The sequence below is a fragment of the Pituophis catenifer genome, unplaced genomic scaffold, assembly GCF_029215685.1.
Source record: "Pituophis catenifer annectens isolate HBS135680 unplaced genomic scaffold, rPitCat1.0.hap2 SCAF_1, whole genome shotgun sequence".
In the NCBI taxonomy this organism is placed as follows: Eukaryota; Metazoa; Chordata; class Lepidosauria; order Squamata; family Colubridae; genus Pituophis; species Pituophis catenifer.
In genome coordinates, this window is record NW_027256881.1 from 316,252,753 (window position 1) to 316,396,931 (window position 144,179).

Here is a 144,179-nt window from a genome sequence, read left to right on the forward strand (position 1 = left end):
ATTGAATTGCTCCTCAGCCTCTAATTAAAAAGTTGAAAGATGTGAGAAACAAAGTTTATCCAGGTAGCCATTGACTGAATTACAGTGTTACATGGATCAGTAAACAGAATGCACCATTAGGATTTTATGCTTTATTTTCTGGGGAGGGATCTATTTTATTGCCTCTGGTATGTTGATGGTTTTTGGTAATTGTCTCCAGTAATGTTTGCATCAAAAGTTTATTGTAACTGTGCAGAGGAAGCTTGCTTCTTGTATTTTGCTTAACCCTTTTGAGCCTCAGATCCTGTCCATTGTGCAACTGAGCCCAGTCTTCCTATCGGATTTTATGAGATACTGATGTTTAAGATGCAGTTAGTAATTTTACTAGTGCTCAGAGATTTATTTTATTCACTTGTAATTGCTTCAGGCACTTTTCCCTATTTTTAATAAAAAAAAAATCTTTTAAATTATACTTTGTGTTTTTGCTCCTGGCAGAAGGAAGGGCTATTCCTTAAGTAAATTCAAAACCACCCACCATACAAAGTTTTGAAAGCTGCCACTGATCCTACAGCCACAACCCAGTCTTTTAAAGCAATGTCAACTAGCATTACAAACAACATACAGTAACAGAAATCTGTTTTAAAGGGACCTGGAAAAGATTGACAGATTAGTTCCCCCTAGTCTGTTTTATCTTGCTGGTGAGGAGTAGGAGAAAAGGGAGGAGAAACAAAAGATATAATGCTCTGACCTTGTTTAGTCAACAGAAAACCTCATTCATTCTCAAAAGGAGGCCTTTCATATCTCAGAGAGGTTTGCCTGCCAACTTTTCATGGAAAGTAAAATGCTGCTACCAAAGGTGATAATCAAATGACAGAACTGACTGTTACTCTCTGGCAGAATCAAACACAGAGCCTCGAGAAATATTGTTTGATCCCTAAAGTGTATATGCCTGATGCTTATTTAGAGACATGGTTGAGTTCAACAATATAAAAAAATGCTATTTCAAGGAGTAAAATGTGAACAGTTTATTCATAACAACATGACAAACAGAAATATCAATCTAAATCAGGGGTGAAATACTCCCGGTTCGGACTGGATCGCCCAATCCGGTAGTGATGGAGGTGGGTGGTTTGGAGAACTGGTAGCAAAAATCCCTCTCCCCCCCCCCCCATACCCAGCTGAGCCGCACAATCATCAGAGGCTTTTTTTTTTACTTTTAAAAGCATTTTTTCTACAATCTCTTTGGCCGAAAAAATGCTTTTTAAAGTAAAAAAAAACAAGCCTCTGATGAATGCATGGCTCAGCTGGGATCCTCAAAGGCTTTTAAAAGCATTTTTTCTACAACCTCTGAAGAGGTTGTAGAAAAAATGCTTTAAAAGCCTCTGAGGATCCCAGCTGATTTGCCTGATTGGCAGAGGCTTTTTTTCTTTTAAATGCCTCTGACGATCCAAGCTGAGTTGCCTGATCGGCAGAGGCATTTAAAAGAAAAAAAGCCTCTGCCAATCAGGCAACTCAGCTGGGATCGTCAGAGCCTTTTGAAAGCATTTTTTTACAACCTCTTTGCTGAAGAGGTTGTAGAAAAAATGGTTTTAAAAGTAAAAAAAAAAAAATGGCTACACTCACCCAGTCACATTAAAAAAAAATGGCTACCCCCACCAAGCCACGCCCACCGAACCGGTAGTAACAAATTTTAGATGTTATCACTGATCTAAATCTAATGAAATGGCTCCTAAGATTAAAAGGAAAGAACGGTGAGAGTTACTATTACATTTTTTAACTTTCTTTTTAAATTAATGCATATAGAACAATATAATTTTCGTTCAGGGATGCAGCATTTATGACATTTTAGAGAACTGGGACAAAAGTGAGTTATTAAATCCTCGATTTAAGGACCACAACCGAGCTCAACATTTCTGTTGCTAAGTGAAACATTTGTTAAGTGAATTTTGACCCATTTTACAACATTTCTTACCACATTCATTAAGTGACTTACGGCAGTTGTTCGGTTAGTAACATGGTTGTTAAATGAATCTGACTTCCCCAATGACTTTACTTGCCAGAAAGTCAAAAAAGGTAATCACGCACCACCCGGGGCGCTGCAAAATCCTAAATATGATTCAGTTGTCAAGAGCCTATATTTTGATCATGGGGATGCAGCAATAGTTGTAAATGTTGTAAATGTTGGTTTACAAAATTTAAAATGGTTGTAAATTTTCTGCAAACTCAATTGCAGAAAATATGACTTCAGCTACAAAGTGGTCAATGCCTGGAATGCACTACTTGCCTCTGTGGTTTCTTCCCCAAGCCCCCAATATACATTTATATTTCTTAGGAATTAAAAACATCCTTGTTTAATAACACTACAAACACTTTCTGTATTTTACTTCAATTTGATTTACCTCAATAGTGCATTATTTAGCTTTCCACTGTAACAAATAGTTAATATTTTTTTTAATGTTATATAACTTAAATAAATAAATATTTCATCTAAAAGGTTATGCATTGTATATCAATCTAAATATTGCATTAGTTACACTTCAGATTTATTATTACAAAATAACCTTATCAACCTATTGGGTAACTTGTCCAGTAATAGTTCATTCTCGGGGTGAGGGGTTCATGAGTTCCATGACCCATTCTCCTCATTTGTCTAACTACTTGGTCTTTCTAATTTGTTACCTACACTGGAAAAGAATAAAATCTCTTCTTGATTTGATTTGATTTGATTATATTTTTATACCGCCCTTCTCCCGAAGGACTCAGGGCGGTGAACAGCCATAATAAAGCAATATACAAGACAAATTTAAAAACCATATTAAAATAATTCGATTTTTGGCCAAATATAAAATTCTCATTCTACAACCCTTATAAAACCATGTTAAAAACCCATATTTAAAACCCAATTAAAATTATTGTCCCATCAGACCGGCTTGCTGGAATAACAGGGTTCAGCGCACGACGGAAGGCACGGAGGTCGGGGATCCTTCGTATATCCGGGGGCAATTTGTTCCATGGGGCAAGAGTCCCCACAGAGAAGGCTCTCCCCCTGGGAGTCACCAGTCGACATTGTTTGGCCGACGGCACCTTGAGGAGGCCCTCTCTGTGGGAGCATATCGGTCGATGGGAGGGAGTCACTGGCAGCAGGCGGTCCTGTAAATATCCAGGCCCTAAGCCATGGAGCACTTTAAAGGTAGTAACCAACATCTTGAAATGCACCTGGAATACCACCGGGAGCCAGTGCAGCTCGCGCAAGAGAGGTGGGAGTGACGGGTTGCCCCCATTATCACTCGCGCGGCCACATTCTGGACCAGTTGGAGCCTCTGGGTGCTTCTCAAGGGGAGCCCCATGTAGAGAGCATTGCAATAGTCCAGACAGGAAGGGCCTTGGTAGCACAGTGGACTAATGCACTGTTATTAATATCTGCTGCTTGCAATTACTGCAAGTTCAAATCCCACCAGGCTCAAGGTTGACTCAGCCTTCCATCCTTTCAAAGGTAGGTAAAATGAGGACCCAGATTGTGGCGGCAATAAGCTGACTTTGTATAAATATACAAAAGTATGAAGGCTATTGCTTAACGCATTGTAAGCTGCCCTGAGTCTTCGGAGAAGGGCGGCATATAAATTAAAGCAAAAAAAGGGGGGCATGGGTGACTGTGCGCAAGGTGTCCCGATCCAGAAAGGGACGCAACTGGGAGATCAGACGAACCTGATAAAAAGCCCCCCTGGCTATGGCTGTCATATGATCATCCAATGACAGCCGTGAGTCCAGGAGGATGCCCAAGTTGCGAGCCCTCTCTGAGGGGGGTAAGATCTCATCCCCAATAGCCAGTGATGGTTCTAGCTGGCTATATCGGGACGTCAGAAACGACAGCCACTCAGTCTTGGAGGGGTTGAGTCTGAACCTGTTCCTCCCCATCCAGATCCGCACGGCCTCCAGGCAATGGGACATCACGTCAAGGGCATCATTGGGGTGGCCTGGGGTTGAAATGTACAACTGCGTGTCATTGGCATACAGTTGACACTTCACCCCAAAGCCACGGATGATCTCACCCAGTGGCTTCACATAAATGTTGAACAGGAGGGGCGAGAGGACTGACCCTTGCGGCACCCCATAAGTGAGGGGCCTCGAGGTCAACCTCTGTCCCCCCGTCAACACAGACTGCATACAGACAGAGAGGAAGGAGGAGAACCACCGCAACACGGTGCCCCCCACTCCCATCCCCTCCAGCCGACGCAGCATGATACCATGATCAATGGTATCAAAAACCGCTGAGAGGTCCAGGAGGACCAGGACAGAGGAACAACCCCTATCCCGGGCCCTCCAGAGATCATCAACCAATGCGATCAATGCCATTTCCGTGCTGTAGCCCGTCCTGAAGCCCAACTGGCACGGATCTAGATAGACAGCTTCATCCAGGAATCGAGGAAGTTGTCGCGCCAACACACTCTCAACAACCTTCGCCGTGAAGGTTGGAGGTTGGAGACAGGACGGTAAATAGCTAATACAGCCAGGACCAGGGAAGGCTTCTTGAGGAGGGGCCTCACCACTGCCTCTTTCAAGGCGGATGGGGAGACACCCTCACTCAACGAAGCGTTAATAATCTCCTGAAACCAGCCTCGTGTAACCTCCTGGGAGGCCAGCACCAGCCAGGAGGGACACGGGTCCAATAAACATGTGGTAGCATTGAGCCTCCCCAAAATCCTGTCCACGTCCTCAGGAGCCACAGGGTCAAACTCTTCCCAGATAACACTTCCACACCAACTACCTTCAACTTCAGGCCTATTTCAGTACTACAAGTCTATTTGAAAAAAATCAGATCTATATTCCTAAAAGTCCTCTACCACCTACTATAACTTGTTTTCCTTTTTGTTTATATGGTAAGAAAATATGTAAATGAAAATTCTTATTTAAAAAATATTTCCCAGTGAATTTAAAAAAAAAAAATCCTGTGTTGTTGGACATTGTCTCTTTTTTATTTTTTGCTCTTTCTTTCTGCAGTATTTCTGGCTTTCAAAAGACCCAAACCCACACATTTTTAGTGCATATATCAATTTATATTAAGATGATTTCCTCAGCTGCTATCATTGTTCAATAGAAAAAAGGTTGATGCAGTCAGGAACACTGAGATAATTCCTCTGTCCACTAAAACTAACATGTTAAGGCTTCTAAGAATGGCAGAAAATAACACTTATAAACCAATTGTTAATCTAATATCATCACATCCTGGACATAAATTGTTTCAACTTCTACCCTCAAAACAACGCTATAGGGCACTGCACACCAGAAAAACTAGACACAAGGACAGTTTTCTCCTGAATGCCATCACTCTGCTAAACAAATAATTCCCTTAACACTGTCAAACTATTCACTAAGACTATATTACTATTATTCTTCTCATCCTTCTTGTTACCTATATCCTTCCACTTATGACTATAACCTTGTTGCTTGTATCTCTATCATTTATATTGTGTTATTTGTTTCCTAGTATGATTTGATTGCTTATTTAGTAACCTATGACTATCACTAAGTGTTGTATCTTATGATTCTTGATTAATGTATTTTTTCTTTTATGTACACTGAGAGCATATGCACCAAAGACAAATTCTTTGTGTGTCCAATCACACTTGGCCAATAAAGAATTCCATTCTATTCTATTGTGTACCCCTTTGCCTGCAATTCAGTGCCAAGCATGACCTTTAAAAACTACTTTTCTCTTTTATATGAAAGGTATCTTAGAAAGATAGGATCTAAAGGAGATGATTTCAGAAAAAAGATTCAATGCATAACCTGATATTTTCTTTCTGCTTGAAGATATGAAGGAAATGGGGGTCAGGGGACATGGGAAAGTCTAATGTGTAAGCCTCCCCTGAAATTAATAGGAGCTATAGAAAAGAAGGCCTTCATTCAAATCCCTACTAAGCCAAAGCTTACCAGGTGACCTTGGAACAACAGAAATAGTCAGAAGAAAATTAAGAAATTGTCCTATATCCAATCAGATTATGCCAAGGTTCTCTTTCAAAGCAATCTTGCCATAATGACACCAGCAGTAATCATTCACATTATGTACTGGAAAGGAAGCAAATGTAGTTTCTTCCGAATGAAAAACATCTATTCTGCCCCTGAGCAATATCCCAGGAAGAAATTAGGTACAGAATTAGATATTTTAAAAATTATCATCCACATAGTATCAATATATCTCAGAATGGAATGCAATCAAATATCAAATGAATGCAACAAACCAATCTAAGAAAAATACATATTGAGCCATTGCCACTGAGACCTATAGGTTTGAATGAATACTGGTTTTTCTTGGCTCTGAAATGAAACCAACACAAGGAAGAACTGACTTTGAGGAAGATAACATTTTCTAAAATTAGAATGCCATAACTGAAAAGAACCTCTCGCTTTTCTAAATATAACTTACTGCATCCATATCGTATGGGGAAGATCACTCTTAATAAACAAGCAGGTTTATATAGGATAGAGATAAATTGTAATGTTAAATTTGCATTGTGTTCAGTCACACATTATTGAAGCAACAGTGGAACAATTTAATAAGCAAATGTCCTCTTAGAAACCTGATTGTAGGAGGAGGCGTAAAAAAAAATGCTACTTACTGTATATCTGTGAGAGTTGCTTGCATTCCATTTTGAGAAGTGCTCAGAGTTTCAGCACCCATTTGCTGACTGACCTTAAATGAGTTCTAATAAATATGTGAACTGCCCATGATTCATTGGCACTGTAGTCATAGCTGGGCTATTTTAGCTACAACTGTAGATACAGCCTCAGAAGACCATAATTCATGTTTTCTCTTCCTAGAGACCTTCCTTTGGCACGCTAAATGTGTAGTTAATTGAAATGGTACTTACTGTATTAAGTGAAATGGTACTTACTGCAGCCCAACACTGAGCAATCAAAAAGAATTGTAAACTTTTACATGGACATGCATGCACACGCGCACACGCGCACACGCGCGCACACACACACACACACACACACACACACACACACGAGAAAGAGAGAAAGATTCCAGCTTGCTGGTGCAGGAGTTGTATCTTAAACTAGCTGACTATGGAGATTCTCAGTCATCTAGGTCATGGTTGTCCCAAAGGTGATTTTTCAAGAGGAACCTGGACTTTCTGTTTTTTCTTTTGCTTCTCATCCAAGAAGCTTCTTCAGAAGCAATTGGACTTTCTGGTATTTCAGCTGAAGAAGCTTCTTGGATGAGAAACGAAATGTCTTCAAAGAAAAACCAGAAAGTCCAGTTGCCTCTTGAAAAAGGCATCTGTCCCAAAGATGTCCTTTGGGACATCTTAAGCATTTTAAGAAATGCTTAAGATGCATTTCCTACTGAAAATGCATCTTCAGCATTTCCTACTGAAATTAAATGTGTCAGTTAAATCATGCAGTACTAAAAATCAAATCAGCATTTAATCCATTTTTAAAGCACAGTCAAAAGAACATGCATCCTGGATTCAGAGCGGAAGTTTATATTCACTGTAAATAATACTGATATTCAAAACTTGAGCATTTCTCTTTCTATAAAAACAGCCCTGTTTGAATGGTCGCTGAATGAGCAGTTGTTAAACAAGGACCCTCTGCAATGATTTTAAATACAAAATGGCAGCTCCCTGTTGAAAGCTAGAAAAAACTTGCTAATAGTAAAAGCAGTTTGACAGCAATACCAATTACTGGGGGAAGTGATGAATATCCCTTTAATGGATGTGTTCAATCAAAAGCTAGAGAACCATCTGTTGTGGTTGTTTTAATTTTTTACATCAAAGTATTAGGTAGGCCCTTTCTAATCTTGATCTAATCATGGTTTCAATCGATGAAAAGGTCCTCCTCATAAGGATGAAAAAATTATTTGGTTTAATATTTTGTGGATTTTCACATGAATTCTAGCTGTGTATCAAAATACTGTATGCTTTTCTTGGCCCCTCCCATAAGGCTTAAAAGACCAGCAACGGCTCTTGGCCTCTTTGCTGGAAAACAACTGTTGAGAGAATTGCTTCTTGTTTGGCTGTAGTTATTTCTTCTTTTCCTGAACTGTTGCCAAGAAAAGCCTTTGGCAGCTTGCCTAATTATCCCAAGGTCAGAGATAAACTAAAGACTGGTGTTTTAAGGACTTTGCTTTCGTTTCATTTAGAATATGCTGAGAATGAGTTAATTCTCAGCTGTTTTAATAAAATCTGTTTGTTTTTTGGAGCTGTTTGCATTTAATATCAACTATGTGGGCATGGGTCACAACAGTATGTATATGTATATGTATATGTATATGTATATGTATATGTATATGTATATGTATATGTATATGTATATGTATATATCCATATATCCATATATCCATATATCCATATATCCATATATCCATATATCCATATATCCATATATCCATATATCCATATATGCAGAGGTGGGTTTCAGCAGGTTCTGACCAGTTCTGGAGAACCGGTAGCGGAAATTTTGAGTAGTTCAGAGAACCAGTAGTAAAAATTCTGACTGGCCCTGTCCCCATCTATTTTCTGTCTCCTAATTCCCAGCTGATCGGGAGGAAATGGGAATTTTATAGTAGTCTTCCCCTGGAGTGGGGTGGGAATGGAGATTTTACAGTATCTTTCCCCTGCCACACCCACCAAGCCACACCCACAGAACCGGTAGTAAAAAAATTTGAAACCCACCACTGCATATATGTATGCATAATTTAATAATAAAAATAAATAAATACACACGCACATCTATTCTTGGCTGTGACGAAGGCACCAGCCAATTCCTATAGGTTCAAATTGCAGAAAACATATTTGCTATTGCCCTTGATGCATTTAGAAACTGGTCATTTAAAAGGAAAGCAGTGAATCATAATAATTGGGATTATAGGTTTTAATCACCATTCTGTATAATATGGACATTTTAACAAAACATGAAATAGATTCAATCTCATATTCGAATTTATATACATAAGATGTTCATATAGTAGAAAAATATATCTGCATATATTTGCATATGTTCAAATAGGATAATTGTATCTATATCCCATATTTCATTAAAATGTCCATAGTATACACAAGGATACTACTGTTAATTTTACAGTGAGTACTCTGCCCCACTGTGTGGGCTAGAATGCAATTATTTTCTGGATCTTGCACATTGCCAAATTTTATAATACGCTCCTTAGTAGATTACAAGTGTTCGTACAAAGCTGGCACTTTGGACTCGTAAACTGAATAACATTTCAATTATAATAACATATTTCAAATCATTGAGAACCTGGATGGATTTGACTGACTGCAATTTTTATTTTTAAAAAATAGTAAATGTGGCATTTTCACCAGAGGGTGGTTCATTAAATATTTCTGTGGTTTCATCTACAACAAGCATAACAAGATGATTCTATTTACCATCCCTCACAAAGAAAAGTAATTAGAATGCAGGATAATTTCCATTTAATGCATTATGACTTTAATATCTGTAAACTCCACTTAAATATTAAACAGAAAGAAAAATATTAGTGAAATTATCATAGATAATATGATAAATTATTCTGAAGCAGGAAAAAGTGATAAATGCATTTTAATAAAAACTGCAAAATTATATGTATCATGCGCTTGCTTCCTGACAATTTTATTTAGAGTGAAATGCCATAGTGATAATTAGTTGGGGTTTACTGTGTTCATTAAAAGCTTTTCTAATCATCAGATGGAGGAATAAGTAAAATTAATTTCTTTCTTGAAACGCATTGGAATCCATCAAGTACATAAACAAAGGTATGGCTAGAAACACACATAATACAACATATAACATTTCCTTTATCCTTGATAAAAAAGCACAATGAACACAAATACATTTGTACAAAAACAATTGGTATTTTGCCAGCATCCAAAAGAGGCTGCATTAGACCTTGAGCTTTTGAATTCATGAATGAAAGCACAAAATACAGCCCCACTTAAGTACTTTTAGAAATTCAAGATATACACATTCTCCGTGAGGATTTGGCAAATCAGGAGGAAAAGGATGCAAGGTGAAAGAAGAAATAACAATAACTACATATTGCCAACAAGACTAATAAAGGTTCAATTTGAATTTAGAATATGAAAACTTTAACAATTATAATCATAGATACTGCATATAGTATAGTGCGTCTTTGGCGGGGGGGGGGTGTTATTTCCTGAAATGGGCAGTGCCAAGATAAAGAATTAGATGGGCCTTAACAAAAATTAAATGTAATGTAGTTTGAATTAATTTAATACAGTTGATGCAGGATTACTCCCATGTAGTTAATCATTTTCTCCATTGTATCACATTAGACAGGATAGTTAATTCAAATCAAAGAGGAGGAAGGAGTAGCAGCTAGAGGAATAAATAGAGGTCAGGCATGTAAGTTATTTGTCAAATAGGTTAAGGCTCATCTTCCTAAAACTAAGAAATTGTTGGATAAATTTCCAAGTCAATTCAAATTCACTAACACCTCCTCCCCAATAATTTACTCCCACCATCCAATTTACTTAACTACATCCCTCATATTGACCCTAGAAAACTCCCCTCCTATCCAGCTTTATATGAAGAATTTGAGAAAAAATACACTAATTTTAGAAGCATTACCTGTGTCTCTGTGCATTTTCATAAATCTGTAACATTGGCAGATTTCAGGGAAAGGCATCCACTAGTTTGATTCATATATCTTTCATATTATTCCTAGTTAACAAAATTATATTTACAATTTAGCTGTTGTTAAAGAATTTAGCTAGTTACTGCTCAAGTAGAGAGCAACAAAATAAGCAAGAGACACATTTCCCAAGGCTTCCAAGCACGAATGTCTAGCAAAGACTGATTAAACAAAAACAATACAATATTCTTTATTGGCCAAGCGTGATTGGATGCACAAGGAACAGGCAGTTCTAGAGTTTTCACTCTACACTCTTCAGTCTCTTTCACTCTAAAATGTAAGCTGGCTGGCCATGCCAGCACAAGAGTCAAGAGCATATCATGCATTTGCTTTGTTCAAAGCTGAGTATCCAGTTGGTCAAGCAGACTGGAGAGAATGTAGAAGTCAGAAGAAAGTAGATGGAGTAGATGGAAGAGAGAAGAAATTTCAATAAATCAAAGCTAAATTAGATATCATTGAGGCAAATAAATAATTCTGACATAGAAACAAATATAAGCAGAATATGGTTTGCCCAGAACTGAATTTTGCCTCCTTTCTTTCTATTCTGTATTCTTCAGTCCTTCCCAGTACAAATATAGATCAGACACCCCCTGTTTCAAGAACCATTGGCCCTAAAATGATCTAGAGACTAGAATAATTTTGCCTGTCCACTTTTCCCAAACTGTATTGATACGACAAAAATAATGAGGGTTGTCAGAGGTGATTTATGCTCAAAGACAATCAAGTCCTTTTATTCCTTCTAAATAAAATAATCATAAGGAAAATTATTTCACATCAAGACACTAGAAAAAGCCAATTTAATTTCAGTAATATAAGACAACAATGAATATTAAATCTCAAAAGAATAAATTCAGTGACTTTAAAATGAGACTGTAAATGACAAATATATCATGTCATAAATTGACATATGAACTTCAAATCTTTGTGCCAGCTGAAAATCTGATTTAAAAAAACTGTTCTTATTAAAGTCAGTCCAAGTGCATTCTGTTAAAAAAAAACCGAACACTCAACTGTACATGAGATAAATAATTTTTTCTCACACTAAGCAGAAAGCATTAACTTAACAAGTAATGATCTAAATTATGTATTAAACTCAATTACTTTTTATTACTGCTTTCCAATTATGTTGGCATGATTGATTTCATTTTTATTAGAGTCCCACTTTCGATTTTACCTGTATCTCAACTTTGACAACTACTAAGAAGAAATTACTCATAAGGATATTGTAATTGGGTTGAGTCTCTGAGGTTCTCAAGAGCAATAATATAAAGATTTGTAATAGGAAGCAAGCAGTATTATGATTACAAGATAAATGTATTATAGTAATATCCATGCTGTTTGGGAATACTATCAAATAGAAAACATTTAGTAGGTTAATGTTCCATGATCTTTATTCATTCCCTTTCAATATCCCTTTTCACCATATGCTTTAAAACCACAATAACTTCACTCCTTCTTCTAATCATTTTGCCTGTTTAGGAAACAAATCTGCCATGAAATAAAATCCTGAATATTCATCTACTTTACAGAGTATATTTGCTTTGTTGATGGACATTTGCGTAACACGTTTGTCATCCACTGTTTATATGAATTTCTGAATATATAAGTAGAAGATGGTGGATCACATAGAATCTCAATCCAAGTAAGAATTAATTTCCCAGATTATTTTCATTGACAGATACCAAGAGATGGAAGCATGATGATGACAATAGTAAACAACTTAGACTGAAATATGGAATTTAGAAAAATATCTTCAGTGTTAGTTCTGTAATAGTAGTATTTTTACATTTATACAATAGTAGTATTTTTTATTCACCAGTCAAAAGACAATATTAAATTCCAAATGCAATCTCACATTGGAGACAATAAAACAGAATAAATATAATTAGTTAGCCACCTTAGAATACAGTAGGTCTGTTGTGATCAACAACTAGTGGCTTATAAAATATAGTCATTTTTTATAAAATATCTTCTAAGATGGTGCTATTTTGCTTCACATGGTTTCAGTTATAATTCCTCAAAAACCATTTTGAATGCTCAAAGCAGGATTTTTCCCTGCTGTCCCTTGTAGCTATTTTTCTATCATACAACTATGTATCTGCTATTATATATATATATATATATATATATATATATATATATATATATATATATATATATTACTTTATTGTCATTGTACGTATATACACAGTATACCCATACAACGAAATTCACATAACACCCAAAAACCAGGCCCAACATATATAACAATCCCCAAACACACCCCCCACCCAGCACAAATTCCCCACCCCTGAACCACCCAAACAGCCACACAACAGACCAAGTAATGCTGTCCAACAGCTCACTGATGGTGGCCCTTTAGTTCATTGTTGAGTGCAATTATAGCTGTGGAATAAAAACTATTCAGAAAACGTGTGGTCCGAGTTTTAATTGTTCTGTATCTTCTGCCAGAAGGCAAAAGTCCAAAAAGATTGTAAGCAGGATGGGAAGAATCTCTGAGAATGTTATGCAAATTTCTCAAATAGCGAGATACGAAGATGTTGTCCAGGACTGATAGCTGGAGCCTGATGATATTCTGGGCAATTTTAATGATTCTCTGTAGAGCTTTTTTGTCCGCTGCAGAGCTGCTCCCATGCCATGCAAGAATGCCGTGTCAGGACACTCTCAATGGTGCTGCAATAGTAGGACAGAAGAAAATGCTGAGATAGATTTATCTTCCACATTAAAAATGAAATGCTGACTATTTTTCATATTTAAGACAATTGCAGTATTCCTATGGCCATGTGATCAAAATTTGGAAGCTTCGCAACTGGTTCATATTTATAATGATTGCAGTGTCCTGGGGTCATTTGATCACCTTTTTTATTAGTTTATAGTATAAGATATAAAAATACAAAACAAATAGTAAGAAAAATAGGGGGGGGAAGGGAAAGAAAAAATGCAGAAGTTTTTACTTTTACATAGTAGTATAAACTATCCATTTCTATATCAACAAATCTATCTAATTGGTAAAACCCAAAATCAAAGATTCATTTTTTTTTCCACCTCAAGCACAAAGTCCAAAAGTGGTTTCTAAGTAGAAACAAAAGTACTTATATTTTTTTTCTTTTATCAGAACAGTCAATTTAGCCATCTCTGCTAACTCCAACAACTTTTGCAGCCATTTGTCCATTGTGGGAATCAAATTTTTTGTCTTTTCATTTTTGTGCCTAAAGTAATTTTGCTTCCATCAACATATATAATATCAAAGTTCCATTTTTTCCCCAAGTCTTTTTCCATTAAATCCAAAAGAAAAGTTTCTAGTTTTATCTTATATTCACTTTAAGAATCTTCTCTATTGGAGTATGAATCCTACTCCAATATTTCTTTGTTTTATCACATGTCCACCATAAATAATAAAAAGTCCCTTCTTTACATTTGCATTTCCAACATTCTTTTAAAGTACCATTATACATTCTTGATAATTTATCTAGTGTTAAATACCAATGATACATTATATTATAAAATTTTTCTTTTAAATTGTAATTTAATGTAAATTAAATTTCGTCCACATATTCTCCAATTGTTCAAGCTTTATATTATATCCAAAGTTCCTTGCCCTCTGAATCATACAATGTTTTGCATATACACTTTCCAAATTCAACTTCAGTAGTGTTTTGTAAACCTTAGCAATAATATGTTCACCACTACCACACAGTAGGATTTCAAATTCATTTTTTAACAAAGTCAAACCCGTAACTCTTTTTGTCAAATTTAAATCTTTTGTCTAATTTAAAACTTTCTTTCGATTGTAAATAGGTAAACCAATGGCAGACATGTCCTCCTGATTCTAGCTCTTCCTTAGACTTGAGGATAGGAATGTGATCATCTTTTAGGATTTTCTGGTAAGCAAAATCAATGGGAAAGGCAGAGTCACTTAACAACTGCAGTGGTTCACTAACAAATGTGGCAAGAAAAGTTGTAAAATGGGGCAGAATTCACTTAACAAATGTCTTGCTTAACAACAGAAATTTTGGGCTCAACCAAGCTTGTAAATCAAGGATTACATGTCCCAAAGCTGCTTTTTCAAGAGGCAACTGGACTTTGTGGTTTTTCTTTGAAGACGTTTCACTTCTCATCCAAGAAACTTCTTCAGCTCTGACTGGATGGTGGGGAATGGAAGGATTTATACTCCTTGCAGAGAGCTGGTCATTTGCATTCTTTTAGAAAGTCATTAAGGTCACCTGGAGGTTTATCTGTGTCATCAGGGTCTCCTCCAGGTGACCTTAGCAACTCGCTAACAATAGCTTCTTGGATGAGAAGCAAAACATCTTCAAAGAAAAACCACAAAGTCCAGTTGCCTCTTGAAAAAGCAGCTTTGGGACAACCCTGACCTGGATGACTGAGAATCTCCATAGACATCAAGGAAGTCATGTATTTGATTACGTGTAATCAAATAAATCAAATACCCCAAGCAGCTACTCAACTGCCTCTCCCAACTTGTTTGCCACAGCCTCATTCTTTGAGCTCACTCTTTCTTTTGCTAGCTGTCCCACCCCAACCCCCTACTAAGATATCATATTATTTCTAATCCTGTTCACTTTTCAGAGAATTATCCTGCTGAGGGTCAGATAGAACTCCAATCCCTTTTACATCATTTATTTCCAACATTCTGCTGGGAAAAAGAAAATGAAAACTGTAACAGCCTAATAAAATAATCAAATTTAAAATCAAGCTGTGCATTATCAGAAACAGACAAATAGATAAGGTGGATATATTATAATCCTTACAAGGTTAGTGCAGATTCGATACACATACTTCAGTTCAGTGCGGTGAATAAGCATTATGCTTCAGTCTAAAACAACCTTCACTTCGGTTTGTTTCTAATGAAATCTTTCCATTGACTAAGATGGGGAAAATCAGTAATGTAAATTTGAGTTGCGCCTATGTCCTCTGGATAAATGGAGATATAAAGTTCCTTATGATACACTGTTTGATATAATTGAAATAGCTGGCAGGATCTAGGACCGAGCACTGGAACAAATTAAGTAGATGAAAATGTTTAAATTTAAAAGAGCAATGGGGAGGCCATGCAATCTCTGTGAAATAATTCATTTACAATTCATAGTTTGACAGAGAAGAGAGATCGATGAGCTACAGAAAGACCATTGTGTGGAACAGGAACATATAGCATCAACCCATAATATTTATAAATATTTATTTATTTAATTTGACCTTGTATATTGTGTAAATGATTGTTATTTGTAAGCCATGGTTTATGCCTTAGCATGTTTCATGAACTCAGCCAATTCAATAAAATACGATGAAACAAATATATATATATATATATATATATATATATATATATATATATATATATATATATATATTAGCTCAGCAATAATGTTCCCTTAGCAAAGCTTTGTAATTTGTCATTTAAATTAGGTTCAGTACAAAAGGACAAGAATGTATCCAATGTGAGATCTTCTTAAAAAATTTTTTAAAAGAAACTCATAGGAGATCCAAGAAATATAGACAGACAGTTTAATATTGATTCAGGAAAATGTTTTGATTACTAGAAATAGTTATCAATGACAATTATAGTACACTCATAAAAGAACATGTCTGCGAAAATTATTATGATTTCCATGAAGGTAATTTCAGCTTCAGCAGCTTTTTAGAGTTTTTTGAGAATATCAGTTGGATGTGAATGGAGGTGATTCTGTTGACACAGTATACTTAGATTTTCAAACATTTTTTAACAAAATGTCTTTATCAAAGGTGCTTCAGTAATGTTAGTGACCATGGAATAAGGAGACCTTTCAAGGATTGTAAATTGTTGAAAAAGAGAAAACATAATATGGACTTTCCACCTTAAGTCTCTCACATTAAAACCAGCTGGAAATGAAATAGTCTTAAATGGCTGTCCAAAGTTCAATTATTCTTCAGCTTTATTAACAATGATGATCATTTGCTTTATCCAGATGATGCTTAGCCATTTATTAGAGGATTGGTGACAACTAAATACCTACACACAAGCCTAGCCTTTCACTATTTCACTATTAACCTTGTTTAAATCAACAAAAAAAGAGGTCAAGGCAGTGGTGAAATGTAAAATTTGTTACTACCGGTTCTGTGGGTGTGGCTTGGTGGGGAGGGTAATATGACTGACCCACTCAGTCATATTACCCTCCCCACCAAGCCACGCCCACAAAACCGGTAGTAACAAATTTTACATTTCACCACTGCCTTGACCTCTTTTTTTGTCAGCTGAAGAGGTTGTAAAAAATGCTTTAAAAAGCCTCTGACAATCCCAGCTGACTTGTCTGATCAGCAGAGGCTTTTTTTTTTAAAGCTTCTGACAATCCCAGCTAACTTGCCTGATCGGCAGAGGCTTTGTTTTTACTTTTAAAAGCATTTTTTCAGACGAAGAGGTTATAGAAAAAATGCTTTAAAAAATAAAATAAAAAGCCTCTGATGATCGTGCGGCTCAGCTGGGCATAGGGGTGGGGAGGGATTTTTGCTACCGGTTCTCCGAACCACCCACCGCCATCACTACCGGTTTGGGCGCATTTCACCCCTGGGTCAAGGGCTACACCAATAGTTCAGGATATTCCTGACCAATGGCTGGACATACCTACTACAACACAATAAATGAAGCAGACGATCTAAAGTAGCATCACTTGTGTCAGATGTTGTAAAACATCTGATGCACGTCAAGAAATGATTGGTGGAGATTGCCTTTGCAGTGGACTGGAGGCTATTTGAGGATGATAGCGTGTGTTCTTGTTGTCTGAGGCAAGATTTGTGGGTTGTCCTTGCACTGGGACGAACAAATGCAAATGAGCCCTAAGATTAAATGGAGAATTTTATTAATGAATGGAAATAAATTGAATCCTCCAAGAAGCTATGTTGGGACCAGTGCTTTTTAACTTGTCCATAAATTTAGAGAGTAAAGGAGACAACCTTGACAAAAATATACAAATATATATATATATAAGCAAAGAGGCTGAAACTTTATTTAGGACCTGCGTAGCAAGATAGCATTTGAAATGGCTTAGGCAGGTTGGTCTCTGATTCACTGCAGTATAAGCAGGAGGAGGAGGGGAAGTACAGCACAATCAGTCTTGTAAGGTTCTGTTGCTATATTATTATCTCAATAAATAAACTTATTATGGAGTTGAGTTTCTGGTCTGCTCTATCTAGTAGGGTAATCTGGAATGAGCAGTAAATTGGCCAATTTTCTAGATAATATTAAACTGCTCAGTGGATAGCACAATGAAGTGGTCAACTCAATTTGCTGCAATTGTGAAAAAAGTAAATTCTGTGCTAGGGATCATTAGAAAAGTAATTGAAAATAAAACAACCAAAATTAATGTCCTATCACAATTCTATAGCATGTCTACATTTGAATCACTGCGTATAGTTCTGGTCACTACACTTAAGAAAAGAATTCAATAAAATTGGAAAATGTGCAAAAGAAAACCAAAATTAGCAGGGGTCTTCTTGCCTATGATAAAATATAATATTTGAAACACCTTGTTTGGAAAAGTGGTGACCAACAATATGAATAAAGTATATACAGTAAAATCATACATAGCATGAAGAAAATAGATAAGCAGAAGTTTTTCTTCTTCTCTAAAAATATTAAAACCAGGGGCCATTCAGTGAAGTTGTTGGAAAGAAATTTAAGACAAATGAGTTCTTCACACAATGCATAAATGACCTATGGAGTTTGTAACTCAAGGCTCTGACTTGGATGGCTTTAAAACAGAACTGAACATATTTATGGAGGGCAGGTCAAACAAGGGTATCCCCTGAAGAGGGATATGTTTCCATCAAACACCCCAGAGACATATAGTTAGCCATTATGAGAAAGAAAAAGTTGAACTAAGATAGGTCTTGACCTTATCCAGATAGATTGTTTTTATATTCTTACACTGTATGTGTTTATCAACTCAACGGTGTAATTCCTGACCAATCATGTACCTGGAAAATAATCACTTCTATTGTGAACCATCCTGAAAGATCATTTGGTTCCTGATAGTTTCTAGAGGAGAAACTACAATATAGCTGAACTGTTTCTGCCATATAGCATTCAAGTGTAGGAAACTAAGGGAGAAAAAGGAATTGATTTACTTCTAAAAGTAAAGCCAAAATATATCCACCAAGGACTAATTTCTCATTTTCTTTAAGTTGCAGCTCTGAAGTTAAAACCCTAATAGAGAGATGTGGAAATTGCAACTATTTTCTTTTAGAAAAAGTTAAACTGGAGGTGTGAAAAATAATTCCAAGCCTTCCTGTTATAGACACAGTTCACTGAGGCATCCATGAAGGTGTTATATTGTCCTTATCTTTGCCACGGCAAGTGATGACGCCACCATGAATTTTCATTACAGTTGTTTTATGTGTGTGTCAAGCAGCAGCAAATTGCCTGCATTCATTTCTGGATTCCTCATTCTGGTTTGGAAGAGTGAGAGAAAAGAAAAAATCCATATGGCTCCATGCCCCTGTATTTGACATAAAGGAAATTATTATTTTTACTCATTATCTGTGCCATTTGGAAATGGAATAGGAAATGGAATAAGAATTCATAGCTGCAGACCAGGGGCGTCAAACTCGTGTCGTCACAGCGTCGTCACATGATGTATCGGGACTTTTTTCCCCTTCACTAAACTGGACGGGGGTGGGGCCAGCACGTGACACATCCGGCTTGTGGGCCTCGAGTTTGACAGCCCTGCTTTAGATTATACAGAAAGTATTAATGGATCAGTACAATTATTTGTTTGCTAAAACCTGGGTGGATTGTCTGTTTGCACTTCAGAAAGAGGGTATTGAGCTGCAATGGCACATGATTAGAATGCAGTACTGCAGGCTACTTCTGCTGCTTGCCGGCTGCCTGCAATTTGGCAGTTCAAATCTCACCAGGCTCAAGGTTGACTCAGCCTTCCATCCTTCCGAGGTGGGTAAAATGAGGACCTAGATTGTTGGGGGCAATATGCCGACTCTGTAAACTGCTTATAGAGGGCTGTAAAAGCACTGTGAAGTAGTATATAAGTCTAAGTGCTATTGCTGTTGTTAATTATCTTGCAGGCTAAAATGTACAACTAGTCCTAGATTTTGGAAGGGAGATGGCCCTGATGTATGATTGTGGTTGCTTACTTCAGATACCTGATTTGAAAGCACTATCAAAGACCAGCCAAATGCCTCTGAATAGTTGCTCAAAGGTTACGGTAGATACCACCATCTGTATTAAACATGCAAAGAAAAGTTCCACAAATTTCGATCGACTTCTGTGTGAGCTCCAGTTTCATTTTGCTTCATGCACCTGTATTACTGCTTTGTTGCTATACAAGACATAATAGAATGCATTCAACTTTCTGTATAACAAACATCTTTCCCTGGATCAATACGAACAATGGCATCCAATTGAAATTCCTGGCAGTTGAACAAATAAACAGGCATCTGCTGCTGAAATGGGTCATATGCTTTACTAACCTCATGATCTTTTCTGCTGATGCTCAACATATAATGAACAGAGATATGCATGTGCTAATACTGTCATTCTTATAACAGGCACACAAATCAGATCTGCAGAATAGGAAAAAGGGTTTCTGAATGTAAGGATAGGAGTTTTCTTTCTTATTCAGAAATGTCTCTTGGTGATAAAGCTTCCTTGTCCAAACTTGAATTGTATATAACTAAAGGTGAATACATCAGGGGTGAAATCCAGCAGGTTCTGACAGGTTCTGGAGAACCGGTAGCAGAAATTTTGAGTAGTTCGGATAACCGGCAAATATCACTTCTGGCTGGCCCCAGAGTGGGGTGGGAATGGAGATTTTGCAATATCCTTTTCCCAGGAGTGGGGAGGGAAGGGGGATTTTGCAGTATCCTTTCCCTGGAGTGGGGTGGGAATGGAGATTTTGCAATATCCTTTCCCCAGGAGTGGGGAGGGAAGGGGAATTTTGCAATATCCTTTCCCCAGGAGTGGGGAGGGAAGGGGGATTTTGCAGTATCCTTCCCTGGAGTGGGGTGGGAATGGAGATTTTGCAGTAGCCTTCCCCTGTCACACCCACCAAACCACACCCACCAAGCCACGCCCACAGAACCAGTAGTAAAAATAATTGGATTTCACTACTGGAGTACATTCTTTCTGAGATGCTTTCTCCAGGGAGAGCTATATAAATGTATAGGTAATGATAAAATAAAGCTTCCCCTTGCACATATGTGCTAGTCATTCCCAACTCTAAGCGTTGAGGCTCATCTCCATTTCAAAGCCAAAGAGCCAGTGCTGTCTGAAGATGTCTCCGTGGTCATATGGCTGGCATGATTAAACGCCAAAGGCTCATGGAACGCTGTTATCTTCCCACCAAAGGTAGTCTCTATTTTTCTACTTGCATTTTTTTTACGTGCTTTCGAACTGCTAGGCTGGCAGAAGCTGGGACAATTAATGGTAGCTCATTCCATTATGTGGCATTATGACAAGTTCAGCATCTTAGCCTAACCGTGTCCCTTACATATAAATGTATAGTTAAGAGCTGAGGTGGCACAGTGGTTAGAGTGCAGTACTGCAGCTACTTCAGCTGACTGCTAGTTCAGCAGATCAGCGGATCAAATCTCACCAGCTCAAGGTTGATTCAGCCTTCCATCCTTCCAAGGTGGGTAAAATGAGGACCCAGATTGTTGGGGGCAATATGCTATTTAGTATACTGTCTTTGGTGTAAGCCATCCAGAGTCCTCGGAGATTGGGCGGCATAGAAATATGACTAATAAAAATAATAAATAAATAGTTAAGAGCAAATAAGAATTACTTGCTGATTGTATTCAGAATGCAATAGTCATATAGACATAAGAAAGTACAACACAGGTACTATTTTGGAATAATTTTAAACAATAGTAGCAACAGAAATACCTTTGTAGGTGTGCTGAAACAGAGAGGATTTATGGCACAGGACCAGAATACCAGAGATGTGCCCCAATTGCATTAACCTATCCCACCTAGCCAAGCAAGGAGGGCATGCTGTATATCCCATTGTTCATGGAATTTGGACTGGGAAGATCTACGAGGAGGGCCTTCTCAGTTACAACCCCTGCCCTTTGGAACATCTTACTCTCAGAGGTGTGCCAAGCCCCCATTCTTCTGGTTTTTCAGAAGAGTGTTAAGATCTAACTTTGTCAATTAGCATGGGCATCTAAGAGTATGATGTAGTCCTGGGAATGGCTGGTGGCTTATTAATTTTTCAACTTTCTGAATTTTAACTCTGATTTTTATTTTTACTTGTATGTTTTAATTTGTTCTTAACTTTGTGCTTTTATTCATGTGTTTATATGACTTTCTGACAGTGTTGTAAACTGCCCAGAATCACATCTCTGGAGATTCTCAGTTATCCAAGTCAGGGGTCTCCAAGCTTGGCAACTTTAAGACTGGTGGACTTCAACTCTCAGAATTCCTCCACCAGCAAAGCTAGCAGAGGAATTCTGGAAGTTGAAGTCTGCCAGTCTTAAAGTTGCCAAGGTTGGAGACCCCTGATCCAGGTCATGGTTGTCCCAAAGATGCTTTTTTAGGAGGCAACTGGACTTTCTTGTTTTTCTTTGAAGATGTTTCACTTCTCATCCAAGAAGCTTCTTCTGCTCTGTCTGGATGTTCCTTTCATTTCCCACCATCCAAACAGAGCTAAAGAAGCTTCTTGGATGAGAAGTAAAATGTCTTCAAAAAAAAACAAGAAAGTCCAGTTGCCTCCCAAAAAAAGCACCTTTGGGACGCCCAGAATCACTTAGTTGAGATGAGCAGTATAGAAATTTAATAAATAAAACAAATATCTAGAAAAGGCTCCTTAAAGAGGTAATGCATTTTAAAAGGCAAGTATACATTAAAACAATCCAACTTAACACCTTCCTTAAGTAAAAATTCTGTCATCCCTTAATGTCTATATTCAGTGAAGTATCTTGCTTTCAAAGCTCCATAGTTTTTACATTCTCTACCAGGGACACAGTGGCTCAGTGGCTAAGACACTGAGCTTATCGATCGAAAGGTCGACAGTTCAGCATTTTGAATCCCTAGTGCTGCGTAACAGGGTGAGCTCCCATTACTTGTCCCAGCTTCTGCCAACCTAGCAGTTCAAAAGCAGTAAAAAATGCAAGTAGAAAAATAGGGACCACCTTTGGTGGGAAGGTAACAGCATTCCGTGTGCCTTTGGCATTTAGTCATGCCGGCCATATGACCTCGGAGACATTTTTGGACAGCGCTGGCTCTTCGACTTTGAAATGGAGATGAGCACCGCCCCCTAGAGTAGGGAACGACTAGCACATATGTGCGAGGGGAACCTTTACCTTTACCTTACCAGGCTTATAATTTTCAATTCTCCCCTCTCTAATTTTTCAGGATAATCCCCCCTTCGCTTTTGGAGACCCCCAATTCTGATTTCTTTCTAGGCTCTGTGCTGCCTACCACAAACCTCTTGCCTTTTCCATTATCTACTTCCCTTCATTTCTCTTCCAGTCTGAAGATCCTATTTCCCCTGCTTCTTATTCTTTATATTTACAGATCAGATTCTTAGCAGCCAGGTTAATTTTCATGCATTTCATGACAACCCCCTACCCCTTTGTATCAACTTTATCTATTTTCCAACTCTCCTGCAGTTTTACTGGGTTACATAAAAGTATGTGATAAAAACTTAGACTGTTTTATATGAGAATTTATTAGTTGAAAAATTCAAGTGATTTTCAGGTGAATATACTTGGATTGAATTTAACAGTAAATGGCTCATCTTTTTATGGCTATAATCACAAATAAAAAATGTTGCACCTTTTAATACTGGATATTTTTAGTAAGCCTAAGAGATCATGGATAGGGAACAGAAGCAGTTTAAAAAGAGACTAGATGTTTTTGCAAATGTAACCCTTAACACTCAAATATTCAAGGAGTCAACATAAATTTTACAAATCCACTTTAACAGCATTGCTAAAAGGAAAGAAAGAAGGGTAAATTACTTCAAACTCAGAAGTATACTGTGAACTTCTCTTCACTGCTGTTTTATTTTAATTGTTGAGAACTGCATTTGGTAAAATATTACCTTTGGATTTAAAAAAGATGTCCTACCAAAAGTGGAACTCAGGACACAGAGATAGATAGATAGATAGATAGATAGATAGATAGATAGATAGATAGACAGACAGACAGACAGACAGACAGACAGACAGACAGACACACACACACACACTCCAATCTCTTTGGAGTATTTTAACAAAAGAAGTGCTGCCTTTGTAACAGTAACAAAATGACTTATTTACAAATTGTACATTGAAATTTAAGTTACTAGCCATTGCAACAGGTTCCTAGTGACAGGTCACTTTAGATTGGAGTTTAATTTATGAAGATTGCTTTACCTGGAGTTATGGTAATCTGTGCCTTTAGAGTAATTCACACACTCGCTCATTTCGAATGCAGCCAAAAAGCATCGTATTTCACTATGACAATGTAATCACAGATCCACATTAAAAAGTCATTATTGTTTAGAATCCAGCTTGGTTTGAAAAACACTTACTGTAAAATTCAACAGCCTTAGTAAATTACCAAAAGGTTTACTCAAGAATACAAGGTACAGTGATTTAAATCTGGAACTTACAACTTTATTGATTGTATGGCATTTTTAGGTCAGTGCATTTACGGAAAATGATTAGTAGGTAATCAGAATAATAAACCCTCTGATGCTAGTTCATAAATAATTATGAATTGAATTTTCTTTTTCAGGATCTGTAAATGAAATTAACCATCTCATTTAAAAAAAAAATCCTCCTTCGGTAATTTTACTCTGTGGTCTCAAAAATCAATAACAATAATATAAAAACAGAACCCACACACATAATTTTCTGCTTTTTCTTCTTTTCCAAAGGATTATACATTCTATTCAATCTAAATTTACTACTTGTATTTTACATGCTTGCTTATCAATTTTCTGCTGTGACATTTTGCTGATCTTTTCTTCATCCTGTTCCACAACCTGCAAATATTTTTTTACAAGATCACATATCTATATTTTAATGAGCTCTATTATAGAATTGCAGGCTATCCATATCTACATTTTAGCTCCCTATTGTTCTAATCCAAATAACCAAACAAAATAAAACCTTATTAAATGTTATTGAAAGAACAGATAACTCCATTTATTTCCAGTCCACAAATGCTCATAATTTTGCTCCATTTCATTTTCACCTTGACAAAAAAAAAAAAAGCCATAAAAATTGTGTTTTTACAACATAAGCATATTCTTATCTCTTTTTTTATCCCAACGTATGCATTTCTCCATGCATTTTAGGGTAGTTTCTTTTTATGCAGAGGATTGTAATACAGAATTCAATCAACCACAAAAATGGAAAGATTAATGCATTCCAAAATGTGTTTTCATCCAAGAAAGGTGAATCCAGATGGTTCACTTAAAAATATGGATTGAGTGAAATCTTATTTTATGCTCATTTAAACTTTTGAGAGTTGTAAAATGAACTGTAATTGTTGAAGTATTGAAATTATATTATATTGTATGTATTTTTTGAAAAAAAATGAGATATAAATTAATTGTCTATGATGGTAACAAAGTGGTAACAGAGTTCCAATGCATGCTACATTTCATCTTTCATTTTGGCACCAGGAAAAATTTATACTTGCAGTTGTAGGCAGGACAGCAGAGAGTTTTGAAGCCATGTAACATAATCATGGAACTCTCTATACTAGTCTACCTGCTTAATGAAGATTTGAAACATGCATATGAATGAAAGCAACCTGTTCTTTAAATAATTGTATCTAACGTTGTAAGTCACTTGTATTATGTTTATTTCAAATACTTTTTAAATAACCTACCTATAAAATGAGTTACGTATATGAGGATTTTTTTTAAATTCCTCTATCAAGAAAAGTGTTAACACATCCTAAAAATACATGAATCAATTACCCAGTTACAACAGTGGTAAACATTTTCTTTTCATTAGGCATTTATGACCAATGATGTGATTGGATAATCTCCAAAACAGATGGAGCGATCTATTACCAATTCTTTGTGAAGGTATCTAAGTTTCAGTAAAAATAGCAAAACAAATTGAATTATATTTTTTCTTCTTTTAAAGTATGTTTTCTGTAACAATTGAAACCATCTTGACTTTAATAAGATAAATAAATGCACAGAAACAAAAGGAAGAATGTCTACAATGCTGTAACTGTACTTGAATCCACTGTTATATAACAATTGTCTTTAACTTGGAAAACTGCTTTCAAATTAGTTTGTAAATTTCCTGGAGGCACCTTTTGTCACTGACAGAAGCAAGACACCAAATTAGATAGACAGACTTCAGCATCATCCAGTAAGTTACTTCTTTAGCAGGAAATCTTACCTGTAAATGATTATATTTGATTAAAATCTCTCTTCCAATTTCTTGAAAGTTTTTTTCCACTGCAAAAGAGAGATTTTTGAGATTTTCTGTCATTCTCAGGACACTTCAAATGTTGAAGGAGTTTCTTTATGGTTGTTTTGAATGCATTGCGTTATTGTCAGATGACAATTGTTGCTGTTACTATATTCTATTTCATATCTTTCCATTGCTCTGAAATCTCTCTAATTGTTCAAATGTTTTTATGTAAAATAAATCTCTTGAGATGAGCCATTTCACCATGTCATACTTTTAAGATTGAACTGACATTTGAGAAGCCAGAGAGGCTGCTGATCACCAACAACTAAATTTGAAAAGAGATGAAATATTCAAATGTCCCCCTCCCTCCCCCTCTCCCTCTCCCTCATATATATAGAGCAACCATCTCAGCTAGGATAACAAGGACAGCAAACTCCACTCATAAGACTGGCTTTCCTTCTAAGGAAAAAAATCAGTAGTTATATACATTACCACAAAATAAAATGGTCAATTGAGGACATTTTTACCTTAGACTGGATAACTTTTCTTAAGAAGCAAGGAAAAAACACTCACATTGCTCCATTGCTTAAAAACATTTTCTGTAAATATTCCTTAATCACACACATACAACCAGCTCTGACGTACTGGTGCCAATAATAGGTCAGAATGCAAAAGAACTGCGACTTATATCTTAATTCCTGATTCTTCTTCAATTTGTGTAATGAAGTACATAAATAACTGGCTTTTATATCAAAATATGGTAAGGGTGCCATGTACAGGCATGTTCTTCACTCAGTAGTACATGTAGATGATGGTTAATTCTCTGATTTGCATAATTAGCTATAGCACTTTCTTCATGGACCTCAATTTCTAATTGAGGTACAGCTGTGAAACCAATATATATCTCCACTAAAGCATGGCTTTTGATTACAAGGGACAAGAGCTTTTATTCCCAGAGTAATTGTGTCTAGGGTAAACATGTAATTGGTGGGAATAATTAACCCCAAAGTGAAGACTTCTGAATAAATCTAATCATTACTGTCAGGGTAGTGCTTTTGCCGTAATGCAGAATCCACAAAGAACATATACATTAACAAATCTAAAATGAGAAGATCTTAAAACTCAACAGTGCTCTGATCAACTTCAAGCATATTACTGGTGGATTGACGATGAAATGTAGTTTGCACTTTAAACAGTACATTTTAACCTGTAAAAATGAAGTGTTTTAATACTGTGTGTGACCAACCATACGCTAAATAAATAAGAACATTTTAATGAAATGAAAATTAGGAGAAAAGAACACCAACAAAGACTTATTTAAATTATTTTCATTGTGAAGGTTCCTCCAAATTCGCTTTGAATATTGCCTTAAAATCTGCAGCCCTCCAAAAGTTGCCCAGCTACAACTCGTGCAGCCACTAGTGAGGGGAATAGTGGGTGGGTCATCAGCATGTGTTGATAATATGACGATGTGCACATTTTGTATGAAAAAAAGTTCCTTATTAAAACAATGTGGAGATTCCTCTTAAAATTAGACTAGCAGAATAACAGAGTTGAAAGGGACTGTTGAGGTTTTCCAGTCCAACCCACTGCTCAGGCAGAAACCCTATACCATTTCAGACAAATGATTGTCTAATCTTTTAAAACCTTCCCGTGTTGGAGCATTCTGGAGGCAAGTTGTTCCACTGATTAATTGTTCTGTCAGGAAATTTCTTCTTAATTCTAGGTTGCTTCTCTCCTTGATTAGTTTTCATCCATTGCTTCTTGTCCTGCCCTCAGGTGCTTTGGAGAATAGCTTGACTCCCTCTTCTTTGTGGCAACCCTGAGATATTGGAACACTGCTATCATGTCACCCGTAATCCTTCTTTTCATTAAACTAGACATTCCCAATTCCAGCAACTGTTCTTTATATGTTTTAGCCCCCAGTCCCCTAATCATCTTTGTTGCATTCTTTCTAGAGTCTCAACATCTTTTTTTACAATGTGGCGACCAAAACTGGATGCAGCATTCCAAGTGTGGCCTTACCAATACAAAGTAGTATTAACACTTCATATGATCTTGATTCTATCCATCTGTTAATGCAGCCTAGAACTGTGTTGGCTTTTTTGGCAGCTGTAGCAAATTGCTGGCTCATATTTAAGTGATCATTCAAATGCCTTACTTAAAGGAAGCCTCCAAATTTATATATTCTGCTTTATGTGCCATATAGACAGGGGTGGGATTCTACCAGTTTGGGTGAACTGGTAGCTCCGACGATCAGCTGGGAGTGAACCGGTTTGTCCCAATGATCACATGGGCCCACCTGCCTCCTGCGCTATTTTCCTACCTTTATCTTCTCAGCTGATTCGCGCAGCAGAGCAGATTGCCATGCCTCAGCTGTGTTTCTCTTCTGAAGAAATGCAGAAATGAAGATTTCTTCAAACTGTGCATTCATGCACAGTGTGCATCAGGTGTAATGCGCATGAAGCACACGCGATCGCGAAAAGGACACGTGATTGTGTGAAGCACGCACGATTGTGCAAAGCATGCAATCACTGAACCGGTTGTTAAACTGGGAGGATCCCACCACTGCATATAGAGTAAGGTCTATAAACTACCCAAAGTCCAATCTGAGTGGCTTAGAACAAACCACTGAGGGTGTTATCTGCACACCTAGATCATCACACTTTATCCCTTGCTGTGCAAGCTGCATTCGTTACCGGTTTGCTCCCTGATTCAATTCAAGGTGCTGATAATGACTATAAAGACCTACATGGTATGGAGCTGAGTTATTTGAGGGACTGCCTCCCTTCAGTCACTTCTATTCATCCATTAGATCAGGTAGAAAAGGCATTGTTCTGACTCAGCCTTAGCAAGTAATGATAAGCTGCTTACTCACGAGTAAAAACAAACCCCTTTACAAACAGGGTAGGAACAGTCTTTTATTCACATGAATAAACAAAACAATTAAACATAATTAGGCCCAACAGACCTGGTTCTGGCCTAGAAATCCAAATTGCTTGCTGTATCCTACAAACGAATGGTTGTCTGTGACAACCAGCCACTCCTAAACCCCTACTATTTATTTCCCAGCCAGGGAGGGGCTGGCTAGCATCCACATCTGCTTTTCCTTGAGAGCCAGCTTATTGTTTTCCTTTGCTCTCCTCTCCTTTCCTCTCTGCGCATACGCCCTATCTGTTCCTCACCCTCACTCAGCTCAGGCCCCAAAGATAGCTGCCTCTCCACCTGGGGGAGGACGGAAGGCCCCGGGCTCTGTCTCTGATGCTGTTTCCTTATCAGAGACTTTCAAAGGCTGCAAAGCTGGCCCAGCCTCTCTCAACCTCCTCGTCTAACTCTGCTGCTAGGTCTGCTGGCAGCTGACAGGCCACAACAGGCATGCTGCAGGCCCATCCAGGAGGATAACTAGAACTAAATGCTTTGGGACCCAGAAAGAGAAGCTTTTCTGCTATACTGCCAAATGATATTCCATCTTATGTGTGTAAATACATTGGAGAAGAATGAATTGTTAGTGGAACAAGAAGAGGCAAGCAAAGAACACTCTAGCTTGATAACATCAAAACTGATCCAAAGATGAACATCCAACAACTGAAAGAATCTGTGCTTGACAGGGTAGCATGGAGAGCACTTGCCTATGAAGTTGCCAAGAGCTGGACACAATTGAAAGGTTAAACAATAACAACAACCTAGTGATATTACCAGTGATATGGAGACTACAAAGTGGTTATTTTGTTAATGAATTGGTTCATTGATTATAATTTATTGTTTTAATGTTTTTAATGTTTTTATGGTTGGATTTTGTTTTTATTTTATTTTTTTGGTTACTTCGTATATTTTGTATTTTTGTATGGTTTTTGTGTGTATAACTTTGTAAGCTGCTCAGAGTCGCATATGTGAGATAGGCAACTATATAAATAAAATTTTAAAAACCTTTCATTTTTATAAAACTGATACCGACTGTGAATACTTCATTGTTTTTTTGCTATATTATTGCTTTCTTCCCAAAAACAATGAAGTATGTTTGAAGATAATATATGTGAAATAATCTGAAGATATGACATGAATTCATTATCAAAAATAATAATGTGTTATTCCAGAACAACAGGAATACCACTTGAATACTATCAACATTGACAAAATCACCAACAGTCAATTGTAAATATAGCTTTATATTGGACAGTTTACATTCTCTGATAATATATTTAATGCCATCAAACAACAATATCTGCCTATCCTAGATCCTTAGGAACAACCTAATAGGTGATAAAAATGCCAAATCCAGTCTAAACATCTGGCTAACTGTGTGACTGATCATAAATAGCTTTATTACTATGGTTCATTGCATGGTCAGCCAGATGTTCAGACTGGATTTAACACCTTTGTCCACCTATTGATCCTTCCCAAGGATCAGGAAAAGGCAGCTGTGGATGTGTTAAAGATATTGTCACAGAATGTAAGCTGTTCCAAGTAAAGCTGACTTTTGTAATTGACTGATGGTGATTTTGTCAATGCTGATGGTGTTCAAGTGCAATTGTTTTGGGATTGTATACAAGGTGTCTCTTGCTATTGGAACTACCTTTGCTTAGTTGTTCTACTTCTATTTGCAGATCTTTGTATTTGTTATCTTCTCTGTTTTTTTCTCTTCTATTCTGCTGTCACCAGTATGTCTACATCCACTATGCAGATTTTTTTTTTTTTTTTGTCTTTCTTATTGGCAATTGTTAAGTCTGGGGTGTTAGCAAGTGCCTGTCTGAATTCTAAAATCTCAAAGCACTTTAGCGTCTTCATTTTCTATTACTTTCCCTATTTTATGGTCCCAGCAGTTTTGTTACTATTATTATTTTCATTTTCATCATCATTGCAAGCAAAGTCTTACCAGCTCTGCAATTACCTGCCAACATGCTGATTTCTTGGATGGACCATTGAATCAGTGTATGGTGAGCACGCAGCTTAATCAAGAGAAAGGAAGGAACTGTGTTTAAGAGCAATAGTGGCAATCAGCTGCACAGCCCAAGCAACAATGGGTTCCCTAGACAACTGTATTCACAAAGAAAATGGAAATTTCCTTCTCAAGGACAAGTCACATTGCACACTAAAATAACTTGCCGAACAAACAAGGAGTTGCCTCTAGCTGTTTGTGATTTATAAAGCAAATGGATCAATTGATATGCATTCAAGAACAACAATTGGTGACCTGAGAACAAATTCAATCTCCTCAGGGATATCACCTGGCTACCCCATTGCCAGCTGAGTAGCAAGTGGTAAGTATAAGTAGCTGTGATTCTGGTTGCTTTAATTCAAGAAGGCTATTTTGGACAAATTACAAACAATACCCTTCATGTACTAGGACATTCTAAGAGTCTGAAATCATGCACAAAACATTCTTATCACTCAGATATTATGTTCACATAGCGTATTGAATCACAAATTAGTCAATTACATTTCAGCCAAGCCCAGAAAACTGAGTGAAGAATTTATGGTTAATTAATCATCAGTAACTACGTTTTCCAAAACTAGCAAATGGTCTGTTAGTGAAGTTACAGTGGATTTTCAGTGAAATCCATTCATACATTTAAAGGCCATTGAGGGCTCATTCATAGGTGCAAGCTCATTGCTTGTTCTTAATTATAATTATTTTGTGTCCCATGATGAACACCCAAAGAATGTTGAAAATGAAGAAAAACATAATTGTCTACATGTTTATCTCTAGAATATACAGAAGTTTTCACTTGAAGCTGCAGCTGGAATTATGAGATTATGAATGTGCATATGAAAAGCAGGTGTTGAAAACTGAAGCTGAAACTTCAGAATACAGAATAATAGAGTTGGAACAGGGAACTCCATACCATTCAGGACAAATGGCTATCCAATCTCTTCTTGAAAACCTCCAGTGATGGAGCACCCTACAACTTCTGGAGGCAAATCATTCCACTGTTAATTGTTCTCACTGACAGGAAATTTCTCTTTAATTCTAGGTTGGATATTCTTTGATCCATCCAAGTTATTTCTTGTTCTGCCTTCAGGTGTTTTGGAGACTCAGTTGGGCCCCTCGTCTCTGTGACAGCCTCTCAAATATTGGAAGAATACTACCATGTCACTAGTCCTTCTCTTTGTTAGACTAGACATACCTAGTCTACCATACCACAATGACTATGACTACCATTGTAGTCATACCACAATGATTCATCATATTTTTTAGCCTCCAGTCCCCTAATCATCTTTGTTGCTCTTTTCTGCACTTTTTCTAGAGTCTCAACATCTCTTTTGTATCATGGTGACCCGAACTGGATACAGTATTCCAAATGTGGTCTTACCTGTGCAATATAAAGCGGTACTAACACTTCCTGTGACCTTGATACTATCCCTCTGTTGATGTTGTTTTGGCTTTTTCAGCAGCTGCATCACAAAGCAAACTATGTTCAAGGTAATATTTGAACATGGTGCCACGTTCAAGTAAATAAACACATATATACAGTAAATAATAAAGATAGTATTCTCTAATATGTACACTGCATTATGTGAATAGCCTTGCATCTTCTGCATACTCTCTGTCTGTACTTCTAAAGGCTGAAACAAGCAAGCAAAACAGCATGGCAGATTGTCCTGCTCTTATAGACAAAAGAGTTGCACTGTTTGTAAAGCAGATTTGAAAAGTCATTAGAGCAAAGCATCCCTTGAAAGAGTTGCAGTAGGACTAGGTGAATGAATAAAAAAAATAACAGTTTCAGTTTGCTCTGAGGTGGAGATTTGAGATTAGCATATCATGATTCAAGTTTGTGGTTTAAGATCCAAAATGCTTCCTGATTTGATTTGAGAAAATTCAAGATTCAAATCAGGAAAAGATTCAGCAATAAACTTTAATGAGGAAATTTCAAAATATCAATGCTTCATGTTTTTGGTAGAATGAGATAAAAATTGTAGGGGTAGCAAGCTCTTTTGAAAACTTTGACCCTCCAAATTTCAGTTGGATTAGGATCTCTTGCAATAATATTCATGGGAATGTTACTGAGAGTCTCTGTTTACTTACAAATGCATTCTTAATAACAATTGCTTAAGCATTACACAATCACATACGCACAGAAAGCAGGCTAGTAGAGTGAGGTGCAATGCCACAGAGAACAAACCATCATAAAGAGGCCGTCACAGAACAAGCAGCATTCCTTCTGAAATGCAGGAAATATTTGCGTCTTTATCTGTCAATGAAAGCTTGTGCCCTTGTTTGCTCCTATTTGTGTAGAGAGATTTTAACTTTGGTAATGTAACATATAAAAATAAAATTTAACCAAATAAAGAATCCTACCAAATTGATCGACATAGAGATCTATGCAGAACCCTCACAGTTCCATTAGTACAACAGAAAACAAACTTTAAGGTTTATGGCTGAATATATTGAAATTGATACCTTTGACAGGTAGCAAGTTTAGCAGTTTAAAAAATTCAGGGTCTAACTATTCATGTCAATGATCCTATTTAGAGAACCGCATCATCCAACTTACCCCAGTGTTTTCTTTATATGGAGCAGATTACAATGTTTATTGTCTGCTAGAACTCAGAAAGCAGGGGGAAAAAATCCCATCAACTCTTTCTCATTCAGAGCCACTTGATTTGATTCTTTGCTTTTTTTTTTTTTTAATTTGATTTATATGCCGCCCTTCTCCGAAGACTCAGGGCGGCTTACAATGTGCTCAGCAATAGCCTTAATCCTTTTGTATATTTATACAAAGTCAGCTTATTGCCCCCACAAACTGGGTCCTCATTTCACCTACCTTAGAAAGGATGGAAGGCTGAGTCAACCTTGAAGGTCCCTGCTTTGAGTTGCAAATCTGCCTTGAAAGAATGATTTGACTGGAGCTTCAAAATTCCCACAGCAAGCCCACTCTTCTACACATTTATGATATAAACAAAAGGAATAAAGAGGAAAAAAGGTAGAGAGAGAAAGAATGTTTTTTTTAATTGGCCAAGTGTGATTGGACACACAAGGAATTTGTCTTGGTGCATATGCTCTCAGTTTACATAAAAGAAAAGATACATTCATCAAGAATCATAAGGTACAACACTTAATGATAGTCATAGGGTACAACTGATACAAACAAAATTACAATCATACATGATGAGAAGATTAATAGTAGTGCAGACTTAGTAAATAGTTTGACAGTGTTGAGGGAATTATTTGTTTAGCAGAGTGATGGCATTTGGGAAAAAACTGTTCTTGGGTCTAATTGTTCTGGTGTGCAGTGCTCTAAAATGTCGTTTTGATGGTAGGAGTTGAAACAGTTTATATCCAGGATGCGAGGGGTCTGTAAATATTTTCACAGCCCTCTTTTTGACTTGTGCAGTATACAGGTCCTCAATGGAAGACAGGTTGGTAGCAATTGTTTTTTCTGCAGTTCTAATTATAATAAAAAGGGAAGTAAATAAAATAAATAATTCCAATAGATTGCTATAATAAAATTCTTATCACAGTTACAAAGATATTTCTGAGCATATTAATCCTAATAGTATACCTCCAGGACTTAATCTACCCCGACACATATGGGTGACATACAATAGAATTAGAATGACTCATGGAGTGTGTGCCGATTCCTTGTATAAATGGGGAAAGACACCTTCAGCACAATGTGATTGCGCCCCCCACCCCCCGACAGACTACCAACATATAGTGAGGGAGTGCTCTAACAGAAGGTATCCAGGAGGTTTTAGGGACTTCCTCTGAATAACAACGACAGCTACTGACTGGATCTCCAAACTCGACATTAAACTCTGAAATGTTATTTCTGTTTTCCTCTTAGGTTTTCTTACTGCTTTTTTTAAAATTGTTTTAATTGTTTTAACCTGTAAAAATGAAGTGTTTTAATATTGTGTGAGACCAGTCATACGCTAAATAAATAAATAAACAGTTACAAAAGACGTGAATCAAGTTCTTTCATCATAGAAAGTTTTAAAGGTTGAATTTCCCAAATAGTTCAGCTTGTTAGATTTTTTTTTTCAATTCATATTTGGGTATGAGAAAATGTTCTGCATGATGGGAAAAAAGCATTTTCTTAAGAAGAAGAAAAATACTCCTATTAGTAGTGGCAACCAAATATTTTTATCTCTTCTCCTAAATTTTCCTTCTTTCCGTATAGTTGACAGCCAAAGCCACTATGTCAACCATACGAATATCATTTGTATCTTTCACAGTGGCAAGTCCTTAAGACCATTTTATAAATGGTTTCTCTAATATGGGACCCATGAGCCTCAATGTGTTTGAGGCACTTTTTTTTCAAGGCTTTCTGCCCACCACACTTTTATGTTTGGGGACTGATCTTACTTTTTGCTCTCAAAATTCCAAACATGTTCTCTAGCCAAAAATCTGAGGGAACCCTATTAGAGAAAAGATGAGGAAATGATACCCATACAACGAGTGTAGGTAGCGGCGATACAGAAAAGCATTGTTATTTTGAGGAGTTTAGTGATATATTTTGATTTCTCCTTAACATTAAGTAAAGTCTAGAAGTATGAATTAACTTGATTGTTTTTCACTTTTTCTTGCTGAACAAATGGAGCGGGAGAATGTTCACGTATCTCTAAATCTGCAAAAGTTTCAGACTTTCAATTCCCACCTTTCAATTCCCACCTCCCACCACGTGCCACCCAACAAAAGCAGGTTTTGCAGTCTCGTGACCATAATGGGGCCATGAAAACATGGTGCCAGGTTTTGATTTAAAAATAAAAACCCTTGGGATTGTTGTTGTTTGTTGGGAGCTTCTGCACAAAGCCTAGCATTGGATAATGTGGAAATTGTCTGCCCTTGGGGTATCTCTGCTGTTGTTATTAAAGAGCTCCTGACAGCTTGTAAGAGATTTGGGTATCGTTTTGTTTGTTATGTATGGTTTTTTTTTATGTTATGTTTTTAAATCTGTTTGCTTGAGCTAATAAAAAAGCTTAAAATCTCTTTATTCACTAGAGTATTCATTGACTCTGGATCCAAAAGAACCAATTGCCTGGGCCCCTGATCGCTGCCCTGACACTTGGCAAAACTGCATATAATTGTGGAAGAAAAATCTTCAGTGAGATCTTTTCTCAGAAGTATTATTTGGAGCCTCTCCTCTCCCCTCCTCTCCTCTCCCCTCCCCCCCCTCCTCTCCTCTCCTTTTTCATTCATGGTACATTCCAAAATATCATAGGTACACACATAATCAGCATTAACCAAATGTCATTTTGAACTGTGCATTATTGCACTCTCTGTCTTCTCTGATATACACATTCTCCGCCTAAGACAAGACTGTTGAAGTTTTCATTTTCACAATGAAATCAACTTCATAATGTGCTAGTAGCAGCAACCTGGACAATTTCTTTGGTCAGGAAGTGATGGCCTTAATTCATGCTCACGGTAATATAATAAAGAGCTTAGCAGACTCCCAACTGGGCAAATGAAAAAGCTGGCTGCAAAACAAACATTGGGATTTATCAAAAGGCTGGCAACAATGCGGATATTTAGAGCAGTCAGTAAACATAGCGGATTGAAGCTTACAAGAAAAGGTGAAGTTGGAAAATGTGTGAACTCTTAGGAAAAAGAAGATAAATTCTAAGCATCTCTCACTGTCATTGCACTGCATTTAGTTCCTACCTGGTGAGATGCAGGTGGTGTGAGAGGAGATCTCACACAGAGACAAACAGACTAATACCAAATCTGGCAGTTGCCAAACAAGAATAGTGATTCTCTCTCCTGCGCAAAACAAGCCTCACTTCTAGTTTTTTGCACTGTGCAAGTGAGAGAAAAAGGCAGCTAAGCATTAATTTTTGAGCACTGAAACCAATATACATTTACTTTACAGTTATTGCTGTGATTGTTTTGCCCTGGCTTCTTAGCTTTTTGAATATTAAATCTACTTATCACAATTTCTGAGATTATTGTGTGCCTGTTTATATGTTTTCTACCCATTTTGTTAGAAAATATCTAACCGGCAAAATGTAAGTTAATTGTTTACATAAAATAATGAGCAGATGCATAGAGTAAAACTGGCTTTTAGCTGTGCGTGTGGGGCACACTGGCAAAAATTCTCCAGAGCTCTCATTGCTGCATGTTAGCTAAAGCTAAATCTGGCAAACTAGTCTTGTTTCTCTTACTAAAGTATTATTTGAAAGCCTTGATTAGCCATAAGAATAAAAGAAGTCAATATCTATGAGCTCATTTGATAACAACTATGCAATACAAAACATTATTACTGGAAAATAAGAGGAATAAATGATAAAGAGCATGCACTGATAACATGGATAGGATAGGATAGGATAGGATAGGATAGGATAGGATAGGATAGGATAGGATAGGATAGGATAGGATAGGACAGGACAGGACAGGACAGGACAGGACAGGACAGGACAGAATAATAGTGTTGGAAGGGACCTTGAAGGTCTTTTTGTCCAACCCCCTGCTCAGGCAGGAAATCTTATACCATTTCAGACAAATGGTTGTCCAATCTCTTCTTAAAATCCTCCAGCATTGGAGCATACTGGAGGCAAGTTGTTCCACTGATTAACTGTTCTAACTGTCAAGAAATTTCTCTTTAGTTTTGCTTCTCTCCTTGATTAGTTTCTACCCATTGCTTCTTGTCCTGCCCTCAGGTGCTTTGGAGAATAGCTTGGCTTTCTCTTCTTTGTGGCAATCCCTGAGATATTGGAACACTGCTATCATGTCACCCCTAGTCCTTCTTTTCATTAAACTAGACATACCCAATACCAGCAACTGTTCTTTATATGTTGTAGCCTCCAGTCCCCTAATCATCTTTGTTGATCTTCTCTGCATATATATTCAGAGAAATGAAGGTATAGGTTTAATTATGAACAAAAAGGCCAAAAATGTAGATCAGAGAGTATGAGTTGACAGCACAATTTGGGAAATGTAATATGGTTTTATTATCAGACAACAGGTGTTCAGAATAAATATTTGCTTTTGAGTGATCCATTAAAACATTTCTAAAAAAGAAAAAAAAGAAAATTGAAATTTGTTAATTTAGAGAAAGTACAAGATAAAGAGAATAGGCCTAAATTGTAGAATGTTTTCCATGAAGATGCAATAGGGCTATATATACAGTATATATGAGATTTGTTTTGTCAGAAGTAAATTATTCAGGCAGCATCCTCCTCCTTCTCCTTTCCTCATTTCATTTGATCTATTAGGTTAAAATTTATTTTGAATCCAATTTTCTTTCATATTTCAGCTTTTTTCTATTAGCATACAAATCATCCTAATTACAGACTTTACCATTCTGTCTCACTTTCTTCTTTAAGGAAATGTATCTTTTACTTAGATAATTATATATGATGTGTCATATTAGTGACTTGTTCCTTATTACTGTGATCACATTGCTTAGAGGGACTCTTGGGCTAATAATGTAAAGTAAAGATAAAGATGCCCTTGGCTCCAGTTCAATTCTTGATATTTGCATAAATGCAACCATTTAGTTTTGTTACCAGCATGGAAGCAATTTGCCTTTGACTTCTTCCAGAAAGTTTGTCAACTTCCCACTCTAGCATTTAGTCCTGGTATTCCTGGTGATGTCCCATCCACATATTAATACCTCTAAAACAGGGGTGAAATCTAGCAGGTTCTAACAGGTTCTGAAGAACCGGTAGCAGAAATTTTGAGTAGTTCGGGGAACCGGCAAATACCACCTCTGGCTGGCCCCAGAGTTGGGTGGGAATGGAGATTTTATTTATTTATTTATTTGTTTGTTTAAATTTCTATACCGCCCTTCTCCAGTATAGGACTCAGGGCGGTGAACAGCCAAAGTAAAAACAAGACATACATACAAAACATACAAAATCTAAAAACTGATTAAAATAATTAAATATCTTGGCCGTAATTAAAACTGTTCCAATTTAAAATCAATTTAAAATTTGACTCAAGCCAGCCCAGCTAGTTGAAATAAATGGGTTTTCAGGGCCCGACGAAAAATCCGGAGGTCTGTTATTGTACGTAACTCTGGGGGGAGGTTGTTCCAGAGGGTGGGCGCCACCACAGAGAAGGCTCTCCCCCTGGGGGTCGCCAGCCGACATTGTCTGGCGGACGGCGCCCTGAGGAGGCCCACTCTGTGTGAGCGTACTGGCCGGTGGGAGGCTATTGGTGGCAGAAGGCGGTCTCGTAAGTATTTTGCAATATTCTTCCCCTGGAGTGGGGTGGGAATGGAGATTTTGCAGTATCCTTTCCTTGCCACGCCCACCAAGCCACGCCCACAGAACCAGTAGGGAAAAATTTTGGATTTCACCCCTGCTCTAAAACTACACATTATTATATAGTTTGCAACTAGGCCTGTGGCGGGAATCCCAGGAAATATAAGAAGAAATATTGCTGAAATATCACAACTCACCTCTCTGGGGAAAATAATGTAATTCTTCTAATAAGTTAGTTTTTCATTTGAATTAATTTATATCATATTTTACTCCCAGGATAAATTCTTCCAGCAATTTCTATAAATTTCATTTCACGATCTGCCTACTTACCCAGATGGAGTGAGTGATGGAGTCAAATGCATTAACTTCACTGTTTGTTTGTTTGCTTGCTTTTGTGGTCATTATGAAACTTTCAGGGCATCTATCAAGAAAGAAGACTCAAAATGCACAAGTACATTAAAATCTGTACTTTCGCAAAATCTGATGACAGAGTTCATAAAATGTATAATTTGAGGAAAAGACATGCACAATAAGAATATATAAAGGAAAATACGTACAAAACCCAATTAACCGTGGAAATTGCTTTCAAGAATTGCCCACACTAGGAAAGGTTTTACAGAAATGCATATATTAGAAGTGTGAATGATAATGCATGAAAATATTTGCAGTGATCTTTTTTTCAAGGAAATGCAGAAGACGATCAGGAAACAATGCCAATAAAATGACATCCATAAAATGGAAAACTCATAAAATGAAAAAAAAACAAACAAACCCAAAACAAAATATAATCATTGCTAAAAAAGCATTAAGAGTTGTTAACCTAATCTTGTGTAGCTTCTTCTCTGGTAATATTGAACTGCAATATTAATATATTGAACTAGGGTATGCAAAACTTTTGCCAGACCAATTTTTGAATACAGCTCATCTGTCTGGAACCCACACCCATATTGGACATTAATACAATCGAACCAGAGATTCCAGGGATATTTCACAAGAAGAGTCCTCCACTCCCCTGCTCACAACAAAATACTTTATGCCACCAGACTCGAATTTTTGGCCTTAGACAACTTAAAACTTTGCTGTCTTCAGTCTGACCTAAGCATAGTACATAAAATCATCTGCTACAATGTCCTACCAACCAATGAATATTTCAGCTTCAACCAAAACAATACAAGAGCACACAATAGATACAAACTCATGGTAAACCGATCCAAACTAGACTGCAGAAAATACAACTTCAGTAACAGAGTTGTCAACGCCTGGAATGCACTACCTGACTCTGTGGTTTCTTCCCCAAATCCCCAAAACTTTAACCTTAGACTGTCTACTGTAGACCTCACCCCATTCCTATGAGGTCTGTAAGGGGCGTGCATAAGCTCACCAGCATGCCTACCATCCCTGTCCTAATGTTTTTTTTTTTTATTCATAACCTTTTCATGTATTTATAATTATGTTTACACTTGCATCTGTCATAAAATACATGCTTGACGAAATATATACTAAAAAATAAAAAATAAGGCAAGGGTTGAATTTGGTCCTTTCATTGTTCAACTAATTCATGTTCTTAAATTGCTTTTGAATCTTCTCAGTCTGCTTCCTTTTTTATTTCAATCTGTTGTGGCTCCGTCCTCTGAGCCTATCTTATCGGAGGAAGAAGGCTCCGAACATGAAGGAGAGGAGACGGCCAGGCCTCCCTCTCCAGGACCCTCCTCTCTGGCAATGCCTCAGGTGTCTCCCGAAGGAGAAGAGATTGGCCAGGAGCCAGTGTTTCCGAGCCGTCGGATAGTGACAAAAAAACATTGTGGTTGGACCCACGCCAGCGTCGGAGAGACAAGCGTGAGCAGCAGAAAAGGAGGCATGCCAGAGATTAAGCTGAGTCACTGGACCACACCCCACAGGCTATAAAAGGGAGTGTGGTGGCCATTCGGACTCTGTGACGGACAAAGCTAATCTCTGGCGAGGCACTTGCACCTTCGGACACAACACCTATTTGCCGTGGATTTAATTATAAACTGGACTATTCAAACTGTGTGTATTTTTGTCTGTGTTACCAGAGTAAAAGCTCTTGGCAGGCAGCCACAGAGTTGCTGCCAAGTTCCTTATCACTGACGTTGTGTGTTTGAAGAGTTTATTTAACCCTCGGCTGGCTGGTTGGGTGTGTGCGTGGTACGGGGACAGAACACAATCCAGTCATCATCTTTGCAGTATGTAGGCTTCATTTTATTCATTATCCATAGACTAGCAGGTCGGCATTGCAAAAAGTGAACCCCTTACAATTTGCTTCCTATGTCAAAATAATTTCTAGACACTCAATAACAACAATAACCACCAAAAACCCTTGTATCTCACTATAATTTGTCAGATTCTTGCCCAAAGCCATCTTTATATGGTTTACTGTTTGCCTCCACCTCAATAATCTTTTCTTACATCCAAAAATTCCAACATTTTCTTTAAAACTCAAACACTGAGCAACCCTGAAGCAATTTGAAAATATGCAGTAAGAGCTACTGTGCTTGCTAATGTCTTCTAATTATGCAGAAAACAACATCTTACAGACAGTCTGCTTTTAGCATAATAAATAAGTCTAGCACCACAAACAAATCTCTGCAACTTTTTTATCTGATCATTGTCAACCTTAATTTCCTCTGAAGTGTTTTATGCATCTGCACATTTCATTCAATTTTATTACTATCCTGTATTTTTTTATAGTGGAGGCATAACATTTGAATCCTTCCATTTGTGTATGAATGGTGGGAAGGAGAAAATAAGAATAACTCAGAACCAACCATTTTGAGATTGTTATTGCTTGTTAGCAAACTTTATTAACAGAGATGCCCCCCCCCTTTTTTTTTTTAATAACTCAGGATACATGTATCACGTTTAAGGGAGGGCAAACACCATTGGGACAATAATAAAAGTAAATGGAACCAAATCAGACACCAAAGGTGCTTTTTTTCAAGAGGTAACTGGACTTTCTGTTTTTTCCTTGAAGATGTTTCGCTTCTCATCCAAAAAGCTTCTTCAGTTATGACTGGATGGTGGGGACTAGAAGGATTCTTACCATCCAGTCAGAGCTGAAGAAGCTTCTTCGATGAGAAGTGAAACATCTTCAAAGAAAAAACAGAAAGTCCAGTTGCCGCTTGAAAAAAATACTTTCGGGACAACCATGATCTGGATGACTGAGAATCTCCATAGATAAAACCAGACCCCAATTTTTCTGTATTTTTAAGAAGGGAAAATATTTGCGTCCCAATATGACAAATATGAATTGTATGTTATTTCAAAATAATTGTCTTAAGAAATGTTAAAATATAAGAAAATACAACTGTCATTGCTGGGAAGGATTTCTGTGATAAAAATGAACGTCTTGCCTAGAATATTATTTTCATTTCAGATATCTCTTTTGACATCTGATGCACCATTTAAACAATGACAGAGGATATATCTAAATTTGTGTAGTAGGGAAAAAAAACATGAGTTAAATAAAAGGTATTACAAGATGTGAGGAAAAGAGAAGGAATGCATCTGATTTGACATTGTATTTTACAACTTGCTATTTGTTTGGATGAAAGAGGGGCGGTGCTGATAACTAGAAGGCTCTTGGAATTAGGAAAAACACAACCTGAAATTTGGGTGGCATGAATATTTGTGGTAAAACAAGTCAAGTAAATATTTAAGAATATTTATATTAGACATGCCATATTGAGACTACGGAATAAGATACAAATCCAGGTTGTTCCCCAAAACACCTCTGTGGCTCTCAGCACAAGAAGCATATTATTGATGAGAAACAATAGGCAAACACAAGTGACTAACTTATTGTGCAATACTAGAATTTAGTCAAGAAGGATATAAAATAAAATCAAGAGAAGAACTGGTGGCACATGGATACAGTTTGCAATGGTTCTCTTAGAGTTATTAGAAAAATTTAAAGTAGACAGAAGGTTTATGATTCTGAACATGTAAGACTGAGTTTCAAATAGAATACAGTAGTGTACAGATGTATTAACTTTTTTTGAAATTGAAAACAGAAAAACAAGTGAAAGAATGTATGATAAAGTGGTCTAAAATTTTCGGTCATAATATATAATAGGAAAATATGCCTAAAAGAGCAAAAATTGTTCCTGGAATTTTCATACATTCATTGAAGCAACTTGCCCTACAATGCTCCTTTAAATCAGAAAGTTTTTTTAAAAAAATGGATAGAAGTGACAGGAACTAGGCTCTGCAGCTGACTCCTTTCTGTGGCAGTAAACTGAGGTACAGTAATCTATCCCTGTCCGCTAATGTTTATAAACATATTGTAAACAAGCATAAGTGAATAGCTCATCTCTCTGGGGGAAACAGATGCGTCCTTAATACTGATTAAGTGTTTTGTTCTGCCTGAGTATCTGGCAGAGGTTTTATGCTCCTTCGTGGAGGGAACGAGAGGCAATGTAATGACAGCCTCATAGTCTCCTGGCTCTTTAACTGCTTTGAGGGATTCTCAGAGCAATATCACATGTATAATTCTTACCAACAATCACTTTCCGTGTTGTTAACCATGCTACTCAGTGGAAGATGCTTTTTGGAGAATTGAGATCACAAAGCAGTTAGGACAGAGAAGGTGATGGAAGACTAAACACATTTAAAATACTTTGCAACATTTCTCCCCCTTGTTCAATCTGCAGCTGGGCCCAAGTGACTTCCCTAACTGGTGAAACAGCTTTTGCAAACCCAGTGATGCAAGGAATGAGATGGGGAAAGTTTCATTTTGCTGAATTTCTTTCTTATTTCTAGGGCTATTCCTGGATTATCAGATGCATACTAACCATATGTTTATATACCTTTCCTCATCAATGCTTAAAGACTGCTCTCCCTTCATGGTTTTCCAGCATGTGCTTTCTAGTTTCTCTCTCCTTGCAATATCTGATGGTTTCATCGGCTTTCAGACATTTGTTGCTCTTGATTATGGTTTTTCTTTTTACACTTTATGCAGTCCTTCTAAAGGGGAAACTTTGGGGCTTCAGGAAGAACAATCAGACAAACACTTGATCGAGTCCTTCAATTTTGCTGTGGAAGGAAAACTAAAGAGCTAGAGTGTTAGAGAGGTATAAGCTCCAAAATACGCAAATGCACACACAGCAAGCATAAAACTGGGGCCTGCAAGAATCCATTTTTCCCTGGAGGAACCCAAAATGTCTGCATGAATTGCGCACATGAATTGCGCATGAGCACGCGTGAAGCACATGCGCGAAGCAAACCAGTGGTAACACTGGTTGAAACCCACCACTGCTATGCAATAACAATAACATCTTCCCTTCGCCAGATATTTAAAGAAACTGATATGATTTTCTTCATTTAGTATATTCATGTAATAACAATTCTGTGAGGTACGAGAGAGAAAGGGAGGGAGGGAGGGAGGAGGGGGGCACACGTGCTAAATTTGCGCTCCACGCAAGCACATTGCATTTCAGAACAGCTGAGGCGCGGCAATCCACTCTGCCATGCCTATCAGCTGGGCTAAAAAAGAAAGAATATAGGTAGGTATAGCGCAGGGGTGGGCAGAAGGGCCCAGCTTATGGTCGGAGCGAACCGGTTTGCTCTTACCTCACCATCACCACTACCGGCTCACCCAAACCGGGGCGAACCAGTAGCAACTCATCACTGTTGCAGAGCAACACTAAAAACAACAACTGGAATTTTCTTTTGGCTTCACCTTAAGAGAAAAGAAAAGTCAAGCTAGAGTCAATGAAGGCAAGGGATAATATAAAGATATAAAACTTGGTTAATGGCTCTGGATTACCCATTCCAGAAACAATTTTTGCTCATTGATCATTTAGCTGCTGCTAGCCCTGGTTCAAAAATATATGCCCCGAGGTCTCATAGAACTTAATGACCTGTGAAAGAGGGTAGGCATTCATATCAAAGAACTCATAGCATCCTTATTATACAACAATTCTCAGGATTCTTCAAAAGAATTTATGATGGTATAAAAGTAACCGTTTATTGCAAAAATAACTCTTCACAGTGGTAGAGCTTTATTTGGTTGCTTTCAAGTGATAGTAAATGTAGATGAAGTTTTGCAGGTCTGTTAGAAGTGCAGCTGCCATATTTAGTTTCCTAGAATAATAGTGGTTGTGATATGGTGGCCATCAGTGAGAAAATGCCATGTTTTGGGTGATGAATATCATTTTACAAACAAATATGTGCACACACACATCTGCAGGGCACATTAATCTATTTTTGTAGTATATGCAATGTTTGCATATACTATGCAAATGTTTTTCAACCTTTGAAAAAACAACCCCTGCCCTCTAGAATGAAATTTCTTCTGAGATTCAGATGTGCCCCCACCTTAGTATGGTTTCAAAGTGGGTTGAAAACCTGGCTTTGCTTCCAGTCCTTCGGTGAGGGTGAGTGAAGGATTTCTTTCTTTTTATTTTGAATCCTGTGCAGTTTTTATCATATTTGCCATCTTTTATTCTTTGTTTTTGTTTCTCTTTTTTAATGTTTATACTTATGAGCAGCTAGAGTTGTTGAGAGTCAGGTGGCATGCAAATTCAATAACTATACAAAAGTAAATTAAAAAAAACAACAACTGGAAATGACAATGCAATGCCAGCAGAGCTGAACATCTGCTGTATATAGAATAGAATAGAATAGAATAGAATAGAATAGAATAGAATAGAGAAAAGGAAAAGGAAAAGGAAAAGGAATTTATCTTCAGTGCACAAGCTCTCAGAGTACATAAAAGCTATAAGTGATAAATCATGATCATAGTCAACATAAAAATACATTCATCATAAATCATAAGATACAACACTTAGTGGTAGTCATAGGATAGTAAATAAGCAATCAGCATAAATCATACTAGGAAACTAAATAAAGCAATATAAATCAAAAAGATACAAACAGCAAAGTTATAGTCATAAATAGAAAATATACCTATTTTTCAATTACTATGGATTTCTGATTCAAACAAGGCCTATAAAATCCCATATGGCTTGGCTCCAAGGTATCTCAAAGACTGTGCCCCTTAGGTGGACTCTTCCTGAGCCATGCTTGCCTGTATCCGTAAGAAATTCCCTGCAGCAAATCAGGGAGACAGAAGCCTGAAGACAGTCTTCCTCCATTTGGAATATTCTGCCTATAGAGCTATACTTTTCATTCACTCTGGCAGTAAGGGCCATAATATTTAATTGCAGTTGATTTTTATGGTTTTTTGTTGACTTATTGATAGGCTATCATGTTACTGTTATTTAAATTTATTGCTGAGTTTTGGCTTGAAGTTATTGATTTCTGTATTTTTAATCTTATGGTTATCAATCACCAATGATTTGCAAACTGGATAGCATACAAAACAGCAAAAGAAATAAGTCTTGGAAGCATAGATCAGATTAGACAGATTTGTGCTGCAATTTCCAAAGGTTGTGTCTCTGAAGCATTCTTAACATCGGAAGAAACCAAACTAAGGCACAGCAAATGCTGTTTGCTTTTGGGAGAGTTTATCAGGTGGATAAACCAAGCATATGAGAAATTGACAAGGATTCCACATACACTGACTTGTGAATTACCCTTCACTATTAATTCCCATGTATTGCTTGGCTTGAGGACAAAAAGAAAACTTTGTACAATGTGAGGCCATTTCTGGCAGTTATGATCTCATGGTAACTTTAATGACCTCATCTAATTATTGCTAGCTCAAAAGTCCTTTCTTGCCTTAATGCAAGTGGAGAAAAGCATCTACCAGCAAACTAATGAACTCATAATTACTATATGAGTCTTTATCCAGAAACAGATATTCAACCGGAGAAAAAGGAAGGCAATGACTGTTTGTATTATTTTCTCCATTTAAGAGAGGAAATAATAACACTGCTAGAGACAAAAAAAAAAAAAAAAAGACAGATGAAAGTTGTTTCATTTGAGTGCTGCAAACTGTTCTCTTTGATGCAAAGGGTAGGAAACCTATGGACATTCTACTTAGAATTGAATGTAAAATAGTTTGTTTTCTTCTATTCAAATGTATGTTGATATCTCCCGCAATGCTATAAGAAAAAGTATGGCCTATAAAATGAGTTGTTGAAAGTCCTTGGGCTGGATGAAGATTTAAGCAAAGCACTTTCTTGAAGCTGCTTCAAAAAGCAACATGCTCCCTTAACTTCTAAAAGTGAAGCAAAGTAACTATGGTACCCTTTAGTTTCTTCTGAAAACTTCCACAACTTCTTCTTGGGAGTGTTCAGAACAATACTTGAGGCATCCAAATGGAACTGTGGGTTGCTTCTTTCAAGGAAAGATTGTACAAACATTTATCTGGGGTGCTTTAAGAACTCCTGCCTTGGGCAAGGGGTTGTATTAGAAGACCTCCAAGATTCCTTCCAACCCTATGATTCTTAGCTTTCAAGGGTATATGCCTGTACATTTTCCAGCTTTTGTAAATTCAGAATAAGCTAAGAGGAAGTCATAAGGTAACACAAAGCATCTTTTGAAGGAAATTCTGGCTCAAAAAATGATTTCTGTCACTATGCAGTGCAAAGAATTTTCTCACGGCAAATCAAAGCTGCTTATTCAGGCCTACTAAACAGCAGGGTAGAAATGACTAGAGGGAAGTTTAAATGTTTCTTACTGGAAAGGATATGCAATAGCCTTAGTAAAAATAAGTAAAAATTGATACATCAGTAAAAATTAATAAAATGAAGGGACTAAATATCTCCCTGTCTCTATAATGTTAAAAGCATTAGGGAAGATAATTGAGAAAGTGATTGTATTACAGTTCTAGAGAAGCCTGAATGAAGCAGATTACCTGGACAGGATTCAGGCCTCAAAGATAGCATTGAATGCATTTGTGGATAATCTCTGTTGGAAGCTGGAAAAGGATGGTACATCCATCTTTGACCTTCTTGAATTCAAAGTGGCTTTCAATACACTGATCATGGTTTCCTTCTGAATTGGTTCAGGGTTTAGAAGCTGAAGCATAGTGCTATCATGGTTCTCTTCCTTCCTTCAGAGCCCTGTCCATGCTGATGTTGGGAAAACAAATCTAACCCACGGCCCCTTCTTTGTGGTGTACCTCAGAACTCAATGCCGATGATATTTAGTTGCACATCTCCATTGTGAACTGACCAGCTGATGCTGCTGAAGTTCTTTCTTGCCATTTGTATGGGAAAGAACAGATTACAGTTCAAACCTGGGAGGACTGAATAGCTCTGTGTTTTAGTTCTCCCTGAATCCAGTGATCTGCCATTTTTAGTTCTAGATGGGGTAGCATTACCCCAAATAGAACCAGTGTGCAGTTTGGAGATTTCATAGACTCATAGCTCTTGTTCTAGAAAAATTTACAACTTGTGTGCAAATTCTGCTTTTTCCTAGATCAGGAGTTATTGTTCTTGATCATTAATGACTTGGTCACCTCTAAAGTAGATTACTGCAATATGTCTAAAAGGAGGATTACAACTCAGAAATCACTCAGTCTTCCATCATGCTCTAAAACCATATATTTGGCAAAGCTTTGTATAGTCCTTATTTTTAGCCACATACAACTATTTTATGTAGCATAGCAGCTTTAAGTCTTTATGTCCGCAGAAATACTCTGTATGAGTGTGCAGAATTTCTCACACTATAATGATCAAGGTTGATTCAAGCCTTGATCTGGTTTTAAAATAAGAAAACTTTATTCAAAGTCCTTTCAAAACCTATTACTTATCTGAAGCTTTTGGAACAATTCCTTAGCCTCTTCTCTTAGGACAGAATGAAACCTAAAACTGTACAAACTGATAGTCTAATTGAATTTAGTGAACTGATTACATGAGACATGTTCTAAGTTTTGGTTGATTTATCTGAACATACTGTATGTTCTCTCCTGTTAGTCTTTCCAGCATTCTTCCTATCCCACCAAAATGAATTTTATTTGGTAAGTTTTTGAGATCACATCAGAGATAGTAAATCTGATCAATGAACACTGTGTATATTAATCATAGAAATCACGTGTTTTCCTATAATTATTTTGCAATCATATTATAAAGTCATTTTGTTGCATTCTCCAGTCTTTTGCATGTACAATTAATTATATTTTCAGAGACAAACACTACATTGTAAGAGCAATTATTTCTATTTACTTTTCAAAAATGAAGATGGGGCTATAAAACATAAATTGTAATAGAAGACGAATATACTCAAGAAAATTTTATGCTTGGCTTTTGAAGAGCATATTGTCCTTGATTATTGTACCTTGCTTTCTAATTCTAAAATTAGACTTTCAATTTCCATCATCAATGATTCAGATGATAAGTAGTAGTTTACTCAGCTGAGATCTTCATGCCATCATAATGATCCTGTGATTGAGATGCCAGATCGATAACAGGCAACCAAAATTAAGGCAATGAATAAACATTCATTAAACAGAAGGGTAGGTTAGAATGCATGGCGATAACATACAATTAGACTGCTTTGACTACACAAGACTTCTTCAACATAAAACCATAAATGAGTCAGTCAAATAATCAACATGATTTTATGACAATTTTTTCAGCAGCCTTTAAGTGAATGCCATGATGAATAGAATAGAATGGAACAGAACAGAACAGAACAGAACAGAACAGAACAGAACAGAACAGAACAGAATAGAATAGAATAGAATAGAATAGAATAACAGAATTGGAAGGGACCTTGGAGGTCTTCTAGTCCAACCCCCTGCTTAGTCAGGAAACCCTACACCACTTCAGACAAATGGTTATCCAATCTCTTCTTTAAAACTTCCAGTGTTGGAGATTTTGCCAAAATTGAGAAGTAAATGCATGTTTTTAGTAAAACCATCATAAAACACAGGCATGTGATCATGAAATGCTGCAAACAGCCATAAATGCATCCATATTACTGAGCACTTGAAGTTCGATCGTGTGAATGCAGAGGGGGCTGGACCATCAGAACTTCAAATCCACTTTGTAAGTCTCCTTTCTCAGGTGGTCATAATCTCAGATGGTCACTAAACAACCAGTCCTAAATCAAGGACTATCTGTATTTCCATATAATCTCTTTCAGCTTTGCCATATGCCAGAGAACATTGAATATTTTCAATGCCAGAGAATATTTTAAATCAACGCAATGCAATATTTATTGCAACTAGGGCATCTGATCAATAGCTATCAAATTTTTCCATATTTAAAACTAATAATCAGAGCTATCTGTCATCAATTGTTTAACCCCTTTATTAAAACAAGTCAGACTAGAAAAATGAACAACTCAACTGCTTATGAATGATAACAAATGTTAATGTAACATTTGTAATATGTAAACTCTATGAATGCTAAAGAGACTGGAAAGCCACATGGCTGTGAATACAATACGCAGCCCAGATTTTAGCAGTGCATTCAAAATCATTTCAATAATTTAAAACCATTTTGCCCAATGCAGCTGCTGCAAGATTTGTTGAATGTGGCTGATTTGAGACACATTCAGCAAAAGAGAAGATTGCTGGTGCATAAAGGAAGAAGGATGTTGGTGAGTTGGCGAGAAAAATGTAGAGGAGCAGCTGCTGCTGCTCCCAGCAACCTGCTAGATACCATGGCAGCAGGAAGAAAATGGTGCCCTGCGTAGTATCAGTAGCATCATCTGTCATTAGCAATGACATCACAGATGAAATGCTGTAAAAAGTGCTTTTATTGCTGTACAAGAATTTCAAGTCCCAATCCTCCCCTCCACCACTGACATGCAAAGCCTTTTCTATTTGGAACCTTCTCAATCTATCATATGCTAACACTCATTGGGTTATATTTAGTGGTGGGATTCAAGTAATTTAACAACCGGTTCTCTGCCCTAATGATTTCTTCCAACAACCAGTTTGCCAAACTGCTCAGAAAGTTAACAACCGGTTCTCCCGAAGTGGTGCAAACTGGCTGAATCCCACCACTGGTTATATTCATTTGTGACTTTTCCTTAAAACAGGGGTGTAAAACTCAATTTCACTGAGGGCCGCATCAGGGTTGTGTTTGACCTCAGTGGGGGCAGGGGGGCATGGCCAGAGTGGCCATGGCCAGCTCGACATCAATCATGTTGGGCCACATCTAAACATCCCATGGGACAGATCTTAAAACACCCTCTGTTCACACAGGAGTTTGGGAGTACTGAGTACTCCTCAGTACTGCATCTCTACTCCATTTTTTATTTCGGGCCTTGGCAACATGGACTGCAAGGGTACCAATTTGCTTGCAGTCACTTCCTTTTATGCTTGTAAAACTCTGTTCCACATTCCTCTAGCATCTTTATTGATGAGAATATATAGCTGGGCCCCTTATATGCCTTATAAGCAGTAATACAAGATATAGTGTTGCATTGTTTTGTTTTGTTTTTCTTTGCAGCATCTCTCAGAACTTGCAGTATCTGGAGCTATCAGCTAGGGCACCGAGAAAATAACAAGTGCCTTGCTGAAGCTAAATGCATGATGTCTTCTGCTGAATATAGCAGCACAAAATACATTGTAAAGGCAAATCAAAATACTTCCTATTGGTCTAGTGCACATCTCACACATGTCTAATACCCAGAAAATGGTGCTATCACCAGGATGCTTTGAATGGTATGGAAAGGAACAAACTCAACAGTTTGGTTTCTAATAATTGAGTACATTTGAACTGACCATGCCAGGGGTGAAATGCTACCGGTTCGGACTGGTTCCGCCAAATCGGTAACGATGGCGGCGGGTGGTTCAGAGAACCGGTAGTAATGGCAGCACAAGGCTCCACCCACCCACCCAGTCATCATTACTTCCTGGTTTTAACCAGGAAGTAACCTGTTTTTTACCCTCTGTGCATGCGCAAAAGGGTTTGCGCATGCGCAGAGGGTTCATGCGTGCATGTGACATGGTGCATGCACTTCCGAACCAGTAGGGAAGGTAGGTAGATTTCACCCCTGCACCATGCCCATCATGAAGCCATCTTATGTGAAGACTCATAACAACATACTCATGAGTTTTAGAGGTGCCCATTGTACCCTAAATGACATGTCCCTGTGCATCCTGGCGGGTCACAACATGTTAGAAGCTGGTTGGAAGATTAAGTGAAAATCAAATCCATAACTTAAGTAGTTATGTTGCATGATCTGATGTAACTCTTTAGAATAAAAATAATCTACAATCTTCAATGTTTCCTTATCCAAAAAAGGCTCTGGTTTATCTTCAGATCGTATAAATCTTTCACTTTTTACAAGAGTCTAATTATGAAATAGACACCTTGTACAGTTCTACCTTGAGTGTAAAACAATATCCCTGAAGAATTTTCTCAATGACTCTTTGAAGCTCATCTTTTAAAGCTCACCTTATAAATCTGACATTGGTTTGAGAAGTTGCCTTTGACCATGTCTCAGGTCAGTGAGCCTCCCACCAAGTATTACAGATGAATGGAAGAATTCCATAGAAAAGGAGACATCACCTTCAGCTAAATCATACTCGATGGCATATTCATTAAATTACTTCCTTAAGAATAATAAAACACCGTATCAGCAATAAAATGTAATAAAAGAATGTTCTTAGAAAGGTTTTAAAAGAAATCATAGTTTTTAATAGTGTAATAACTATATAATTAAAATTAAAGAATCACAAGTGGTAATTAAAGCTAAGAATCCCCCCCCCCCAATAAGCAAAGGCCTTATTCAGGTACTTAGACTATAACCTTAAACATTCATATTTGGAACAAATCTCATGGAACTCAGAGAGGCTTACTTTCAGGTATACTGTATATATACTGGATGCGGTGGCTCAGTGGCTAAGACGCTGAGCTTGTCGATTGAAAGGTCGGCAGTTCAGCGGTTTGAATCCTTAGTGCCACATAACGGGGTGAACTCACATTACTTGTCCCAGCTTCTGCCAACCTAGCAGTTCGAAAGCACATAAAAAATGCAAGTAGAAAAATAGGGACTACCTTTGGCATAACAGTGTGCGATGTTTAGTCATGCTGGCCACATGACTACGGAGACGTCTTCGGACAGCACTGGCTCTTCGGCTTTGAAACAGAAATGAGCACCGTCCCCTAGAGTTGGGAGCAACTAGCGCATATGTGCAAGGGGAACCTTTACTTCTACCTGTACTGTACATACAGTACATAAGACCAACAGTGTAAGGGACGAGGAGGGTCACTAGATGGTACTAACATTAATTACATCCAGTTAGAATCAGGGGTTGTTGGGGTTTTTTGTTGTTTGTTTGTTTTTGGTTGGTCTGTGTGCCTATGTGACTGTCTGTGTGACAGTGAGAGAGAATTTTCTTATATAACATCCTAAATGGTGGATCCAGATCTCCTGCGTGAGCAGGGGGTTGGACTAGATGACCTCCACAGTGCCTTCCAACTCTGTTACTGTTAAAGCTTCCATGATAGCTTATTCATGGTGAATTATAAGGATGTATATCTATTGTTTATTCACCTGGGGAAAAACACACACACATTATAAGATTGTCCCCTTGGCTTAGCACACGTTTTCTGAATAGTTTTTATCCCAGAGCTATAATTACACTCAACAATGAACTAAAGAGCCACCATCAGTGAGCTGTTGGACAGTATTACTTGGTCTGTTGTGTGGATGTTTGGGTGGTTTAGGGGTGGAGATTTGTGGTAGGTGGGAGTGTGTTTGGGGATTCTTATGTGTGTTGGACTTGGTCTTTGAGTGTTAAGTGAATTTCGTTGTATGGGTATACTGTGTATACATGTACAATGACAATAAAGTTATTTATTATTTATTTATTTATTTATTATTTAATGTTAAAATTAATGTTTTGAGAATCCCGTCCCATCCTCAAAAGCTTAAAACTTCTTTTTAAAGGTTAATAACTTTTGTATACAGAAGTAGGTTGTAAAACAGAACTTGCTTTAGTAACTTCTATATTTAAGAAGAGAGATAAGCTGATTGGTAGAGACTCTTGATTTGCATTCAGAAGACTTCAGGTTCATTCCCCAATTTCTCCAGTTTAGGTGGAAAAAAAACTTCCTGTCTGAAAACCTGGAGAGTTATAGATATTCAGAATCGAAAACACTAGGATACAAAAGATGGACTGTATGTGCATTTGATTTTGCAGTATGCATATCCCTATTTTGCTATTTTGTCTTCCAGGTGTTTCTTTAACTGACAGTCCTACGTATGCAGCTCAGAGGGAGTCCTATTATCTCAGTGGGATTTCTTTTCATCTAAGCATGTACTGGGTAAGATTGTACAGTAAGTGACATTTGTGTTTAGGCTTTAGCAGTTTAGTATTGCTAAAAGTTATCATTTCCCTGTATGATATTGCTCATGCGTGTATGTTGCTGCTTAATGATATAAATAAATTTATTCTTGTTTATTCATGCTCAGAGATTTAATCTTTTTTTTTTCCTATTTCTACTGAGGAAGGAGAGAAATGGGCCATTAGAGTTCTTTTGCTAGTGGAAGATTTAACAGCAGTCTTGTTCAAAATCAATCCAATAGAAGCTGAGAAGGATCCTGCTTAGGAATTCTTTGGTGAAGTCATCTTTTCAAATACAAGACCACTTTCTGTGTTAAAGCAAGGACTATATTTGAAAGATAACTGATTAAACCATCCAAGGTCAATTAGAGTTCCATTTTTAGAAGATATACCTATCCCATAGAAACTTCCTATTGGATTAATCTGTTTCAATTTTAAAAGTCAAGTATGTACATAGTACAGTGACAGAAATCAGGTATAGACCTAGGAAACATTAAAAATAGTTGGTAGACGGGCAGTGGTGAATTTTTTTTACTACCGGTTCTGTGGCTTGGTGGGCGTGGCAGGGGAAGGATACTGAAAAATCTCCATTCCCATCCCACTCTAGGGGAAGGATACTGCAAAATCCCCATTCCCTACCCACTTCTGGGGGGAAGGATATTGCAAAATCTTCATTCCCACCCCACTCTGGTGCCAGTCAGAGGTGGTATTTGCCAGTTCTCTGAACTACTTAAAATTTTCAGAACCTGCTGAATTTCACCCCTGCCAATGGGTATGTTAGATTCTGGATATTTGCTTGATTCAATTCTTTCATGTGAGGGCAAACACACACAAAAGAATTCCCTCCTGCCTGTTCTAATGAAGGGAAGGAGGAAGTTGGCTGAAGCTAAAGACCATCACTGCTGTTGGTTAAGCAAGCTGGTCTCTCAGCCAAGTGAATAGAAAGAAGGATGGGTACAATAGTTTCTCAGGATTCAAGTTAGTAGCAATTGTTGAGAGGTGCCAGCTCTGAAGTAGCTTTGCTATTTCTCTTCTACTTAAAATGTACAAGTATTATGTCCAGAGGGTATCTTTTAAACTAGCAGCTAGCAAAGACAATACTTTTTCTTTTCTTAATAATGCTTTGCCTTTTTATGTTGCAATAAACCATAGGACGTTATGGATATTTAATTACATTTTTTGCATAGATGATGGAATTTTAACAGTAGAAGTGATCGTATTTCTCTTTGGCCTGAGGAATACTTCTAGCCAAGCTCTCTTGGCATTTAAGTAAATAAATTTTGCTTCTTTCAAACATTATATTTAGAAGCTAGGTTGTATTATCCTTCAACAAAATATTGAAGAGACACAACCCTTGTCTCATAAATCCAGAAGAAGGAGACCCTGTAGAGATCGACTAGGCTTTTGAATTTAAATGACCAATTTGGTCAATGAATCAATTTCACCAGGATGAGAAGAGTGTGTGCAGATGAAAGCTGTTTAAAACATCATTTAAAAGCTGTAAGAATCTATTTGTTCACACTTGCTTCATTTGACCTTCTTTCTAATATTTCATCTATATTCATTTTTATAGCTTTTCAAATTGTAGATGTCACCTGCCACAGGAAAGGGAAAAAAAGGAAGAGGTAGAAAATGCTTTCAAGGAATGTTGAGAACAGAAATTAAATTTCCAAAAGCCAAAGAACTAGAGATAGGTGGGGGCACCTACATAGCAAAAAAAAAAAGATGACTGCATTTGAATAGAGGCCACTGAAACACTATTGGAAGTATTTAATATACTCTCCATAGAGAAGTATATGTTTTATATAGAAAGAGCTTTGGCTCTTTCCAAATTCCAAATACCTTCAGTTTCACATAAAAAGATACCGGTATCTATGCATGTGATTTAGGTTAATATGCATTTAATATCAAGAATGCTACTGGTGAGAGTTTCCAACAATATGTTTGATAAGAGTGTTTTACATGGAATCGGATGGTATCCAAATATGGAATTCGCTGCCAACAGTTGCAACAAAGGCAGCAAATCTGAAAGGTTTTAGAGGTAACTAGACAGATTCATAGAGGATCAGATTATGAATAGTTTCTAATATTGACAGCTATTTACTGCCTCCTAAATCATAGGCAGCATATCTTAAATACTATTTGCTAGGAAGTAATAATAGAAGAGGGCTGTCATTCTCTACTCCAGTTGTATCCAGCTACCAACTGTATGACAACAGTATTCATGGGTAATCAGAATAGATATAATTTATCTGATTTTCTCAGAATTCATTTCCATGGAGTAAAGGGTATATTTAGTGACAAGCAAGCATTGGATCTAGTTTTTTTATTTTTCATCATTACTAATGGTGATTCAACGATCCTTTCTCCAGTTATTGTGGGCACAGGTTTTTCCAAGGCAAAGCTCCAGCTCAAAAGGAATGATTAAATTATTAATCTTCCCATGAGCTACTTAATTTATCTACAGCCAAATTATAATTTGAAGTGGCTTCAGCTTTCTAAGGTCCCAGGAAAAAGTATTTCACTTGATGTTTTTAAGCTAATGCTGTTACAATGCAAAAGTATTTTGCCACTTACTGTCATAACACCCCCTCTATTTAATATTCTTGAGGATTGAAATTTGATGGGTTATATTATGATAATTTTACTTGCAACTAAATGGGATGACTGTGTTCAGGAAGTCAAATGGTCAAACATGTCTTCTTCCAGTATACTCTCTCCATTTTGTTTTCCTGTCTTTATTCTCCTCTTGAAAGATAGCAACCTTCAAACACAGAGCCATTTGTTTGAATGACAAACTTTAGCCCTTCCTTCCTTCCTTCCTTCCTTCCTTCCTTCCTTCCTTCCTGTTTTGCTCTTAACTTTGTCCTTTGCTTTCTTTGGGGTATTTGTACAATCTTACAATTGCTCCAATCATACAGCTATTTCTTCTACATATATAATGCATAAAAGCTTTATGTGATGCAGAAAATTTATGTTTTTGACAATGTTATTAGAACAGGATCTTAGGTTGCGATTGCAGAACTTCAATGCTTCTTTTCCAATGACTTCCTAATAGAATAATGATGCCACATAATTAAATACAATGCAAACATTTACTACGTTACCAAGCTCCAAATTTACATTGTTTTCCCTCACTCGCATCTAACCAAGGTACAAACTATGCCCTCATAAGAATAGCTTCATGACAACCTTAGTCCATGAAAGAAATCATCCTAAGCATTTTAAGATGTTTAATGTTTTTCTCTTTATTTTGCAACCATCCAAGAGCTATATCAAGGTCTTTAAAATCTATTTGGTTTTGTTGTGTTGAAGAGAAGTCAAGGTTGACTGGGAACAAAAGCAACAGAAGCAGAATAAGTTCAGCAACAAGGTCAGTTAATTTCATGCTGATACACTTTTCTGCCAATTCAAAGATGGGTGGATAGCATTTCAGCTTAGTGGTGAAAAGCCTCTGTCCAACTTTTTTATATAACTCCTTGGTTACCCATTTAAATCCCTCTGGTATTTTGAGTTTTTTTCTTACTTCCCTGCTCCTACATTTCTGCTTTAAAAATATGTATAAGTCATACTTCTATTATGTAAGGGATAATTATCACTCGTGATCTTCCTTCTCTCGTTATATAGCATATGGAAAATCCTAGTTAAGCCAGTTCAGTATTCTTAAAAGAAGTGACTGCCCACGAATCAAGCCTGAACATAGAAAAAATTGAACTGCCAAGCCCTGGAAGATGGTTTGCAATCCCTTGGGGAGTCATAACTCTTGATTGTAAGACCAGTACTTAATGCATTATGGTGTGTCTCTGCCTGAATTCCAACTCCAACCACATACCACAAGAGGCTCATAAAAAGATTATTGCTTCAGATCAAGGACTTAAATTATGCAAGCATGATCTATACCACTGCTCAGTGAACAAGTTTGTAAAGTTCCTCATTATCTGGATCATGCTCAGATAGAATTACATAACAGTTATGGATACCATACAAGACAAGACATATGGAATATGAAAAATTGGTTATATGCATCCGTCTTTGCTAACATCAGACCTGTGAATGCTTCTGTCCAAGTGATGGTAAATCTCACCCTTGAGTTTTAAAGACTTAATTTGTGACATAAGTATGCTTACCTTGGTAAACACATCCTAAATCACCCATAATATCCATCAAGATTATAGAACTACATGAAGAACAAGGCATGAACTCCCCACATGTACTCTTCCTATTTTTGTGCTAGATACAGTATCTATGGCAAATAAACCAAAGTATTGATCTCCACCATCCATCATGGTTTGAGTCAGTCAAAGCATTCACATAATATATTTTTAATCAGAGTAGGAAACCATGGTCTAGGTTACAGCCTTAATTGTACTCATGCCCCATGCAGTATTTCCTACTAGCAGTGAAGAGACTATCAGTTGGTTTCAGCACATTTTGGCCCTGATGCCGGACATACAACCAAATGTCATTTTATGCATGCTATTATTCCAATCCACAGAATACTTTGCAAGCCAAGATATCACTATCTGTATTGCTCCCAGGAACAAGATATATATAAGTGTACTGACATTCTTGATTTGGCAAGAAAAACTGAATGCATAGATATAGAATAGGCAGAATCTAGCTCAATAGTAGTAACTGTGAGAGGGATCTAGGTGTCCTAGTGGACCAACAATTAAGCATGAACCAGCAATGTTCTGCAGCTACCAAAAAAGCCTCTGCAATCCTAGGTTGCATCAACAGAGGGATAGTATGAAGATCATATGAAGTGATAGTGCCACTTTATACTGAACTGGTGAGGCCATACTCTGATCACCATGATACAAAAAAAAGATGCTGATATCCTAGAAAGTGTGCAGAGAAAAGCAAAAAAAGATGATCAGGGGTCTGGAGAATGGTCTATGAAGAACATTCTTCAGCTCCAACTGCAATAATACACGGGCAAACAATAGAGACAAACTCAAGGTAAACTGCTCCAAACTCAATTGCAGAAAATACAACTTCAGCAACAGAGTGATCAATGCCTGGAATGCATTACTTGACTCCGTTGTTACATCCTCAAAACCCCAAAACTTTAACCTTAAACTGTCTATCATGGACCTCACCCCATTCCTAAGAGGTCTGTAAGGGGGCATGCATAAGCGCACCAGCGTGCCAACCGTCCCTGTCCTTCTGTCCCCATTTATTCGTATCTGTTTCCTGTATTCATAATCATGTTTCTACTTATATCTGTTATCTTATACATGTTTGACTAAATGAATGAATGAATGAATGAATGAATGAATGAATGAATGAATGAACAATTGAGAGGACTAGGTATGTCTAGCCTATCAAAGAGAAGAATTGGGGTGACATGATACTTGAAGAGCTGTTACAGAGAAGAGAGGATCAACTTGGTTGATCCTTGGTGGCGCAGCAGACTAAAGTGTTGTTAACTAGTACCAGCTGCCTGCAATTACTGCAAGTTCGAATCTCACCAGGCTCAAAGTTGACTCAGCCTTCCATTTTACCTACCTCCTCGAGGTAGATAAAATGAGGACCCGGATTGTGGGGGCAATAAGCTTTTTTTTTTTTTAATTTGATTTATATGCCGCCCTTCTCCGGAGACTCAGGGCGGCTTACAATGCGTTAAGCAATAAGCAATAGCCTTCATACTTTTGTATATTTATACAAAGTCAGCTTATTGCCCCCACAAACTGGGTCCTCATTTAGCCTACCTTAGAAAGGATGGAAGGCTGAGTCAACCTTGAGCCTGGTAAGATTCGAACCTGCAGAAATTGCAGGCAGCTGTGTTAATAACAGGGTGCATTAAACCACTGTACTACCAAGGCTTTTGTATAAAAAAGAACACCACTTAGGGGGGGCCAAAAGCCCTACTAAGCAGGTATATACAAAAGTATGAAGGCTATTGCTTAATGCATTGTAAGCTATTCTGAGTCTCTGGAGAAGGGCGGCATATAAATCAAACCAATCAATCAATCAAACTTATTCTCAAAAGCACCTGAGAGTAGAACAAGAAGCTTGTTAAAAAGAGAGCCAACTAGAAGTAAGGACAAATTTCCCAACAGTGAGAACAATTAATAATGGAATAGCTTGCTTCCTGGAGTTGTGAGCGCTCCATCACTGGAGATTTTCAAGAATAGTCTGGACAACTGTTTGACCAGGATAGTATCATTTTTCCTGTTTTAAGTAGGGGATTGGAGTAGAAGATCTCTGAGGTCGCTTCGAGCCCTACGATTCTATGTTCTACTGTTTTTCCCTTCTTTTAGTCACCCTTCTCTCTTTCTTTTTTAGAAAACCTCTTAAGCAGTATCTCTCATTTTGTCTCTCTATGTCAAGTTATTATCTTTGGTCTCTATTTTCAACCTACATAGTGCTATTGCTGTCTATCATACTTTTATGGTTCTCATATCTCTTTATATAATCTTGTTTGCCTATTCAAAAACATTTTGTGTGTTGCTCCATCTTCTAGTCTCTGTGTTTTTTCTTTCTGTACCCCATTCTGTACCCTAAGGGCTGTGGTGGCCCAGTGCTTAGAATACAGTACTGCAGGCTACTCTGCTGACTTCCAGCTGCCTTCAGTTTGGCAATTCAAATCTCACAGGCTCAAGGTTGACTCAGCCTTCCATCCTTCCAAGGTTGGTAAAATGAGGACCCAGATTGTTGGGAGCAATATGTTGACTCTGTAAACTGCTTAGAGAGGGCTGTAAAGCACTGTGAAGTGGTATATAAGTCTAAATGCTATTGCTATTATTAATTATAAAATTTTAGGGCCCACTGAATGCAGCTTATGTAATTTTTATGTTTTAGTAACAGACCACAATGGCCCATAAGATATCTTTGGATAAAGATCCTAATGTGAGTGTTTGTGTGAATTCATATATAGTTAGGCACATTATGAAATTCCACAATGAAAGTTTGTATTTATATAGCAAACAGAGACATGAAATGAAAGTGATGCCCACATATGTATAAGGGTATGCAACATATGACATGTGAGCCCATGCAAACATATAACTAGGATATAAATGGCTGTTTCTTTTAAGCTATTCAACTTTTTTCTACTTCATTGAGAATGTGCCTCCTACTGCACCTGGCTAAAACATAAATTGGATTATGCCCTCTTACTCTGACAACTGTGACTTTATTTAAGAGGGAGAATATTGATTTGAATTTGTAATATTTAATGCACAGTGGGAGTTTCAAAGAGAATCATCAGGCCTTCAAGGAGATAAATTGGCCTGAGCAAGGAAAAAAATGTTTTTGATGACTGTTTTAAATCTCTGGGGAAATGATGAATTGAAAGGCATTCCAGGCAGAGGGCTGCTATAGATTACCCGCAAAGAGCTGACTTCAGAAGGTCACCGATTACATTGAGGCAACAGCGGCTGCTATTTAAGCCTCAGTCACAACTTCACAGCTTTAGCCATTTCAGCATCATTTCGCTCATATAATATAGTTCTCCATCAAATCATCATTTCCAATGATGTAGCAATTCATAGACACCCTGATCCTGCATGAATAAGGCTAGAAAATGCCCACAAACTATGAGAAGCCAACCATACATAGATAACTCTGTCCCAAGAGGGCATGCTTGAAAAAATCAGAATCATATATTCATCATGATACTCGGGGAGCAATTTTAAAATTTGATGACATAACAATCCATGAAATGAGATTTTAAATATGGTTTGAAACACACAGAGGAGGGGGGAAAGAGAGAAGGAGAGGGAGAGGGAGAGGGAGAGGGAGAGGGAGAGGGAGAGGGAGAGGGAGAGGGAGGGAGGGAGGAAGAGAGAGAGAGAGAGAGAGAGAGAGAGGGAGGGAGAGAGAGAGAGAGAGAGAGAGAGAGAGAGAGAGAGAGAGAGAGAGAGAGAGATTGTTTCATCTGAACCTTCAACTTAAATAGAATGTATGTATAATCTCCTTCTGTACCCTTAATTGTCTCACTGGGTTCTCTTTATGGAAAAATTAGAATAGAATAGAATAGAATAGAATAGAATAGAATAGAATAGAATGGAATGGAATGGAAGGGAAGGGAAGGGAAGGGAAGGGAAGGGAAGGGAAGGGAAGAGAAGAGAAGAGAAGAGAAGAGAAGAGAAGAGAAGAGAAGAGAAGAGAAGAGAAGAGAAGAGAAGAGAAGAGAAGAGAAGAGAAGAGAAGAGAAGAGAAGAGAAGAGAATAACAGAGTTGGAAGGGGCCTTGGAGGTCTTCTAGTCCAACCCCCTGCCCAGGCAGGAAACCCTACACCACTTCAGACAAATGGTTATCCAATATCTTCTTAAAAATTTCTGGTAGTGGAGCATTCACAACTCTGCAGGCAAGTTATTCCACTTATTAATTGTTCTAACTGTCAGGAAATTTCTCCTTAGTTCTAAATTGCTTCTCTCCTTGATTAGTTTCCACCCATTGCTTCTTGTCCTACCCTCAGGTGCTTTGAAAAATAGTTTGACTCCCTCTTCTTTGTGGCAACCCCTGAGATATTGGAACACTGCTATCATGTCTCCCCTGGTCCTTCTCTTCATTAAAGTAGACATACCCAGTTCCTGCAACCGTTCTTCATATGTTTTAGCCTCCAGGCCCCTAATCATCTTTGTTGCTCTTCTCTACACTCTTTCTAGAGTTTCAATATCTTTTTTACATCATGGCGACCAAAATTGGATGCAGTATTCCAAGTGTGGCCTTACCAAGGCATTATAAAATGATATTAATACTTCACGTGATTTTGATTCTATCCCTCTGTTTATGCAACCCAGAACTGTGTTGGCTTTTTTGGCAGCTGCTGCACACTGCTGGCTCATATCTAAATGGTTGTCCACTAGGACTCCAAAATCCCTCTCACAGTTACTACTATTGAGCAAGGTACCACATATACGGAACCTGTGCATTTTGTTTTTCTTCCCTAAATGTAGATTCATTTAGAAAATGTAGATTCTAAATTCACAAGTTTCATCAACAATTCAAAAGCACTGAAGAATATCTACAGTTATATTCCAGCAAAAGTTAGAAATAAAAGCAATTAGTTTGATTTATATGTCAGTAAAATATCTCATTCACACTTCCTTAACTAATAAGCAAGCCAACTCAATCTTAACTTTTCATGTTTGCACTTCTTCAAATTTTGCAATGTTATTCTTTGACTTTTATTTAAAAAACACATACAATAAGTGTGAAAGTTGTCTACACAAATGCATTCATTAAAAAGAAAGCTGTGTATAGAATGTCTACATTTTTTTAAATAAATCACAAAATGATGTGTATGGGGGGGGAAGCTAACTTAGATTTGATTTTGTTTTGCAAAGAAATGAAATGGATTCATCTATTCCTATTCAAAATGAAAAGTTCTGAAGTCCTACTGATTCATATATTTGAAGTTTCATCAAATCTAAAATTCTACCATGCAATAACCTGATTTCTACATGAACTCATTGTCTGTTGACTAGCATATTAGGCCTGGTACATCATGGAAAAATAGTTGAAATTAAAGATAATAGGAGCAATGGTACTTAAAGATCTATTTCATAGGGCTGTACAAATCCTCAAGGAGGCATATTGTTTTGGTGATGGCTTGAGCAAAGCACCCCTTGAAGCTCCTTCAGTTTTTAATGTGAAGCGAAATAAACATAAAGCTTCTCTTAATCTGTCTCAGCCAGGACTTGCAAGGACTTGATGAGAAATCGAGGCATATTCAGTGCATATGAAAAAGCTTCAGGTTTCCTAAGTGCAACGTGAGACAATGTAAAATGTTTTGTTGAAACAAATTACAATTGTCCCTCTGACTCTATAAAGTAAATTGCATCAGAATACTTTTCAGGCCACTCTGCACAGGTCAAATATTTGATAGGATTTCATCTTTCCATGCTTTCTTTCATGAAGATATTTCCAATCTGACAATCTGACCAAATGTTAGCAGCTCTAAGATAAAGTGATTTTCAGTGGGAGAACTAATTACCTCCTATAAAATTTTGATATTCCTATATAATTGCTTCCCCCTTCTAAAATTGATGCTCATAATAATCTTGTAAAATAGGCCATCTTAAGAGATAATCATAAAATCATATAAATTATATTGAGTTGCATATGACTTGGAAGGGAACCCATCTAGTCCATCCCCCTTGCTCAGTGCAGGAGTCTACTAAACTGCCTATCCAGTTCTCATGAAGTTGTAAGCATATTGCATGTTCAACCCTTTACAAGGATTCAAACTCATAGGCCTTACACCTTGATGACTAAAAGACAGGGTATTCAGCTTTTAATGTTATACTCGTCAAGATGCAAGACCAGCAATCTCCAAAAAGCTTATGGCCAGCACTATTCCTGAACTCATTTTCCTCTGATTCCTGTATCAGAATGGTCAAACAATTGGCAACTCCATATCTCAACCAACAAATGCTCTGTCTTACACATTGGCAAAAAAACCCAGAACACAAAATACATGCTGAGTGGACACGATCTTGTAGATGACCCTCACTCTGTCAAGGATCTTGGAGTACTCATATCTAATGATCTAAATGCCAAAGCCCACATTAACAACATTGCCAAAAAGGCATTAAGAGTTGTAAACCTAATCTTGCGTAGCTTCTTCTCCGGTAATATCACACTACTAACCAGAGCATACAAAACATTTGCTAGACCAATTCTCGAATACAGCTCATCTGTCTGGAACCCGCACTGCCTATCGGACATTAATACAATTGAACGTGTCCAGAAATATTTCACAAGAAGAGTCCTCCACTCCTCTGCTCGCAACAAAATACCTTATGCCACCAAACTTGAAATTCTGGGCTTAGAAAACTTAGAACTACGCCACCTTCGGTATGACCTAAGTGTAGCTCATAAAATTATCTGCTACAATGTCCTACCTGTCAATGACTACTTCAGTTTTAACCACAACAATACACGAGCACACAATAGATACAAACTTAAGGTAAACTGCACCAAACTCGATTGTAGAAAATATGACTTCAGCAACAGTGGTCAATGCCTGGAATACACTATTTGACTCTGTGGTTTCATCCCCAAACCCGCAAAATTTTAACCTAAGACTGTATACTGTTAACCTTACCCCATTCCTAAGAGGTCTGTAAGGGGCATGCATAAGAGCACCAGCGTGCCTGTCCTAATGTTTCTTCTATTTATACCTATTTTATGTATCCAATCCATGCTTATATTTATTACCAAATACATTCTTGACAAATAAAATAAATAATAAATAAATAAAATAAAATAATAATAAAGCTCCTGGCAGTATCACTATCTCGTCTGCTATCTCTCCCTGCTTCCCTCTATCCAAAGCTGGCCAGCATGTCTTGGTGAAGGTAACCCTGCTACTTGCCTATCTCTATCCAGCACTGGCTGATGAATTGATGCCAGTGGGGATATGGAGAATAGTGTTGCTGGACAATAAATTATGTTGAGGCAAGCAGGTGGTTTTACTTATCTGCTGGATACCTGCCACTTTCTGATCTCTGGTAATTATCATAGTTTTTGGGAGAGTGTTTTGTGAAATAGTAATTCAACTAGTCATGGCAAGTGACTAGTTGAATTACTATTTCATTAATGTGAAAATTCAAGCTGAGACTATATTCAAAGCGAATATTCAATAAGTACTTTATTACCTTTTCAATTGCATGCCATCATTTGTAAAAGTAAGGTGACAACAAGGATTGGAGTTCTACATAATTTAAAATATGTTTGATCTTTCTTGAGGCCAAGGAAAATCTTTTCCTGGCTTTGGCAAATATTATAGACCAACTTCCACGTGTAATTTTTCCAGATCTGAAAAGTGACTTGTTCAAATGGCGTTGACACCATCAGATATCTGCAACTGGCTTTATCTCAGCCCATCATTTTCTAAATAAGTCAGACTGTCAGGAAGATCTATTTGATCTCTGGCATGAATCCAACTGTGGCACATGCTTTTCTATGCATATCAGATCTCATTGTGTTTTTAGAACTGTCGTCTTAACATTGTGCCTTGCATAAAAATCAGCAAACTTATAGCAGTGCATACCACTGAATGCCTGTCAGCTTCTTCTGCCAATACATCTAAGCCCATTTTCTATGATTACCAGTGAACCGAGAGCCCTATCGATCAGTCTAATGATTGTACTATTTATATAAAAACCAATATATGTGACCTTTCTGATGCATACATATGACTCCATTCATTTTAAATAAAAGGGGGCACAGCAAGGAGTTGAGTTTTCATCTCCTTCCATAAACGGCATGAGGATATTGCTGCACGCAACTCCAGGTCAACCGAGGCTTGTTTGGTCTCATCCTATTTCCATAATAATCTCTGCATTTCAGAAAGAATAAGAAGGTAAGGGAACTTTTATTGCAGCAATAAAAACAGCAAAGTGATCTTCTGATGGTACTTAATTAGATTCATTTTATCTTCTCTGACTGATCATGACATACTGTAGCTCTTATTTATGAAGTAAAAAATGAATATCTTATGGTTACTAACACAATTGGAAAAGAAATTACCATGGTATTCAGCTTAATCTGTGTTTGTATCTGACATAAATGATCTTAAGATAAATTACAGGAAATTATTTTCTACTTCTGGTAACCATAACAACAGATGAAAATTGGGATCTTGTTCAATATACTGGCTTTTGCCTGGCTTTTCCTTAAGGGTTAAATAGAACGGAGCAGACAGAGCGCTGGCAAGAATTTTACACAAGCAAAATCAATTTGAATCTTAAGACAATTCTGTTTTTGGATGATTCTGTGATGAAACACAGAGTCCAAAACAAGTTTCTCAGAAATAAGCCAATATATTGTAGAAGAGCTTATCTAGAAGGATTGTGTGCAATTCAGAATTATTTTGTTTCGATATAGAGTTTTAGCAAAGAAAATCGATCCAGAAATATTTTGGTTTTTAGTATCTAAAGAGTGATAAGAAAATTCTTTAGCCATTACAAACCAAATCTCTCTTCCCCAATAATTTAATTGTGACTTTTGTGGGTTAGTATCAATATTCTTATTTTTGTTACCTTTGTTTCCCCTTCCTATGTTTTCTTGCAAATAAAGGGTCACCTTTTTGTTTTAATCAATGAAGGGTTGATCCATTTACTGCAACAGGAATTGACTGACTAGTTTGTCACCTGAGCCTGGTATCATGGGCTGGCAGAGGGTGACTGTCCTAAAGCCACCCAGCCAGTTTTGCTGTTTAACAGGACTAGAATTCACAGTCTCCTGGTTTCTGGACTTGTGCATTAACTACTAGACCAAATTAGCTCTTTTTCTTCTATTATTTCTCTTATTTTCGTAAGTGTTAAAACTTTTAATAAACTCTTAATATTCAACTTATTTTCTTAAATGTAAGAAGGAACAATAGCAAGTCAAGCAAGTGACAATTGCACATTCTAAGCAGTTCCTGAAATCGTAATTGTTGCAATATTTTCAGGATCAGACTCAATAATGATAATAAGAGTTAGAGGTTTAAATATATTTCTCTTTAATTATAACAGGCATTCTATATTCACTGAATATTCACAGATAGAAGCAAGGAAAATGGTGAAGGTGGCTCCTTATATATACAAGGGGTGGAGCCAAGAATGGGAGTGGTGAATTATGAATACATTAGGAACCAAAGAATAAGTTAACCCCCGATGTCCCATATATACATTATTTACACATTAGGGAATAAGGCATTTACATCTCACAAATCCCCCTCTAAATGCCGGTTCGCTATACAACACCAATTACATTCGGATTCAGGACAATATAAGACATATAATTTTGATGTTAAATATTTGTGCTGTTTAGAAGGTAAAGGCTTCGTCAATATGTCAGCTAATTGTTCAGAGGTATCACAATGCACTGCTTTGATAAATCCATCTTGAGACAATTGTCTCACATGCTTAAATTTTATATCTATATGCCTGGATCTTTGTCCAATGGCATCAGATCTGGATATTTCAATGGCTGCTTTATTATCTTCATGCATAACAAAAGGCAAAGCAGGTTTTTTCCAAACATCTGAAATCAAATCATTAAACCATACAAGGTTATTTGCAGCTTTGGACAAACAAACATATTCCGCTTCTGTGGTCGAAGTGGCTACCAGTTCTTGTTTACCAGTGTACCAGTAAACTGGACAGTCATTTAATAGAAAAATATAACCAGAAGTGCTCTTTCTGCATGATATATCTCCAGCCCAATCCGCATCTGCGTAACATGTAAGTTTTGGTTCTTTATCATTACTAGGTTCTAATACTAAGCAAAAGTCTAATGTACTTTTCAGATATCTTAGAATTCTTTTGACTGCTTCCTAATGATACATTGTTGGTTTGCTAACATATCTTGACAATAAGTTGAGTGGTAATGCAATATCTGGCCTGGTCCAATTAGATATATAAAGAAGTGAACCTATGACTGATCTATAAAATGTATTATCCTTGAATTCAGGGGAAGATTCATCAGTGTTTCTAAGGAAATCAGTTTGCATAGGAGTGTCACAGGGTTTGGCATTGTTTAAATTGCATTTGTTCAGAAGTTCAATGATTTTATCTTTCTGAGTAAGTTTGAATCCCCTTCTAGTTTTGTTAATTTGTACACCAAGGTATTTGTTTACTTTACCTAGAGATTTCAACGAGAAATGTTCGTTTAGCTTATTTACAAAGGTTTCTCTTCTCTCCTTGTGTTTTCCTATATATAAAATATCATCTACATAAATTAATACAAATTCAATATGATCATCACTCTTTTTTACAAAGAAACAGTTATCAGCAGTGGTAGCGTTGAAATCCATGGTCTTAAGTACTTTTACCAAGCAATCGTACCATCTTTTGCCAGATTGCTTTAATCCGTATAGACTCTTGTTCAATAGCCAAATTTCATTCTTATTAGTGTATTGACTGTGTGGTGCTCTTACATATATTTCCTTATCTAGTTTTGCGTGTAAATACGCAGTCTGTATGTCATATTGAAATACATCAAGATTGAGTGCAGATGCCACTACTAGAGCTGTTTTAACACTCTCTGTTCTCACTGTGGGGGAGTATGTGTCAGTGTAGTCCTCCGGATATTTTTGTGCATAACCTTGTGCAACCAATCTAGCTTTGTATAGAGTATTGCCTCCTTCTAGATTCTTAATTTTATAAATCCACCTGGTACCTATAATCGTTTTATCTTTAGGTGCAATCGCAGGTGTAAACACATTTAATCCTTGCAAACTTTCCATCTCTTTTTTCATAGCTAGTTCCCATTTTTCCTTTTCTTCACGAGGGAGTTTTAATACTTCCTCATATGTATTAGGTGTCATTTGTTCACCATCCATATGCATTATGTAATCTCTGTATTTATTTGGTACTTGATTTCTATTGTTTCTAATAGCTCTTTCGGGTTTGCTATGGTTATCATGCAAATATCTTGCTTCCTTTTTTGTTAATGTGTCTGTCTTTATTTTGTGCTGACTATTTGTCCAAGTTTTGGTTTTGTTTTTATTTTTGTTGATATTTTGATTTTCTATTGTCCCTTCCTCACAAGATTTTGTATCTTTGCATTTATTTGGAAATATTTCATTAAGATGTAATTTAGACCAATTGGCCTGTTCATGGAACACAGCTGTTCTGGAGACTATAAATTTGTTATTATTATCAATGAATCTGTACCCTTTGGTGCCAGTTTCATATCCCATAAATCTTAATCTTCTGGATACGTTTTCTCCCTTTCTTCTCAACTGCTTAGGTATGTGTACGTCTGCAGTGACTCCAAATATGTGCATGTGTGCTAATTTGGGTTTCCTATTATACATCACCTCATATGGTGTTTTATTCACAATACTGGACCAGGTTCTATTTTGAGTGTAATTTGAATAATGTAAGGCCTCTGACCAAAATTGTTTGCCTAAACCAGCATCCTCTAATGTGCACCTAATCATGGTTTGTAGTGTGGAATTCTTTCTCTCTGCAATCCCGTTTTGGAACGCAGAAAATGGACTAGACGTGAAATGTAGCATTCCTCTATCCTTTAACCATTGGGAGAATTCTTTAGACATGAATTCACATCCCCTATCTGTCATAATTTGTTTTATTCTGATATTATGTTGTGTTTCTATGCGTTTGTAGAATTCCTTAAATTTCTGAAAGGTTTCATCCTTGTGTTTTAATGTGTAAACAAAACCATAGCGACTGTAATCGTCTACTATTGTTAGGAAGTAACGTTTTCTATAAGTGATTGATGGAGTTAATGGACCAACTAGGTCCATATGTACTAAGTCAAAAATTTTGTTAGTTGATCTGTTGGATTTTTTTGGTCTGGGACTAGTTTTTAGTTTAGTGGATTTACATACTGAGCATTCCAAATAATTTTCACAATTTTTTATTTTGACACCTTCTGCGTGTTCAGTCATTTTTTGTACTACAGGAAAACTTGCATGTCCTAACTTCCTATGCAAGATGTGAGCACACTCATCATGAATTGGTTTACCTATTCTTGGTTTCTTCTCATTGTGTGTATTTGCGTGATCATGAGATATTTTACATTCATCATTGTCACTGTTACTAACATTTTCATCATCTGCCTCAATACAATCTTCCATATTTGAATCAATGTTATGTAACCATCTTTCTTTTGTTATTAGATAGGGTAGGCCTCCTTTAATCATCACAGTGCCTACATTTGTTTTGTCCTTCTTTAAAGTTGCTTTCCCCTTTGAGAAAACTATATTGATGTCAGAATCTCTGCTTAGTTTTATGGCACTTAGTATGTTATGAGGTATTTCTGGAATTAACAATACCCCCTCTATTTTTCCTAGGCCAGGCAAGGTCACATTTCCTCTGCCTAATACTTGAACCTTTTCTTGATTAGCTACCTTTATTACAAATTTATCTTCTGTAAATGAAGACAATATATTTTTGTTATTAGTGGTGTGGTTGGTTGCCCCAGAATCAATAAGCCAATTATTGTTCTCATTTAGTTGTGTTTTAGTGCTGTCTTGTTTATTTAGTCCATTCAGTGAACCAGATTTTCTCTCTTTTGAATTTTCTCTACCCCCTCTACTATCTCTGTAATTTGGTGGGCTTCTATATTTATGTCTATCTGTGGAAGACTGTCTATAATTGTATTTGCTCCTATACTCTGACCTATGTCTCTCCTTTGAGATTTTGGGATAGTCTCTTCTATTGTGTTCCCTGGACCCACAATTATGGCATTTAAAAGCTTCATTGTATTTTTCCTGGAAAGCTACCTTTCTAAAAGATTTGTGTTCTGTGTGATTGCTGGAACGATTTTTTCTTGAATTGTCTTCTGCTATCAATTTGTTAGATAGACTTTCTATGGATAAATATCCTAGATTGATGGTGTCTAAGTGTGACATAAAACTATCCCATGATGAATCAAGTGAATTGATAATAACACTTTTCATTGTTTGATCTGAAATCACTTCCCCCCTCAAATGCAGCTCAGCTCTTATTTTGTTTAGAGATATCAAATGCTCACTTATGGAAACCCCTGGTTTTACTCTGGAAGAAAAGAAATCCTTAGACATTCTTGTAGTGGTAGCTACACTATCGCTGTGAAACAGATTAAACATGCATTGAATTATTTCTGAAACAGTTAGGTTTGGTTTGATGCTATGATACATTGCAGGAGACACGCTAGATATTATTAAGAAAAATGCTCTATGATGTAAACAATCTATTTTTAAAGTCCAAGGTCTTCTTGGAGGACTAGTGATAAAGAATAGTAAATTTTCTTTCATAAAGACAACCTGGAGCTGTTGATACCATTCTTGCAAATTAATGCCATCAACTCTAAGTTTTGGGAAGTCACTGGGTAAGTTTCCCACATTATTTTGTCCATTACTTACAACCTGAGGTAGTCCGTGGTCTCGCAAGTGCAGGAAATTGCAAAACGGCATGGGGATGCTCGCAACGAGTCTGCGCGGTTCTCTGGCCAGTTCAAGTCTTTCCGGACCGTCTACGTAGTTTCGCACATGCGCGTTGCTCATTTCTTCTTTGGCGTCGTCGTGGAAGGTTCTCTCCATTGCAGCTCGCTCGCTCCGCTCCTCTTCAGACGAGTCGGTTTCTGGCTCGGTTTTAGGAGTTTTGATGGCGGCGACTGCTCTTTTCTTTCTTTTGTGTGCGTTGGTACTTGATCCGGTCTGCGGTGTAGGGCGGAATCGACATGGCTCTCTGGGCTCGGGCGTCGTCGCTCTCGAAGTCAGGATGGGAGCGTGCAGGTCTTGAGGTATCGGCTTGTTCTCTAGCTTCTTCGTTGTCGCTTTGGAAATTTTTAATTTTGGCCCAAATGCAGCAAAAAGCGTCTTCATTGCTGACTTTACTTGGGATTTCGTTAAGTCGTCTTCACTTTCTGATTCTGGTTCTTCTGAAGAGTTTGAATCTTCCTTTTCGCTTTCGTTGTCTGATAACGTTTTTCGCGCCAGAAATTTTGAACTGAGCATTTTGATTGGCTCTGCTTCGCTCACTTTGGACGCTTGTTGGAACCAAGATGGCTGCCATTCAAAATTTCGCGCGGGATCACATCTTTTCTTTTTCATAACGACTTTCTCTGTAGTCATATCACTCACAGTTTTTTGGTCTTTGGGTTTCTCTTTAGCAATGTTTTTCTCTCTCGCTGCTCCGCTGTTTTTCAGCATTTCTTGGAGATTCGCGATGAGGCTTTCATCATTCTTCTGGCTTTTTAATAGTTTTAATATCTCTGACCTGAGTTCGTTATTTTCTATTTCGATTTCCTCCTGGTCATTATTTTCATTTATTAGTTCTTCTTCTTCAGTGGTGTATTCTTCGGATTCTCTCGAAATCGCGTTTGTGGATTCGTTGATTATTTCTTGTTCAGTTTCTATTTCTTTGCTGTAGGCCCTGGTGTTGGGCCTATCTTTCTTAGACATCTTTAAGTATTTATTGAGTCAATTAACCATCCTCTGCTACCAGCTTGTTGCAATATTTTCAGGATCAGACTCAATAATGATAATAAGAGTTAGAGGTTTAAATATATTTCTCTTTAATTATAACAGGCATTCTATATTCACTGAATATTCACAGATAGAAGCAAGGAAAATGGTGAAGGTGGCTCCTTATATATACAAGGGGTGGAGCCAAGAATGGGAGTGGTGAATTATGAATACATTAGGAACCAAAGAATAAGTTAACCCCCGATGTCCCATATATACATTATTTACACATTAGGGAATAAGGCATTTACATCTCACAGTAATGTCTACACTATCAATTGACCCAAAGATGCCTTTTCAAGAGGCAACTGGACTTTCTTGTTTTTCTTCGAAGACATTTCACTTCTCAACAAAGAAGCTTCTTCAGTTCTGACTGGATGGTGGGGAATGGGAGGATTTATATTCCTTGCAGACAGCTGGTCATTTGCATTCTTTTAGAGAGTTGTTGAAGCCACCTGGAGGTTTGTCTGTGTCCTCAGGGTCACCAGAATAGTGCAAATTGATGTGGAGCTTCTTGGAACTGCTGAAAGGACTGTGTTGTGGAGCTGTGCTTTCTGCAGGTTGCTTTCTGCCCTGTGTCCCTACACTGTTGAACAAAGGCGCATGTCGTTTGAGATGAGTCTCTGTTGTTTGCATCTCAAACTGAAGTGCAAGTAGGTAATGAGCCTTCTCGGGACTGCTGAAAGGACTGTGTTGGAGACTACAGGAACCATTTGCACTTCAGTTTGAGATGCAAACAGCACAGACTTATTCCCAACAGCCTATATTCAACAGTGAAGGGACACAGGGCAGAAAATATCCTGCAGAAAGCACAACTCCACAACAGAATCCTTTCAGCCGTTCCAAGATGGCTCCAAACCCATTTGCACTACTCAGGTGACCCTGAGGAAAGCTCCAAGCTTCTTGGGTAAGAAGTGAAACATCTTCAAAGAAAAACAAGAAAGTCCAGTTGCCTTTTGAAAAAGCACTTTTGGGGCAATCATGACCTGGATGACTGAGAATCTCCATAGACATTTACTCTCTCGATTACACATATTTTACTAATCAAGCAATAATTCTCAACAATTCCCTTTAAATATTTGACATGGTACATACAATAAAGATTCAATTATGAGCATGTTGATATCGTAAACTGTTGATTCTGGGAAATATAAAGTCATTGTCCCACTTTCTTTACCAGCAATAACTGGAAGACAGAATAAACAACTTTTAAAACCAATTCAGTAAAAAGGATGCACAAGCTTAAATAACTTTACTTCAAGAATCCTCCCAAAAAAAGAACTGGAAAGAACTGAAATATGAAACTGAAAAAAAATCATTGAAATGCTATTCAAGGTATAGGAAATGTGACCACAAAATTTATATGCAAGGCTAGCTCAATATCTGTTGACACTTAAAAATGAGTTTATTACTCATTTAGTAAGCCATCATTCAGCCATATAGCTTACTGAGTGACTTCAGATTGGTGACTTCAGAATAATTCAGAACAATTTTAATAGATCATTGAAATAGGCTCCAAATAACAGAATGAAATTATCAAAGGCAAATGTAAACGTAGCACATTGGTTAGCCTTTTTTCCCCACAGTAGTTAGATCTGAGTTTGAGAACATTCTAGTGGTGTTTATAATGTGACTAGTTACTGAATCAGCCATGCAGAAAAATAAAACCCAAAATGTCAAAGATGGAACTGCAGTGGAAGATGGAACACAAGAAAGATAAACATGGGAAAATTCAACAAAGTGAAAGATCATATACAGGAAATAGACAGTGACCATTTAAGAATCAGTAAAATGAAATGGACTTGAATTTGGTACTTCCACTGAGAAGATCACACTGGTTATTACTCAGGACATGAAAAATGAAGACAGAATGGTGTTGCTTTCATAGTCAAAAACAATATAGTAAGGACAATACTTAGGTACAATGCAGTCAGTTTATGTTCCAACCACTGATGCAGAAGGAGTTTTATGAGGTTTATGGTCAAGTTCAGTCTGAAGTCAACAGAACATGTAAGCAATATGTGCTTCTGCTAGTTGGAGACTAGTATATCAAAGTTAAAAATATTAAGGAGGAAAATAGCCTAAGGAAATAAAGGGAGGCAGGAAAATGATTCAACATTTTTTTCAAATCAATGGTTTATTGATTGTTAACAGTCTTCAAACAACCAAAATGACACCTATGTAAATGACTGTCTGAAAGATGCTTTTTCAAAGGGCAACTGTACTTTGGTTTTCCTTGAAGATATTTTGCTTCTCATCTTGGATGAGAAGTGTAATGTCTTCAAGGAAAAACAAAGTCTAGTTGCCTTTTGAAAAAGCATCTTTGGAACAGCTATGACCTGGATAACTGAGAATCTCCATAAACATTTATGTACTCCATACATTATACACTCCATTTGTATAATCAAATGGAGTGTATAGAAATCTAATTGATGATATTATTGATACATGGAAGAGCAAAACTTGGCCAAAGCTAACTGTAAAACAAACCTCCAGTAATGGTAGTCCTCAGCTTATGCTCATTCATTAAGTGACCATTTGAAATTATGAGGGCACTGAATGAATGGTGGTTATGACTGGTCATTGGCATACATGATTGCACTCTGGGTACTTGGCAGTCAGCTTCCACCTATGATCAATTGAAGCATGTGGTAGCCATTTGTGACCTTCTCTGCTGCCTTCACCATAAAATCAATGGGGAAGTAGATTGGGTTTGTAAGTCACTGGGGTAAATCTCCCTCTCCTGCACAAAATCCCCAGCCCCTCTGTACTCACACCCTGCAGGCCATTCACACATCCCTGTGCACCTTCTTCTATCCTCTCCATGCATCCCTCACATCCTTATGCAGCCCCATATACCACCATATGCTCTCCCTAAGCCTTGCCATGAATCTCTTACACTCCCTTATACCTCCCCTACTTGCCAGCCTACTGACCTGCTTACAAGTCACCTGGGACTTGAAACTTTCTGCCAGCTTCTCTACTGACTTGGTTGTGGAAAGCCAGCAGGAAGTTGCCTTGCCTAATCATAACCAATAGTTATGGTTTGATCAATGACAGCAACCTGGACTGCAGAGATTGTCATCACTAAGAAATGTTCTTTACATGTCTATCAAAGGCTACCTGTAACTAGAAATTCTAACACTAAATTATTTGGGGAGGAGGGGGTTGGATCTATGAACGTGTATATGTTAATAAATTTGAATTTGTTGGATCAATTGCACACTGCTGATTTGCAAGTTTCAAATCAATCCAAAGTGGAAGAAGAATGACAGGCACTTTCCACAATATGTTCTTAAAATCACTATTTTCAAAGAGAATAACAGGAACTACTTTGAAGCCCTGAATATCATGGGTCTAGGACTTTTAGTCTCTGACTTTTCATTCTCCTCAGGCATTTCTCCTCAGGCGATTCTCCCCCGACTTATCTCCTCAGCTGGCACACCTCAGTCATTTGCCGTGGGGAATGGGCCACTGGCCTCTTCATCCCAGACCCTTTGACACGGCTCATTTGCAGAAAGAGGGTTTGTCCTGGGTGTTCCGCCCTCTGTGACAGTTAGCCCCCAACCAATTGGTTAGAGGGGGTGTAATAGAAATCCAGCCAAAGGAGAGGTGTAAAAGAATTTGTCAAAATGCCTTCCTTCCTTCCTTCCTTCCTTCCTTCCTTCCTTCCTTCCTTCCTTCCTTCCTTCCTTCCTTCCTTCCTTCCTCTCCCCCCCCCACCCCACCCTACCAATACAGGAAGGAACAGTTGGTTTACTCAGAAATAAGTCTTGTTAAATTCAATGCTAGGATTAAATCCAGCGAAAGGAGAGAGGTGTAAAAGAATTTGCCAAAATGCCTGACTTCCTTCCTTCAAGGGTCTGGGATGAAGAGGCTGGTGGCCCATTCCACACGGCAAATGATTGGAGGCATGCCAATTTAGGAGATAAGTTGGGGGAGAATTGCCAGAGGAGAAACACATGAGGAGAATGAAAAGTCAGAGACTAAAAGTCCCATTCTGAGCCTCATTGATAGAGAGTCTGAGGAACTGTGGATTGAAATTAAAGAAGTTGTTAAAGATGAACGTGAAAAAAGACTGCAAAGATGAAGAAACTGAAGAGAGCAAATTGGATATCAGAACAAATGGTGGAACCTTTGTATTATTTCATTTTGTTCCAACAGTCTTGTCTTTAATTCAGTCAGATGTTGTCATAGGATTTGATCTCTCTTCAGTTTTATTTTTCCCATCTCAAAAGTTTCTTCAAGTCTTTAGCAAACTGCTTTTTTATAAGTTTGTTGAATGAAAGTCTTGTTTTTAAAGAAAGACCTTTCAAAGTCTTTATTTTTGCCATTTATTTCAAATTCTTCAAATTCTTAAGCTTATCATTAATTTTCCTTGTAATCTGGAATGAAGATCAACTCACCAAGTATTTTACCAACTTGTCATTTTGAAGATCTATATTAGACCTGAGATAGGTAAATTGGTAATTTCTAAAACTGATGAAAAAGTGAGGTTAGCAAAGTCAGAAGGCTCTGCAACAACTGAGAACATAATGGCTTCCCTTTGTCCCCTGAGCTCAAAGCTATGGGAAACTTCTGTCCTGTGGTCTCCTCACAAGAAGCAGCCATTTGGAGCACAAGTGAGCAATCTTCAGTTATTTTATTTTATTTTTTATTTATTTTATTTTATTAAATTTTTATACCGCCCTTCTCCCGGAAGACTCAGGGCGGTGTACAGCCAGAGATAAAACCCACAACAATATAAAAGTTAAAAGACGAATTAAAAATATTAAATAATTTGGCCGAAAAAACTAAAATAAAGACAACCCATTAAAATAGCATTAGGCCAGCCCTGCTTGGTGAAACAATAGCGTTTTGAGGGCGCGGCGAAAGGTGTGAAGGTCGGGAATCCTACAAATCTCCTGGGGCAGCTAATTCCAGAGGGCAGGTGCCCCCACAGAGAAGACTCTCCCCCTGGGGGCCGCCAGTCAACATTGTTTGATCAACGGCACCCTGAGGAGTCCCTCTCTGTGGGAGCGTACTGGTCGATGGGAGGCTATCGGTGGCAGAAGGTGGTCTCGTAAGTACCCGGGTCCTAATGCATAGAGGTTCCATAGGAGCGATCTACCTACCACTTACTCCTTAATCATAGCAGCCATGTCATCTCCACTTATTTGGAGAAGTGCTAACTTGCCATTCCTTACTTGTAAATCCATGCATTGGCTTCTTAAATGCCTTCACACTCGGATACATTTGTGCATTTTAAAAAATCCACTCTGTATTCTTTCTATTTTAAATATAATAGGATTATCTATCACAAAACTGGTACCCCCAGGTTTCATACCAAAATTCTGATTTTACAAATCTGGGAAAGGCTGAACATATTCAAAGCATACGTGGAATTGTCTGAATGAATTGATGAAAAGGCAAATTCAGTTTCTTTTAGTGCTTTCAATCATATTTTGTTATTTGACTCCACTTGTTATTGCTTAAACAGCAAAAAATGACCAAAGGAGTATATGTTCAAAAAGGCTTTCTGGAAAGTGAAGATAAAAACATTTCAAGGAAAACCTCAAAAGTGTTTTCTAAGTGCACTTATGGCTGCTTTTCAACATAAGAAAATAGAAGCCTTCTTTTATTTTTTGGTAAACCCTTATACTTCATTTGCTTTTCATCGTACAAAAAAATTGTAATCTTCCTTTTTTCATATGGAATAGAATATACAGTACAATGGATACTGTTCTACACCAACAGCTGCCTATGAAAAAAACCCAATGATGGACCAAGCTTTATTTCCCTACAATGAGAGAAGAATAACAACTTTCAGATTAGAAATGCAAATGTTATTTTATGGATTGGTTCATTTATTCCAACATTTCTGCATTGGTTAACCAGATGATTGGCAGCACTGAGATGGCTTATGAAGCAATAATAGAAGAAAGAGTCTTCCCAGCGATGGCTGGGAAGACTCCTCTTAACGACCTCACTTAACGACCACAAGTGGGATTGGCATGATTGCTAAGCAAAAAATCTTATGTCCATGTTACTTCTCCTTCAATCATAGAGTGAAGTGGTGCTGTCACTAAGTGAAAAATTATTAATACAATTTTACTTCTGCCTTCTGCTTGTTACAAGACATTTGCAAAGTGCCTGAATGGTGATCATATGATCATGGGATGCTGCAGCAGCCATAAATGTGAGGATTGGTTGCAAAGTTGGAGTTTTTTCACTGTCATAACTTTGAACAGTCACTGCATGAGACAGTCAATAAGCAATGATTACCTGTATTGGGGTATCCCTCCTCATAGGATTATGTCTAGCAGCAAAATTACAATCTTTTCAAATTCAATAGACACATTCAAGTAGCATTTTAAACTTTTGACATTGTTTACATTTGCCTATTTTTTCAGGATTCTCTATAGTTTTATAAAGAATGTCCCCTTATTATAAGATAATCCCTTGCCCAGTCCCTTGCCCAGATTTCTTATAAGCATTAATAATAGTTTATAATAAAAAACATAATTAGTAACTCTACAAGGTGTTGTCCCAAAAGTGCTTTTTTTTTCAGGGGGCCACCGACTTTCTTGTTTTTATTTTGAAGATATTTCATTTCACATCCAAGAAGCTTCTTCAGATCTGACAGGATAGTGGGGAGTGGAAGGATTTATATTCCTTGCAGACAGCTGATCATTTGCATCCTTTTACAGGGTCGTAGAAGCACTTGGAGGTTTATCTGTGTCCTCAGGAAAAAAAACAAGACAGTCCAGTTGCCCCCTGAAAAAGCACTTTTGCGACAACCATGATGTGGATAACTGAGAATCTCTACAGAGTCTACAAGGTGTTATTAATTACATACCCAAATTTTTAATCACACTAAACCTGGGAAGCAGAAGGAATCTGAGTCAACTTAAGTCAACTTAAGTCAACTCCCTTTGATTAACTCCCATAGATTAACATGACTCACCTTCTATAGTATCTAAAACTAGGAACTAGACAAAGTAAATAAAATGTACTGGCCCACTAAATTGAAGAGTTTCACAAAGAGGAAAGCTTTGAAAGCTTCTACTGGAGACAGCCACAAGGCATGACTACTAACATCTTATTAGGTGTACGTTTCCAATTTACGCCCAGTTCCAATCACATATCAGGTTTGCCTGATCCACCAGTTGCATCCCTTTCTGGACCGGGACGCCTTGCACATGCCCTCATCACTTCCTGTCTGGACTACTGTAATGCTCTCTACATGGGGCTCCCCTTGAAGAGCACCCGGAGGCTCCAGCCGGTCCAGAATGTGGCCGCGCGGGTGATTATGGGGGCGACTCGGTGCTCCCATGTAACACCGTTCCTGCGCAAGCTGCACTGGCTCCCAGTAGTCTTCTGGGTGCGATTCAAGGTGTTGGTTACCACCTTTAAAGCACTCCATGGCATGGGACCTGGATATTTACAAGACTGCCTTCTGCGTCCGATAGCCTACCACCGACCAGTACGCTCCCACAGAGAGGGTGGGAGCGTACCTCAGGGTGCCATCAGTTAGACAGTGTCGACTGGTGACCCCCAGGGGGAGAGCCTTCTCTGTGGGGGCACCTGCCCTCTGGAACAAGTTGTCCCCGGAGATTCGTCAGATTTCCGACCTCCGTACCTTCCGCCGCGCCCTTAAAACGCTATTATTCCATCAAGCAGGGCTGGCCTAAAATATTATTTTAATGGGTTACTGTATTTTAGACGATCGGCCAAACTATTTAATAATTGTAAATTGTTTTTAACTTTTTTATTGTTGGTTTTATCTTGGCTATACACCGTCCTGAGTCCCTTTGGGAGAAGGACGATATAAAAATTTAATAAAACTGAAAACTGAAACTGAAACGTATGAAGGGAGAATAGGATCAGTGTCAATAGCCCCATTTCCTTGAACAAGTATCTGCCACTTAAGTTGCATAACTTCCAAAGGCAGATGAGTAATTTTCTATCAAAGAAATGGATGGACTCCCAAAGAAATGGATGGACTCTATCTCCAATTTCTTCCAGAAGAAAGAGCAATGCTCCGACAATATTTCAAAGGCAAGTTTGACCTTTAGTGGCCATTTACTTGAAATAGAACAAAATTTGTCAATCCGTATAAAACCCATAACTGAGGATGAGAAAATTATTCTTCTCTCTTGGTTTGGTTATCACTCACAGATGGCCTTTTCCGCAGTCTGTTGTACTTCAGTCAAGCACATTTCTATCCTCCCCAAATCTCATGAGATTGCAATTATAGCATGTGGATATCAAGGTTAAGAAACATCATAGATTTTATGGTCTCTAAAAGCACTTCTGAAAAAAAAAGAGAATATTCACAGTAGGGTGTTTTTGAAAACCTTAATACATGCACGACAACATTGAGAAGTTCAGGTTGCCAGGGTATTTAAAGATTTCCAAATAACTTCTGTATCTCAATTTTCCAAGATCCTCATACAAGTGTTAAAATCTTCAGAAGAGGTCCTGCTGTGCATATGCTCTTTGAATGTGACCTGAAAATACATTGGAAATCAATGCATCTCTTTCAAACTACTGAGGCAGCCTCAATTCCAAGTTCCGGTAACAGCATGACTCATATGCTTAACCACTCTGGGTTCTGTTCAGTAATGCTCTGATGCTTCCTGAGGGGATTGCAAATTGGATTTAAAAAATCACTTAGGTGGAATCTGGCTGCCACCATGCTGGAATTCTCCTATGATGCTGAACTTCACCTTTCTGTGCATGTGCCTTAAATTACTTGGGCTTTTTATTGTCATCCTTTTTTATTATACATTGCCACAATTGCTTTCATCTTCTCGTATATGGCGATTGTAGTTTATCAAGAAGTTAGGGTGGCACCTGACCATGTCTTATTGTCAATACCTTTTGATACTTTAATGTTTTTTTATGCTTTAGCTGATTTTTGTGATTTTGTTTTTATCTTTACACTCTAAACCAGGGGTGGGCAACTGTGGCCCTTTTACGACCTGTGGACTGCAACTCCCAGAATTCCTGAGACAGCTAAGCTGGCTCAGGAATTCTGGGAGTTGAAGTCCACAGGTCATAAAGGGGCCATATTTGCCCACCCCTGCTCTAAACTGCTGCATCCTCTGTCAAGAAGTAAAGCTATTTATATTTATGAGAAACAAACTTTCATTTATATGACCCCATTCTTTTTCATCCCTTGGCAAGATGATATAGAGAACAAAGACATTGAAATCTACACATATAACAAATGCTTTTGTATCTATGGAGATTCTCAGTCATCCAGGTCATGGTTGTCCCAAAGGTCCTTTTTCAACAGGGTACTGGACTTTCTGGTTTTTCTTTGAAGACATTTCACTTCTCATCCAAGAAGCTGAGGCTTGTCATCCAAATAGAAGCGTCTTTTAGAGAAGCAAAATATCTTCAAAGAAAAACCTGAACGTCCAGTTGCCCTCTTGAAAAATCACCTTTGGGACAAATGGTTTTGTAGATCAACCACATCAGAATTTTTCTGTTTTCCCAACTAAATCCAAATAACAGCATGCAAAGGTCAATAACATTCCAGGTCCTAGTTATATCTTTTTAGGAGCATTGTGTCAGCATTGTGAAAGATCTATTCTTTATTTAAGGACCATAGAAAGGGATGTGATGGATTTTAATACTAACCAAAGAAAAGAAGAAAAATATTAAACGTAAGTAACACATACATTTTTGGAATGTGGATATATAAAAAAATATTGGAACCAAAATGAAATAAGCATTAATGTTAACATTTTTATGACAACTATTTTACAATCTATAAAAACGAAGAACCATTTCTATTTGAAGTATTTATTACTTAGATCTTTGAATTTCAACTATAATTTCTTGTATTATACTGTAATTTGCATCACTTATTGATATTTTTCACATACACGAGTATGAATTCAAAAAATTATGTTCCCTAATTGCCATTAGGCAGACACCGCTCTCCTTATACCAAAAACAATGGCACAGGGGGTTCCTTTCCCATTTTTTTATGCAGATGCTACTGCACAGTGTAAAGTTCATAGCCAAAAACAGAATGACTCTGAGTAATTCCCATATTCTAAGTAATGAGCTCCAGAGGAATGTTTGGTTGGACATATCGTGTTTCCCCAAAAATAAGACCCTGTCTTATATTTTTTTGCCACCATAAAAGGCACCAGGTCTTATTTTCAGGGGGGGTGTCATCCACTGACTCACCTCACTTGCGTGCATCACCCCCCGGGCCTCCTTTTCGCTGTCAGAGGCCTTCAGGAACTTCTTCTCTGGCCTGAAGGCTTCTGCGGCCAATAACAGAGCTCCAGATCAATCCGTAGCTCTGTTATCAGCTGCAGAGGCCTTCAGGAAAGCCTTGGCAGCTGCAGAAGAAATAGGCCGGCAAGGGAGGTGTTGGGGTATGTGAGGCCTGACTGCAACTGTCCAAAGGTAAGTAGTAGGGCTGCTCCACTCCCCCCCCCATCCCCACCCTAGCTTAATTTTTACCTGTGCACCCTGGAGTGGGCGGGATCTTAATTAGGGCTTGTTTTGGGGGTAGGGCTTATATTGGGCACACATGTAAAAATCAAGCTAGGACTTACTTTCGGGGTAGGCCTTATTTTCGGAAAAACATGGTACAAGCAATATACCATATTTTTCAGAATATAAGACGCACCTTTTCCCCCCCAAAAGGGGGTGAAAATTTAGGTGTGTCTTATACACTGAATGTAGCCCCGCCCACCCACTGGCCCCCACCCTTTGGTTTCTGCCTCACAGCAGTTACCTCCTTGCAAGCAAACAGCAAGAAAAAATAGCTCCTTTCAGTTTCAGCACAGCCTAATTAGTACAAGTTGATTGGATCGGCCTCCTGACTCTCAGCTGATTTGCTCTCAGTTGTTTTGCGCAGGGCTCTACTGCTTGCTGCAAAGAGGTGAATTGCTGGAGCAGGTTTTTTTTCCCCTTGTGCTAATCAAGCTATGCTGAAAATGAAAATGAAAGTAAAGGAGGCTGTTTGCTGTTTGCTGTTTGCTGCATCAAGGCAAAATTGCTCAGAGGCAGAGGGAGATTTCTTTTTCTTCTTTTCCTCACCAAAAAAGGTAGGTGTGTCTTATACTCCGGTGTGTCTTATACTCCAAAAATTATGGTACATAGGTATTGTGATACCTGCAGTGCCCACCCCCCTTGCCCAGGAGACTAAGAGCAGAGACTAAAAGGCTCAATTGGTCCAATTCCTTTTTTAAAAAGGCTCTTTAAAAGGATAGTTTTCTTTGAAAGAACAGCAAGCAATTTTCCTTCAGATACCTGCAGGAGCAAACTGATGTCTACTGGGAAAATATTGTTTCTTGTCAAATAGTAATGCTCCATTAAATGTTATGCCAAAATGTATTCCACATTACATCAACCATTCTTCCTCAATTTGATCAAGATCAAATTGCTTTAAAAACAGAACACTTTGATAAAATTCTTGTGGCTTCAATGTATTTTTTCAATGCAGTTACCTTAGTAACATGGTGACCAATGTTTCACTAAATAAACATTCCTTTACCCCCCTTTAATATAATTATACAATAAGTAATTATACATTCATGTGCTCCCGTGCATAATCAAGTATTACAATATGTGGAAATATAAAGATAAAAATAATCAACATCTTTTGTTCATAGGGACTGTTTCAGCATTTTTCGACTAAGCTTCTTCTGTCCAAAATACAAGCAAAATGTGCACTTTGAGTTATTTCTTTTATATCCTTAATCCAGAATAATAATATATATTGAGACCAAAGAGTATTAATAGTATCAGAAGATTATGTCAATGAACACAGTGGTAATAGCAAAAAGTCTTTGATTTCAATATCACATCCTATAAATTAGCAGGAAAAACTGCCAGTCCATCCAAAAATATTCCAAGGTTCACTTTTGTTCCTGATTACATTTTTACTAGAGAGGGGGGGAGGGGGGGAGGGAAAGACAGATGGAGAGAGGGGGGGAGAGAGGGAGGGAGAGAGACTTTTTAAACCAGAATATTTAGAAGATTCATATTAGAGATGGCAACTTGCATTTCACAGGCTGCAGCCAACCTAGTTTGTTTGTTTGTTTGTTTGTTTGTTTGTTTGTTTGTTTGTTTGTTTGTTTGTTTGCCCTACCAGGCTCCTAATTCACGATTGCCTTTTCTTAAGAAAAATGAACCCCTAAAGGACATGTAATATGTTTCTTCAGGATCACAGGGTTAACACTTCCAGCCATCTTTACCCTTTCTACTAAAGTGAAATATATAAATTTCAATTTCACCTCACACATGTTTTCTGCCATTTGGAAATGGAAATAATGCCAGTGTTGTTGTTTTTAGTTACTCCAATACAAAGAAAGTTGCTTGATCCAAAATGTTTAAAATACTGACCATGTTTTTCTATTTTGTGTACCAGTTTAATATTTGAGAACATTGATACTGAACATTACAACTATTTTCTGTAGTTTGAATGCAACCGCAGAATGGAGCTCATCAGTGTTTCTCTGTCTCAAGAAAGCAGTGACTGTTTAATTAATTGGAAGGACAACCCCCTCCCCCATTTATGGAAAAGATGTGTGCTGATGTCTAAGTAAACAATAAAATCAAATTGTTTCCCAGTTTATGGGACTATTGGGTTATAAGCATTAGACAGATGAGCTGATGGCTTGTACATATTGATTCTCTGCCACTAGGTAAAAGTACAGATGCCTGCACCAGAGTGATAAATCTAGGTACCAGGATGACACAAATCTATGTTCTTGAGATACATGGCAGATTGTACAGATAGTGGACAAATACATAAAAGATAAAATGGCATTCAAAATCCATTTTTATCCTAAATGTTTTGGAATATATAACCTCTCATAAAACAGAGAATGCTAAGCAACCATGATGAAAGTCCAATTAAGAGATTTCCTTATTTGCAAAAGAATAATTTGCATCCCAGTTGTCTTGCACACAATTGTCAAAGAGCCAAAGTCTAGTCCTCTCCAAAAGCATCAACATCAGGAAATAAAGCCCAAAGATAAGAAAAAGACCATAAGGCAAAACTACAGGAAAGAACAGAAAGTGGAAGCTGACTAACTTTGCACTCTGAAGCATCTTTTGGAATCAGTATCTTCTTTATTTCCTATGAAAACTAGCCATTCTGCAAGCTGCCCTATTCTATGCCGATTTTATGTGCATCCACCAGATTGAACTAAATAGATAAAAGATAGATGGACAACCTATGCATTGCCAAAAAAAAAAAGAGGAAATGCTTTTACAAAAAAAAAAAAGAGAGAGGGCCAAACAGGATGCATGATGTCCTAAATTTAGCAGATGGCATTTTATATGTGTCAGTACAAATTTAGAAATCAATCACAGATTTTAAAAAAGAAATATATCTCATATACTAATATTCTAGGGAAAACTATGATATATTGAGGATATCTGCCTGCTGTTCAGCCTACAAGCCAGGGGTAAATGTTCCAGGGCAATACCATGGACTCTAGAAAACAGAAATTTTCTGTTCTTTATATTTTTTTAAAAAAGTCTTGGACTGAACCTATATATGAATTAAAAAAAAAAAAAACTTTAAAGGGAGGACTTCACCCTTCCTAGGTGAAATGGAAGAGAAATGAATAGTTCATCTGTGAAAATGGATATTAACTTGTAGCAGTGGAAATCAAAAGTAGTCATAGTTTTTGAAGAGATAACTACTAATCTGAGATCCATTGAGTATTGCTGGATCTTCAAAAGTTCTACCCTGTGTTGGCATATACAGTCCCAGTCATTTTCATACCAGTCATAGCTGCTCTTCCTGCTAAATATCATTCCTACTGTCAAAATCAAGGCATCTCCTTTCCTTTCAGGAATAATAGATGAGCACTGCCTTAATGCTTGTATTCATTCAGCAAGCTCCACCACTGACTGCTGGTGGTAAATTGCTCACCATTTTCAACTAAAAGGAAAGAAAAGTGATGATACTCATTTCTCTGTGCCCAATATATCTCTTTTCCAAAGAAATCATTTTATATTTCCGTATCTGGTAATACAAACCTCAGAGATACCTTTGTCATTATCTGTCTTCTCATTATGTCACTTCCCAACCTGGAGTTTCCAGGGATGAATACAGATGCCTTAGGCTTTTTAGGTCCCTTAGATATCAATGTGAAGCCAGAATGACATACTATTGGCCTTCCAGGACTGAGTATGGTTGAAGCTCATTGATTATTTTTGAGTGGGGGGAGGGGTTAGTGGGGAAGGTTACTGCAAAATCCCCATTTCCTCCTGATCAGCTGGGACTTGGGAGGCAGAGAATGAGGGTGGGGCCAGTCAGAATTTTTACTACCGGTTCTCCAAACTACTCAAAATTTCCGCTATCGGTTCTCCAGAACTGGTCAGAACCTGCTGAAACCCACCTGTGATCCTGTCATATTGCATTACAATCTGGTTTGGAAACATTCACTGCTTCAGACAGGAAGGCAGTGCAGAGAGTGATGAGGATGGCAGAAAAGATTATTGGCAGTTCACTCTCTTCTATCGAGCAATTATGTGGGAAAGATTGCCACCACTTTTATATTGGTCACGAAAAATCCATAAGTAGTCTTTTCCATAAACTCCAATTTTGTGTGCTATTCGTTCTTGCACATATCATATTGCCAATCACCTAGCTACACTTTTACAATTTTACATTGGATCTATGTCAATCTATAATAAGGATATAACCCATTTCATGGAAAAACTTAACAAATTCAGAGACAATAAGATAGACCGGGTTTCTTTCTACCAAAGAACCAGTTAAGGAAACATTATTATATATTAAAGTTTTTTTTTTTGTCAAAGACATTACAGACTTAATACATCCTTGCTTCTCTACCAGTTATTTCTGGTGAAATAATGCATTCTATGAACAAATTGCATGGGCTGCCATGAGCCACTGACTCTAGTTTCTATATTATAAATATGCATATAGAGAGAATGAGTTTTGGACTTTCTACCCTAGTATTCAGCCTTGCAATATATATATATATATATATATATATATATATATATATATATATATATATATATATATATATGTAGGTCTTTGGTTATTCGGGTCTTCTCCCACGTAAAATTGGAAGTGTCTTGGCGACGTTTCGACGAAGTCTCATTCGTCATCTTCAGGCTGGTGTTCTTGGCTTCGTGCTTCCAGGAGCATTGCTCCTGGAAGCACGAAGCCGAGAACACCAGCCTGAAGATGACGAATGAGACTTCGTCGAAACGTCGCCAAGACACTTCCAATTTTACGTGGGAGAAGACCCGAATAACCAAAGACCTACATACAAACACCCGCGAAAACCTGAGAAAACAAATATATATATATATATATATATATGCATACATACATACATATATATATATACACACACATATATATATACACACATATATATATATATACACACACATATATATATATATATACACACATATATGTATATGTATCAGGGGTGAAATCCAGCAGGTTCTGGTGAACTGGTAGCAGAAAGTTTGAGCAGTTTGGAGAACCAGTAGCGGAAATTTTGAGTAGTTCGGAGAACCAGCAAATACCACCTCTGCCTGGCCCCAGAGTGGGGTGGGAATAGAGATTTTGCAGTATCCTTACCCTGCCACACCCACCAAGCCACGCCCACAGAACCGGTAGTAAAAAAAATTGGATTTCACCACTGATATGTATATATTGATAGTTACCCAACTGTTTAGCTTTTTGAGAACAAGATTGAATTTCACATAGCTGGGGGGTCGGGAATTAAAGAAATCCTTGAAACATGCTCAACTTCTGATGATTACAAGGACACAATTATGCGGATTCATTGGGGTAGGGTTTTTTGTTTTGCTTTGTTTTTGTCATCAGTATAGAAGTGGCTTTGCTGTTGTCTTCTTCTATGATTAATATTGGAGCCTACAGCCCTAGTACTACCTGATATTTTCCCCTCCAGCTGTCAATCACTTTACACTTTTGAGGCTTTTGACTCAAGAAAAATTGACCACGTTTTGTCACCTGCTTGAAGCTGGAAGATTAATTTGTCTAATTTGTCTAATTCTAATATCAGCTACAATAGGTTGCTGACCTATAAATTGGAATATTTAAAAAATGACCTTTAGGCCATCTTTCACCACTTCTGCATCCTCTAGACATGGATGGGAATTTGGAAATTCAGGGGGGGGGAAACATCTGGTTGTTGTTAAGTTGGGAAAAGCTGCTTGTTGGTAAATTAGTCTTTAGGAGAACACCATATAGTACATATTCATGTAAATCATGAAGAACTGTAATACACTGAGCCATGTTTATAAAATCAAAATGATCAGCTGATAGGAAAATACAAGCTTTGCTCCAGAAAAAATTTGAAACAGCTTTTCACTATAACTATTTTTTGGATTAAAACTTGCATAGTCCCAGATGGTACTCTGCATATATTCAGAATAATTAAGATGCAAATGTATTCTAGCATCTTCAGAGATTGTTGAGCACATACAGTCGCATAACACACACCTTAAATTAGAAATGCAAATGAAGGAATAAGCTTAAAAATTGAATATTTTGCCAAGTAAAAGAATATAATAAAATACAGGTGATATAAATGTCACAGCCTATTAAACTAATGTCCTCTTAAAATTAGCAAAATGGCACCATTTTCAGCAAGAGGTGAATTCTTTTGTTACTGAAGCATAACAGAGAACTACAACAGATTTTAAAAAAAAAAATCCAGGAAGTTGTTTTTTAAAAAAACCATGAGGCAGTGGAAGCTCATTCATTAAAATGTTTAATGGGTTGTATCAGTTGCATGTAATTGAAATAAAACATCAGCTTTATTCCTGAAGTAGTTTATACAGATTTTGAATACAGATTCTTTGATGCTGACATGGTTCCTCAATAACAGAGGCTTGAAATAAAAAGAGAAAAAGAATGTTTTTATTCATTTCAACATAGAAAATATATACATACTTTTCTTTGTATTTAAAGAGCAGCCTTCTCCAATACAATAAATGGAGAAGATGATGTGCATAGAAAGGCTATATCCCCCAGCATTGAGATGAAATGTGTGATATCATTATTATTATTATTATTGTTTAGACTTCTATACCGCTTCATAGTGCTTTACAGCCCTCTCTAAGCGGTTTACAAAGTTAGCATATTGCATATTAGCATATTGCATTAGCATTAGCATATTGCCCCCAACAATCTGGGTCCTCATTTTACCCTCCTCGGAAGGATGGAAGCCGGTGAGATTTGATCTGCTGATCTGCTAAACTAGCAGTCAGCTGAAGTAGCTGCAGTACTGCACTCTAACCACTGCACCACCTTGGCTCTTGATTAAATAATGCTATTATTTAATCAAGGCAACATCTGATATGATACAGTACATAAAATTCCGTGTGAATTCTGATAGGTCCTTTTCACATTCGAAAGGATTCCAGGCAAGGATGGGATCCTATCAGTTTAACAACCGGTTCACTGAGCGCACATGCGCAGTTTGGAGAAAAGTCACTTTCCGCATTGCTGCCAATGAGGAAAACAGCTGACGCTGATCAGCTGGGCTTCAGAAACTGAAATATAGGTGATTATAACGCAGGGGCAGGCAGGCGGGCCCACTTCTAAGTTGGAGTGAACTGGTTCGCTCACAGATGAAAGTCAGAGCTAACGGTTTGCCCGAACTGGTCCAAACCAGTAGATTCCCATCACTGATTCCAGGCTGTCCTTGATTGCACTGTCAATCAAGACATGACAGCATGATACCTTGCTTTCTGCTGTTAATGTAGATGACAGGTCTTTTGTAAAAGTAAGAAAATTACTGGCTCAATTTAGATTCAAGGTGTGATCGAAACATAGGAAACTAGTTAATACCTATACAATCTATTCATCTGTCATGCCAACCTTGACTATAGCAGACATCCATAATCCAAAGGCCCAAGGTTACATTCAGGTTAATGTCAGGGTTCCAAGGAACACCCCAGGGGTGGGGGTCTAAATTTTTTTACTACCGGTTCTGTGGGCGTGGCTTATTTTGTGGGCATGGCTTGATGGTCATGTGACAATTATTTAGGATTTAGCAGAGGTACTGGTCTACCAGACTTTTAACTGCTTGCAGAGCTGTACCAATCTACCCATTTATTTTTGCAGGCACTGGTCTACCCATTTATTTTTGCAGGCACCGGTCTACTCATTTGTTTTCTTTTAACACTGATCAGCTGTAGGGCGGCCCTTTGAAGCCCCATGGCAAGAGTTTAAACAGTTTTTTCCCCTCTAGCCATCAGCTGGGACTCAGGAGGCAGCAATATTGGGGGTTTGGCCAAATAAAAGGTAAGAATAATGCTGGGGGGGGGGGTCATATCGTCACCGCTACTGGCTCGGCGGAACCAGGAGGAACCGGGAGGAACCCGCCACTGAACACCCCCAACAAAATAAAGCTCTGAGGCCTGAGATTCCTCAAAGTTCCAATTTATTAGAGATGTCATGTTGGCACATCTGGGAAAACATGAATCTGAAAGCTTCCAGGTTTCCCCCACCCAGCTAAGAGTTCACAGCCCTGCCCCATACCCACAAGTTCATCACATTGTCCAATCAACTCTTCACACTCTACCGGATACAATCTTCAGGCAGTCTCCATCAGACGCAGGCAAAAGTCTTTGAATACAGAATGTTGTTATGACTAACTTTCTACCACTCCAACAACAACCCCCTCCCAACTTCCCCAGCTAAAATATGTGGCAGTTTAGCAAAAAGAAAATTTTCCAAAACCGACAACTCCTTTAAAAGTTAGTGCCAAGTAGTTTTTTTTTTTTTTTAAATGTGACCTAAGGAGAGAAATATTTAATAACACCAAAGAAATAGATATGCAAGTAATCTTCAATTTATGATCACAATTGGGAATGAAAGTTCCATCACTAAGTTGTATCTGATTCTACAGCCTTTTGAACGTAGTTATTAAGCAAATCACCCAGTCATTAAGTTAATCATATGGATGTTAAATCTTAACAAAGATGTTAAGATTTCAGCATTGACTTTTGTGTTGGAAACAGCTGGGAAGAATACAAAGGGTGATCATGTGACCCCAGAATGCTGCAATTATTATAAATACATGCTGGTTGTCAAGTGCCAAAATTGAGATCCTATGACCACAGGAATACTGCAATGATTGTAAGTGTGAAGACCAATAATAAGTTACTGAAGTTATTCCAGTCATAACTTCAACTGGTCACTAAAGGAATGGTCATAATTTGAGGACTACCCATACAATGTATGCAATATATGAAGACAGTATTCTTACATATATTGTAAAGCTAAAGTTTCTTAGGATACTATGAAATAGTCAATGACAAATCCATAAATTGTTCACTTTGGTTCTGACACTTGATAAAGCTACACATTTATTTAAGCAGGAACCCCCCAGTGACATATTGCACCTTCTAGAGTCATCCAACCATCTTTGTGTTGATATAACTGTAATGAGGACAGGCTTTTTATCACTTTAATGATAGCTGGATATGGTAGAAGTTGCTATAAGTCACTTATAGAAAATGGCCTTATTGACAGGTTGGGAGCACAGAGTCTTAAGTCAATGGATGATGGAAATCATCCTGTGAGAAAACATTTGTATGGAGCCCAATCTCTCTCAAGAGAGTCTCTTTGAGAAACAGGATTGCATTTTATTACAGAGGAATGTGCTTTGACAGCTACAGAATACCACTTGAAAAAATTGGCCTTGCTGTGCTGAAATAGTTCCCAGACCTCTAAAAGTTGTTATCAAATTGTAACTTTTAATGTAATAAAATAAATTGGAGAGTAGTCATAATAACTAAATTTAATTTGAACGAACTCTCAATAACAATGACATGAAATCAAGTTAATTTTTGACCTGGCTTCATTCTAAACAACCAGAAATAAAAAATAACTTCTAATTTAATTGAAATGCAATGGGAAGGAGTCTACATTAGCTTCTACATGAAAATATAATGGGCTGTACAGTTTTTCTGGACATGTTCTTTCACTTCCTTTCTGAAGCTGGTCTCCTCATTCATTAAAAAGGAAATACAGAATATGAAATTGGCTAATATACAATGTGGATTTAAGAATTCATCCAACTACCCTACCCCCCCCCAAAAAAAAAATACATCATGATGACAACAGACTTGGAAAATGCAGATCTCATAAGGAGCAAGATAAATTTCAACCCGTATATCCATTTCCCCTTTTCAGCTCTTCCAAGTAGCTCAGTAACAATGGGGAAGATTGTCTGTAAGAATCTTCCTTCCTAGCATTTTAAACACTGATATTGTGGGCATATTATATATTCAAGACTCTGAGGCAGGGCCAGGAGATATCTGTGTTGCATCCTTAGAATGCACAGTGAGAATGCTTTAAGCTAAAGTTTTCCAAAGAACCAGTCTATCAGTTCCTCAGAACTCTACAATAATTTCATTATTGTGAGCCTTGGTGGCGCAGCAGACTAAAGTGCTGTTAAGTAACACCAGCTGCCTGCAATTACTGCAAGTTCAATTCTCACCAGGGTCAAGGTTGACTCAGCCTTCCATCCTTTTAAGGTCGGTAAAATGAGGACCCGGTTTGTGGGGGCAATAAGCTGACTTTGTATAAAAAAGAACACCGCTTCGGGGGGGGGAAGCCCTACTAAGCAGGTATATACAAAAGTATGAATTAATGCGTTAAGCTATTATTTAACGCATTGTAAGCCACCCTGAGTCTCCGGAGAAGGGCGGCATATAAATCGAACCAATAAATCGAACCAATAAATTTAAGGGAGCTGAGAATATTTTCAAACTGTCTTTCCCTTTATCAAAGCTATCCTGCTATAACCATAGGCATAAATTTATTTTTGCAAATCTAGAGCTTGCTGAGAATATCAGCCTTTTGCCTCCAAGGTGGCCAATATTTCAGTGTCCTTGGTGCCATCAGCATATCCCAACCACCCCTCTCCAGTGCATCAGGTAATGAGTAACAAATTCCTTCCAAAAGCATGCCATCTTAGTCCAAGGACTCCAAAGGTAGAGATTTAGTAAGTAAAGAGAAAGCTGGCCTTAGGGATCAAGATAAAGCTTATCTTGGATGGACCAGAGACAGCAGGTTTGCCGTTTGAGGATATTCCTTGATCCCCCAAATGACACTGGATTTGCAAATAACAGTAGAACACATTTGTGTAACTAAGATTAATAATAACCCTGTCTGAGCCTGTCATCTTTGACAATAATTATCCTTGGTTACAACGCTGTTTTTCTATGTGGATCTACCCCTGAAGAGTGCTTCCAAATTGTAGTTTACAAAATGACAAATTCCAATACAAATCATAATGAAATAAAATTAAAATCAGCGACCCTATTAAAAACAGTTTAAAATTATGACAGTGTACCCTCAAATAGATCAGTTAAATAGCCATCATGGTTCAGTGATAAGAATGCAGTATTGCAGACTAATTCTGCCAACTGCCAGCAGTTCGATCCTGACCAGCTCAAGATTAACTCAGCCTTCCATCCTTCTGAGGTTAGTAAAATGAGGATCCAGGTTGTTGGGAGCAAATTGCTGACTCTATAAACCACTTAGAGAGGTCTGTAAAGCACTATGAAGCAGTATATAAGTCTAAGTGCTATTGCTATTGCTATCTGATTGTTAGGAATCAACACCAATTTTATGGCACACAATCAACCAACATGCAATTTATAGTGATATCACAAGGTGGAATAAAAATGAATTCTATGCATGTTAATGTTAATTAACATTCTATGCATGTTAATGTTAATGTCTAAGAGAAAAAAATGAAAAGGAAGTCATAAATATAGTGAAATTATTGGGAATAAATGATAAGACTTTGTCTAGATGCCGTTATTGGAGAAGTATTCAGATATAATTTTGGCTTGTTTATGAAATGCCTGTGCAAACTTGTTTAGACAGTGCATTTGTGCCCGACTGAGAGCTGGAAGAGTTCCGTTTATTTGAGAAGATGGAGCCCAGCCAAAATGGGGTGTGTGTGCTTCAGAGAAACTTTTTAATTGTCTTCCTAAAAGTCTGCTTGAGTTTTTCAGATTATGGTTTTGTAGCATTAAAGGTGCCTTTCAGAAATTCAGTGGTTCTCCCTACTTGATTTTGCCAGTTAGTGGGGTTTGACATGATTAGAACTATGTTCCTATTGCTGGTGGCAAGAGTAAACTTCAGGGAGATTCATTGCTTCCCTATGCCTGAGTTGGATGGCCAATAAATTTAAATCAGCAACAACAACTTTGGAGCTAAAGCTTGATTGCTGAATTTTATTTATTTATCAACTCTAGATAGCTGCCCATCTCATCAGAAATGACTCTGAGCAGTGTACAACAATAAAATAAAACAGCAATATAAAAGCAGGCATTACAAACACAGCATTATAAAAATGTGAACAGTCACGATTATTTTTAAAAAAAAATATTTAAAAACTTGACTGCAGCAATGATGTAAACGAATCATTATTCATGCATAAGAATAGGTGGCATGTTTACCACATGGATCACAAGGCAGAGAGAGTAAGATAAAGAACAGCTGATGTCCTTTTGATTTTTTAATGTGTTTATGAATTGATTGTTGATGTTGAAGAGTGATGATTGGCAACATGAATGTATTTGCACTTTTTGTAGGCAAAAATGACTTGAAGGATAATGCCATATTATTTTTGCAGCAAATATTTTAGTATTAATTTGTCATAGACTAAAAATGAGGCGAAAATTTTCAACATAAAAGGAGGTGGATGAATTTGTACCTTAATAGAATGTTTATAAAAGATGGGGAAATTGAAAGGTAATGGATAGATAGATGATAGCTAGATAGCTAGATAGCTAGAGATAGATAGATAGATAGATAGATAGATAGATAGATAGATAGATACCCTGTTTCCTCCAAAATAACACATCCCCTGATGATAAGCTCAATCGGGCTTTTGAGCGTATGGCAATAAGGCCAAGTGCTTATTTCAGGGTTCAAAAAAATATAAGACAGGGTCTTATTTTTTGGGAAACATGATAGATAGATAGATAGATAGATAGATAGATAGATAGATAGATAGGATGGATGGTGCAATTTGATTCACTGACTATGGAAATATGAAAAAAAACTAGTTTCTGTCCACCTTGTTATACAGGTGGATCTAGAGCTGGATCTGTCAGGAGAAACATACAAGTAATTTGAAGATGGTGAGAATGGATTATTTAAGAAGTATTGTAATAAAGAATCAGAAGATGTAGGGTTAAGAATGAATGGTGCTGAATGGCTGGAGATTGAATAGAAAGGTGAGAATCCAGCACAAGAAAAGCACACAGGGAGATTTGGACATATAGAGAGAATAAATGAAATTCTATAAAAGAAGAAAGGGTTTGTTGATCTAAAGCAGGAGTGTCCAACTTTGGCATCTTTAAGATTTCATCTCTCAGAATTCCCTAGCAAGCAATGCTGTATGAAAAATCCTGGGAGTTGAAGTCCACAAGTCTTAAAGTTGCCAAAGTTGGACACCCATGATCTAAAGGTTGGGTAGGTTGGTGAGTTTCTGAAAACGAAAGAGAAGTTTAAAACAAAAGCCAATGACTGAAGCAGAGAATTGATCTGATGAAAGAAAAAATTATTTTCAAGGACAGAAAGGTTTGAGAGGAATAAGTAGTAGTGTTACTTATACACTAGATTTAGTTAGATCTCTTTTTCTTTCCTCTCATCTCCTGCCATTCATTTGTTCTGCCTAGCACTGATCACTCTTTTTCTCTGGCTTTGCATAATATTTTTGTCCCAAAAAGGAATTGTGTGCGTGTGTGTGTGTGTGTGTGTGTGTGTGTGTGTGTGTGTACATATATAAATGAGATCCACTGTCAGTTTTGGGTTTATGTTTTCAGAGAGTTGGCAACCTTTGAAAGACTGGCAAGCCAACCCCAGTCAGCTTCTGATCAGTTAAGAACACAAATATTATCATATCAAAAGGCAATTATTTTCTGAGCATTTTATAGTCCCTAAGGACTAGCCATGAAACACACCTCCTCTTCCAGTGCAATCATATTTCATCTATCAAGGACATGACCCTAGTTATTTACAGACTGTAATGAGACTGCCCACTGCTTGATGTTACCATAAATAAGCAGGTAAGACTGCTGAGTTTCACAAAATCCAGAATGATTGCTTAGTAGACAGGATCATTTTAATAAAAAAGAATGGCATATGTAATCACTAAATTTATATTATGTGTGCCGGAATGAACTCTCATTTCACACAAGTGCCTAGGCTTCATGCAGATCTATTACCTTTTCAGAAACCATCCTGCCTGTGTTTTTGTGATATGATGGAGTGGCATTTCTCAACCTTGGTAATTTTAAGGTAAGTGAACTTCAACTCCCAGAATTCCCCAGCCAGCACAGCACAAATTTAAGTCCGCCTATCTTAAAGTTGACAGGACAGGGGAAGAAAGGGGAGGAGAGGGGAGGGGAGGGGAGGGGAGGGGGAGGGGAAGGGAAGGGAAGGGAAGGGAAGAGGAGAGGAGAGGAGAGGAGAGGAGAGGAGAGGAGAGGAGAGGAGAGGGGAGGGGAGGGGAGGGGAGGGGAGGGGAGGGGAGGGGAGGGGAGGGGAGGGGAGGAGAGAGGAGGAGAGGAGAGGAGAGGAGAGGCATTATCATAGCTTTCTCTGTATATCTGATCAAAATCATTACATATCCCAGGATAAGCATATATAGAAGTGAAGCTTCATGCAATTTTGGGAATTCCTACTTATTACAATGCAATAAAAATGAGTTGTGAAATTGCAGAAAGCTTCAATTGAATTGAGGAAAGTTTATCGAGCCAAGGTCCAACAGAGAATATTAACTTTTGAAACTGCATACAGAGTGAAAGGGAGATGAGTGCACAAGTTGCCCCTTAACAATTTGTCTTTCCAGTCAATCACAATCCTGAGAGACAACTGTTGTTACAAACAAATAAAATTAAATAGTTCCACACTTCAAGCTAGAGCAGATGATGCAAGAAAATGAAATGAGCTAAAAAAAATTAAATGGAAAAAATTATAATAGCTATGCAAATCTTCAGTGAGATGATTTAATAAAACTACCATACTGAGTATATCTGTGAAGTGAAGCAATTTTTTATATGGAAAAGCAGAGAAATCACATTACTTTCCATTGGCCATTTCTCTGGCCCTTCAGCATTCTTCTGCACATGTCCATATTCACAGAAGCTATTGGCTTTGGAAATAAATTGATTGATCAATGTGTTTCAGCTCTGCTGGATTTGCTCCCATTTTCTGACAATTAGAATAATTAATCAATGGAATGACTTGCCTTCAGAAGTTGTAAATGCTCCAAAACTGGAAGTTTTAAAGGAGAGATTGGATAACCATTTCTCTGAAATGGTATAGGGTTTCCTGCCTAAGCAGGAGGTTGGACTAGAAGACCTCCAAGGTCCCTTCCAACTCTGTTATTCTATTCTACATTGGCTTAATTAGTTATCTGTGCATATTCCTGTATGATGTGGCCCAGTGGTGAAATCCAATTTTTTTTTTACTACCAGTTCTGTGGGCATGGCAGAGGAAGGATACTGCATAATCCCCATACCCTCCCCACTCCAGAGGAAGGAAAGGATATTGCAAAATCTACATTCCCATTCCACTCTGGGACCAGCCAGAGGTGGTATTTGCCAGTTCTCTGAACTACTCTAAATTTCCGCTACCGGTTCTCCAGAACCGGACAGAACTGATAGATTTCACCCCTGATGTGGCTTCATGCAACTGTCTACATAATATGCAGTGCTATAGATTAAGTGAAATTTAGGCAAGAAGGCAGGCAGGCAGGCAGACATTCAACCTGATCATTGCATCAGGCAGTATTTACCACAGTCAAAACTGAATAATCTTCTGATTCCAGTAGTGCTAGAAAGAGAAATTGTTTCACTTTATTTTTAACTAGTTTAATTTGATGGAAGAAAATTTGTTTCAGAAACTCAAAGAAGAGAAACCCTTTTTAAAAAACTGAAGAATTTTTCATGGATGGAATATGATTAAAGGGTATATGTAAATGTACCCTGTCTTGTATTGAAACAATCCTGTCTTCAGCATTCTGTAGTCTCCACAGAATTTTGAGTTTCAGCTACATCCTAAGAGAAGATTTTGCTTTTTTGATAGTTGTATTATTGTAAATGCTATGGAGAAGTCTGACCTTTGAAAAATTCTTCCATATCAAGAAATTCATACATGTCTCTGCCTATATATTTGGTGGTGAATTTAGAAGGGTAATTTCAGGTCAGCTCTCACTGCAAATGAAAGGCAGCACAATTGTAGAAGCTCTAATTGTTTGTACAGCCAGGTAGATGGTATGTCAGGTGGCAGTAGTGGAAACTACCAAGCTACCACCCTAAAGCAAGATCTAAATTCAGAGTTAACAATTTCATCCTGGACCTGAGATTTGAGGCTTCTATTTTTATTTTTTACTACAAGCTCAACCATCCAGCATGTGTTGGGAAAAAGACAAAGTCATATTTTTTATAGTCCATCATTCGTAACTTCAACATTATGTGGGAAATTGCACTTAAAATGCTATGGCAAAACAAACTGAACAAACAGATTTACTATGTCATTCATCCTATAGTAGACTTTCCCAGTACATTTTCTGATTGCTGTCCATTAGTTCTAAACAAGCCCATAACTAGTTTATGGTCTCTATAAGTTATTTACAGTTCCTTTTTAGTATTTCTCTCTGGCGTGACCTCCTGCTCTCTATGCAGCTACTTTGAAATCTCTAGAAAAATGTTCCTTTTCCTTTCCCTTTCTCTCTCTTTAGTGGCAATCTCTATGCATTCCTGTTAGCCTTGTAAATGACATAGTTGATTTCTCTATTTAGAGCTTCTTTATATACCAGCTTTATTTTTACAACAAAAAAAAATCTCATTATGCACGGTGGGGATAAGGAAGGTCTTCCGTTTATTGACTCCTAAAACAGGAGCAGCTTGATTTTATTTTTCTCCTTTATTCATCTAACTTAGTCTAGTGCCAACTGCCAAGTTCTCCTGGCAGTTTGTAATAAAAGCTTTCTTCACTAGCCCAACGTATTCCTCTTAGTAGAACTGATTGGAAGACAAATGCTTCCATCAGTAAAATGCAGGCTAGTAATACTAAAGAGGTAGAAGTTTCAGATCACTTCCTTCTTATGAAATTTTTGCTGTAGATATTCAAAGCAGGTTTAAAATATTCTTCAAAATTGCCTTTTTTTGCTTGATGCTCTTCCTTGTCAGGGTTGAATCTACCCATGTGGTAAGAATATTGTGGGAAATCATAGTGTGTGTCCCCATTTCCATGTGAGTTTAGGAGAGCATGGGCTTAATTATAAATCTGCTTTTTTGTTTGCCCTGTATTTTAAAACCCCCAGAGATTCATGAAGTCCTCACACACACACACACACACACACACACACACACACACACACACACACACACACAATTTTGGTATTTTGCAAGGCCAGCAAAACAACGTTTCTCCACCAAGCTTTTAACCATAATTTTGGTTGACCACCATCTGGTGGTCATCTTGAGAAGGTTTGATTTATGCTTTTTTTTTTTTTTTGGTTACTCTCTATTTCATTACTCAATTGCACCCCCTCCAGAGTTTTTTTTTAAAGGTATAAACAAACAAACTGGCTTTTACTTACATTTGGATGGCTTTAAAATAAGGGCCATATCTATCAAGAGCTGTTTATCTTCAAACATACAATATTATTTTTGGCTTGCTGGGCAGAGGCAATGGGAGAAGGGGCAATGGGCCTTGCCCTGATGCAGTAGAGCTGTTCTTACAGTTATGATTTAGGCTTGTTTTATAAAGAAAAGTTAATAGGGTAGGGCATAGAGTCTAATGGGTACTAAGGAAGATGTTTTGTGAGCATTGCTACCCATGGAGACCAGGCTGCCTACTAGTGAATTATTTCACATTTCATACGATTTATTTAGTCACACAGCAGACACTTTTTTTTTTTTAATTTGATTTATATGCCGCCCTTCTCCGGAGACTCAGGGCGGCTTACAATGCGTTAAGCAATAGCCTTCATACTTTTGTATATTTTATACAAAGTCAGCTTATTGCCCCCACAAACTGGGTCCTCATTTCACCTACCTTAGAAAGGATGGAAGGCTGAGTCAACCTTGAGCCTTGGAGAGATTCGAACCAGCAGAAATTGCAGGCAGCTGTGTTAATAACAGGGTGCACTAAACCCCTGTACTATCAAGGCTCTTGAGAAACATTCAGTGTGTCTGACTGCATCAGACAGGCAAGTTATATGTAGATGGCAAATCAACAATAGAATAGAATAGAATTCTTTATTGGCCAAGTGTGATTGGACACACAAGGAATTTGTCTTTGGTGCATATGCTCTCAGTGTACATAAAAAGAAAAAAAGAAAAAAAATACATTCATCAAGAATCATAAGATACAAAACTTAATCATAGGTTACTAAGAAGCAATCAAATCATACTAGGAAACAAACAGAACAATATAAATTGTAAAAATACAAACAATATGGTTATAATCATGAGTGGAAGGAGATAGGTAATCATAAGATACAACACTTAGTGATAGTCATAGGATACTAAATAAGCAATCAAATCATACTAGAAAACAAATAAAAACAATATAAATCGTAGAGATACAAGCAACAAGGTTATAGTCATAAGTGGAAGGAGATAGGTAATAGGAAGGATGAGAAGAATAATAGTAATACAGTCTTAGTAAATAGTTTGACATGTTGTGGGAATTAGTTGTTTAGCAGAGTGATGGCATTCAGGGAAAATCTGTCCTTTGTCTAGTTGTTACTGGACAATGCTATTATAAATGGCACATGTATGTTCATTTTGAGGCTCCACTAAGCATAAATCTCTGCCAATTTTTCAGCCGTAGAGTCATATATTTTCTGGTGTACTATTTGCTCATTTCTTTTTTTGCACAGAGGAGGCTTCCATATCAGGACCCAGGCCAGAGTTTGAACTGATGCCACAACAGCAAAGGCTGTATTGCCATTTCTGTGAGAGCGATGGTTAGAAACGATTCTAGCATTAGGCAGAAATAGGTAGCTACCGCAAGCTATTGATTTTGGTTGGAACTGAAACACCAGCAAACTTTTTATTGTTTAGTTTCTTACTGTAGGCTCCTTTGATTGCCGAAAGAGAAAAGATATACCGGTAAGACTTGTAGTTATCTCATGTACCAAAATAACTTGACCAGCCTTTAGTTCTAATGGTAGAGCACTTAGGAGAGGGGGGCATTTGTTGCTCTACTTCAGGTTGCTTAATATCTCGGGCTGTTGTAACATCGTTTTCCATTGCCATATCAGATTTCCTTAACATATGCTATAGTGCATGCTCAAATGGAGCGTGCTTGCTTAATGCCACATAATGGAGCCTGGCTTCCTATTTCTGCAGCTTTCATTGTTCTATTCAAAAGTTAGACACAATCAATCTAAATTTGATAACAGAGAACCAGATTCTGTTTCATGTGTTATTAAGTACTCAAGAAAGTCTGAAATATAATGAAATAAATTGTAAAGTTTAAGGTATGTTTGCAGGGGCATGAAAGATCTTCATAGGTGTTAAAACAGAAGAAAATGAAAGAGAGAGGAAGGGAGGGGCAAAGGAAAGAAGGAAGGAAGGAAGGAAGGAAGGAAGGAAGGAAGGAAGGAAGGAAGGAAGGAAGGAAGGAAGGAAGGAAGGAAGGAAGGAAGGATTTGGTTTTTCTTATTTCAGGCAAGGCCCATTTTCCTGTCCATTTCACTATCAGAAAAATAAAGCCATTGTCCAAAACAGCCTCAGGTTTTAGATGATTTCATGCATGTGATTATTTCACTAAAATTGAACTCACTCAAGGAAAATAGAAAAAGGCTTCAAAAGTATGGTTGTAGTTGTGGTCGTGCATGGTTATATTATTATTTAATCTGCAATTTGAAATAGGTTTTCATTGGAGAGATGATGGTTATATTCAAGGTTGGGTAATAAGCATTCTTTGCAGATCTATCAAAACAACATTTGATTGAATTCACATTAGACAAGCAACCATAATGTGTAACTTAGTCTGAAGTGTTAGTTAAGTACTGTGGTTTGTTTACTGTGCTTTAGGCTTTGGTGTATTGTGTGAGCCTAGCTAGTCATCATTTTATTTAGTAAAGCAATTCATATTATGAGAATGCAGCCTTTGTCTGAGAGTCTTTTATGGTTGAGGATAAGCATAGTTTGTGAAGTGTCCTTTTTCCCTAATCTCACATTACAAATATGGGGAAAAAAAGGAACTGATGATTGATCATCACTGAATAATATCACCTCATCAAAAATGTTGAGGTATTTTGATCATCACCTACCTCACCCCAGTTTACCCTGCCCAAAAAGAATGCTTGAAAGCATGTGTACCAGAAATGTTAATTCCAAAATTGAAATGCAGAAGGGTGCAGAAAAATGATATTTATGCACCATCTGAAAATATTGCTGTTAAATCAATTGTGCCCCCAAAAAATATGTTATAGGTCTTGGTTGGGCCTACTGTGTTTTCGAAAATAAGACCCTGTCTTATATTTTTTTTTGAAACCTGAAATAAATGCTTGGCCTTATTATTATTATTATTTTGGGGCATGTAGAGCAAGACGGGACTTCTCTTGCTGTCTTACCTGATTTCCAGCTCTGCATTTGAATATTTTTGGGGAGGGCTTATTTTTTGGGGGAGGCTTATTTTAGCGCATGTGCTCAAAAGCCCGATTGGGCTTATTATCAGGGGATGTCTTATTTTCGGGAAAACAGGGTACATTTCCCATATTTTATCTCATAGGATTGTGGATGAGGATAATTCTGTGCACATTATCTTGTATCCCTGGATGCAATGCCTCAATATAGGATCAAAATGTGATAAATAAAATAAATGCTAGTTCCTGGAACATAAGCCAAGTGGTATCATTGTGCTCTATCCAGGATTATGTGTCCATTCTATAGGCTACTAGAATGCTTTATATTAGAACACTTTTAATTTAATTCTCATTCTCAGGAGAAAGTTAGGTTATTAAACTCAACTTTTTCTGCTATGCCATGTTTCATATTATTTTCTTCCTGGGAAATCAGTTTGTGGTCGCCTTTGTCTCAAGTCCCTATAAACACCTACATCAGAAGTAAAGGAAAATAAAACAGGCTTTGTTTTATTTCTTGTTTATTGTTATTTAAAGTCATTCCCTAAATTATTCAAGTGGCACAGCAAAAAAAGTGTGATACATCAAAAGCCACCTATAGAAGGTCCTCGCAATCCAGAGCAAGTTTTCCAGTTTTGCATCCTGTGACAATACAGCTGCTATGTAAAATTGGCATGTAAAATTTCCATAGAAGGAAAATAATTCTCCCAATTATACAGTGTCAGAATAAGTCAGTTAAGGAAGAAAAGAAATGTCAAGAAATGGTTGTGAATATTTTAATTATACTTTGCCCATAATTGAAGTCCTTCAAGCAGATCATAACATTAAAATGTTGAAATGAATTCACCTTCAAACTTAACTCCTTGATTTTTACATGAAAAGATCCATGTTGTTTTCATGGCAACATACAATTTACCACTGACTTCTTCCAATGTTTTTTCTCAGTTTCTTATTCTTGGGAGTTCTGGAGGCTGTGCAACTGAAGGCTCTGTGCTCAGCTTGGAGTCGCCATTCGGGTGGGGGGGAGATCATCAGGGGCCGATCCCAGGGGTGGCAACCTTGCTGCAAACAGCCAGACATTGTCACACCCATTACAGAGCCTCCAGGACTGCCTCAGAATGTCTCCAGCAGCAGGCAAGCCTCAGGAGCACAACTTACAACTGCGAGATGACTTAGAGTGTCTCAGCACTTCCGGGAGCACTGGGTGATGGGACAGCGTGTAGTAGAGGGAGTGTAGTGGCAGGAACTGTTTAAAGGTGGTGGAGAGCACTGGATGTTAGCTCTGTCAATCCTTTCTTTGCATTATTTAATGCTTGGATGGTCAGTGAGTGCCAGAGAAGATAAAAGCTTCAAACCTAAACATCGTTTGGCTGGGGTTTTTTCTGTGGAACCTGACAGCTCAACCAGCTTACCTTTGCTGAGATCAAACAAGATCAACTAAATAATGCCACCTTCTGGGATATATTAATTTAGGAGGGATTTTAAATCTCAGCCATCCAGAGGACTATGCCCATTAAATGTTTTAATCATTTTATTTATAATCTCATTTCCTTGCATGGCCATGAAAACTGTTTATCTCTAATCTTAAACACATGACCAATCATTCCATTCTTGAGAAAATGACATTTACTGTTCCTTCAATGTCCAGTTTGTTTCTTTTTTTTTTATTTATTTATTTACAAACAAAGTATTTATTCATATACAGATCACGACGGAAGCTTTGCACAATATATTAACTTCAGTCAAAATATACAAATAAGATATAAAATCTACACTAACCTTATCTTCTTTTTATTCTATTATTCAACCAAGTATACCATTGGTCCTAGCATTGAAAATATGCGGAATCCTTTTGATCTCTCAAAATTTTTGTTAACCTGTCAGCTTCCGCATATTCCATAATTTTTCCCAAAATCAAATCTTCAGCCGGTAGGTCTTTCCCCTTCCAATATTGAGCAAAACATATTCTTGTTGCAGTTGTGATATATACAATCAGACACCATGTATTCGTGCTTATCTTATCTGGCCTGATATTTAATAGATAGTATTCTGGTTTCAATTGTAATTTATATCCAGTGATTTCTAATATCCATCCCTGTATAAGTCTCCAACGCTCAATTACCTTGGGGCAGGTCCATCATACATGAAAATAAGTACCTATCTCCCCACATTTCCAACAGTTTGGGGAGAGTCCTGGGAACATTTTGGATAGTTGGGCAGGAGGGAGATGCCATCTATACACCATCTTACACAAGTTTTCTTTGTAAGTGGTTACCATCAGGAGTTTCAATTGTTTTGTCCATATTTCTTCCCATTTTACCAACTCAATTGAGTAACCAATATTTCTCCCCCAGGGAATCATTGAATCTTTAACAATCTCATCCCCTATCCAGTAATTTATTAAGAGTTTATAAATCTTGGATAGCATTCTTTCCTCCTTTCCTAATATAATATTGTCTATTTCTTGCTGGATCATATCTATTCCACCTTGTTCCTTGTCTTTCTTATATTTAGAGCTGATCTGGGCATAAGACCACCAATCCAATTCTATTCCCTGAAGGTCTAAGTCAGTTCTTGTTTTTAAACGGCCTTGGGCATCCAACAGCTCCCAGTAAAATAGGTGTTTTTCTTTATTGTAAAGCAAGCTATATGTTATAGCTTCTAGTGGGACCAACCAAGACGGGGTCAAGAAGTAGAATTTACCCTTGCTTTTTCTCCATGTTACAATTAAGATGTTCCTTACATAATGACCTGCAAAGCTCATATATTTTTTAACCTTATCTTGCCAAAGAAAATAGTGCCAACCCTGTTGTAATCCCGAACCTTCCAGAATCAACAACCGTCTTCTTCTCAGTAGGATCCATTCCCTTATCCAAACTAAGTTTGCAGCCTGATAATAATATTTCCATTTTGGTAAACTGAATCCCCCTCTTTCTTTCACCTCTTGAAGCATTTTAAGTTTAATTCTGGGCTTTTTATTTTGCCAGATAACTTTAAGGACACATTGATTTAGCTTTTTAAAGAAATTGTTGTCTAATCTAGCTGGTGCTGTATAAAATAAATATGTCCATTTTGGGAGGATATAGGATTTTATAATCGCAATCCTACTTAATAGAGACGTCTGAAGGTTCTTCCATTTCTCTAAATCCTGTTCTGTTTGTTGAAGTAATTTCAAGTAATTATCTTCTTTGATTGTTGAGCATTTGGCTGTTAATATAATACCTAGATATCGTAATTTATTGACAATTTGAAATCCCAAATTCGCTTCTAATTCCTTCCCCTGCTTTGTTGTCAAATTTTTAATGATAACCTTAGTTTTTTCCTTATTTATTTTTAAGCCCGCTACATTTTTGTATTTTTCTAACTCATAGATCAAATTCGGGCCCGATAGAATAGGATCTTCCAATATAAATACTAGGTCATTGGCATATGCTTGTACCTTACATTGTTGGTCCTTAATATGCAATCCTTTTATCCCTGAGTTGCGCCTAATTTCCCTCAACAAAGGTTCTAATGTTAGGATGAATAGCAACCGAGAAAGCGGGCACCCCTGTCTAGTTCCTTTCTCGATGCAGATTTGTTCATATACATCTCCATTACTTAAGATTTTAGCAGACTGCTTCGAATAGATTGTTTGAATTGCTCGGATAAACCTTTCCCCGAATTGCATATGTTGTAATAAGCCCACTAAAAAACTCCAACTCACTCGGTCAAAGGCTTTTTGCGCATCCACAAAAACCAAAGCCAATTGTTTATCAATGTGGGTTTCATAATATTCCAAAACATTCATGATTATTCTCACATTGTTTCTAATCTGCCTACAGGGTAAGAAACCATTTTGATCTTCATGTATAAATTGACTTAGGAAACCTTTTAGCCTCTCTGCTAATACTGCCGCAAATAGTTTGTAGTCTGCATTAAGGAGCGAAATAGGTCTATAATTCTGGATTAGGGATAAATCACTACTATCCTTCGGCAAGAGGGTTATTAATGCTTCTGACCAGGAATTCGGGATCTTTCCCTCCCAGATTACCCCATTAAATAGGTCTGTCATATAAGGGCTTAAGACTTCCCAAAGGGCCTTATAATATTCTATCGGGAGACCATCCATACCGGGAGTCTTTCCTGTTTTTTGTTTTCCCATAACCCTTTCAATTTCCCCTTCCGTTATCTCCCTGTCCAGTATTTCCCTAGACATATCCGATATTTTGGGTGGGTCAGATTCTTCTAGGTATTTCCTTATTTCCTGCTCAGGCTTATCTTCTTTTCTATATAAGTCGGTATAAAATTCCTGCGCTATTCTTTTCTTCCCTTCTTCCCCTGTGATCCAATCACCATTTCCATCTCTCAAGTTGTGAATTCTACTCTTTTCCTTTTCTTTTTTTAATTGGTATGTAAGCTACCTTCCCTGTTTATTTGCGTTTTCAAATTGTCGTTGTTTCATCCACCTAATTTTTTTTTCTAAATCCTCTTGGTCTAGTAAATTAATTTGGTGTCACACTAATTTCAAATTCATATTAAGTTCTCTATTGTTTGGGTCCTGTTGCAACACAACCTCACTTCTTGTCAGGTCTTCTAATAATTTGTCTCATTTAGCCTTCTCCTTCTTCCGTTTCCCAGCTGTATAATTTATCACTAAACCCTGAAACACTGTTTTAGCTGTTTCCCAAACATTTAAAAAGTTTGGGATATATTAATTTAGGAGGGATTTTAAATCTCAGCCATCCAGAGGACTATGCCCATTAAATGTTTTAATCATTTTATTTATAATCTCATTTCCTTGCATGGCCATGAAAACTGTTTATCTCTAATCTTAAACACATGACCAATCATTCCATTCTTGAGAAAATGACATTTACTGTTCCTTCAATGTCCAATTTGTTTCTATAGATCAGGTTGCACATTATTTAGGTGAGTGTCCAATTTAGCTACACCTCTGCAGGGCATTGATTTAATTCAGCCAAAGGTACAACGTCATGATGATAGAGCACAGATTTTTACCTGACCATTTCAGAAACAGCTGGTCAGGCTTTAATGGTTGAACTGATTTTAATTTTTTTTAAATATTTGGCTATTTTTTATTTGTATGTTGCTATTGTGAGTCATTCAGGATTACATTGTATAAGATAGGCAGCCATATAAATCTTGTAAAATAAAATAAATAATTCCAACTAAATCACTTTCACACTTCATTACAATAGCAAGTGCGAAGTGCTAAAAAGAATCTGACATTCTGAGCTGTGCCTGAAAATACCAAAATATGGAGAAATGAGAATAAAGCAAAGAAGTACCACAAGTCCATTTAAGGGGCTTTGAAGCTTCAATTCTCAATTTCCTGTTGTGAAAATCTTGTCTCAAGTTATTCGGAAAGAGTGCATTTTTATACATTCTGCTCAACTGGTGCTGATGTGGAAGAATGAGCATTAATAGGCAAGCTCAGTCTTGCTGAGTAGACCATGGAGATACAGATGCTGCAGCAAGATAAGGCCTCATTTTCATATGCACAGGGAAATGGCATTTTGACATGTCTGGGAATCATTATTGGGTATCAGCTGATAAAAGTTGGCCCTGCCTGCCCAATTCTGACTCTTTTTATTCTCAAAAACCTCTGGTGTGAAGCAAACCAGAGGGATGGACTATTGGACCAGAAGAGCAAAGATAAAATAACTCCAAGTTTTTCTCAGCAATGCTTGGTTGCTGAAATTATGCTGGAACCTCAGAAAAACAATCTTGTATCCTTTTTCAGAGATAAAAGCAACATGATGATGAACCAAACGCTACACATAGTTCTTACCAAAATACTAGGCAATTTTCTTGCCACTCAAATATCTAGTATAAAAAGGAAGAGCTACATAGAATAGAGAAGCTTGGTTTCTTGGAACTAAGTAATTATAATTTCTTGGAAGGCCTGCAACAGGGTTTACACCTGCCTTGCCTGAGCTTACTGCAACAAAAGGACAAAGCAGAATCTTACTGATCTTTTTTTTTTTTTTTTTTGAAGGCAGAGTTATTCTTTGCCTAAATGGCTAAAATTGACACGTTTGTTTAATTTTGCGTCATCTCAAATTCACTCAATCTGCTTCTGAAGAAATCTGCTAATCTTTCCGAGAATCTTATGAATAAAAAAGGAAGTAAACAAAATGGTCACTAATGATCACTAATCCCCACTTGTTTATTTGGTTGTTTGTAAAACATCATTATATGTGGCCTTTTTGTTCCGAAGACAACAAATTAGATGTGGTATTTCTTCCTTACTTATTCATGCATCTGTTCCCTTAATGCAGAGCTATGAGTCATATTTGATGTCGGGCAATATGCCCAGCAATTGTACTCAAAAGTGTGGTTATCGTCATGAAAAGTAGATGGAGCAGACCAAAACAAGGTCTGATGAATTAAAAAATAACAGACATTTTAAAATAGAAATCTTGCATTCGACAGTAGTTGTCTAGATGCTTCCAATCAGTCCATTATTTCTACAATGATTATTTTCCCCATAAAATTAAATCTTGTCATAAAATTATAAAATTTTAGGAGAATTACTGCTTATTTATATGCTTCCCCAAACAAAATTACTGTGGGTCACTAACTGCAAAATTCAAATACATTAAACAATCAATAAAACAATTAAATAATCAATAGTATCAGTCAAAATTTGCAGCAGCTGTAATACATTGGGCTCCAAAAGCTCAGCAGGACAGATCTGCCTTATGCTACCCTCCCAGAGGCCACAAGGCAAGGAAAACCATTGAAAATACTTGCTTTTGGGCCCTCATCTTCCTAATATCATGTCTTCTCAAATTGCATCCATAGAATCAGCAAACCTGGAAGTCTTGCAGATAATTAACATCCAAGCCACAATGAGCTTTACAAGTCATGACCAGGTCTGTGAACTGTATCTGGAAACATATCGGCAGTCAATGAAGCACTTGCAGTATGTGTTTTATTCTGCCAAAATAGCTACTACTCATCAGCAAGTAAACGGCAACATTCTGTTAAATAAGTTAGTGAAAAGACATAAGCCTTATGGTACCCTACAAAGAAATAGAGAAATAGTCGCGCACCCCAACTAGTACCCATTCTGGAGAAATGGAACCATTGTGTTAAAGAGTCCTCCACTTTGGAAAGTGATATTTCAGAAGAATATCATGTTCCATGGTATCAAATGCATTTGACAGATCCAGTACAACTAGGAGGGCTACATACTTATCCAAATCCCACTACAGGTAATCCATAAGAATTATCTGTAATATTGTTCCATTGTCCTACTGTCAGACCTTGAATAACCTTAGATAGGCCATAGCTTTCATGGTAGTCATGAACCTCTAAACCACTTCTGATCCTGCTCCCAGAGAGGCAAATTGATATTCCCTTGGACTATATACTGGGGGAATTCTACCACAAGTCTCGAGAAGCTTATGCAGGAAGTTGCTACAGAGTAGGAAGGTAGAGACATATCAACAGTTCCAAGTGATCTCTAGAGTTCAACTTAATGAGCAGAGTCTCACAACCAATAACTAACCATAAGATATTCCCAGATGAAATCTTCACGTCTTTATACCTGCACTGGAATCTCAGCTTATACAATACCTGAAACCCATCTGGACATATTTCCCCCTTCTAGTCCCAGTCAGGTCTTGGTGATGCACATCAGGTCAACCCTCTTATCCATGATTAAATCACAAAGGGGGGAGGCTTTATTACTGATTGACCATGTATTTAGTAGCAACAACCAAAGACCAGGGCCTCTCAAGATTTTGATTTTCAAAAAGTGTATAGAGTGTATGTGATATGAAAGAAGCATTTTTTGGAACTTGAATCTAAAACATTGCCCCTTTTTTTAAACTCCAAAATGTCCTCAGATGGCATTAGGCCTAGGACATTGTGAAAAACAAAAAGTGGTCTACCAACTCATCTATTGTTGAGGTTAGCTATCATGATAGTGAAAAAATAATAACTTAAAACTGAGTTATGCCTAGTGATGTAACTGAGAGTATAACTAAGACTTCCAGGGACAATGGTACCACTTGGCCAGTGTTGACCATTTGAAGACAGAGCAAGACCTTCACTGTACCCAATTACTCTCCAATAACTCGCCAAGGTTATGATGTCTTTTTGCTAGGAATTAAGTAATGTCTCCACCCCCCACCAAGGCCATCAAGATTCGATTATTTCTCTGGGCTTTGGGGTATTTGATTCCACAAAAAGCCAATAGCCATTGATTAAAAAGGAATATACAAGTTTGCATCAGACACAAGAGGAGCACAGCTTACTAGCCTCTTCCTTCCCTTGACTTATTATTCAGTGTTGCTTAATTTAGAACACAAATCAATATATGAATAAAGAGGCCTATAATTTTTTAATGTCATCTCTGCAATCACACTTAAGATTGATTCTACCTTGAACTCATTGTATTATTTCTAATGACAGAAAGCCCACACTCTACTTTATCAACCGAAGTCTGTCTCAGGGAACTTTCTAATTAGAGCTACTAATCACTTATTCCTTCTCTGGGAGAACGATGCATTATTAGACTGACTGGTGAAATACGTTGAACAACATATACATCTTGTTAAAATGACACTTAGGAGATACCATCCTTCACTTCCATCAGAGACAATCTATCAAAAGGAAATATTGCTTTAAATACTGCTTGCACAGTTAGCTTCATTTTAGCATCTTCCCCCCTAGTCCCTGCTAGCTTTTGCATCTCCAAGCTTATGATTTTGGAGAGAAGCCAAGACTCTTAGATCACCTAGCAATTAACGTAACCATACTTGGATAGCTTGAAGTTAGGGAGGCAGCAGAAAGCATCTATGGAGTGGAAGCAACTGATGAAATTAGCTTCAGGAAATCTATTTTGTAATAAAACTGTTCATAAAAAGGGAAATGTCATTTAAAGGCACAATTTCCATGGAGAATAACTTTTTATATCTGCGTGCTTCTTTAAAACAAAGGAGCTTTGCTTTTAATATGCCTTTTATTTTAAATAGGTTTACCGAAGCTTGGAATTGTCAGAGACCCCAGGGAAACTTGTTATCTTGGTCTTGCAATTCTTTGTCAATGGATTTTTATCCCCTGCTCTACTTCTACATAATCTTGCAGCCATTTCTTTTCATGTGAAAAAATTATCAAATTAACACCTGTAATTAATGGTAGGAACAAGAGGAAATAACTTGTTTTCTCCTTTTTAAAAAAATCCAATCTAAAGAAAGCTAGAAAACATGGACTGGCCTGAGTAAAAATAAGGACTGGTTGCAGTTTTCAAATGTGCAACTTTAAAAAAAATGATAACCATGTGCTTTTAATAGTAGTGGAATCTGCAAACAATAGCAGATGATTATGAATATTTCAAAAGCTGCATGAACATTTTCTTGGGAAAATTCCAATAGTTGTCAACACGTAAATCTAATTGTCACCACTTTATATTCACAATTTTAAGAAAAGAAAGCAAAACAGATTTTTCTGAACCATCTTGGAAATTATAAACATTGATATAGATGAATGGATCACAGCATTTTTTAAATCTAACTTAGGAAAAAGAAAAAAAAATTGGGATCAAAATCTTTCTAAACAGTCATAAATCTTTCAAGAGCCCTGGTGGTGCAGTATTGCAGGGTGACTCTGCCCACAGTCTGGAGTTCGATCCAGATGGACTCAAGGTTGACTCAGGCTTCCATCTTTCTGGGGTTAGTAAAATGAGGACCCAGATTTTTGAGGGGAAATGCGCTGATATTGTAAACCATCCAAAAGATGAGATCCTGTAAAGTATTCATGGCTGGTATATAAGTTTAAGTGCTATTGCTATTATTTTGAAGAAGATGACTGCCAAAGGATAGTTGCTGTTATGGCTCTCTAGAAACTTGTGTCATGAATATAGGAAAATATCCCTTTATCTGCTATGTTAGACTTAATAATTCTTTATTTTAAAGGACTGGAAATAGGGATGTATCATTATTAGCGTAAAACTGGGTAGGTAAGAGAAATAAGAACAGAAGAAACCAAAACAGGCAATTCCAGTTTATAAAATCCATGGTTAAAATGTTTATAATATTAATCAGAATATGCATATCTACAGACACTCTCCATCCCAATGTACACAATTCATTGTATGCAAAACAGAATTTTGACAAAAATAACTAACATACACACATTTAGAAACTCTGGAAACCTGATTTGCTAAATAAACACACAATTGCAATTTTTGTAACAGTGATAAAGAAAACATATTTATCTGATCTTCTACATTCAGTGTGGGGAAATATCTGAGAAGCTATTTCCACTCAAGATTCAAACTGGAAGCAGGAGAAGGAGCTGGTTCTTAACCTTCAGGAACTAGGAGTGTGTTTAAGATATACCCCCAAAGCAAATAATGAGAGGCTATGATGTCCTAAACCCCTTTCTGTCATTAGCTATCTTCTCTTCGCAGGTCACCATGATCAAAACTTCTTCCCACGTCCAGCAAAATATGTTGTCTTATCAATAGAACATCAGTGCTGCCTCCAGTTCATATCATGTATTCTTATGGCTTTGGTGGTGGCTAGACTAAGGAGAGAAAATAATCAAGGCTGCAGCATTAAAGATGAATTTTTTTAAAAAAAAAAAAGGTTAGTGGAAGAGGAGATCACATTGTTTAGAAGAAAGTTGTCTGAGATAAGATCCTAAAAACAAAAATATCCATCAGTGATGGGTACAGGAGAAGGAAGGGAGGGGGACAAGGAGAAAGGATGGAACATTTGTTAGCTTCACAATTGGAATTATATTGTTAGCAATATAAAATCTGGCCAGTTCTGTAATGCCATTGCTATCTTAAAAGAGTATTGCCTCTATCTTAACCTAGAAGTGACACCAACTATGTGGTAAATATGTCTATTTCTCCTTGTGGAAATATAGGAGAGAGAGATTAGAGCCTGGTCCATGTCATTATTTATTGTGTCAATCTGGTGCAATTCAATATAGCGGGTTAATTTCCTTTCTCTTCCTTTTTAAAGAAATAATCTATCAGCCCAGTTGTAACGATCCTGTCTTTTTAATGGAAGCACACGAGGCAATGGCATTGAAATTGGATTGGTCCAAATGGAATCATTATTGTGCGTCCATTGAGAACATAAATGGCTCTATCAATCGAAGAGTATAAGACAGTGCCCAAGGTGTTTGCAGGAGACTTTGCAGTACATCTAAAGGAACCTGAGTCTTTGTGCATCTTGGAAGTGTGACAGTGTGAATTAAAAAGGCACACTTCAAAAATCTCCCGGAGACCCATTATCTGCAGATTGTATCCACAATGGACTTCTTTGGCACCATGACTGTCCATCATGTCAATATGCATTTAGTGAATCAGCAGCACAATAGATCATCAGGGTTTTCACCCATCAGTAAGAGAGCTTTTCCTTCATAGACCTTCACACAGACAAGGTTTCTTAGGGCCATTTTTTAAAAAGCAATTCTCTGGATTTTGTTTTATTTTCTCTTTAGAAAAAAGTTGGCAAGGAAAAAGAGAATAACTACAGTGAAGAAAGAATCTCAGTAGATGTGAATGCTGTGTGTTTGCAATGTCACTGTGTTGCATTGTGGTTTTAAAGCTGGAGCTGTCACTTGCCATTCTTGTGCAAGTGTTGATTTTTACCTAAATCACATAAATACATTATTTTTTGTTTTGTTTTGAGCATTGATATTCAACTGGCTTAGCCTCTCTTTTAATTTTTCATCAGAGCCTCAATCTCTTATCATTTCACCATCAAAAGCTATGTGGGCTTTTACAAGTTTTAAAATTTGGGTTTAAAAAGAAGAAGGAACAATCTTTAAATTGCCCATAATTCCTTAGCATTGACCATCAGGTATATAGTTGCCATATCTTCCATATATTGCAGTGTTTCTGTTTAAATATGGTAGTTCTCAGTGGTGGGATTCAAAGTTTTTTACTACCGGTTCTGGGGGTGTGGCTTGGTGGGCGTGGCAGGGGAAGGATACTGTAAAATCTCCATTCCAACCCCACTCCAGGGGAAGGATACTGTAAAATCTCCATTCCCACCTGACTCCAGGGGAAGGTTACTGCAAAATCCCCATTTCCTCCCATTCAGCTGGGACTCCAGAGGCAGAAGAATAGATGGGGGCAGGGCCAGTCAGAGGTGGTATTTACCAGTTCTCCGAACTACTCAAAATTTCCGTTATCGGTTTTCCAGAACTGGTCAGAACCTGCTGAATACCACCTCTGGTAGTTTTTTTAAAAAAATAAGCAGGCCTAGGACAATTCACCACGGCCATCTCACTGCACCCAACTCACCATAGACATTTCACTGCAGCCAACTCGCCACGGCCATCTCACTGCAGCTAACTCATCATAAACATTTCACTGCAGCCAACTCACTATGGCCATCTCATTGGAGCCAACCTGGTACAGCCATCTAGCCATGGGACAACTTGCTGTGGCACAAGTCCATGCGGGATAACTCAACACGATAAATATTATCCACCATTGTTTCTTCAACATTATTTCCACTTTGTCAATGGAAATAATGTTGAAGAAAACAGTGGTGGATAACATTTATCATGTTGAGTTATCCTGCATGGAATTGCCCTAAAACGAATTGTCCTGCAGTGAGTTGGCCGCAGTGAGGTAGCTAGATAGATGTGAAGTGAGATGGATGGGCCAAGTTGGCTGTGGTGAGATGGCTGTGGCGAAATGGCTATGGTGAGTTGTCCCATTCCATAAATAAGCATACCTGAAGGCCAAGCAACTTTTTCTGAACTGACAGTCACTCTTGATTCTTAAGTGATATTTGCTGTGACCTAGGCTTCCTGAGTCATGCATGTAGTGCTGGACATTCAGGCTATGAAACTCCAAGTTTAGGCCATGTTAATGCAAATTTGTGGCATTCATTCATTCATTCACTCATTCATTCATGATGATACACAATTCACATTTTACTAAGGCATCTATGGCTATTCTTACATGTATAGCAACTGGAAAAAGAATACTTAGAATCTTTTATTTTGTTACTTGAGATTTTGGTCCCAAGCAGAATGAATGTAACATACTTCTTCATATTTTGATCTTCTATACAATTATGCACTAAGCACAAAAGTATGAGTTCTGCCTGTGTGTTTTGCCCTTAGGGATTCCTTCTCCATAATGTCATAACTCCTATCTTTCCTTTCAGGCAAACAAAGTAGAAAATGAGTAGCGCTTGTTACATTACTGTATTTTTTTTTCTTTTTATGACCCTGTAATCCCATTTTATCAGGGTGGAGTCATGGCAACTGAATGGAACTGAGCACTTACTGGCTGGATGCCCTTCCTGACACCTATGAGTAGTTCGCAGCAGATATTTTCTCTTTGCACTCTGATTAGAGAAACATCTGTTGCTGCCTAGGACTGAACTCTCAACCTTCCAAGTGGGAGGCGAGCATCTTCACTTCTAGGCCACTGCGCCATTCTCATATATTATTGTAAATATCAGTGATCAAAAAGAATAAAATCATCAAAGTCAATGCAGTCTTGTTATAGGGGTATCTTGTCAGCCTCTATTATGGACATCAATACTAACGAATTTGATCTAGAACTGACATCTTGTGAGCTTGTATAATTTACACTTTATACAGCAAGCCTAGGAAAAAGAAAAACACTAATATGGAAAGCAACTATAAAATGTGATTTTTCATTATTTTTCCCCATATGTGCAGTGAATAAACAGAGCATCCAGAGAGAAAGTTTGATATAAATCCAATGTTATCTTTTACATCGATTGATTGAATTTGTATCTCAGTGGTTCACAACAATAGGAATAACATAAACAATAATTAAAACATCCACAGGAAGTAAATTAAAATTAAATCATGAAACAGTATCAGAACAAAATATCATATGTACCACAACAATAGCAATCCTCAAAAACAGATGGCATCAACTTACTGTCTGTAATTCCTCTGAAATAATTCTTTTTTTTTTTCATTGTCCTGATTTTTAAAAGGTACAGTGATAGAGAAGCAGCCCCTATGACCTCAGCTTCTCCCACCTTACAGACTAACAACAGCTTTTTCTGGGATGAATAAATCAGTTTGTTGCATTCAGTTGGAGTAGGAAAAACTACTTCATTGCAAAGCAATATATGACTTTATAAGTCAAAAGCAGCACTTTAAATTGCAGCTAGAAGCCAAAGGGAAGACAGTGCAGAACCCAAATTATCTTATAAGCTTGTAGTAGCACACACTGACTAATAATTGACCAGCTGTATTCTGGACCAACTGTAGCTTTCAAGTGGTTTTCAAAGACAGCCTTCTGTAGAACACATTGCAGTGGTGTGAACAAGAAGAGATAAGAGGATGAATCACATCCTCTCACACATCCTCTCAATTTTTATACCAGCCAAATCTGGGCAAAGATATCCCTGGTCACAACCTCCACTTGACTACCTGCAAGTCCAAGAAGTCCCCCAAATTGCAGACTCAGGCGCAGTCTGTTGAGAGCTATCAGAAACCATCATTTCAATAATCTTCCCTAGAAATGGAAAGTTACAGAAAGGTATCTCAAAAGTGCTTTTTCAAAAGACAACTGGACGATTTTTTCCTTTTTTAAAAAAAATAAATTTTATTAAATTTTCCAAGTTAAAATCAACATAAGACAAAAACATTGATTATACGTAACAACAAAAACCATACATTCCCCTCTCTCCCTCCCCCATTCATAACACTAGACATACAAACACATCCATCCCGACAGATAATATTCCTGCCCTCATTAATAAATAATTATGCCCACAACACAGAATAAAATAAATAATCCCCAAATATGGTTTTCAATTATCCTTCAATCTAGATAAGTATATCTCTCCTCATATTGACTTAGGCCCTCACTTCATCTCAAACACCGGTACCAACTATCCCAACTTTGAAAAAATTCAGAATCCTCTTTTTCTTTCAACCTATACGTCATTCTGTCTGCTTCAGCGCACTCTAATACTTTATTTATAATTTGGACACTGGTCGGTATCTCTTTTTCTTTCCATTGTTGGGCGAACACTCTTCTAGCTGCGACTAAATTATGTAGAGTGAGATACCATTTTTTCTTACTTAGCCCCTCTGGACAAATACCTAGTAAATATATCTCAGGTTTCCATTGGAGGTCCACATTAGTAATTTCCTTAATCCAATTCCTAATCCTTCTCCAATAAGAAGAACTTCCTCAAGGAAAAAACTGTCCAGTTGCCTTTAGTCATCTCTTGATTGGATTACTGCAACGCACTCTACATGGCTATCCTCAAAGACCACCTGGAAGTTATAACTAGTCCAGCATACTCCAGTAAATGCAGAGCTTCATGCTTTACACACATTCAACTGTATTGCATATGCTGCACTGGTAGAGTGGATAGAGTGGCAATTCAAGGTGCTTGTTATCACCCTGGAAGCTGAAACTGGCATGGGGTCAGGTTATAGGACCTGTGGTGGCAAAGTGATTAGAATGCAGTATTTCACGCCAACTCGCTGTTGCTGCCAAGAGTTCGATTCTCACCAGCTCAAGGTTGACTCAGCTTTCCATCCTTCTGAGGTCAGTAAAATATGGGACCCAGATTGTTGAAGGTAATATGCTGGCTCTTTAAACCACTTAAAGAGGACTGGAAAGCACTATGAAGTGGTATATGTAAGTGCTATTGCTATTATTAGCAGAATTGCTTCTCCTTGAAGCTATCTTCCGATCCACCAGGTCTGATAATGTGGATATGTTCTAAATCCTTTTCTTAAATGTTATCATCTTATTAAGGCCTTGGAGATATGTTTTCTCTGGCTGCCTCAGTCCATTGGAACAGCCACCCTTGAAGGGCCCCTATTCTACAAGCATTTTGGAAGACTATCAACCTGGCTGTTCATCCTATTTGGCTAGGATGGAAGTGAGTTTAGCAAATGTAAGAACATGGGGAATCTAAATTATATTGCTATGTTGTGCTTGGGATATGTGGTATTTTAATGGGGATGTTTGTTTTATTGTTTTTATTTTGTTATATTGTGACCCATTTAGGATTATCTTGATAAAATAGATCAGTGTTTCTCAACCTTGGTAGCTTGAAGATAGGTGGACTTCAACTCCCAGAATCCCCCAGCCAGCAGTGCTGGCTGGGGGATTTTGGGAGTTGAAGGCCAGCCATCTTCAAGCTTCCAAGGTTGAGAAACACTGAGATAGATACATGTTTCTAAATAAACAGCAGAATTCTCACAGATCTATTCTAGCTTTTCTATGGGTGTCTCCTTAGGTTATAGTGATTTCTAGGTGTAGTCACTTGTTCAGAATAATATATTGGGTAAAGATGGGAAACAAAATTCATCTGAACTGTAAAACACCTCAGTTTCATATATAGGAAATCAGAACTTGCCCTTGACAGGTATTGGAATGAAAACATAAAGTAATGGTAGATATTCTCAGGAATTAAGGTTTGTTGCCATCTATGCCTGCTTTTTTTCCTCCTTCTTTCCAACCTTCTTTTCACTCTTTACTATTTGTTTTAGAGACCATAAGGCAAAACTGTTTTAGAGAACTGAGTTATTGAATCAACTTGTGGTGCATGTGAATATTGGAAATAGACAATGTAGGTGTTCTGACCCAAACATGACAAACCCTTTGAAGTTAAATAAATGATTCCTTTTATTTAAGGAATCCCCGGCAGCCCCGGCAAAAAGTTTTTCTCTCACTGCAGGCTAACAAGCCTGTCCGGCAGTGAGATTAATAGTTATCTACCATATCTATTCATCTCTGCCCCCTGCCCTTTATCCCCAGAGCTAGGGTGGGACTTTGCTAGCAATGGTGGCTCTTCTGTCCCAAGGATCAGCCCACAGATTTCCACTGCTCTCCTCTCCTCTGCCTTCTGCACATCTGTGTGACAGGTACTGGACCCAGCTCTTCTTCTTCTTCCTCATCAGCCATCTCCAAACCCGGAGGCAGCTGACGAATGGCTCAGGTCTCTATCTCTTTCTCTGACAGCTCCATTCCCTCTTCCCACTGAGAGCTCTCAGGTTGCCTTGATGCTGACCCTGACTCCCACACCTCCTTCTTTTCTGGTTCGGCTGCTAGAGGGGCCGGCAGCTGGCAGGCCACAATAGCAGGGTTAGATAGCACCAAAACCTTAATTCCTATTGTTTATATAACTAATTGTTGGGGAAGTCAATTACATCTAGTGACAGCATGTATACTGTAGCTTCTCCTTTGACAATGATAATGGAAAATATGAAGCACTATATATTACATTTGTAATTGGTGGGCAAGACTATGTTGCATAAAAATGTATAATGTATCTATTCATAAGAATAGGTGTCCTAAATTGCCCAGATTGTAGAGGAGATGGGAGGCATACAAATTTAATAAATAAATGAAATTAATAAAGACGTTTTGCATTTCCCAGTCCTATCTCCCAGACACCTCCAGCCATAATGACCAGCACATTGCCAGTAATCTAAAAGATATATTTCATATAGAACACTTTATACTTTAATAAAATACAGAAATGATAAATAATTCTGCTGAGGATACTTCTTATCCAACATAAACAATTGCAATTCCTTTGTTTGTCCTTTACAGTCTTACAGGTAGGACTTTATTTTGCTCAGCGATTGGATTCATCAACTCTTCATGCCTCAATAATTCCTGAAATTCTCTTTCCATTAAAAATAAATATCCTATTTTATATTCTTGAGATGGTACACATATTTGATTGTCTTCTCTATGATGGCATATATTGAAAACTATAAAATTATAATACAACTATTAATCCTATGTATCTGCTTGTACCTAATTTTTTATTAAAAATATATTGCAATCCAGCTGGCTCATAAATTACCGTGTGGTTGAAAAGTCTCTTGTTGGATTACTCCTGAAGCAGAACATATTGAAGTAAGGGGTATGGCTTTCTGATTAATATTTTGACTTTATGGAGATGATGATGAGGTGAGACAGTTGTCTGACTATAGGCAGGGCAATTCCAAAGAAGAATTGTCACAAGAAACATACTGATGAGGTACCAGAGAAAAAGCAGTTCTTCAGTGAGAAATACGTGGGTTGACTTTTCTGTGCCTGTGATTGACAAGTCATAAAAATGATATTTCCTATCTAAATTCGTATCACATATGCTGTTAGGAATATACAGTTCTTCCAGAAATTTCCTTCAAAGTATGGTTTTTAAGGTGATGACAGGGGAATAAAATTAGAGACTTGGAGGTATTTTATTAACTTTTTAATTAATTAACTTAGATTGAAAGACAAATATCTGTATGCCACCTTGAGCCACCTTGTAAGGGTGGAATAAAATTTTAGTCATGGTCCAACCTACCTTTTTGATTGGTCCTAGCCTATATTTTTGCAGGGTAACCATTTATAGGGCATTCAAAACCAAGCATTGCCTCCCCTGCTCAAGCTCTGCATATGTTTTATGTGAATTAGATTCAGGGGTGAAATCCAGCAGGTTCTGACAGGTTCTGGAGAACTGGTAGTGGAAATTTTGAGTAGTTTGTTGAACCGGCAAATACCACCTCTAGCTGGTCCCAGGGTGGGGAGGGAATGGGGATTTTGCAATATTCTTCCCCCAGGAGTGGGGAGGGAATGGGGATTTTACAGTATCCTTCCCCTGCCATGCCCACCAAGCCACGCCCACAGAACCAGTAGCAAAAAAAATTGAATTTCACCACTGATCAGATTAGTGTAAGAGGTATACTATATTTTCAGGATTCAAAATCAAACTGTAACAAACAAATGGAAATAGATTAAATTGTTGAGACAAACTTTGCATGTGTCTAGAAAGGGAAATAGTATGTGCAAATATGCATAGTGTGTGCAGGTACACTCATGCAATACATATAGATGCATATATGTGTTTTAAAGACTGAATTTATACTGTCTGCAATTCTGGCTCATAATGCAGTAATGTCCCTAAAGTAATATGACAAGTGGTGTACATGGTTAAGGAAACTGGTCTCTCCAAATTCTGCAGAGCATTTGTGGATGATGAAATATTTTTTCATCAAATGTTCTCAGGGACAAGAAGTAAAATGAACAAGGGTTATTTATCCTGGAATTTAATGTTTTAAGAAATAAAACACTATGTTTACATGAAAATGACCTTTTAATTAAGGATGAAGGGTTGAGTTATTTTATGAAATACTCTTGTAGTTCTCAAATATAACTGCAATTCTCCATCCCAATCATGGATGGAGACTTTTGGCAAGTCCATTTTACCAAGATACTTTCAAAGGAATGCTGAAATCCTGCTATGGTTCAGAAAAAGTTCAGAAAAAAGAGGATACCTAAAATGTATTACAAAATTATAATATTAGTGAGCTGCCACAAGAAGATCTCAAAAACTAACTGCAGCCTGAGTACAAACAATGGCATGACAAAGTAGCAACAATGGTGTATTGAAATATCTGCAAGAAATACCATTTGTCTGCAAGCAAGAACTGGTGGGGCCATAAAATAGAGAAAGTAATGGTAAATGAAGAAGCGAAAATGCTCAGGGACTTAAGAATTCAAACTTACAAGCACTTGCCATATAATACTCCAAACTTAACCATGTCAGTTCATCTTATTTGTCAGCCCTGGCTGAAGCCATTTTGGGAGCATCTTCAGGGCTGCCGCAGCGAGGCCAGGTGAAGCTGTGGGAATGTAAGGGGGGAGGTAGAGATAGCTGGGGGGATGTGTAGCCAAAATAACATTCTTTCTCGTGGGAGCCAAGGATGCCTACCAGGTGTTGGAAGGGCATGGACCAAAGCCAGCCGGAGTTGGGACTACAACCTGATTGGACCATGTGACAGACATATGACCTGGAGGGCAGGAACTTTGGACTTTGATTTGGGTGGGGAAAACCCTGGGTCCTTCAGAGTTGGGTTTTCCCCAGGTGTCCCAATATGACATCCCAAATAAATATATTTTTTGAGGAAATTCCAGGTCTCAGAGTTTTCATAGCTTTGGCCTTATTATTTGGAATCCTGACATTATTGACATGGTTAAGTCTGGATAGTAGAGAGAAAGCAGAATGGAAGAAATGGAGAAAGCAGAATGGAAGAAAAAGACCTGGAGAAAATCACAAAATATACAAACCTACAAATAGAAGTAGAATGACTGTGGCAAAAGAAAGTAAAAATAGTACCCATAGTAATAGGTGTCTTGGGTGCAATCCCAAAACATCTATGGCACACTTAAACACCACTGGCATTGACAAAATCACATCAGTTAATTGAAAAAAGCAGCTTTACTTGGAACAGTTTATATTATCTCACTACACTTTTAACACCATGAAACAACAACACTCCAGAGATTGATAAAAATGCCTAATCCAGTCGAAAAATCTGGCCGGCTGGGTGATCAACCACAGCAATATTCCCCATTTTCTGTATGTAACTTACTGTAAGATGGCAAACATTCTCCTGCCTTCTATTTTCCCCACAATAAAAACCCTGTGAGGTAGCTTGAGCTGAAAGACAGCAACTGGCCCAAGGTCACCGACTCATGCTTTTTAAAAAAGCGCTTTCAAAAATGACATAAGTCATAGCTGTTCTGAACTGAGAGTGGCCAACTGAAACCCATGAACTGAGGTTATCTTGATAAAAGTGAGGATACTGAAGAAATTCATCAGTTTGTTTTTTTTTTTTAAGGGAACTACTGTGATGTATATCAAGTGCAGGTATTAATTTTGTTGTGGTAAATGCTTTTTCTAGATGCAAATTGGGGTTGGTTTTTTTTTTTTTTGAATAATACTTCATTGTCTAAGAAATACTCAGGACAACAAAAATGGATGGTGAGAATCTCATCCAAAGGACTATTATAAACCTGGGTTGCATGTAATTTTTATGCTTACATTCTATTTTTTCCTATTGTTAAATAAACATTTATAGCTTAATTATATAACATAAAAAACATGGATTAGTATGCGTAACTATGTATACACATTAGTGTCCATGAGGAGAGAGGGGATTCACAATTGCAATGCAAATGTTGCCCTTTTGTACTTAAATAGCGATCTGGCATGCAAGTTACACAACAGGAAGAGTTTATACTGGGATATCATGATACATGTTTCATTATTTCAAGGGAATGCTGTGGATCCACCATCACCACTGCCTCCATATTTGCCAAAGAGATAAGGGAGATGCAGCATTTTTATTTTCAGATTGTCAGGCTTGTTTGGAGTTGCCAATTTTCTGTTTGAACGGGGGCAATACATGGATAGAAACTGTGCCTGTTTTACTGAGCACTTTGCACATTATGTAACTTGTATCCATCAAGATCTTAACTATTTATGGGTAGGATTCAACATGGTGATTGGAGCCATGTTAATTGGGTCTCATTTGGACTCCTTTGAAATGGAAAAGATGTCATCTAGTAAGGCCCAAGCCCGCTGGTGAAATCCAATTTTTTTACTATTGGTTCTGTGGGCATGGCTTGGTGAGTGTGGTGTGGCTTGCTGAGCATGGCTTGATGGGCGTGGCAGAGGAAGGATACTGCAAAATCTCCAATTCCACCCCACTCCAGGGGAAGGATACTGCAAAATCCCCATTCCCTCCCCACTCCTGGGGGAAGGATGTTGCAAAATCTCCATTCCCACCCCACTCTGGGGTCAGCCAGAGGTGGTATTTGCCGGTTCTCTGAACTACTCAAAATTTCTGCTACCAGTTCTCCAGAACCTGTCAAAACCTGCTGGATTTCCCCCCTGCCCTAGTCATGTAAACTAGATAAAGGGAATGGGAGAAAATGATTGGTTGATACTTGGGAAAAAAAAGAGCTTCTGACAACCATGAATCTCTCTTTAAGAAATCCTTTGTGTATTCATCTATACTTGACAACTATAACCTGTCTGTAAATGTCTGTGGAGATTCTCAGTCATCCAGGTCATAAAGGCACAACTGAACCGCAAGCTGAACCTCTGCAAAGACCTCCTGTCCACAACTGCCACCTGCTCCTCAAGCACAAGCTGTGAGTCAAAAAGGGCCCCCAAATTGTTTACCAACTTTATTTGGACCACCTGGACTACTGTAACGCTCTCTACATGGGGCTCCTCTTGAAGAGCACCTGGAGGCTCCAACTGGTCCAGAATGCGGCCGCGCGGGAGATTTTGGGAGCGTCATGGCGCTCCCATGTAACACCTCTCTTGCGTGAGCTGCACTGGCTCCCACTCCTCCTGGTGCGATTCAAGGTGTTGGTGACCATCTTTAGAGCGCTCCATGGCTTAGGACCTGGATACTTACAAGACCGCCTTCTGCCACCGAGAGCCTCCCACCGGCCAGTACGCGCCCACAGAGAGGGGCTCCTCCAGGTGCCATCGGCCAAACAATGTCGACTGGCAGCCCCCAGGGGGAGAGCTTTCTCTGTGGGAGCACCTGCCCTCTGGAACGAGCTCCCCCCGGAGATACGGACGATTCCGGATCTACGTACTTTCCATCAGGCCCTCAAAACTTTTTTATTTCATCAAGCCGGGCTGGCCTAACTCTCCAATGGTGTAATTTTAATTTGAATTTTAAATGGGGGTTTTTAACTGTCGGGCCAAATTGCTTAATATATTTTTAAATTGTTTTTAAATTTTGTATTCTATGTTTTTTATCTATGGCTGTTCACTGCCCTGAGTCCTTCAGGAGAAGGGCGGTATATAAATTTAAATATTAAATTAAATTAAATTAAATTATTTTGGAGGAATCCATTGCACCAACATTGCCAAACAGTATGCCCCATGAACCCAGCCCACCACCAATTCATAGTTGATGGTGGCCATCCTGAGCCCTCCAAAAATCACCCATAAATGCGAATAACCCAGCCTGAACCACAAATTAAAAGGGTCCCAATCTGCTTCATCTGAATGGATAAAAAATTGTCCAATTTTGTTGGGCCCATGAAATTTATCTTTTCAGAGTACATACATTTTAATCCTCCGCATATAGAAAACGATTACATTAGGAAAACAATTAAATTACAAGCCATTCCCCTAATAGTTTAGCTTTCTAAAGGCAGGATATTTTTATATTGCATTGTAGTATACTTGTTCCAATCCAGACAAAGCTTCTGTTTTACAAATTTAACATGCATGATAAAAAGCCAAAGTGGTACCATCAGATTACCTCATCTGAATAGTATTTAAAATAGGTAGTCTCGAAAGTATTTCAAACCAAAGCTGTTCAGATCCTTAGAGTAATGGTACATATTTAAACTTGCTTAACAGCTGATGACTAGTTGAACAGAGTTTCTAAACATAGGCCTTATCTCTCCCCTGTGAAGTGTATAATTTGATATGGGAAAACGATTGTAGTACCAACTGAAAAATTTGTTCATAATCCATCTGTAGCACCAGCATAGCCCAACCTTTAGTTTTGTTTCTTAATCATGTTAAAATGTGACAGATGAGGCATTTGGGCAGCTAATTTAAATATTAAAAATTCATCAAAAGATTCAATTGAAAAAGTCAAAGAGGCACTATGCTGCCTATGAACATCGGTATGCTCTCAGGTGTCTCTTTGTCCAACAACTCCCTACCCTACCTAGTTATTTATATTTATATGTTATTTATATTTAAAATAAAATACTAGCAATTTCTAGCATCACTCAACAGTACCATAGGTCCCTTCCTAGTTTGTGCAAAATACACCCCATGTTCTAAATGTACCCACTAACTTAGAAAGGTCAACCCCTTGAGTAATGGAACATCCCACCCTCAAAATGTTTTTCCATTATGATTTGATGAAGCTTGTTGTCTCTATGCTTTAGCAAGCAAGAAACAAGGGGGAGATACTGCTTTGAAATTTCCAGTTTCCCACTAGCCTAGAGTGCATAAGAATTTTATAGCATAGTATAATATTATAACATCTCAACAGATTAAGACAGTGTCAGTAATATATAACTTCTTATTAAATCCTTCCACCATGAGATTATGTACAAAGGAAAAAAGACTTCTCCCCTTCTTTTGCTCAGACTTATAGAGATATACAACTGGAGCAACCACAAACATTCTGGAGGTAGTTATTATACATTAATATTACTCCCTGCCCCCACATTTCTCTCCATATATATTTCTTCCTAAAAAATAAACTTGGCAGTAACTCAGAAAGCATAAACTAAGAAATTCAACAATTACAATTTTGTGAAAAAGAGATATGGCAAACTGCATAGCAAGTCTCCCCCTGGACTATGCCTTCATCAACAAAGATTCACAATCCAGGGGAATTGGCATAAGTGATGGAAATTTTGCAGACATCTCTCTTTCCGGAAGAGATAGCATCTTTAATGTTCCTAAACATCAAGACATTATACTTTCTATAAGAGAGTAGAATATATGCCAAGGCCTGTGGGATGGTCTTTCACTATTTTGTCAACAAATGTGATACAGGGACAGTATTATCATGTACAAACAGATGTCAAATTTACAGCAGAACACTGCTTTGATGTGAATTAATATGGGAAGTGGTGTTGTTTTGCTTGTTTTCTATAATAAAATTAATGATACAAACAACAATATCTGCGTATCCCAGGTCTTTGGGAAGGACTTGATAGGCAGATAAAAATGCCAAATCCAGTCAAAATGTCTGACTATACAAGAACAACAACAATAAGAAGAATATATGGAGAAAGGTGAAGCTGACTGCTTATTCCTCATCCAGAGAATAAGAAATGTCCCCTCTTCCTCACAAAAAGAAGAGAACAGTAGACACAGATCTGCAAAAACTAGGGGCAGCTTTTTCATATGCAAACTTAAAAGCAATTGTTTTGTTAAATTCAAGGCATCCAACAAATTAGCTAAAGAAGTTTCCTTCCACATAAAATAGCTGCAGAGATTTTGATTAACTGTTGTCTGTAAACGACAGTTGCAACTTATATTAAATTTCAAATCAATTCAAAACTGGGAAAGATCATGGAAGAAAGCACTACAAAGATTTTAGTATTTTTAATGCTAGTTGAGATAAACACAGGATCTTGAAGATTTATTTATAATGAATTCATTAAATGGAGTCTCTTTAGATGATCTGGAATGCTTCTCTTCCTGTTTGCTTCTGCTTATAAAATAAGGTATTAAGTCATTTGCCCATTGTCTTTTGATTATTTAGGTCTACTCTCTTTCCCTTCTATTCCTTTCCTAGTCTCCTGGCAATCTTGTTGACTTCATATTTTGAATTCAAATCAGATCTGATCTGATTTTCAAACTCTGTTTCAAGTTACAGGTGAAGAATTATTGCTATTTCACATAGAAAGATACTATTCTATTATTTAGGATTTACACCTATCTAAAAGATCAATTATGTGACAACATTTAGTGTAGTTTTCCTCAAGAGTTCCTCTTCATCCTCTAAAGATTGGATTTCCTCCTTCACTTGTAGTGAGATCAGCAACTGTAGTAGCAGCAATTAAAACTTTAACAGATAACAGAGTTGGGAGGGACTTTTGGGTCTTCCAGTCCAACCCCTCGCTTAAGTAGGAGATCCTATATCATTTCAGAAAAATGACTGTCCAGTCTCTTCTTAAAAGCCTCCAATGATGGATCACCCACAACTTCTGAAGACAAGCCATTCCACTGGTTTAGTTTCTGGGACCCCAAATCAGTATCTACAAGAAATGCTTGTAAAAATTTGGCAGAGTGTAACATCCCTATGCTTCAGCCTCCATTAAAAATATTTCTCTTGTATATAAGTAGACATGGAGAAATTTCGCTTCACCTCTGGCATGGAGAAAGCAACATTGGAAGGCATAAGAGATATTAAGCTTCTCCTATTAAATACCACATAAATCTTATCATCATCCAGTCCACAGGTATCACGCATTGTCCCACCTCTTTTTGGAGATTTCTGGAGAATTCCTTCCACCTTTTAACTTGACCCCAGTCTATAGCAACAGGCCCCACCCAAAAATAAAAATGCTGATCTTGAAAATGCTCGTTGTGAAAGTTCAGATTCTGAAGCACAATATAAATTAGCCTGCACAATAAATTCCCTTTATGCTCCCAAATTTGAAATATTGAAAGATTATTTGTTCCCAACTAAAAATAGGTAGCAGATTTGCTCACAAAGCAATGAAACTGGGAGAAATGTACAGGAACCTTTTATACAAAAAGTCAACATACACCTAAATGTCTATGAACAGCAATTTTTTACCAACTGCTTTGGTCACAAATGCATTAAAAGCCAACTCAGATCTCCTGGATTTTTGTTTCATCAGATGGGATCAGTTTCTCCACACAGCAGAAGCTTATGGAAGAATTAATCCAGTTGGCACAAATACTGCTGTTTGGTTGTATATTTCAAAACAATTTAACAAGTTACAAAATCCCTATTAAGAAGACAAATTATTCTGAGTGATCAGCACTGATGCACTGTTTAATTATGCAAACATCAGTGCTGAGCAGATTTAAATATTAACCAGATTTTTTTTTTTTGGTAGTGATGACCAAAAGCAACTTGTGTATTTAATAATTACTCTATTAGCAGTGATAGGGTCCCACAAACTACATCCTTGCAATTTAGATTAAATAGAAACATATTTCAACACATAGTTAATTTTTACTTTCATGGTATCTCACGTTATCCTTGTGGTATTCTATAAGTATTTATTTACACATTTGCAAATGTTATAGACTTCTCCAAAGAGAATATTTTGGTTAGTACACAATAAGGAAGCAATGCTATTCACTCAAATCCATATAAAAAGCATTAAACCAATAGCAGAATAAGATGGTTATCCCCAATCCCTTTATAAACTAAAAACATATTGGCATAAAAAAAGCTCTAAGATATAACAAAGTGTTAGAACCAAACATATTTCTCACCTTCTGGTGAGATGGGCAAATGCATTTAATAAATAATATTTCTAAGGACAGTATGCTCTATAGTGTAAACCAGGATTTTTCAATTTTGGCAACTTGAAGATGTGTAGACTTCAACTCTCAGAACTCTTGGGCCAGCCTGCTAGTCTTCACCACTCTGACTTCACATAAAAATGGGACTATGAGCACATTCTTATTCAACATTAATATCAAGGAGGCAATATCATGCTGAACAAGGCAGTCTCTCGTGTATCTATCAACTCTTCAGAATAGGCCAGATTATGAAACAGACATTGCAAGAATTACAGGAATTCCAAAGGTGCTTTTTCAAGAGGCACCCCGACTGTCTTTGTTTTTCCTTGAAGATGTTTCCCTTCTCATCCAAGAAGTTTCTTCAGTTCTGACTGAATGGTGGAGATGGAAAGATTCATATTCCTTGGAATCATCTTTTTGTTAGCACTCTTTCTGAGAGTCGTTGAGGCCACTTGGAGTTTTATCTGTGTGCTCAGATTCACCTGAATAGTCAAATGGGTGTGGAACCTCATTGGAATTGCTGAAAGGACTGTCTATGGAGATTGTCCATCATCCAGGTCATAGTTGTTCCAAAGGCAACTTTTGAAGAGGCATCTTTGTTGAATGGACTGTGTTGTAAACAGGAGATAGGTGTTGTTGTATCCCTCCTGCTCCCTCTCCCACCTATATTTTTATTGTAAATCTGATAAGATCTACCCACACCGACACCAAACAACACCAGTTCGATTGGAGCAACACAAAAATCATCGGCCATGCTACCACCTGCCACACTCATGAGTTCGTCGATGCCTGGCACTCCACAAGCAATTCCATCAATAGACATATTGACCTAAAATCTGCCTATGAATCCCACAGAATCCAAATCAACCATACAACCAACCAGAGACAGCATCAACCCTCAACCAACCCATGCAACCCCCCACCACCACCAGCAGTTCACCTCCCAATGACCCTGGCCTGATGTAATCTCCTTATCACAAGACCCATCACAAGACTCACTGATGACTCACAGTTGACCCATCATTAGACTCTCACTTGACATACCCACACCTAAGCCCTTATAAACAGAACACTGACACTGATGTTCCCTAAATTCCGCTGAAGATGTTAGCTAGCCTAATGAAACATTCAGAAACCAACCCACAAGCTCGGAGAATGAATCTTCACCCTCTTCCTACAACCAAGCTGGTGCTAGGTTCACCACTATTGCAAATAAGATCTTTATTTAGTGCATTTTTAAAAAAAAATGCTTTGTACAGTTATCTTTTGAAAATGGGGTCATTAAAATAAATAAAATATGAAATACAATTATTGAAGCCATTGTGGGATCTTTCATGAAGAGTTGGAATACTTAACACTGGGTATCACTTCCTCCTGGGGAAGGACACTATGGATCTGGAAGCAGCAAACCAGTGGTACAATCAGAAGAGGACAAAGAGAAAGAGAATGATGAAAGGAGCAATGGAGCTTCGCTCCTTTTGTATGTAATGTCACAATGGAATGTTGCTTGCAGCACGAAGGCATGATGCTACTTTTGTCATTTTGATGAAAGGAGGAGGCTCCTGTGGATACCCATGTGTCACACTCCTTCATTGAGACAATAATACAACCAGAACAGTGATGGGTTCCACTTACCTTTGCTTTGGTTCGCAATGGGAGCATTTGCACGCGGCGCTTCTGCACATGTGCAGAAGCTTCTGTGCATGCACAGAGCATCTGTGATGACATCCAGGAGGGGGCAGAGCCTCCCGCCACTGCTACTACTGGTTCGCAGGATCCAGAACAAACTGGTAGGAACCCACCACTGAACCAGAAGCCTTGTCTCCTTCCACTCCATTTCCAAAATATTCCCTACTGAGTTGAATGCAGGATGGGCAGATCCAGATTGAGCAAATGCTTCCAAAGGTAACAAGGACGCAAGATCTGTGGGGTGTCATAGTCAAACCAGCCCTTGGAACTGTGCTCAGAATGAATGAAGGATGAAGATGGTGTGTTGAGCAACAGTATGTGTTCTTTCCCCTACCAGTGGTGGGTTTCAATTTTTTTTACTACTGGTTCTGTGGGTGGGGCTTGGTGGGCATGGCATGGCTTGGTGGGCATGGCTTGGTGGGCATGGCAGGGGAAGGATACTGTAAAATCTCCATTCCCACCCAACTCCTGGGGAAGGACACTGCAAAATCTCCATTTCCTCCTGATCAACTGGGACTCAGGAGGCAGAGAATAGATGGGGGCAGGGCCAGCCAGAATTTTTACTACCGGTTCTCCGAACTACTCAAAATTTCTGCTACCAGTTCTTCAGAACTGGTCAGAACCTGTTCTGAAATCCACCTCTGCCCCCTACCCAGGTTTTTCTTTACTTTTAATTTCTTTAATTCTTTACAGTTTAATTTACTAAATATTTGATTATGTACTAAGGTTAGTTTACCAAGATGTCTAGAAAGGAAACTTGTTGTAAAAGAAAAGCGATTAAGCCCTGTTTGGATGAATCATGGTTGAATGAAAAGGCACCCCTCTCCAGTAATAAAGAAGACATCACGAAGGAAGAAAGCCAGTAGCCAGTAGATGCCTGATATGGACTTGGCAAATAAGTAATGCATTTTATTCTCACCCATCAATCTATCTATTGTGGCTTACTCTATTTCAGTTTTTCTCTTTAATCCTATCACAGCAATAATGACTGCTGCTTTCTCAAGGCAAATTGCAGTTTTAAAGAACAAGAACCATTTTCAGTCACTTCACAGCTTATTATAAAGGCTCAGTCCCTCATCTCCATGCTTAGAGTAAAAGAAACCGGAAATAAATAAAATGCCAAAGTACATAATTACTGTAGTTTAGAATGGCCTTGAGTCAAATTAAAATGATCACAAATCCAAGAACTAATACACAAAATAAGGAATTCACATTAACGCAATGCTGATAGAGTATATGTAGATAAAGCAAGTTGCACTATTTCAAATATTCCCTCATTTTTTGCAGAAAGCCAGAACTATTTAAAATGTTTATATCAACAGGATATAAATTTGTGTGCTTAAGAAAAACATCAAAGCCTGATGGCTCAGCAGACTGATAGCATTGTGATTAACACCTGCAATTACTGTAAGTTCAAATTTCACCAGGCTCAAGATTGACTCAGTCTTCCATCCTTTCTAAGGTAGATGAATTGAGGACCCAGTTTGTGGGGGCAATAAGATGGCTTTGTATAAATATACAAAAGTATGAAGGCTATTGCTTAACGCATTGTAAGCCGCCCTGAGTCTCCGGAGAAGGGCGGCATATAAATCAAATTTAAAAAAAAATCCTACATTACTTCACCTGAGAAGATAATGCTAAGCATAACACTAGAAAACTTACTCTGATGGCTACAGTCATTGAGATTGGTAAAGAATTACCCTTTTCCAGTTCTTTTTCTGGTCTATTGTTATAGAAAGTCCTCGACTTACAACAGTTCATTTAGTGACCATTCAAAGTTACAATGGCACTGATGACCGTTTTTCACACTAACGACCATGCAGCATCCCCATGCCACAGGATCAAAATTCAGACACTTCCCAACTGATTCATATTTATGATGGTTGCAGTGTCACGGAGTCACATGATCACCTTTTGCCACTTTCTGACAAGCAAACTCAATGGGGAAGCCAGATGCCATTAACAATCATGTTACTAACTTAACTGTCTCATTTAGCATCAGAAATTTGGGTCTCAGTTGTGATCATAAGTCAAGGACCACCCATATTCCACTTTTAATCTGCCCAGTAAAGAAACCAGAAGCCAAAGTTCATATTCATGGTGCTTTTATAATAACAATTTGAATGTGATAAAAATGAAGCAGAATATTAGAGAAGTCAAAGACTGGTGTGGCAGTGCATTCAGTCTACTTCATAGTACAGAAAGTGAAGACCAAGTGAGTTTCAACTGAACTTCACAAAAGCAGAATGCACCTCCCACAACAATTGCTGGTGAATCTTGGCTGTCAGGCAGATAGAAACAGGAGCAGGTGGCCATTTGGCTACTCTGTTCCCAGCCCATGACAGCAGCTTGCACTTGGCAGGTGTTTGGATGAATAAATAATAAAATACCAAGCCTTTTAATGTTCTGCTGTTTTAATGTTGCAAGTTTATTGTTTTAGATTTTAATGTTTTATAATTCTTGTTTTTTAATGAGATTTTATTATAGTCTTCCTTCTATTTTGTAAAGTGTCCAGAGCCATGAAGGGTATTTGCTGGCATATAAATGATCTAAATAAATAAATAATCTGAAGGATCACACCAGAAGATTGGTTCAGTTCCTAATAAAGAGGCCAATCCACTTCATTTCTTCACTTATGATGCTCTGGAAGAAAAGCTGGATATCAACAATCAGAGCTAAGTAATTAGCTGACTCTTTGGCTGTGGGTATATTGCATTAATTAGTACAATAACACTTTAGGGAAGAATACTGCCAATGAGTTGATCCTTGCAACTGTTGAGCTCAGGGACTAATTTGTACAAAATGCTAATCTCCTGAAAAACAATGTTTTCTTTGCTGGGACAAAAAAATCCAGCTGCAAAACAGCTTTGCAGCATCCATGAATCTCAATTCAGGCTACTTGCTTTACTAAATCCACAACTGTTTATGGTGATTACATTCATTTTGTTGCAGTGTTAAACTCAAATATGCTAGGAGGAGCTTCTCGTTGGCTGACAGCGTATTTTCTACTAGGATCTAGGAATGAAATTGTCTTTATATTGTAAAGTTTTGTGGAAGAAAATGGGGCTATCAAACCCATCTCATTTTTTTTTTTTTTTTTTTGAGGAAACCCTGCTATCTTACATTGCATTGCAAAATGTAAGGATTCTTTTTGCAAGAAACAAAGCAAGACGGAAGGAATGAAGCTCTGGGAGCAGTAGATATTTCAGGACATTTTTAAGCTGCAGTCTTCAAATAAACCAGGGCTACCCATTTTTGAAGGAAGTAAAGCCATTGGAAGAGAACATTTAGTTCAGGTCTAAAATGTCATAGCACATCCACACTGTATTCCGTTCAAAAGCTCAAGCATTCCCCTGAAATGTTGGAAATATTTAAATGGAACGTTTGTAGCCTCCACTTTATTTTTGGAACAATTCTAATGTTGTATGAACACCTACTTAAGCTGCAATAAGTGCTTTTCACAGTTTGGAAATAAACATGAGAAATCACGAATTGTTATGGTGCAAATACAAAGACTTCCCTTCCTTCAAATGATACTTCTTCTCCATCAGAATAAGTTCAGTTCAAAGTGAGTCTTAGAAAAATTGGTCATATAGCTTTCAGGAGGGAAAGCATCAACATTCCAAAAACAGTTTAAGTGTAATCATGTGTTTATGATTATAGGTTTCAGATTTCCAGAAGGCCCCACATTTATAGTTACTGCCTTTCTTCAGAATAATTTTGTTTGCCCTCACTGATGTCATTACATAGGCAGTTTTTATGACTCTGTGGGACAACCTCGTTATTTCCTTTAGGAATCAATTTCATTGAAATATCAGCTGAAATTGAAATTGAAACATAACTGGTGCATCTAACCAGATGAATCTATTTTTTGAAACTTTCTAGCCATCCTTAAATTACTACTTTGGGGCCAAACATTGAATTCTGAGAAAAGGGGTGCAGCAGGAACAAACAGCAGAGCCTCCCTAGTTTTTTAGGTAAAAACTAGAGATAATTAAAAGTTTCCCATGAAAACAAACAACAATATATGGCAATGAACAAAACATGTAAGTTCACAGCCACTCCTCCTTCTTTCTTGTAACATTGAACAATGAAGTTCTATGCTGTAGAACAGTGATGGCCAACCTTTTTTTCCTTGGGTGCCAAAAGCTTGTGTGCACATGATAGCATGCATGTGTGCGTGCCCACACCCATAATGCAATGCCCCACACACATGCCCTGCCCCCGTGCATGTGCACGCAACCCCCCCCAGCACTGCCCCGCCCCCCCTGCGCAGACACATACAACCCCTCCCCCACCGGCCCCTGTTTTGGACCTCCCTGAAGTCTCCAGAGGCCAGAAACGGCCCGTTTCTGGACTTCCGATACTTCTAGGAGGCCTGTTTTTCGCCCTCTGAAGATTCCGGAGGCTTTCCTGGAGCCTCCAGGAGGGTGAAAACGGCATCCCCTGTCCTCCGGAGGCTGGAAATGGCCTGTTTCCAGACTTCTGGTAGGCCCATTTTTCGCCCTCCCAGAGCTTCCACACCAGCCTTGTACTTACCTGGCATCAAAAACGGGCTGCGTGGAGACTCCTGGGAGGGGCAGGGCAGCATGGGCATGCGCCCATGTCTCCTGCATGCGTGGCAGAGACCTGAAAATCAGCTGGCTGGCGGGAGGCATGCACGCATGTGCAGTGGAGCTGACCTAGGGCGACAGCTTGTGTGCCTGCAGAAATGGCTTTGCGTGCCACCTGTGGCATGGGTGCCATAGGTTCACCATCATGGCTCTAGAATGAAGATGCAGATGTGATTACACACCAAAGAAAATTTGGAGATGCAACCATGCTTTCATGTCCACCTGTAGCTGGAAATCAAATGTTTATGAAGTTCTTTCAAGACCACTAACAAAATATCCTTCATCTTCAAATTATATTACATGTTCAAAAACAACTACAAACACACACAAACACATACCTTGCAGGGGAAGATACCTTTTGAAAATCACAAGGCTGATTTTGGCACATTATTTTTTAACGAATGTTGTGTATTAGGAAATAGCAGGTCTGATTAATCTTAGGTGGGCTCAAAACTAAGCAAAGCCATCTGGTGAATGGGAGACCACCAGAGAAATTTAGGATTAAAAGCTAGACTGAAAAGTTGAAAAAGCCCCCCTGAAAAAGATTCTGACAATCCCTTTCTGTTAGTGCTGTTGAGAAGTAACATAGACATGTCTATGTAAGTCAACCAAAGGATAAACTTGAGTGTATCTTTATCTCTCTTTCTTTTTATTCAAAGATTGAAATGGAAATCCATCTTCAGCACTCTTTCCCCCCTCCCCCCAAGCTTTGAGAAGTAGCACTTGCCAGCCTGATGCTATATTCTTTTGAAAGTAGATACCCCACCATTGTGGAGCTGGATCTGTGATTCAGGTATGAGAACGTTGTTGCATTTTTCAAAAATCATCACCCATGTTTTAACTATCCAACCTTCAAAAGTTATGAAACAGTTCATTGATTGGTGATGCATGTTTCAGGAATTTGTTTATAATATCCTAGGCATCACTGTGCATCAGCACACAACGCTGGACTTTAAATACACATCAGTGCACAGTAATGAGCTTCAAAAAGAGCCTTTTAATGAGCATTAGTGTACAGCAACAGTCTAAAAATGAGTCTTTTAATTCTGCATTTGTTTTAAAAGGCAAGCATTTATACACATCAGCACACAGTGAAGTGGGTTTAAAAAGAGTCTTTTAACATTTATTTACATATGCATCAGCTCACAGCAGTAAAGCTGAGAAGAATATATACATTCTACACAGAGAGAGAGAGAGAGCACTGAAAGGTAGAAGATTTTTCCTTATGCTGACTTTTCTATATACTTCAAAGCAACAGATTTTGCACAAAAAATCAAACACCATGAAAATTCAGCACAAAACTATTGCAGAGTTTAGATAGCTTCATGTCTATATCCACTCCCCAATATTTATCACTAGCGTTCTTCAAAATACAGTAGTCACAAACAAAAGTTATATTTTTTAAATAAGAAAACCAGTAACTACAGTAGAAAATACTGTAAGACACCTATGATTCTTTAGTATTAAGGCATTTTTGTTATTATCATTCACATACTCACTGAGCATTCATACATTCCAAGATGCTAACCCAGATCGGAATTAAAGGATATTTGCTACCTTGAAACAAGGTTGCAAAGTGAGCGTGTGATTCCACTAGAATGAATCCCTTTGAAACCCCTATTGACTTTAGTGAAGGAATTAACATATTTGTTCAACTTTTGCTGGAACTTTCATGTAATGTATACCTATCAATATGTACAGGCAGAAGTTAGACTATCATCTGTTTGGGATGCTTTAATTTATATTCCCCTTCTAAGCATGGTGATTTAATTGCCAATGATTGTGTAAGATTCTTATGTCTGAGCTCCTATTTTTCATGGTAAATGAGATCCAGCTGCCATCTCTCTTCTGGCGTAAGTCTCTCTGTGAAGTCAGGAACCTACATTGCAGGGTCTTGAGTTGGAGTTGCTATAAGTCATCATAACTGTATTTTCACAACATGAATCCGCTGATTATCAGACTGAAGGCAGCCCAATGAAAGTCAGCACTCTATATCTTTGCTGCCCAAGGCAAAGATAGCCATCCCAATTCAAACATGGAGTCATGGTGAGTATTAACTTTCAGACAGGGTCTTCTAATGAGCCTGAGGACTAGTGGTCTGCTTAGATGTAGGAAGCCTGTATTGCACACACAGTTCTCTTTAAGCTGTCTCGCCCCTCCCTCTGCTGCTTCTGGCATCTCTCTATATATTAGTAGGACTGAGATCTATGGAATGAACTGTCTCATTCAAACAATGCTTGGAAATACAGGTTGTGTCGGCTTTTCATCCAAAATTCCAAACAATAAAAGCTGAGAACTACTGAGAACATTACCTCACAAGATTTGCAGTATTCTCCAAAGATATTTTGGCTATGTGCTTTCCACAGATGCTAGAGGAATCTTTTGTTTTCTACCACTGGAATCTGCCCCAGTGATTGTTTGACCAAGTAAAATATGGAGGGTGAGTTAGGTGGAGGTTTCCTCTTCATTTTATTGTTTCTTACTTTTGAAATGTAAACTACCCAGGGTTGTCTGGGAGTTGGGTGGCCTCTAAATCCAAATAAACAATTAACAGCTTTGGTGAGGGTTGCATTCTTCTTGATCTGCAATTATATGGAGACAATCTAGTCTTCTTTTTTTCTATATAGTTGTCTCCCCTTTTGGTGGGCACATTTGGAATTTCGAGAACATGTTACAGAACACTAAAATGGCAGTGGGCAGAAGCTTTCCCATTTACAAAATGGCAGCCAGGTGCTCATTTGTGCTAATCCAATATATAGCACAAATTCACATGAAAGGAGGCAATCATCAGAAATGTGTTTGGGATAAGGACATTTTGGGCTTTTCAACTGTAATATACTTACTTGAGGCTTGCATTACAGTTTTTATCGATCTCCCATTTCAAAATGGCAGGAACCCTTTTCAAAATGGCTACTTTTCAGAAACAGTGACCTTTCAGGGCCATTAAAAGGGAACTCAAAGGCCACATGTAGCTCCAGGATTAAGTTGCCAATCTCAGTTTAAGGGCAAACACGATGGAACAGAAAGCATGCATTCAATACAAGTTCTGCCTAATAGGATACTTTCCTCAATACAAGGGGGGGGGGGAAACACCAAAACTACCCAATCGACATTCTGTTATTAGGCAGAACAAAACGCCTCACAAGACTGCAGCACTCATTTCTCACACCCGCATCTAACAATATGGTAAGCATAGCATTATACTGGCCTGATTTGTTATTCCTATCCTGAGTAACAGCAGTGGGAATAAGATATTAAAATGAGATCTGGAGTTCCTATGACAGAAAGAAGGTTTGTGAAGGAACTTCTATTAGTGTTCCTCACCCCTATTACCATATTATTCTGCCCCAGCTACGGACCCAAAGAATGCAACATACAAGCCTGGCTTGTATTAATATATTTATTTTTCACAAAGGATAGCCATGGTCCACCAAACATGGCATAAAGTATTGATATAACCAAGAGAAAGAAAAGTAAAGGAAAAGAGAGTATAATGTAAAAGAAAGGTCTTGTCAACTCCCAAAGTGTTGATCATTTTCCAAGGAGAGCTGAAAAACACATTTTAAAAGAAAGACACTTTCCTGAGCTGCTGCAAATAATGGCTCAAAAAAAAAGTAATTTCAGCTCAACTCAAATTCAAAGGATTTTCAAGAACAATTCTATGAAGTTCCATTTCCATTCATTTGCATTTGATATACAGTTCACACTTTCATGTGATATAGTAGTTACAATGAATGCCGTTGTGAATTCTTACATTATTAGAAGTTATATTCAATTGGATTTCTAGGTTTGCAGCACGATGTCACTTTGTCTTATTATCATTGCTTTGTATTTTATATTGGAGAGCTTTAAAAACTAAAGCAGACAATTAAATTGACTAAAATATTTTATCAGTTAACAGTCCATGCCTGGATTGCATATCCCATTTTTTCACTGCTGCATATACTGTTGACATGTGAATAAAGTAAACATAAAATAATTGTGGCTATTTTGTCTGACAGTTTCATGAAATGGCTACAGAAGACTCAGTATGAAAAACAAAACAAAAAAATGGTAATTCCTTCAGAGTTTGATTACCCATCATCTATTAGCCTGACATCCAGCATTTGGGCCTAAAATCTCTAAATTACAGAGCAATCTGGGCTTTTCCGTTGATCCATAAAAGCAGGCACTTAGCAAAATCCAAAGACAGGTAGAAGCCGCTCAGCGCACATGATGGGTTGCCTTTTCATGATCTCCACCGAGGCATGCAAAAATCAACATATGCTGGGGGAGTCGCACTGGGTGCTATTTGTACAAAGTAACACAGCAGTGACCTGAAGCAATAAAAATATCTGCAGATTTAAACTCCAAGGACCGTCTGTTGCATAGCAATAGCAATGAGAACAGCAAAAAATGGACATGTATTATTTATAGGCCTATTTATAAAAAAACTAAAATACCTTGCTGCAAAAGTATTTTCTCCAAACTGAGTTGCTTTTTATTCCAGCACATTGTGTGGTTTTATGTGGCATGAAGGAAGGTCCATTAAGGAAAAGAGTTGCAAGCAAGCGCTAGATCTGCAGCCTTAGAAGCACTGTTTCAGAAATGAATCTGATGTGTTCTAGAGCCCTAATGTCTAGTGTTAAATAATATATATGTGAAGTTAAGAACAATGAGAGCCAGTCTGGTGTAGTGGTTAAAGCACCAGGTTAGAAACCGAGAGCCTGTGAGTGAAGCCAGCTGAGTGACTTTCGAACCATCACTCTTTCTCAGCCCTAGGAAGTTGGCAATAGAAAATAACTTCTGATGTCTTGCCAAGAAAACTATACGGACTATTAGATGATAGATAGATAGATAGATAGATAGATAGATAGATAGATAGATAGATAGATAGACAGACAGATAAATAGATGAGAGAGAGAGGGAGAGAGGGGGCAGAGGAGGGCTTAAAGCTGCATTATACACATGCATATGTTGATACATATGTATATGCATACATACAATTATGTATGTAAACACAGACACACAGACACACAGAAATAGACACACACACATATATACTTCTATATATATAAAAGCGAAAACCAGTCATGCCATAATCACAAAATCTCCAGAACCGTAAAGCCTACACACTTGTCACGTATGTTCCTCTTGGCTTGGCTTCTAGGTGCTCAGTAAGAAAGGATTTTTCGAAAAGACCATCAGAGCATTAGTATTTCCTATATTATTATTAACATGCTCTGATGCTAAGGAGTTCTACTCCACCTCCCCACCTGAAAAGAAATCTGTTCCAAATGCAAAACACAAGCAAAGGAGAGGAGTTTCACTTTCAGTTTTACTTTCACAGCAGCAAGCAGCTTTAATAGAGAACACTTGAGCTAAGCCACAGCCAAGCTCCTTCCTGTCTCCTTCTTGCTCACACAGCAAATACTGTTTGAGTTTCCAAACACCTCTCAACTCTCACACACACTGACAGGATACTAGCCAGATGAGTACCGATGGATGCTATGGGCTGGGACATTCTACTCCCCTTCCCCCTCTGTTCCAACTGCCAGCTGCATTATATTAACACACTTTAATGCTACGGAGTTAAACATTCTACATTAAGTTTCAGGCTGTAAGTGTCAATTTGTCAAGCCCGAGCACATATTTTCACCTATATGCATGTTTTAAACATTCTTTCTCTACATGTGTGTCTGTGTGTATGGTGTGCATTTCTTACCTATATCAAGTCTTTCTTTTGCTTGGAGAACACTATTGCAATTTTTTAAAAAAAAATTAAATGTAACTTTGAAAGTATAATTATATTTTTGTTCAGCTAATCTTTATGATTTGTGAGTGAAGTTAGTTCCATTAAACTAGGAACTCCAAACAAAGTTCTCTCTCTTTCCTGCCATTTCTGATCCATATGTTTCTAAAGTGTATGGAAACTAATTTATACAAGTCTAGACCCTAGGCATTCAGGCAACATCTGTTAAGAGGAAACAGATGTGTTTCTTTAAGAAAATCTGGTCACAGACTTCCTGTATAGTAAATAAATTTTACTCTGTTATTCTGTATACTGTGCCTTTTAAAGTTTATCTTCTTTTGTGCAGCAAAAGGGGAATACGTGCTCCTTGGGATTATCTACAACTTTCTGATCCTTTAAATACATAAATTTCAATAATTTTATCCAAACATTTTGTAGTTGTTTTGCTATTTTTTTAGATTAAGTAACTTGCAAGTGTGTGTTTCATTTACTCTTTAAACCAGAAACAAGTAAGATGATTGATGTGCTTCCCTGATTATTTGAAGTCCAAACAGATGTTGGTAACATAACAGGTTTACTTAGCAAGCTCCTACAAAGGGCTCTTAACAGTAGGACAGCAGTAAAATTTCATCTAATTCAAATTCAAGAGAATGACAGAGGAAAAATATGGTAGTTGGGTTGCCTTAATGCATCACAATTCAAGACTGATAAGCAACTAGGGAGTCCTCCTAGATTTGCAGCTACTCTTCAAGGAGCAAGTGGCACCTGTGGCCAGGAGGGCCTTTGTCCAGATTCATCTGGTGCACCAGTTGTGCCTTTTCCTCAATTTGAAGGGCCTCTCTCATTCCTGGATGACCTCACAATTGGATTCTTGCAATGAGCTCCACATGGACCTGCTCTTCAGGGCCACCTGGAAACTACAAAGGTTCAAAATACAGTGCCAGCAATAATGGGCATCTCTTGGTGTGGTCATGTGTTACCATTGCTACCCAAGCTGCATTGGCTGCCATCTGGCTTCTGATTTCAACCTAGAAAGCCCTATATGAGATATCTGAGAGACCTCTTGTCTTCCATTGGTTTTGTTTGCCCAGAATGTTCAGGTCCTCTCCATTAAACATTGCCATCTAGTGGGATCCAGGATGCATACCTTCTCTGTTGTGCCCCCTAACTTCTAGAACTGCACCCCCACTGAAAATGGATGGTGCCCTCTCTCCTGAGATTCTGGGAAGCTTTGAAAACCTGACTTTGGTTTTTAACCCCAGGCCTGGGGTTGATGTTTATTATTTGTTCAATGCCCCCTGTTTTGTTTTGTTTCTTTTGCTATTCATTCGTTTATTTTAGTCTGGGCTGTCTGCGTGATTCAATGTTTTAATTAAACCACTGTGCAGCTTTATAAATTTAATAAATAAATAATAAAATGTTTTTAGCTGTTTTGATATTTTCC